The sequence below is a fragment of the Eleginops maclovinus genome, chromosome 23 (genome assembly GCF_036324505.1).
Source record: "Eleginops maclovinus isolate JMC-PN-2008 ecotype Puerto Natales chromosome 23, JC_Emac_rtc_rv5, whole genome shotgun sequence".
NCBI classification, from domain to species: Eukaryota; Metazoa; Chordata; class Actinopteri; order Perciformes; family Eleginopidae; genus Eleginops; species Eleginops maclovinus.
The window spans coordinates 4,765,557-4,909,735 of NC_086371.1; the positions used below are offsets into that span (position 1 = coordinate 4,765,557).

The following is a 144,179-nucleotide window of genomic DNA, read 5'->3' on the forward strand; positions in this document are numbered from 1 at the left end:
GTACTATCTCTGTGCAGCTAACACTGGCCAAACACAATCAGTATTTTAATCATATTTATGAAGGTTCTAAGATTATATTTTCTTTCTTTTATCTGACAATAGTTAGAAAGGAAATGTGGTTTGGGGGCAAGAGATGCAACACATGTGCCTATACTTGAAATTGAGCCAAGAGCTTTTCCATGTTACATGATGTAATTATGTTGTATGATTATGCAAATGTGAGGCAATTAGCAAACCGATATGTTGAGCAAGGTAATGTTTAAGAAGATAGCTAGCCAACTTTCAAGCAGTCTAGTTCATTCCTATAAGTCTTCTGTGCTTGAATAGATACTTAACCAATTAAAATGTTAGCATTGTAAATGTCCATAACTAAATATTTGCAGTAATGAAGATTAAGACAGCATACTGTATAGATGAAAGATGTTAAATAGCTCTGAAATGCACCTCAAGATACATTTGTGTTTCTAAGAGAATTGTCACCATTTCATGTCATGCTGAAATTGTGTGAGGACAGTTGTAGTGCTTGTCCAATTTTCATGTACCATGTAAGTGCTCCTAATGTCTGAAGTATGAGACATGGACAGCATGTCTTGCTTTCCCCCTGAAAATAAAAATCTGAAGCGCAGGAGGTCTCTTCAACCTGCCGCAGAGAAAGTAAATTCTAAGAGGCTTCAGCCCTCTTAAGACACCGCATGGTGGGAGGTCCATTTTCTCTCAATCTTCCCTCTCTCCACAGGGTCTCTGTGTGTGTGTGTGTGTGTGTGTGTGTGTGTGTGTGTGTGTGTGTGTGTGTGTGTGTGTGTGTGTGTGTGTGTGTGTGTGTGTGTGTGTGTGTGTGTGTGTGTGTGTGTGTGAATGCATATGTGTGTGTTAAAGCAGGTTGAAGTCTGGGTCAGAGGCAGGTGGTAAAGTCACCTTACATTGTCAGATCCTTCCACGGAAAACCTTTTTCCATTTCTTTAAATAGACTTTTATCAGAATAATATATGAAAAACGAAATGCAACTTTTGAATTTAATCATGACTTGGTTGAAACTTGATTAATCAAAAGATGATCATTACTTAAAAACTAGAACTGCACAGACCTCTCCCAGGGCCCTTTTTCTCACAATGTAACCAAACTGAAAAATTGGATGTCTGTCTTAAATTAATGGGTTTCTTTCGGGCCATGCTCCACCGTTCTACCAAGTTTCACGGAAATCCGGCACGTTATTGTCCAGTAATCTTGCAGACAAACAGACAAACAAACAGAAAGGAAAAACCTCTTTGTTGGGGGTTAAAAACAGTTGGTTAAATTATACAGCAATGCTGATATCTTTACGCTATGTCAATGTGATCTTTAGTGAAGCAAGTTGGCTCTACAAAAACTGTTGCCAGAAGCATATTAGCACATTTAGTAACCAGAGATACTATCCAATAATAATAATTACTGGTAAAAGAACAAGAGGATCAGGAGCAGTCAGTTAGCTAAAGGTAATCTTATGTCAATGGAAAAAATAAACAAAGTTCAAGTAGGTACATAGATATACAGACATACTGTTCATGCACAGTGCAGACATGTACACAGATACATGCATATTTTCTCTTTTATGTAAAGCTATAGCATTTCAAAAATATACTGTTGACAGTCTAAAAATGAGGCTGCATCCTCACATCTAAAATAGTTGAGATTGCTTGCTGAGAAAACAGATTTTAGTGACAGCGGTATGTGAGACATCTTTACACATCCCTGAAGTGAACATTATTAACTGTGCTGTGTACTGTGTGTGATGGTGTGTGTGTGTGGGTGGAGGAAGGGGTGTCAGAATATCACAGTGTACCAAATATAGAAGTCCCTCAGCGTCTGAAGAGGCCATCAAGTGTCTCCTTTGACTCTGCCCACTCTGCTGATGAACCAGAGGCTGAGAGGAGACTTTGTTTCTTCACTGCCTGAGAGGAAACATGGCTTGAATGTAAAAAGATTGTACTGTAAACATGTTTTGTTGATATAACACTTTTCACACATTTTCACCACTCATAGGAAGTTGTTGTTCTGCGAGTGTGGGCCAATTGAGTTGCAAATGCCTCATGTTGTGGCAGTGGAGCTCCCCACAGATAGCATTTAGCTTCCACTGATCATATCAAAAATGATCAAACTGGGTCCACTCCGACTTGGTAAAATAGCTTCCCATTATATGTCCCTGTGAATTCTGGGTATTCTCTGGGTTAAGTGGCATTATAAAGTATATTCCCTGACGACTGTCCTCTACAGCTGTAGTTGTCCACTCCACTAAATCTAATGGATCGTTCTAGTGTCTCTGAATTAATTGGGTTATCCTTTCGGCCTATAATTGAGCTGTTTTGCTTCCCTCCACCGCACTCATCACTATCTTTGTTTTCCCATTTTTTCTGAAAAGTACCCCCTAGTTTTGTGTGCTTTTACTTCCTGTCTCGGTGTTTCCCTCCTGTTTGATTACCTGATTATGTTCACCTGGTGCTCCTGTGTTTTTCCTCCCTCCCCACCTGTGTCTTGTCTGTGATTGCTGTTGCTGGTATTCAAGATCTGTTCATCTTTCAGTTGTTGTCAGATCGAAGTTGAATGTGTTCACTATAGGGAGAGAGTTTTGTCTGTCTGTTGGGTCTTGTAGCCTTAAAATAAAGGTATTTTTGGTTAAAACCTGCACCTTTCCTGCATTTGGGTCCTGCCTGCTCGCTCCCCCTTACACTGAAGGCTGCATTTCAGCACTATCACCTTTCGTAAATATTGAACTAAAGCACTTAATAAAAGACGAATAGCAAAGAGAAACATAACCTTAGCATAGTCCAAGAGGTATAGGTTGACTCAATCACTCACCTCTCAAGAAACAACTGGTATAACAAGACAGGACAGCCGGGGGCTAGTCAGTTAGCATGCTAATTTCAGTAGATATCTCTCCAACACAATTCAGAGACCTCTTTGAACTTAGAATTCACAATCTGTTGACATTGTTGATTCATGTTTTGAATAAGTGTCACACAGAGTCATTGACGGTATAACATGCATATGAGGAGCATAACAATTCTTGTATATCAATGACGCTCATAGCCAACGTAGATGTTTATATCCGTTCCTAGCAGTGCCATGTGGTGCATTGGGGTATGAAGGTTGGACCTTTGTGCACAGGGCCCGAGGGCGGTGGACTGTAGCTCTTTTTCAGAGTTTGATTTATAATTGAAAGCTGTGTTTACATCAGCTCTCCAGCCTCCGTAGCACAGAGAGCAGTTCAAAGCTTGATGAAGGAGGAACCCCAAAATTGAACCCATTAAAGAAGGAATTTTTTAGGGGAAATTGGAGAAAGGGGCAAAGGTTGGGGTGGTCATAGAGCTTGGTGTTTACATTTGATTGTACATCATTGTGTACACTGGTGGCACTCTAAAGGAGGGCAAGGACATGTTAAATGATGTCTGACAGCTGAGAGATTGACCACGTCCTGCTCTGGTGTTGTGGGAAGCTTTGGCTGGTGCTGAAAGCTAATGAGCAATCACTACAGGCGGTCTACTTTATGTAATTTCAAACACAGACTTGCTATTTGGGGACATTCTGTGTACAGCGAATAGGAATTGTTATTCTGGTATTGTCTCTAAATGCCTGCCAGGATCATTGAGTCATCTCTGTGCATTTGTAGGAAGGAAATACAGACAAATATGTTAAAAAAAACATGAAAAACAGCATGAGACATTAAAACTAACTCAGATTGCATGCGGCCAAAAATCCTCCAGCTTTTCTTTTCACTTATGCAAATCAGATTCAAACAAGTTGAGTCAAATTACTGTGATTTACACCATGTTGTTTGTCTTTGTTAAATTGGAATATCAAATGCATAAATTAGAAACAAGAATACTGATTCAGAAACTTTCATTTAATAGCTACATAGAAAACAAAGTTGCCATGAATCTTTATTTTTATCATTGTTCCAAAACAAAAACTGCTTTTAGTGGATTAAAACAAATGCACCGGCAGTATGTTGCTTTTTTCTCAGTGAAAAGCTCCAGATTGCTAATTAGCGATAATAATATTCAGTAGCTTGACTTTCATGAGTGGGCGACACCTTTTTCCAAATGGCACACGTCTTAATTTAGAATGAAAGTTGTATTATGAAACTGATTATGAGACGAGCTTTGCTTACAAATCAGTTGGAGGTTTATGCTTTATTGCCCCTCGGTCTGGCCGTGATGCCCCGAAAATAATTGTACGTCCTACGGCCACCATGGCCGTTGTGCCCTGTTACTGTTAACATGTCGAAGTTGCTTTAAAAGTGTCAGAGCGGTAGTCTGGGCTCTGAACTGCATTAGTCCTTGTAGCTTGGATTGGTTGCGCGCACCTCACGTGTCATACGTCGCATCATTCAATCGTCATTGCAGCGTCTCACTATAAGAGTACAAGGAGGCCTCGTGTCTTTTTTAGTCCGTGAGTTTATTCACTTCTGAGACAGGTTACTGTCGTCCGGAACCACGCCAAAACAACACAGAAGTATGTTAATTATCACTCGCACACATACCGTTAGCTCTCCCATAGCATTCCCCGGTCTCTCTCTGACTCTAGGAACCTCCCTTCTCCTCACCCAGTGGCGTTTTTATATGAACAAAACTGGTGGGGCACGAACAACTTAGATATATAAAGGCTTTTTGTACCTTAATACATGGAGTAAAGAGCGCTATCACAAAGCAAAACTTAACAACCGTGATGCCTCAGCATGAAAACATCAGACTGTAGGAAAACACGGGCACTCGTCACCGTGGTTACGATAGCAATCGATCCATCGATACATAAACTATACTTCCGCTCACCAAAGCTCCAGTAGATGGTCAACTTCTTGCATGTTCTGTTTGTATTATTTACCCCTGGTGATGTAGTGTAAGCCCTCTCGTCTCCTCTGCATACACTTTTCGCACACACACTTACAGCCAATCAGCTCTGACTTATGAGATGACGTTTCAGTGGGGCTGCGAGCGCTTTGCTCCACTTGTGATTTATTTTGTGCCACACATATTGAATGAAAAACTACTCTATTCAATGCGCAGTGTAGTGAAAAAGTCATTTGTTTTCCATGTCATTCGTGTGTTTTTATTATCAGAAAGTTACGTTGTTTATTTGTAAGCTCCAAATCCTATTCTTCCTTAAATGGCCTTTGTGTCCTAAAAAAATGTGTTACACAAAAGGCAAACGGCTTTGCCCCTAAAATGACAAAATTCCAAGCCTGATTACCAGCAGTGGTGGAATGTGCATTTACTCAATTAGTGTACATAACTATTTAGTATTCCATTTAATGCTTCTTTATACTTCTCCCTCACTACATTTCAGAGGTAAATATCGTACTTTTTACTCCACTTCATGTAGTTTAACATATAATAATACATAATATGCTAATGTAGTATATTGCAGTACTGCACTTCTATCTAATTGTGATCCAAATTGACCAATTACCGTACTAAAATGCTCTTAAAATGTATAAAAATGAACTTATTATGACCTTAATAGGAAAAAACTGCAAAAAATATCCATTTTTCAAAATGTTGAAGTAGGAAGTACATTGATAATACTTCTGTACTTTATAGTACTCTGAAATGGGTCATTGTGCAGATTGAATACTTTGACTTTGAGTGGATTTTAATGTGAATACTTTACTTGAGTATTATTTTAAAATCAGGACTTTGACTTGTAGGGGGTTATCTTAAAACCATTGTATTTGTAGTGAAATGAAGGATCTGAGTACTTCTTCCAACCCTGTTCACCAGTTGAGGAGAAGACAACAATCCAATGCTTTCCTGTACAAATTGATCAATTTATGGGGTCATAAAGTATTCATGCAACTCATCATTTTTTTCCATCTCCATTACCTGTTTTGCTCTGTGGACACATTTACAGTGAACAGTAAAACCACATGGATTTACAAACTTTTATCCCTGGGCATGTATTGTTAAAACTCTGTGTCTAATGTATAGTATCTGATCATTTACTCCACTCCCTCCCATGTCTCTGTTTAACTGCAGTAAGCTCTCTCTAACTTTTATAGTTTTACATTCATCCCACTGCTGTGTAACAATAAAGAGTCCAGACCCACTCATAGGCTCCTGGAAATATCACATTTAATTAAATTGCCTTTTCACAGCAGTATTATTTATATAAATGCTGCAATAAATTGTCTCTAAATCATGGAATGGCTTTCCAGCTGCCATAAGAGCCTCAGCAGTGCCATTAGAGGCCAAATCACAAAACTTGTATGAGTTGTGCCCAAAGGAAGTGATTCTCCTCATTTAGTGCACGCTGTAACACTGAATCTAAGAAATTATGGCCAGTTTGTGCAGGAATGCTGATCTCTGTCAAAAGAGGAAGGGAAAGGTTTTGGATTCGGAGCAATTTTCCAAATAAATATTTATTTGTAATTGTAAATATTGACATTGGGGAATTGCACAAGAAGGAGTTTGCATTCAGACAAATCTTGAATAAATCAGGATGCAAGGTGTACATACGTGACAAATGCAAAGGGTTAAACTTCCTCATTGCATCAAAAAATATGTTTACTGGTATTTGAGTGCAGGAATATTTCCCTTCAAATTATTTTGTATCACACTCAGTTCAATACCTCAGCTTCTATTATTTTATAAAGCAGAGAGCGCCATCCAGTGGTCACCCCATGCTCTACATCTACTCGTGTTTTCTTTGTTTCTTTTGTTGTGAGGAGAAGGGACAGTGCAAGCCCTTTGTGAACGTGTTGATACAACACACAAAGAAAGTAGTGGTTTTTATCACCTATTATTAAAATAATATGTTACATTGGTTTTGTAAGCCATCTGAGGGGCTTATATTATAGAGCAACATAAATAATAAGCAATAAATAAAATAATGCTTTCCTTTTCAGCTTTAAATACTTCCAGCAATACAATCAGAATTTATCAAATTGGAATGAGTATCATTTAAAGCATGAATACTGTAAACATACCAATATTATAATACACATAGTATAAACACAGCATTTTAAATGTGTGAACCAAGGAAAAACAACAACAGTTGGACAAATTCTAGAAAATAATTTATTTTTGTACCTGTATTTCTAACTTTTTAAAGTAATATAATACATGTTAACACTGTTTGTTGATCTAGTCCACACAAACCAAAAGAACACCCTGACATCTTTACATTTTGTATCACCTATCTAACCCTGTGCTTCCCTTCTGGTAGAAGATCTCCGTCACACCCTGGCGCTCTGATTTAATGCAGTAGCAGTCGGGCCTCGCTCCGATGTGATCCAGGATTTCTGTGAGATTTCCGGCTCTTTGCTTCCTGTCGATCAGGATGATGGAGCAGCCGGAGGGGCGGAGGAGCTCCTCTCTCTCCAGAGACAGCAGGTCAGGAAGGAACTGCTGGGGGTCGTGGTCCATCAGCACCAGACTGAAGCCCTCACAGGTCCCTTTATCAAGATCAGTGAGTAAAGATGGCAAAGTCGGGATGGCCTCAGCTGAGCTAGAAGTCAACACCTGGAACTGCAAAGAATCAGGAGAGAAAAACAAGAAGAGGTTAAAGTATTGTTTCAGTAAAAGATTGGAACCTTTGCAAATGTACCATTTTGTGTCTTGGCCAAGGTATAGGCATGATATTAAAACAAACCAATAGCTATTTGATGCGAAAACATCTATCAAAAGAAAACATAAAAAGAAAACTGCAGATTCCAAATGAGATAGAATCACTTTAATTGTGTCCCTATAATAAGATCAGCTCCTGATTATTTATATGATTTCAGTATACTTAAATGCAGATTTCCACATCTCAGTATGGACGTTATGGTGAAAAATAAGTCCTGGGAACAAAGACAATAACTTCCCATACTTTTGTGTAGGATGTTTTACATGGGTAGGATGGAAGCAGACCAAGGATAGCATGTGTATAACACTAAAAAAGTCCAGCACAGACATGAATGTGGAAGCTACAAGTCTATTTTTGACCTTAAAGGAAAAGCAAGACTTGTTTCTACAATAAAAACCCTTTTTTTCTTTTACAGTTTTTTCACCAGTTGCTGAATGCGAGGCTTAAAAGAGAAATAATCATCATTTATCATACCAAGACACTTGTATTTGAATGCAGTTAACTGAAAAAGCTGATCCACCCTGTGCGTACCTGGAAGTGTTTGAATCCAGACACCAGTACGATTTCCTCCCCCAGCTCTGCAGTGAGGGGGTCCAGCTCCACTGTGATCAGCCTGCCAGCAGGGGGCAGCAGACGCAGGAGGCGGACAGAGCTGTAACCACAGTGCATTCCCAGCTCCAACACCAGGGGGGGACGGACTCTCATCACCACCTCATCCAACACCTCGCCTAACAGAGAGAACAAGGACCAGGCTTCATGATGACTTGAGGAGCCACAGATCACCGCTATAGACAAACACTGCTAAACTGTTTCACAAGGTAAAACCAAACGTATTCTAAATATAGCACAATTCAAACTGATATTGATTTGGGTGGGGCTTCTTTTAGGTGTCCTAAATATCTTACCCCTTTCCGCACCTGTACATGTTTTTCTCCTGTGCCATAACTTTTGTCTGCTTCTCCAAACTGGGCCATGCCGACTGTCAACTACTGTAGATTTTAATGCATTGAATATGGATAATTACCTCATACAACCACACTTGAAAACATCTGAACTATCCCTTTGAGTGGAGTATTGTAAATATAATGTAAAAAACGTATGACTGATAGATTTTGAAATAGATGTAGGACGATATAGAAAAACAAATGGTGACACAGTCAAGTAAATCACAGAATTCCAAGTTACAAATTGTTTTTAAAGTCATGATCTCTTAGATGTGAATAGAAATGATCTGCACTGAATTATAAAGACAATGCCTTGTAGCTTAATGCACTTGGTAATAAAGTAATTGTTTTGCATACTGACTCATGTGTGGGCTGATGCAGAGGGAGGGGTGTGTGTCGGCGTAGAGGTCATAGGTCTGCAAGACGCTGTCAGCTTTGCCATGGGTGCATCTGGAGAACACGAAGGCGTGGGTGCTCTTCACACACACTCTGCCTCGCAGCAGCCTCAAAGCCCAGGCCAGGGTTCGATGGCACAGCGCGGAAACTTTGACTCGATATCGCCTGGATACCATGAAGATGGCAGGAAGCAGGGGGGCGGAAGCAACTAGGAGCCACATTTTAAAAACTGAGGAGGCGACAGAAGGAAGCACTGAAACAATAAAATAACTATATATTATATGTTTCTATGTGGTTGTTTAAGATCGTCTGTAGTCATTTATTTGTATCTGTGTGTTTTGAAGTCGTTTTGCACCCACTTATTAATCGTGTTGAATCTTTGTTGTCATCTTTAGTCATTCGTAGTTGTTTTGTGTTCTTTTCAGTGACATTTGGCACATATTTTCATACTCTACAAAACGTGTGAGTATCAGAAATGTTTGTCTGCCACTAAGCTTATTTTCTGTAATAATACCAAATTGGTATTAAATCTATGTTTGCATTTTCTTATAATTAAGTCAACAAGAAAGTAAAAACCTAAAACTGAAAAACACTTAGCTCTGGCGCCCTCTGCAGGCATATTCTGGTAATAAATATAGGAAACTATAGGTCATGATAAAAAGAGAGACATGTTTCACTTATTATCAAATACTACAGCAAGTGCTTTATCTGAGTATATCTGCTGCTGATAAGTCGGGACTGTCCTTGATCTATGGGCATCTGCATTCAGTAATAAAAAACATGACTGAATATGAAACCTAATAAGAAGTTTGCAGTGTAGGACCATGCAGTTCTATAGTCACGTTTTTAAACATTTAGACAAAGAAAATTAACATTTTTACATGGATTTTGAACATATTATTAAGACAGAAGCAATAAATGAGTAATCATATGTGCAGTAGAGGTGTAATACTTGCCAAGCTGCCCTTTGTCCGTCCAGATTTAAGAGTGTGTCCTGTCAAACACAGATGGTGTGTGACTCCTGGAAGTCAAGAGGCTGAGCAGCATAAGGGAAACAGCCGGCTGACTGAAAAACACACCATGATTTCCTTTAGAGATGGATATTTTAGGTAAAGATCAAATGAAAGAAAACCTCTGAACTGTTTCTGGTATCCAGGAAATCAAAGCGTCAGGAATACTAAAGAGGAGTGGCGAGTGAATACACACCTTCTTTACAACTAAACACACACTACCTGAAGCTCCTCCTCCCTGTGTTCAGTACTGCTGCATTATTCCACCAGAGGTCAGTAGAGATATAATATCACCCAGCCTGTGGACAACTTTTGGTATGCTGCAGTTTCCAGAAAAGTCTTTGTGGGTGTCATATCACCTAGGATACAGGATACATTTCCTTATTAACTCATAGCTCAAAGCAAATGGCGAAATTGTGTGTGTGTGACTTTTCATTTTGAGATATACTGTAATAATAATAATAATAATAATAATAATAATAATAATAATAATAATAATAATAATTGTGTAGGCTGTTTGTTATTGCCATTGACCAAAGTGGGCTTATACTACACTTTTAGATTGTGTTAAAATTGGTTTTTGAATTGGCCATTATATATATAAGTTTATATTAGGGCCTTCTTTAGAACTAAATCAATTTGGGCAAAATAGAGAAACTTTTTATAGATGTTCACATGAACCATTTCCTAAGGCCTATTCATCTTTTTGTAAAAACCTGGAAGAGGTAAACCCAGGTGAAGTTACAAACTGTCATTTGTAAAAGAATTACAGTTATATAAATGTGTTTCTATTTAGCTATCACTTAAAAAATAAGTTGTTCCAGAATTGATGGGAGTGCTATGAGAGCAAACACACTAACATGTTCTAAATAGTATAATTCATTTTATTGCCTCATGATCAGTGGCTGGGGATCAGAGTTGGCTCCTTGTTTTGAGTGCCTTTGCTCTAAATCAGTGAACTCTCTGCTCCCTCAGTTGCCCCACATTGTCAAAGTGTGTGTGAGATCCCCTGTGTGTTGCTGCCCTCATTGGCTGCTGGTGGAGCAGCGCTGCTCTGTGTATTTTTGGCCATTGGAGCAGATAATACTGCGGCGTGCAAGTTGCCCTGTCAGTCCAGCTGCGTCAAGTCCGCCATAAACAGCTACACTACTACCGGAAGCAAAGCGGGTTTGTTACCAAAATAAGAGCCTACTCTAATGGCAGGTGGAGTGAAAGTCATAATACATCCAAGCAAAATTAAGGATACATTAATGAAGACATAACTGATCATAAAATAGAACTTTCCATTTCCACTGGTTGACTAATTCCAATTATTGTTAATAAAAGGCCATCACAGAAATGTACTCATAGAATATCAGGACATTCTGATGTAGTTTCAGAATAAAATACCTTTTTATTTTATTCTAATTACATTGCCTTGTTTTTATGCTGCTGCAACGAAAAACAATGCCCAAATTGGGATCAATAAAGTATTTCTATCCATCCATCTATCTTTGAAATATCATATACATCCCTCTAAAAACAAAAGGACGATAGCTCTGAGTTTTCAAATGTATTTTATTCTGAAACATCAGAATGTTCAGATATTCTCTGAGTGGCTAGTTGGGGTGGCCTGTTACTAACCTGGTAATACCAGCCTGTTTGACTTCGATTCTCTCCGGCATACAGTCTGGAACAGCGTCATTGGATTTGGATTACTGTAATAGGTGGAAAATTGTCTGAAATGTATTGGAGTTCCCTTAACCAATCACTGACGTTTGGTAATGACGTATGTTATGCGCCGAAGGGCAGGCTCTGACCTGACGCTTCCTACTTGCGCTTTCACAGTAGTAAACAAATCGCTACCTGCGAGCGTGGCTGTCAAAGTGGCTGTCAACGACATGTGTCGATGTTGTCAATGTAACCTAAGGATTCAGGGGACAATTCGAAACTCGAAACAATTATTTGAAAAAAAGGAAGAAATATTTCAAGAGTTGAAACAACCGAGCGGATAGCTAGTGGCATCTCTTCCTCCGTCGCCATTGTTGAACTACAGACTACACTACAATTCAAACTCCGCACCAATTCGACGTAATCGCTCTCAACCCCTCCCCCTGTTCGCTGATTGGACCGATATAATTCTGAGTTCCAGTAATCGTACCTAATGAGTTCTTGCCCAGTCTCACTTACAGGAGCAAAATGAAATTGGGCGGAAGTACGTAGGCTGGTATAGCCAGGCTAGCCTGTTACCACTCTGGAGTGAAATTAGTCTTTTATTATGGACAGTTTTCAATGTATTCTTATCTAAACACTGAGGGACGATAGCTCATATAGAGCTCCTGCGGTCACGTGACTTTTGGTTGGGAGCCACCATTTTGGCAGTCAACATGACCACCGGTGCCAGTGTTTTCTTACCGAGCGAGTATACTTCTCATTTTAATTCAAGTGAAATTCGGCTTTATAGTACAAAATTAGAGAGATTAAATATAAGCGACCCATATAATTCACCCGGTGTGCTTTTCAAGAGCATAACCTCCTGCTCTGAAGACGATGTACCCGACTTGCGCTACGCAGACATCCACAGCTATCTTGTAAGCTTTCCATCAGTGTACTCAGGAGACTCCCTCAGAGCGTACAAAAGCTTGGAGGCTTACAAATGGTGTCAGTCCGGCTTCGTAAACAACATTCAACTGTGGAGTCTTACATCCAAAAACTTCGGCATCATCACTGCAAGGGTAAGTATTAAATTATTCCAGTTTGATAGGCAGTGTCACGTTAGCATTGTTTGTTTATTAGCTTGGCTAGCTACGGAAGTGTCACGTTAGCATGTTTTTTAGCTTGGATAGCTACTGCAGTGCATCTGTAACTTGCTAGTTTGTATTTTTGATCGTACTCAACCAAAGTGGCTGGCGTTTTTTACCTTTATTTATCTGTTTTGGAATTTCATATAGGTTAATCACTCCCAAAGGCTTAATGAAAGTCAACTAAAGCCATGGGTGGTGGTGAGGAACGACGGTGTTGTGCTGGGAGCCCACTGCAACTGCACAGCGGGACTCGGGGAGAGCTGCTCTCATGTGTCAGCTGTTCTCTTCAGTCTGTGGGGAAAAAACAACGCAAGGCACGAGGAGATCAGCTGCACATCCAAAAAATGCAAGTGGGCCTCTCCCAGTGAGGATGCTGCGAAGAATGTGGAGTACCTGCAGGGCAAGGACATCATATTCAACCATACTCAACAAAATAAAAAGGGGAATTCCACCAAGGGTACCTCTGCGCCCCCATCTTTTAACACAGTTTTTGAAGTGCCTGGAGACAGTAGTTGGGTCGATGCCAAAATAAAAACCCAAAAAGTCAAATGTTAAGTTCATTCGAAGCTTCATCAAAGTCAACATGTATTGTTGAAAACATGTTATTGATGATTTAACTTTGAGAAATGGAGCCAGATATTGAAAAATGGTCATGAGACATGCATAGGTTGCCAGCCCAGTGAGGACATTCACCTTTTTATCATTGTTATTTAAACTAATCTCTGTCAGGGTCTTCCTATTAATCTTTTCCCTTAACAACACATTTTCAGCCCTTAGAGCTTGGCATTCTTGCTCAAGACTCTGGATGCGGGTACAGCAGGTTTCAGAGGTGCATGGTGGTGTTACTGGTTCAGGCTGGACAGGATCATCGGCTGAGTCTTCCAACGGATCTGTGATGGGGGGCTCCTTCAAAGGCTCTGTGATATGGTCTTCTGGGGCTGCATCAGTTGATGTCCTGATGAAAACACAGAAGCAGCAAAATAAGCTTTCATGCATACAATACTGATGGCAGTTTGACATGTTTACATGTTTACAGTTTGACATGTTTAATGGAAATCATATGATATTAGCCTTCATTAAATGACTGGTGTGACGTTATTGTTTATAACCATATCACGGCAGTTAACTATTTGAAATAAAATAATCTGAATAACACACCGATCACAAGTAGACCCAACATGTAATCAGACAGGAGTTTGATCTACCCACCTTTGACGGATGGCTTCTGCAGATATCTTTGCCTGCTCTACTTTGTGCAGTTTAGCCTTCTGCCTTCTGTTAAAAACCTCCAGTCTCGTTTTATGTCTCCTCTTCTCTGGAGATGGAAGGTAATCGAAAATTGAGGGGATAAAATCCGGACTCAACGGATTATCACTCTTTCTCCCTACAAAATAAGAAGGAATATTTCAACACGGGTTTGTTTACCACTAGCTTGCTACAAGCTAACTTGCTAACTGGCTAGGCTGCGCCAGAGCCACACTTGTTGAGTTAAAAAGGGACATCACAGTGTCCGTTAGCTATAATAACTGGGTGCTACTTCTTAAATTAAACTAATTAAATTTAATTAAACTGACCAGAAACTTTTTGTAGCATTGTACTGTATTCCTTCACCCACCTGATATGAAGTGATCACTGCATAAGCGAAAGCCAACGGCCGGGGGGTCCCATCTTTCAGTCTTTTTCTGAAGGCTCCTGGCTCTTTTAATCGCTCCAATCCACTTCTCCCTCCTCTCCGCGTCTTTAGGAATGCGATAATACGATACACCTTTCTTTTTCCCACGCCTATTTGTGCAACCTGGTGCACAGCAGTTATCCACCATCCTTGACAGTCTGCCAGTGCCTGTCAATTTACTGCCGCGATGACTGCCAAAATGGCTGCCCCTGTCGTATCTCGTCACGTGACCAGCATATATGACATCATCTGCAGGAGCTCTATAGAGACATTTCAAAATGAATGGCCTACAAAATGACCAACGATCAAATACATATGAGTCTACACATTTAAAAAGACTGTTATTTACCTTATTATGACATTTTTTGCAGTTTTGTTCTTAAAAAAAAAAAGCCTTTTAGTGTTTTTAGGATGTTAAGTTACCGCCAAAATAAAGACATAAAGAAAGATTCATTTCCGGTTGCCAATGGAGTTGAGCTCGAGCCGAGACCTGCAACTGAAAATCCAGTTTAAATTTAAAGCAGTTTAAATATTATTTCCTGTGGTTGGATTAATGAGTCTGAGGAACCTTGGAATGTCTTCAAAGCAGCGGTAAACTAAGTGTTTTCTGGTATTTATGAGAAAAACTAATGTTGATATATGTAAATCCAGTATAAAACAAATTAGTCTTAGGCGAACGATAATGTGTTAACTCTAAAAGGTATAAATGTCCAATCAAAATGACGGTTAGCTTCAGATGATTTGACATTTTAACCGTCCTTAACGTTTGTATTTTGACCGTTGGGTAGCTTACTATGTTAGCTAACGTTAGTGTAACATGATTAGCCTGCTAAAGTTAACATTACCTTGTCATATGTAGTCTTTATACATCCATGGTTGGTACCAGAGTTTTCAAATTTCCGCCTCCCTCTTTTGAGTCATTACCTTTCTATTCTTATAACGTGTTCAATGCTAATTTTACGTATGGTTCTCAATGGCACATAAGCCGAGTTCATTAACAGCATATAAACTATAATGTTGGTTAAGCTAATCACGTGTTCAGTTTTAGCTAACATGGTAAACATGTGAACGTGACGAACCACAGACGAAGCAATAGCTCCTTACCAACTATAGTAGACAAGGTTTCTGTATAGAAATTTGATTCCATTTAAGAATCAACACTTTCTTGTATTATGTTTTAACAGGACAGAGTGGCATGGATTATATTGTATAGCTATAGAAGTGTTTTTGTATTTCGAGGTATGTTACTCGGCTAATGCTTTTATTTTGAACGGTCACACCGGAAGCCCTGTGATTGACTGTAGCTCACTTGACGCTGGTTGTCTCCCCACAGACTCCACCAGGAGCGACACTGGAGAGCAGCAACTGGTTCGCTCGCCTCGCCGGTGCTGCTGCTGCTGCTGCTGCTGCAACACCTACAACAGACAGGAGAACCGGCTGACCAACCCAATTCAAGTCTGGTGGAATAACGCTGCATTGAGCTGCCTTCAAACATTTGTAAAGGCTTTACTCTGTACTTTGAGAGAAGAGCTTCCTCGCCAATGGCAAGTCCGGTTGCAGACATAGGACAGTCTCATCAGCATCACCCTGTGAGCGAGGCGGCCGCAGACTCCGCGTTTCAGGAGGCGCAGACATGGATAGAGGTGAGTCACAAAACAGAGTCCAAATACTGGTTTAACTTAAGCACTTTGCTTCCTTCTTCGCACAGGTGATTTGTTGTCATTGTGTGGCCGTAGTTACTGGTTAGCAGCCTGTATTTGCTGTACCTTTAAACTGCAGTTAGATTTTATTGCTTCGTCACCTGTTGAAAGGTTACTCAAACTGCAATTATTTGACTCGGACTCTGACGAAATCTTCCCAACAACATTCTTTAAGTCCTTCTGGGGGTTTACTTTGTGGCTGTTGTCATTGTTTGCCAATATGTTGATTTAATTGGTATTTTGATTATCTGCTATATGGAATTCCTATAATTACTTGAGTCTAAAACTCAATACTGAGTGAACAACATTATTTATTACCCTCAAAAATATAAAGTTGAATTCTTAATCTCTAATGATTTTGCCTCAATACAAAAATATCTAAAGAGTATATTGCAGATGGTTGTGGTGGACTCTCCTAAATGTTGCAGCAGGCACTGAGTTGTTTTTGGCCAGGGTGGCATTGTACAGTAGCTGTGACTGCTGAGGGGCCTGTTGCGTGTTTGGCTCCAAACAATGAATGCATCATGTGGAATGGATTTTTTTTGCCTCATCGCGAGCCTGGTGAACAATAATCACACAAACAAGGTTTTGTTCTGGGAGAATTTCAATCACGACACTTGCCTGCCCTCATTGCATTTGACTTTGTCATCCTGCAGTGAGCTGTGCTCCTGTCAGAACCCTGACGGCTGGCCTATTATCTGCTGCATGTTGTTGGAATGCTGTCACAGCGCCGCACGTTTACATAAAGGCTTAAAAATGTGATCTGGAGCCCACCGTTGCATAGAGTGAGTGATTTAATGTAGCAGGGGCGTTGGTAAGGATTATGGGGCCTCTGGAAAGGAAAAGGGCTGTGAGTCCCCCATACTCTTCAATCAATCACGTGTAGCTAATCAATGACACGTTGAGCGATAGCCTTACACTAGTTGTGTAAAGTGATCAGCGCTAATGACATGTTCACACCTCATAGTACAGATCTACTCTACCTGACTACACTAACATTTAATCAACATTGGCTTAATTTCGCACTGCAGATTGTATCTCAAAGGCCTATTGGTAGTCATAGCCTACAACAGAAAAATGTGATGACTCATTAAATAATGCTGCCTACTGTCTTTGTGGGCCAATGGCTGTATTTGTATCTGGCCCATATTAATATCTGTTATGTTTGGATTTTGGGTACATTTATTAATTTCACAGTCATTTTTAGGTTTATTAACCTTAGCCATATTGTTGAATCCCTGCATGAATCAGTAGCCGCACTGCATGTATTATCTCAACTGTTATTGACTGGTCTTCAGTTTTATATGCATTGCATTTCTCAATGCTGCCTCTTGACTGACAGTAACAACAGTTTCTTTTATATTATCAAAAGAGTGTCTGAGAGCATGTCTCGTTTTGAGAAATAGTATTTTTTTAAGGGGGTTTTCAACTCTTTGTATCTACATACCACCCAATATGTGTTCATGTGTAACTAGCTATTAAAATGCTGTTTTCAGACGGATTCAAGTGTTTCACATCTTAAAGCACTATTGAAAATGACAGAGCTCCTTAATGGTGCCAGTCACCATTAAAGGCCTATTTAGCAGCACCAAACTCCTCGGAGGCCTTTATCAAGTCTTTAAAAAGCCACTACTGACCCAGAATCTCAGAGGCACATCAGGAATGAAGGCTATAAAGACGGGAGTGAACTGATACCCCTCCTGTGTTGTTGTTCTGTCACCCTTACCCCGCGGGGACTGATTTCATTACCCATACACACCTGATGACGGCCCTCCAGTTACCTCAGGCAACCACAGACAGGTCTCTGAATCTTAACTGAATAGACTAACACAAAGCCTCAGTCAGCATGCCATAGGCCTGGGTTTGCTGCCTTATATACAACTGCTGTGTCATATATGATGTCAGGACTTGTATAACAACGGGCCCCCTGTTTGTCTCCAGACAGCGTCCTCACAGGGGACTTCTGTGCTTCGTGTTGTTCACTTTTGTCAGCCTTATATCTTTGGTTGTAAGCAGAACTTTCAGTTTCTTTGTCTGTTCTAGTCCTCTTACATTTTGGGTTTGTACTCTTAGAGGTTTTTTTTTCAATTAAATGATATCAAAGACCCAAGTGCAATATTGACGTCGTATTGCAAAGTCATCTAAATCTTCGGACATTCCAAATGTTTGCCATTTCAAACAATGGCTGTCCATGTTAAAAAAAGACAATCATCATATCGACATGTCTCACAAAAGCACGTTTAATTCACAACCCTATTCACAACACATGTGTTTGGTGTGATTTCTTTGGAGCCCCTACTGGTTTGTTTTGGTGGGTGAGAATTATTTGAACCACACAGAAGCCCTTCAGACTGTTGAAAGCCTGATTAATGCTTTTATGTCAACTCCTTCTTCTGGTGTTTCCTGCCATAGCTGCGTCCTGAAACTGATTTATAGTAGTTGTAGGATGTTGACCAAAAGGTTGCCGCAGCATCACAACAGCATTCTAAACCTGTATCATACATTTATGATATTCCTTATGGGATGGATTGCACTGTAAATGACTTAGCAACTCAGGGTTTCCCGCAGCACATTACAGCCTAGGTGGCCGCCTAACCAACGCACGCCTGCTGCCTTAACTAAGGTCTTCCCAAAAAAATAAATATATGAGTGATATTAGCCGCGTTACTCCGTCCTGTTTTTGTTGGTTCATTGATTTATGTCATATAGCCTAAGGGTGTTTGCATGAACCCAATGAAATGATGTGACTGGTTCTTTCCCCCAGCACACATCTTAGTGGTTTGATGAATGTCTTTCTGTCGAATGACGGTCCAGTGAAGGACTACTTTGCTGTTTTTTCATCAAAGCGTAACTATGAGAGAATAACTTGAGTTGCGTAATTCCAGCGTTCATTATTATAATAAGAACTATAAACATGTAGGTTTTTCATCGGAACAAATGGACAACGTTTTTAAGTTCTGTAACCAAAAACTTTCAAATGTATTTTGGCAATTAGTGGGTAATGAGATGTCTTGTCAGTTTTTAATAAGACAGTCACTCTCTAGAGTATTTGCAAAGGTTTCCAAGGAGACACAATCATACTCAATAAAAGCAGACAGTTTTAAATAACTCAAGTCTATAAAGACTGTCGGTAGAGCTGCGGTGCCAGAGAGCTGTCGTGTACAGCTTAGAAACCACTTGATTTAAAATATGCTTATAACTGAGACTTTGCCGTGACAGCTGAACCCACATTGGTGTTCGTTTAAAAAAAGTTGTGTTGTAATCCTTTAGAAATTAGTCACAATTTGAGTGCAACAAACATCAGTGTGGTCAGTGTTCTTTGCATACATCTTCATGCCACGTGTGGTTCCCTTATTCATTTGATTTAATGCAGAAAAGGCTGTTTACATGGCTGTTTAGTTGCTTGGCGATGGCACTCATTGTCTTGTTAATACTTGATAAAGCTGCGTCATATGTGTCAATAATTTGTCATAATTCTTCTTGGCAACATGTCTTTTTTCCAGATCTCGTCTCAACTTGTTCAGAATCTCTTCTCTATTAGCTCTGTATTGTCTGGGTTTCACTACAACATTGAACCCCCTCCTCCTGTCCAAGTCATGGCATGTTTAGGGGGCTGTGATGATATGATGTTCCATTGTAGCATGCCTGAAAGGGAAAGAGATATCTACATGTCAATGGAGGGTATACTTTCTGTGATATCATTGTACTACAGTCTAATCACCATACTGCTCCATGTTACTTGATTCTATTCAGGGTTGATCTTTTTTGGTTTGTGTGCAGAATCATGCCACCATCCCACCTTATTTTGGTGATGTGTTCTTTAAAATCTTTAGAGAATCATAGAAAAATCCCAAATGCCTGCATCATATAGTGAGTCCTTTGCACACGGTCAATAGTTGATAAGCAATTGATGCACTGCTTAACAAACAGGTTTACATCAATCATCATGCAAGTACTGAAAGTTAAGACTGACCAAATCCAACTGGAATGAGATCCACAATATGAAGTTAAAGTGGCAGACGAGACTAGACTTGATTAAAGCTCATATGTTTGGAAATTAAAAGTTAGGGTGCCAGGAAACAATGAACTACCCAGGCAAATTGGGGAAAACAGGGTTACGGTAGCCAAGAACTGTGATGATGATTCTCACGCATTGTAAGAATGTGACATCTGGTGTAAACAAATCCATCAGCAGTCATTTGTCTGTCAAAATGCCTTTGACTGATGTGCTGAATAAGAGGATTAGCTTCATACCAGCACTGTACGTGTGTAGTCCTTTGAATCTGCCCTGCTAAACGCTTGTTGTATGCCATGATGGCACCAGAACTTGAAATAACCAATGCAGTTTATCTTTCTGCTTTTGGCCCCAGGCTGCTCTAGCAAGCCGGCGCCGTGTGCTCCGCCTCTGAATTTATCTATGATGTCATTCCCAGTTTTGGGGCTATTGTCATTCTTTCCAACAAAATGGACTGATATGTTAAGTGCTGAGCTTTCTTGTCAGTTATCACCAAAGCACATGAGACTCCGAGCCACTGAGGAGTGTCATTTTAGAAGGAAGTGTCTGTCAGAGGAGGCTTTAGGGTAGATTTTAGGATGTTCCCTTCATCACTCACCTAAGTGCTCCAATGAACTGGAAGTCCATGGTCCCCCCTCCTTACACTTCAATTAAGTTCTTACAGTACACCGTTTAGTGTATTATTCCAGGGTAAGGGCTCAATCAAAATGGGAACATGATTTATTTTAACTACCCAAGTCTGTCCCTTGGTTTCTCTGCATTCAGAGCTGAAGTTATCTGCTCTCATTGTCTTCTAAGCGCAGTCAGATTAATGCAAATTGTATATGCAGAGTAAATAAATTGTTACTGTTTGTCTCTTTTGGATCCCTCAGGTGACGCCAAGGCGACCAAGATTACACTATTCACTGTGCAAAATGCCACCAATCACAAGCAATCAGTTTTAAATAAGCTTTATTTTCATAGTTATAGCTGTTCAACATTTATTTATATTGCCTAAATGAAATCATCCATAGCACTATTGATTGAACACAACCTACAACATTGGATGCTGTCATTTCTTACAAGTTGTTTGAAGCTCCTTCGTTGCCAGGACTAATCAGAGCCACAGGGCCTCAGTCACTCACACAAATGACAAATCTCTGAAAGTAAGATGCTAATCACTAATCCTGTGGTTATGATCTCCTTAAGCTCAGCAAGCCGTCTGTCCTCTGCTGGTGGAGCAGGGAGAGGGTTTTTGACACAATGCCATGAGTGAATTTGATGTTTCAGAGAAGTGAACCATTTCATTATTACTCACTTATTATTTCAACCACTTTATAGCAATATCTTTCCAAAGTATAGATGCACCTTATTATGTATATCAGTGTTATGTCGGATGTGAATGCATTCATGTATGATTTGAACAGTTTTAAATTTTACTATACTTTACATACTTGGGGATATCCACTACGTAAGACCAGGATGTCAACAAATGGCTTCTAGTCTGGGTCCAGATGGGTCTTTATTAACACATGCATGCTGGGGTGAGGGATGATCGTGTGGTGGATTACCAGAGTAAATGGGAGATAAGCCCCCCACTCCCTCCGTCTTTACCATGTTTGCATGTCTGAACATTTGTTTTCATGCTATCACTGAGGCAACATGAATACACTTTACAACAGCTTTTTTGTTTCGTATTTTCTGTAGCTGATCTTGAAGGAAAGCCCTCCTGTTGTTGTGTGTCCTTCCTGGAGTGGTTTTGTGTAACGCCTTTTATCTCAAGGAGCTTTCGAAATAAAGCCGTGCATTGGTTGGCTGCTGTTCACTTCCAATAACGGCAAAGTGGATATCTGAAGGCTTTACCTGCCAAAGTAGACGAGCACAAGAAATGTTCTCTGCTGAAGCATGTAGGGAAAAGTCAAATGGCTCCAAGTATCTAGTAAAATCAGCAGGTACTTCATTTCACAAGCAAATATATTCAAATAAACTAAGTTACTAGGCAAGCTGACAACGGCTTCATCCAGTTAGGTTGATGACAATTCATCAACAACACTATTCTTACAAAGTGAATGTATTACTCAGTGAAACCTTTCAATGTCCAAATGACTTGCGTTTATTTTTAAGGGTGAATAGTTTAAGGGTTGCCTTTGGTAAGCCTTTATTTAAACAAGTCTATCCTATAGGTTTAAGAAGATGTTTAAGACCTACTCACAAACTGTCAAAGCTTGGGGGATTCTTGGGTCACATGAGTTGAGTTTGCATGGGAGGCTATAAAACAGTGCCATATCAAATATTTTAAAAAAGCATATTACCCCAGGGAAAGACTGGTGACCTGTCCACGATGGACCCTTACTGGATGGATGCTAAAATAGCCCTTCCCACCCGGACCCTAAACCGGATACGAATTACAGAAAATGGGATTATAAACACAAATGGAGACTATCAGCTGCTCAGTCTGGACGTCCCCTTTGACTTTTCTGGCGTTGTCTCTGTGTGACTGTGCCTGATGTTGCAAGTCTGTCACAAATCTTGTCCAGCCATCAGTTTTGTGTGTTCATGGATTGAAAAAGCATAAGAGCTTTCAAGGTGTAGAGAGCAAGGCGGACTGGCTCTCAAGCTGCAGTGCGACACACACACACACACACACACACACACACACACACAATCATGAGCAGCAGAGAGAAGGAGGTTCAGGCGGCTGTGTGCCAGGGCTGCACAGCAACGCTCTGCAGGGAAGCTGTTAACAGTTGTTAATACTTGCCACACTTGCAAGCATTTACTGTTCACTCTGAGGAGAAACATAACTGACGGCTGTTGAAAGCATAATGCTGATAGGACATGGAGGTTAGAATTATAATTTCAAGCATGTAGAGAATGTAACTACTGTCAGCAACTCTTTCTTTGTATTTGTTGATACTCTACGTTTGTCTGTTCTGTTATTGGGTGTTGGTTAGTTTGCTGCAAAGACTAAACTTAACAAACTTAAATTGAGTGTTTGTCTAATGATATAATTATCTGGAGGAATATGAAAGCTAATGAACCGGAGAAACTTTCCTTCTGTTGGTTTCCAACCACAAGCTGCTTCAATTAAGACATTACTATTAATATTGCTTTTTGTTAAGAAAAACATAACCACTCTGAGGCCTCTTAAAGTAAAATATGTTGTGTAAACTTCCTGCAATTTGATGTGCTACTCCATCATGAAAGCCACAGCATGTCTAAAAAAGCCCTGGAGTTTTTCTCAGTTGTTTTTATTCCTTTTGATCTTACCATAAAATGAAGCTTTTAAACTTGAAGGATCTGCTCTCCTTTTCATTAGGCAGCTGTCACAAACCAAGGATGACCTTGAAACAGACTCTCAGAACTCTCTAGAAGGGTTCTCTATCTTGTCTTGTTTAAGTCATATCACCACCCCCACACGGTAATACTTCACTTCCTCCAAACAGATTTTCTCAACACACCATATCAAAGCTTTCAGTCACAAGCATGTTCTGTAATCTTTACCCATAATAACAGGCCGGACCTCCTCTCCCATGTAATCTGCCATCACTCGATTGATTGCCCTTATTCAGAGGCAATGTGGGTCACTTTGAGTCCCATTCAGCTCAGATTTATGGATTGTTTTTGTGGTTTTAAGTGATGAGTTACAGGTTCATCTACTTCTACCGGTTAGTACAATTTCTGCAAATGTGTAAGAATCTTCCTCAGTCCCTCCAGCTGAGGTAAATATGTGGTGCAGCTTATTAGGTCACCGGCATGTGTAGATCTATAGTGGAGGCTGTTGAAGAGCGTAAAACAATTTTAAAATGTATTTCACAACATATTGCTCACAGTTATTGCTGTATCCTTTGGAGCTGTTCTTAGCTGCCATATGTGATATGGATAGGACGGACTGAAGTTTCTCCATCATCCAGGGGACGTTTCTAATTGGGTCATGTAGGCTGATCTGATTTCCTAGTTTTCTGAGTTGCGGCGCAGGGGAGCTGGACTCTTTCTGACTGTCGAGGGAGCAAGTGCAACCTGCACAGTTTGGCAGCTTGGCTGACATTCATACGGCAACCGTGTGACACCGTGTCTTTTATAAAAAATTCCTCTCCCTTTTTCTCCTTTGCTTCTAGCCTGCTCTTTTTCTAAAATACATTTTTTCTGGCACCATAGATATATGAATGGCCATGCTGGTCTGTTCCATAAAACTGTATTTTCTCTTGTGTTTCAGGGGAACATATTTTTTCCCAATCATAGTCATAGTTTTAAAAATGTGGTTAACCTTGTGAACTATAAACAGTTGCTGTAAAAACTTAGAGTGGATTTTCACATGAAAATAGCTGGTCTTAAGCTTGAACCGTTGCTGTAGCTGCTAGCTTTATGGCCAGCAAGAGCCCCTTCACTTTTATCAGCAGGTAGTCTCGAGGAGTTGTTGTTAATCCATTGACAAATACACTTTTAACACACTGCACGGCTATGGTACTGCTGACTTCAGACTCGCTGCAGAGAACCAGATAACTCAGGTCCGCCATGAATGGAGGCTTTTAGAACTGAGTGGGATGCCTTTCATTGTCTCACACACACAATCTCTCATACACACACACCCCGGCATTCCTGTGCCCCTCGATCCCTGTTCACACATACACACACATACGTGCAGAGCTCCCCAGCTGGTCGCCCCCCCCCCGACAACAATGCACGCTCACACAACACTCTGGAAAATGACACAATCGTCCCTCAGCTGACTGCCATTTGCCTGGACAGGCCTGCATGATGCAGCATTGCTGTCACTGTATTTCTCTCATGAGTGGAATTTCTGTACAGCTACCTTCAACGGGATTTATTACAGAATGCACTTTCTAATTGTTTTTAAAACATGAATTCTAAGTCGAAGTCAACAAATCCATCTTCAGAAATGTTACTCCTACTACTGAAAGCCTTTCATAAATAAGTAATTTAGGGAGGACAACATTGTTTGGGTAGGCCTATTTGGGTCTTTGTGCTGCAAGAACATGGACATCAACATCTCACAATGGTGCTAACTAGGAATTTATTTACTATATTTTGTTCTTTTCTGAAGCTTTTCATTGAGTTTTGGGGTGATTTAAAACCTTTGAGGAGAGATGGGGGCGGTTCCTTATCCATGTGTTTTCACTCCTGACTCTTTAGTATTAGTATTCAGCTAAAACCATTAGCCGTTATTTCCATGACAATAAGCGTCTGCATTTGATATTTTCTCACGTTTTCCATTCTTGCTCTTCTTTCCCTTCTCGCCACAATTGTCTTTGTGCCTATCTTGCACAACATTAGAATGAAGAACATCACACTTGATATACAAGGTTGCTCTTGGGACTGAGATGTCAACTGCGAAAACTATATTGCCTTGGAAGAATGAATACGGCTTAAACATGTTTATCTATCGGGTCCTAAATGTGGATTCTCACCAATCCGTTTGTTTTTTGGGAATCACTATAATAAAGAGGGGTCTTGTTCTCGAGTGAGGGAACAATGGAGCGTGAGATGGGCCGGAGAATCGGAGCAGCGGGAGCGGCACTGCAGTCGCTTTACCGCACCGTTGTGACGAAAAGAGAGCTGAGCCAGAAGGCAAAGCTCTCTGTCTACCGGGCCATCTTCGTTCCTACCCTCACCTATGGTCATGAAGGATGGGTCATGACCGAAAGAACGAGATCGCGGATACAAGCGGCCAAAATGGGATTTCTCCGCAGGGTGGCTGGCATCTCCCTTAGGGATAAGGTGAGAAGTTCAGTCATCCGGGAGGGACTCGGAGTAGAACCGCTGCTCCTTCGCGTTGAAAGGAGCCAGTTGAGGTGGTTCGGGCACCTAGTGAGGATGCCACCTGGGCGCCTCCCTAGGGAGGTGTTCCAGGCACGTCCAGCTGGGAAGAGACCGAGGGGTAGACCTAGGACCAGGTGGAGGGATTATATCTCTTCACTGGCCTGGGAGCGCCTTGGAATCCCCCAGTCAGAGCTGGTTGATGTGGCCAGGGAAAGGAAAGTTTGGGGCTCTCTGCTGGAGCTGTTACCTCCGCGACCCTGACGGAAAAGCGGGAGAAGATGGATGGATGGATGGACTATAATAAAGATTTTCAATTTATTTCCCAGAAACGCTGATCCCCAACTTAAAATGTAAGGTGGTCCCATCGCCAGTTGCATGTTTTGAATATGTGCACTTATCAATCTGCATCTGTCAAGCTGTCCCCATTGATAATTAAGTGTAATTGACAGGGTTTAAACCACATCCCCATAAATGTATGTTCAGCAGATGTTAATTAGTAAACCTGTCCTTTGATTAATTCTAAATCAAGCACCTACACTCTCTGCATGAACTTGTGTAAAATACAGGGAGACTATAGACAAAAAATGATCGTCCTTCCTTTCCTGCCTTTGATTACTTTTTCTTGGGCTGGGAAATTGGAAATGGCCTAACTTTGTTTACCAACTACTTTACCAGCTTACCATTAAACTGAAATCTATTTTGTTTGAGAATGATAAAATACTGAAATGAATTATAACCCACATCCAAGCATCTACATAGGTTTGATTTGATATGCTGTACTTGGTGTGAAGTTGGAAATGTATGAGACAAGCCTTTGGCACAGTAGATCATTTATGTGTTTTGATACCAGTGGCAGCAATCACAAGGAGAACAGAAGAAGAATTGGGTAATCAGTAATGAAACAACCATGACTGAATACATAAATGGCTCCACCTGCTGTCCAGAAACTCTAACCTCATTGACTGAACTTCTGAACTTCAGACTGTAGAGAATGGGAAAGAACCAACAAGAAATTCATTCAAATTCTTATTGTAACTGCTTTTTAATCTAAAGTAATTGTACACATCATTGCACCTTTTTATATACGGTAAAAAATAATGCCACCCTTCTGTCAGCTTTGGCAACCAAAAGCTGCTGGCTAGTTACAAGTCTGGCAACCAGTTTTTACTTTCAGTTGTGTATTGTTTGTGGCTGCAGCCCGGCGTGGCCAAAGCCAGGGTGAAGGGTTCAGATTTCCACTGGGCTCCACCGTGCTGGAAAAACAAGCAGTCGCTGTAGCGAAGGATAAAAGCTTCCTCTAAGTGGCATATGTTTGACTTGTACAGTAGAAGTACTGTTCTGTCTGACGGCAGCAGGTCAGCATCTGTGTAGCAGCAGCGGCAGCAGCGCAGCAGCAGCAGCAGCAGGAAGAGGGTCAACAACCAGCATTAGGCCAGCCATTCAATTCAGGGAGTCTATTTGTCAATTGTTGGTAACAATTTAATTGTGATTGGCATTTAGCAATTCTTAGAGTTCCAACTCTAATGTCCAATATAGACTTTTCAAAACGCCAATCAGTGATAGGGAGCCCACTATTGGGTATTACATCCAAAAGGACATTTGATTCATTCTGTTCTTATTGCTGTTTTCTACTTGGAGTTGTTTACATGGAATTTAAGGTGGCTTACTAGTGACCATGCTTAACCAACATAATCAACTAAGTTGAGCAATTGTAGTGGCCATTAAAAAGTGCTTGATCAAAACACAATCAGTTGATCTGATTCTGATTTACTGCATTTACTCCTTCTTTATTTAAACCTATGATGCAGAGGCTTATCTTACACTACGGTTCTCTTGAGTGCTGTTATCCCCATCATCGGTAGCAGGGGATAAACTCTAATCTTGACTAATCTAGCCAGCTGCACCTACCTTTTTTGGGCAACTATGACAGCTCTCATGGGTGGCCAGATTCCAACTTTGACACTATCAGTAAAGGGATTTAAGAAACGTATCCTTACGAATTACTTGGATACTGTGACATTTAATGTTGACATTCTTGTTAAGTAAAGGAGAAAACAGCGGTTATTGCTGTATATCATTTATCTGGGTCAAATATAAGATGAGATCAAACTTTAGTGGTTCCTCTTGATTCAAAATCAGGAGAATCAAAAGGTTCCAGACTCTTTCAAGATACATTAACTGGTCGATTAGAAATGTTCCACGTATATGTATACTAGACTGACAGCTGGACTTTGGAGCTCAGCTTGAATTAGCCCAAGCAGAAATGTAGCTTTAACATTACTGGACAGTCTACCCGTGAGAAGATGAGCTAGTGAAATCACTAGGGGTGGGAATCAGCAGGGTCCCCACGATATGATACTATTGTGATACTTAAGCCACGATACGATAGTATTGCGATTCTAACATATGTTGCGATTCGATTTATTGCACATTTCTGATTTCTTTCTCACTCATCTTTGTTTTGACTAACTTCCTGCCAATCCTGCTGACTTTACCCATGGCCATGACCACAGAAAGAAAAAGCTCAGCACCATCTAGTGGATTGAAAAGCAATTGTTACCACTATTAAAACAAGTACAAATGAAAAAATTCAAAATTCCGAGAATGTTTGAGACATTTCAAAATTCACATAATTTCTGCAAAGTTTCAAAATTCCCAGAATTTCCGGAAAATTCCAAATTATGAGAATTTCTGAAAGTTTCAAAATTATGAGAATTTCTGAAAGTTTCAAAATTATGAGAATTTCTCAAAAATTTTCCAAATTATGAGAATTTCTGAGAAAATGTCCAAATTTTGAATTCCTTTCCTTTATCTGTGTCAGCTCTTGTAGAAAGTGTGTTGCTATGATTACGTTTACCATATAAATTCAATCAAAGTGGTGGTCGGGAAGATGAAATCAAACGTTTACAGTAGTTCAGCTTAGGTTGTTGTATGTTAGACCAACACATTCAGACTCTGTATTTAATGGTAATTTTCACATTGTGCGCTCAGCAATAGACTGGTAATGATCTCAGTGATATAATCAGTTATTCAAACAGCCACTAAGCAATTTATGCAATGTGAGCAAAGCCTAAGCTTCAATCAATGATCCCCTCCAACATTTTAGCCACAATAGCTATTGCAAAACTATTCAGACTTTGCAAACTAACTTAAGTAAATTCTCTTTTCCAAAGCTTATTCCAACACTAATGTTAATCCTCAGAGCCTGACCTGATCAGTCATCAGTCCATCGCATATTTCTCACAAGTATTTGCAAGTGTCCTGGCGTCAGGTGTAGGCATCATGAGTAATATGACTAAGGAGTGTCGGCTTTTGGTTTACATCATCCTAAAATGCAAAGCATATCTTAATCTTAAAAATAAATTCCTCTTCAAATCTGCTAAGAAGCTTGCTTACATTTTAACGCATTTGAACATTTTTAGGGTTTAGCAGTTCCAATCCTACAATGTTGTGTTCTTTGGTATCTATTTTATGTTACTTTACATTCTGTTACATGGATAGATTCAAGACAGTCGTGTTTTTGTGCAATGCTGTGGGTTTGTCCTCATTCTTCCTAACGTTGTCATTTGAATTTGTGTATATGTTGTTGCATGCTATCTTCAAGTTCTTTTTTTTTTTAACGTTGTTTGCCATGCATCTTAATCTTAGAGTTGCAAGGTAAATCAACGTTGTAAGCTCTCAGTTTGCTGCTTTGGTTGGTTTTTGTAGGTCTTCTGAAACTCAATGTAATGAGTTTATATAAGCATCCTGGCAGGCAGTCGTTTTTTGCAGATCACCTCTTTCTCTAAGTAAAAATAATAATCCCTCTGAAATGCATTAATTAGTTGGCAGATTAATTGAACATAATAGTTTGTTGCAATCCCAGTAGACTGAATAGTCTGAGAATGATGGTAAACAACACTGTATCACCTCCACTGCCATTTCTGAAGAATTCAGACTTTAAAGCCTGGCTGTAAGATATGTTATTAGTCCTGGAATTCTTTCTTTAAAATCCTGAACCCCTGGGGAGAGGTACAATAGCAGGATTTCTGTGCATTTGGGGTAAGGAAAGCCTGGCTCCATACTTCCTTTTCCTAATGGGTGTTCAGTGATAACTTGGACTGACAGATGCTCATGTTCCCAAGGTTGACAGCGGGGCTTAGCCTTGGGAAACTGTCAATGAACAGGGATTCCTTTTAAGGTCCACTTAAATATTTAAGAATTTGAATCCTTAATTTGGGATGGAGGCGGAATTTCCAAGCTTTACATGATAAGTCAGGCAAAGCTATAATGACTTTAGTGTCCTCCAGTGACGGCATCTATCCAAGACATCCACTTGCAATAACACACCTTAAGCTGACTAGCTCATCTTATTGCATTATGGTATTGGTTCACTATTCCAGATACAGTGCGTGTATGGCTACAGTTTACACATTTGGTCTTGATTCACCTGCCCAATTATAAATAGTGTCTTTAATTCACTCATAATGCTTACCATGTCTAAAATGAAGTTTGCATAATGTGATTTGAATCCATAGTCTTGGTAGTTTGGTACTACTTTTTTAGATGAACCGCATGTATCCTATGTGTACAGTATGTGCATCTCTAAGAGCATTTCTTGTTTTATTGTGAATTCATCTTAAATATTTCTGAACTTTATACCATTGATAACGTCTCATTGTGTAGTTTTGCAATGCCAGGAGACTGTTTTGTTTGAGATGTATTGGAAACCAAGGTATGGGACTCTGTGGATTTGCATCTGAAGATGTTACAGCATGATTACACGACAGGCCCAAGAGTGTCCAACACCTGTGAGAGCAGAAGCCTTTGTAGACTCTCTGATTAACCTGCATTGTGGCCAGTGTTGACACAGTATGTCAGTGAAGCTCCTGATTAGCTTGGTTGAGGGCAGAGCTTTGTAATGAGGAGAGAGGAGGGCATGTCTGAACGTGTTCACTACAAAGCATCTTATCACACTGAAAGTTTAGAAAGGTTGTTATTTGTTTTGGCTCGCGGACAATCCTCTCTGATGAATCCTTGTCTTATCATCCTTCTTGTATTGACTCAAATATAGTATCTGTTGCCGGGATACTGTGCTGAGCATTGAGGACGGTGCACTTCACAAGCACACTGTGCCAAATGTTATTGCTCACCGCCAAGAAAAATCACACTTCACTAATTTCAATGAGCTTGGAGCTACAGCTCTGTTTCCATGGGAGTGCATATTGGCTGGGGAGATCCTGTGATTGAATATAATTGCAGCAATTGTCAATGATGCTTATCCCGTACCTGCAGTAATTGGTTGAAGACAGTGGTCTGGTGAGAATACTAATCATGATACAAGTCCCAATCTCCCAGTAACAAGTTGTACTTTGACCTTACTACTTCACTCTGCAGGTAAACAGCAGAGCAACGGGGAATCAGCTGAGTTGCTGTTAAACATTTAGTTTGAATTTCAAAGTTTGCTTCTAAAATTGAGAAAGTGTATTTTGTTTCATTTCTGATTTATTACCTCATGCTAATGTGTTGCAGTGCTGAGGCTGTATGAACATTTATTTATTTATTTCCAATGCCAATATACAAAGGCTGATTATAAAACAAAAATATTAAGGATAAGTCCAACGTTAACCAAGAAACTAGACTTTATGAACCCCCCCCCCCAAAAAACAAGGAATAAAAGAGTTTTAGTGCACTTATCAACCACATTTATTGGCAGTTAGCATGTCCTTGTTTCTGAGAGACTAACATTAATGATGTAAATGAAATGGCCTTCCCTGTTGAAGTACAATAAGGAAAACCGAATTGGCCTCCTCAGTGCAGTCATTTGCTTTTGCCTTTTGTCTCAAAATAACATAAATTGGTGCCATCAATCGCTCTAACACTAAAAACGGCTAATTCCATGGAGAAGTAATTCTATTACGAGTTCTACAGAACGAAAAAAAGACATGCCACTTTTCCTATAAAAAGAAAAAGTTGAAATGAGCTCTTTTTGTGCAAAGTAAAAGGCTCCTTTTAAAACGTGATCCAACACTGGCGTTGAGGTGTCATTCCCAGCAGGTCACGACCGGGGCGTCTGTCTGTCTGTCCTTCTGACTGTGACTGCATCTGTGGCCGCTGGCTGGAGGTCGCCCTCAGCCTCATGGAAACTATAGCAGGCAGGATATTAGGGACTAGTGGAGGCCCCTGGAAAAGCCCTGCTGTTAAGGCAGCTTAGCTCGGAGAGCTGGTGTCAACACGGGGGCTCTTTGTTTCTGATCTTGCTGAGCTGTGGGGGGTTGTCACAAAAATCCTGGTTGGTATGGGATGTATGGAACGGTAAGGTATTTCTGAGGGCTACATTCGTTAGTTATTGTGTAAAACCGGAAACCACCGCAGTTTGGTTGTTTTTGATCTACGTAGACACACCCAGGATTCTTATTTGTTGAAGGTGTTATCTCGTAATATATTCATTGCCATACTACCTATTCATACAGTAGACATCCATCATGGGCCACTGTGTTTGATAAACTTAATCCTTACACTTCACTTCCTGTGTCCCATTTCACTAAAATGAAATTGTGCTTGGATGAGCTGGGTCAGTAGAGTGGGGTTTTGTAACCTCACACTCAGAGTAATGGCTAAAGCTAAAGAGGTGGCATTTGTGCCACTGAGGGAAGTTCAGCAGACCCTGGAGAGTGCACTGAGCATGTGTGTCTGTGCACACACACATCTCTTCAAGCCAGTGTGAGGCGACACAATGAAAGCCCTGTGTGTCCCTGTCCCACCATACTGGTCTCCAGGTCCTCTAAAGGGACATTGTTGGTGAGATCAGACAGTTTCCTTGCACCACAGTCCTTCCTTAGCAGCTATTTTCCTGGTCGCAGAACTGCGCTACATAGAAAGCAGAGGGTTGCCAAACTTTACAGACCCAAACCATGGCGTGTATAGACGTGACACAGTGATGTACCTCTCTCACACTGACGGGACTACGACTATTCAGTCATAATGAATTATTTATTTCATTTTCAAAAACCCAACTGTCATGACGTTTGTTAATTTCTTTCCTCCTGTATACAAACCGAAATGTTTGGATCTAGTGGCTGCATCTTTCAGCCCCTCTACCAATCCTGCTCATACACACTTGCATGCAGAGACGGTAAGTGACTTGGCAGACAAGTCCCAACCGTCAGCATCACCTTGAAGCTGAATCAGGACAAAGTAATCAACTTCGGCCTGCCACTCATTCTGCACTTTTCACATGTGGCCATATTCAGGTGCCTTTGTCTTTTCTTAGCACAATTCAGCCTCTGAGTTTCATCCAAATATTGATACATTTGAACAACACTTCATTTAGTTTTCTGATACTGTATTGATTCACAAAAACACAATATTTTTAATCAATAGTTTTCACGCCAGGTTTTGTGGGGGGCAGTCTCTCAGATTTAATAAATTATTATCACTCTGCCAGATTCTTTCAAATACATGGCCAGGTTCCCTTCCCTCCATTATTCCAAACAGCCAGTCTATCCAAATGCTAAACACTCCTTAATTTCCCTTCACGTGGACTCAAGGCCCGCCAAACCAGGAAGAGAATGGGGGAGAAAAACATGGGAGGGAATGGGGTTGGACGTGAGTAGCTCCAATAGGGGCCAGTAGTGGGGTTAATCCACAACCCAAACATTGTTCCATCATCTAATCAGGCTGGAAATGGGACGGACTGGCTGGAATACTAACATTTAGCTTAGGGCTAGGCCATTTCAGGCGCAGGAAATTTGGCTTGTATAATCAGAGGAGCTTATCAAGAGTCGAGGGGAGCGGGAGGCATACAGGAGGGAACAGGGCGTCTGAATTCAGACCGTTTAAGCTCTTAGCAAAACAAGTTTGGGAGCTGACTCCTCTGCCTGAATACCGGGTGAACTATTTGAATTCAGAGAGCGTTTGTTACTCATACTCCGAGGCTTGTTAGTGAAGACAGGAACTACATTTTATTTTGAACTTTCAGAGGTTTTCTGCACTACTTTGGTGCTTCTGGCAGTCCAACCTGGCCTTATTCACTGAATATTTAACAGCCTGGGGCGAGCCTTTGTATGGATGGCACAGTCTGGCATGTGAATGGCTGCAGTGAGGGAGTGTGTGGCACATTGCTAAGCTGTTTTAGCCTCAATGACTCAATGACATAATGTGAAAGACACTGTTGTAAAGAAAACTTCTCATGCTGCGGGTTCAGTTGATCCGACTACTTGACAACAGCTAGAGGGATAATACACATTTAAAAATGTGGCAGTTGATGTCACGTCGTCAATCAATTGAGAAGTTTTATACCGCCATAAAACGTGTGGCATGTTATGATAGTAAGGCAAAGTAAAAGTCTTTAAAGTTAACTGCTGTACAAACTTTGATACATCACCTGTAAAATATATGAAGCCTTTGCATCACTTAAGTGTTTTATTATATATGTTAATCTATAGAGCCAATACTTTCCAACCTTCAAATATATTTCCTAGCTCTTTCTTGAGCGTTGAATCCTGCATCTGTATTTTCCTATAAAGACAGGAAGTGAGGATGATAAAGAGATACAGCTTGACATGAAATGGCTATGCTTCATTCATCAGATGTTTGAGAGCTTCCTCAAATGATGAGTTTGTTAACATCGGCTTCAGGCCATTCGACTTTTCATCTTTCATGTGTAAGGAAGCAGACCGCAAGAGCCAAACCTGGAAATCTAACGAAGGTCAAAAGCTGCTGGGAAATCCATTGAGAATAACTGAAACATGAAAAAAAACAAGCAAACTTTGGTGGCTAAAATCAACATTTTGCAGATGATTTTATACATTATACGAACTTAAGCACTAATCTTGTTATATTTTAGTAACTTTTGTAAAGGAGTGCAGACATTCAGCTCCTAGATGTATGACACTGAAAGCTTTTCACCTGAAGAAAAGCTTTTTCCTCCTGCGCCAATATTTGTAACGCCCTTCTCAATTGTTTCCGGTAATGTACTGTACCTATATAGTTGGCTGGAAAAAGTTGAATTTATTTGTTATTTGTCATATTTCCCGATACCGTGAAATAGGACAAAGCAGTTTCATGCAAAGTTTACCTTGCCGTACCCTTCCAACAGCACCTCTCGCATAGTTTCTAATTGACATCATGTGTTTAACTGTCATGGCATCCGCTGACACTGTGTGTTTACGGTTTGATTGATCGTGGAAAGATTAAGAAAGAATGCATCTTCACAAGGACCTTTTTAAAAGTGATTCACAACATACCAGGATGACATGTATCAATAGCACATTAGCAGACGCTTGTTCAACATGGCTAAAATCCCTGACTGAGAGACACAAATAGAGAAAGGTTTGCCCCTAAGCATTGAAGTTTGACCTTCTGGTTTGGTGTCTGATTGAAGCATTGTTGATGGGATGTATAAAATGGCATGGGTCTTTGTTTTAAAAGCTCCTTATAGCATTGATATTTAGTAATTGGGGAAATGTGTGTGTGTGTGTGTGTGTGTGTGTGTGTGTGTGTGTGTGTGTGTGTGTGTGTGTGTGTGTGTGTGTGTGTGTCTTCCTTGTAACCATGAGCAGGTTACACACTGTTTTGCTTGCAGCAGTGCGTGGGGTTGATAAGAATAAGTGGTTTGTGTAAAGCTTCATATTCAAACTTACTGTGACCCTGATCAGTGTTGTGACAGCATCAGTATCAATTATTGAAGAACAGAACATCGATTATATCAGCAATGTATAATATTCTTGAAAAACACATGATACAGCTTTCATCTGTAAGGCTGCCGGCCCTCATGTGGTGTTTTGGCTTTGAGAGCGGTTAACTGAATAGAAAAATCATAATATTCCTACCCTCTCTTTAGATAATGTACATTTGGAAAGATGCTGGCATAATCGAGATTGCAACACAGGTCTATCTTACTGTGACACGCCCCTGTGTTGCATTAAGTGTTAATTACGCTGTCAAAAGTGTGATCACGGACCCAATTAGTGTTTGCAGAGAAGTTTGATAACTTCAAAGTTTGTATTTTTTGATTAACTATCTTTTCCATCCTCTTTCCATAGTTTAATTTTTAGAATTGTCCACACTGTCTCTCAGTTTGTGCTAAAATAATGGCACATTTTCATCCATTAAATAAAGGTCTATCGCGTCGAATTGAAGTAAAGGGAATTCAGCCACATATGGAGCAAACTTCTGGGTGGTCTCCAGATCCACAGTGTGAACACTAACAGCAGACGGACATTCATTCAGAGCTCATCAGATGATAGACAGTGGGCGGCTCTCCAGAGAGGAAGGTGTGACATTGGAAACAGCTCGGCCCTGGGGAGATGTGTCCCTGCAGGATGCTGCAGCGGACAACCCAGCAGTCCCTGGAGTGCTGTTATTTCACAGTTTCTCATTAAGCATGGAACTAACCATGAGTTGTTTTTATTATTTCATAGGTTTGTGTCATTACAGTGACTTCTTTGTGTATTTGAGTTATATTAAAATGTGTTTTTGACTGCTGCTGTTCTGCAGAACGTAAATTGTCAATTATGTTCAGGTATTTAGAATTTAGTGTATTTTTCTACATACCCTGTAGGATGTTTAACGTTAGTAAAACTGTCCTGTAGCCTGGGGTCCATGGGTTTAATCCCAACACTTCTATTTATCATTAACTTTTCTTGGTAAGAAAAAGACAACAACATACCTTTCATAATACTTGAATGCAGTTTAACCAGCTTTCGGTGAGTATCAGCTGACGGCTACAGTCGAACATGCAAATATAATGTAGCTCTGATCAGATGAAAGCAGTGCGTTTTGCGGAGTAGGAGCAATACATGAGTAATCGGGGGTTGTGTAAGGTTTCCCACGCTAGATGACTATCACAGGATCCTCCATGGGCCTGGGAACATTTGTGCTTTTCTGACTAAAATGAGAAAGCAAATAGAAAAGTGGCTGTTTAGATAATTTAGATAATGGAACTAGAGGGAGATAATGGAGCCTGTATCTCCTCACATTCTTCAAAAATATCAAAGACATCAGTAAACTGCTGTGAACCGTGTTTACAGTGTCAACTCTGGCAAACAGTCTGCTTATCTGGTCGTGTTCACTTATGTTCTCTCTACACACAGCGTTGGATTTTATAGTCCCATGAATTTGTGTTTAATGCATCTGGCTCACATTGCACACTTCTTTATGCCATCCTTTCCTTTTATTGTGCTCTCCATGACTACAAATCAACATAATTCATTGCTGCTGACTGCTGCGTGTGGTTGGCACATGTGAAATAGTAAACTTGTGGTTATCCAAACACATCTTGCATAACAGTCTGTCCCACACATCATTTAGTGAGAAAATGATGGGATGGTTTGGTTGCTGAGTGCTTTTTAAATTAGCATTCGGTCATTTAATCTGACAGAGGTCATAATTTATGTTCTTCCTGGTGGTCTTTTTGATATTTAGCCATTACACATTAGTTTTTGTCTATGAAACATGGTCTATCACAACAGACTGAGCCTAAATAGAGATCTGTCATCAGAGCAGTGTGTAAACATTCCCCTCAGAAACTGTGGTCAGACTCTGGGGTTGCACAGTTGCGGTCCAGTGCAGATTCCTCTGTATAATACCAAGCTAATTATACTGTATTAGCTCTCATTACCTGTGATGATCCCTGTTTCAGAATACTCTTTTGTTCAGTGTCTCTGGCCTGTGCAGCGGCTCCAGCTCGGCACAATTGGTTTCAAACTTCCGCTGTTTCTTTTAGAGCAGTCTGTCATCTCCCGCCAAAAAGAAAAAGAGCGGTGTTTGTAGTCAACCTCCTGTAAACACACACTGACAACAAATGTCTATGCTGATGTGTTTGTAGAAGAGTGGGATCATGAATCTTTGACTGGTGATATTTGTATTGACTGACACAAACATAATCCACTTACATTTAGCTCCAGACTGTGAATGTGCCTATAAAGAATACTGGACCGGATCTCCTGGCGTCAGTGTCTCCAGATCAGTCTGACCTGTTGAACGGTGAGATCTGCAGCTGATTGTGCTCGTTTAGTGGTGATCTGCCATGCAGGATTCAGAAGCATGATCCAATATTAGCCCAAATCTTCTAAAAACCTCTGCTAATGCTGGAAACCACATGATGTCTGCAACAATTAGGCCTCAAGGAACATTTTCCAGCCCTACATTGGCCCCAGATACCTAAAGCACCTCAGTGTGCTCTCTGAAGGGAGAGTTAGTATGTAACATCATGTAGTACTGTATATACCTTGTGGCAAATACTGCTTGATATGGAGACATATTTATTTTTTACAATTGATTTGATCCTTTCAGGTATTATTTGATGATCTTTAGACTCCTGGTTTTTAAACATGAATAGTTGTGTCATTAAACACATACAAAGTTTGGTCTGAATGGTGAACATTGCTCATCCTGACTTCTTCGAATAGATTCTTTAGCATGACCAGCAGCACAAACCCAAATATCCTCAATTTTCAGAAATAGGAATTACAAAATAGCTGCAAACCTTTACAAATAATGAGCTGTTTCCAAATCATTCTCTGCGAATGTACCTGATTAACGAACTGATGACCAACTAAATGTTTCTGTCCAAATGTTATGTTGCCACGGATCTTGAACTTGTGTTTTTGTGCTCAAACTTTTTATTTAATGTTGAAGTGCTATCTCAGATCATCCCCTTAACTCCCAACCCTCCCCCAGTCTGTCCAACAAGATGCCAGAACACTGAGCACAGAGCAGACAGTCCAGAGTCACAATACCAGATCCCTGCTGTGGTTTCAGTGGTGGCATCTTTTAAATAGGTCTGAGTGGTTGATCGTTGGCAGATAACACTCCAGACCTTTGGCTGAACTTGTAGAAACTTAGTTTATGAGGACCCCCAGCGAGAGGCTGATGAACACTCAGATGTTACCAATTTTAGAAAAAATCCTGTTTCTTTCAAAGCCAATGACAAGATCTAAATCTTTTTTATTGATGATACAAACTTGGCAGTTGACTAAGAGTGTCTGTTCCAGAGCAGTGTTTTGTCTTGTCATGAAACAGTTGATTTACTGTAAAAGTAGAATGGTTTCATTGTTCAGGCTTTAGACGCCACACATCATGCATCAGCAGCGTTGTTTTTTTTCTATTCCCCTAACTCGGGTCATAAAGGTTGTATTACTGAATTACCATGGTGGACACTGTTGTTTTGTACTGTTATTTGGAAGCAGAAGCATTTACAGATTAAGCACTCTTGCCAAATTGAATTAACAAGATTATTGGCTGAAGGCCAGACTACGTGTGTACATAGGTTGTTGAACCTTGGGTGAGTTGGAGTCAGTCAGGATTATGCAACCCACTCAAGACAACATGTAAAGTAGGATGCTTTTGACTACAAAGGATGGTGTGGCATGGGAGCACATGTCTCTGTTTACCAGCCATAGAGCCGGCAGCTGTTTGACAGGCTGACAGCACTCGGCCCCGGGCCTTAAAATAGCTAGTCCTTTACTTCCTGAAGCCAAGGAAGTCTCAGACCTTGACTTATTGGTCGTTAATTTAGGACAGGTAGCCCCCCTCGAGGGCCTCTGCGATTACTGCTACAATGCTATATATCTGTTTTCATTGGCTGGCCCCCAGGGTGGAGGGATTGCCGTAGAATAGTTCAAACAGGAAGAGATCACTGATGGAAAACTCTTGATGTGTTGGTTTGCGGGAAATTGCTTCACCTTTTTCATCATTCTTCATGTGTTAAATTGTATTTTCTTGGTGGTTTTAATCCACTAAATTGCCTTTGAGTTGTGGTCCGCTGCCACATTTGACTGTAGAGGAGTCTCCTCTTATCACATTGATGTTTTATCTCTCAGAACATGAAAGCAATGTCTCCCGGGAGTTTTCACTTTTGTATATTTCATCAAAGCAGAAAAATAGTTTCACGCACTACTCCTTTCTCTGGGAAACATGACGTAGCAAAAGCAAAATATACTTTAAAGTTCATTCATTCATTTCTAAACAAACATACTGTAGACGTGCTTTCTTTTTGGATATCAAAGTGATGGTGATGGCCACTTTGGTCAGGAGTCCATGAGAAATACTTGAGTCTGGACATTAGTGTTTCCAAAGGGAAGGAAGTGAAAAGAGGGATAAAAAGCAAATCAGCAATGTTTGATTGTTTGTGGAACAACACAGGCGACGTTCCACTGAAAGCAACAAAGGCGACACATTCCTCTCTTTAATTGAGTCCCCTCATATGGCCCTGCGGTGCTTTGAGTTCAGATCTAGAAGTTTCCAGCATTTTCAGGATGCATATTTCCATTGAGGTGTGTGTCCAACTGTCTGCTTCATCATGCATGTGTGCTCTGCAAGTCCCTGGGCCAGTGTTCTGCTTTAAATAATATTAAACTCACACTGTACATTTTACGTTTTATATTCAATTTAATATTCCATTCTATACACACTTAATGTATATATAATATCCTGCTATATTTTGTCTAAATGTATTTATTTTATATTTAAAAATATATTCCGACGTGTAATTTTTCATTTTTTTAAAATGCTATTTCATTTCTATTGAGATGTTTCCATTTTTAATTGTATATTTGTAGTCTTTTAGTAATATAACGTCCTTATCTTAACTTACACCTAGTTTTGCAGTATACTGACAGAATTGGTACTATTTGAATGGTTGCTTAATGTAGGAACATAGGTGCTATTGAACAACAAATAAGCTTTAACTTAATTTAGAGACCTGAACCTGCGTCTTCTCCTGCACGTTACATTATTGAAAAAGGAACAAAAACCCTTCTTTTGTTAACACTTCTAGACCAAAAATGCTATAGAAATACAGTCAATTTACCGAATGTAACTTCCATGCCAAGATGTCCCCTCAACAAATCCTCTAAAAGGTGTTTATCTGAGTTAGGAAGGTAATTCTCCCCTGGAAGGTGCAAAGCCCACCAACCATCTGCCTCCTGATCTTAAGGTGGGTGAAATTGTGTTTCACTTCCGTCTAGTATGGTGGTTAGGCTATGTGTTCCCCGTTCACTCATTTGCTAAATTAAACATTTGCTTCTCTATTACCCAGTTGTCTCAAACTAAGGCCTCCCTCGGGTCAGTCAGGATTTTCAGGTGCACTTCAGCTCACTTACGACTCTAATGGGAGCCAAAGGTCTACATGATTCAAGGTCCTTAGCAGCTCTGTAGTCACTGCCAAGCTGCGCATCAAGATAATGAGGAAAAGTAGTCTCTGCCATTCCCCTGTCACAGCTAGAAGAGTAATCATTTACGTTAATGAACCCCAAAGGACAGAATATTAATTGACCTAACCTTAAACCTATCCAGCTGGAGGTTTTGGTCCACCAGTGGCCCATAAAATGCAACCATGTTTGGGATTTATTGAATATGGAAAAACAGTTTTAATATACAGACACAGATTTTTATGCGTCACGTCATTCATTTCCCTTATGAAATTAAAAGAATGAGCCGTTTCTGTGTTTTCAATTTGGAACCTGAACAATACCACCCGTTTCCATGAGTATTTCTCCAGATTTCATTTTCTTTCATAATGCTAATATTAAGACGGTGTCTGTCCTCGCCTGTTTTCCTGCACCTGGCTGCAGTCTGCCCTCAAAGTGTAAAGGTGGTGTCACAGTAATCTCTCCGTGTCAGGGTAGTGTGACACTTTAATCTTCCCGCTAACACTCGTACTCATCTACAGGGTCAGTGAACAGCTGACCTAGTTATTGGAGAGGCGGTTAAACCTTTCCTTAGTTAATAAACCGAAACCTGAAGTTTACTGTTTGGCAGGAGACTGTTCATGCTACAAAACAGAACAAGGTCATCCATCCCTAGCAATACGGATATTAACAGTCTTGTGACACATTTATTGAGGGACTCCCAAATTAAGGTCAGCTTCTTGGCTGCAGATATTTTTAAGCTTCAGATATAAGAGTATGTAGGCCATTTATTTTTATCGAATCAGAATGTGAACAAAAGCAGGGGACAATATTCTGTGATAACTCAGGGGTTGCTTTACATTCACAGTGAAGGCCTGGGAACGTGTTTGACTATAATCACGTTATTATGACTTAAGATCTTGAAATGTCATTTCTCTCTCTAAAATATTTATACAAAATGAGCTTCTTATTTCACAAACTTTTAGGTAGCAGATCTGGAGATTCATTTTAGCATTAAGACCAGTAGAAACAGGCGAGGGGTTTAAAAGGAGGGAGAAAATGACCAGGAATTATACTACTGCTCCGGCTGCTAACTGAGAAAAATGCATTTTCAGACTAGTCTGTTAACTAGTCATATGATGATTAGCAATCTCCCCAGGTATCAATAAAATATTCTGATTCTGAACTAATAATGGAAACCTCTAGCCTGGCTCTTTATGAAACTCCCTTTTAAACCACACTTTGTTGTTATTGCATTACAGTTTTCCCCATTAAACAAACTAGATTCAACATGTCAATTAGTGAGCTTTGAGTGCTTGTAGTCTTTAAATTAAACAATCTGCTCATTTCCAATTGAAGTGGTAGATGTTTAGTTTGAACAGATGATGCTTTTGTCCTTGAAGAGCAGATCCATTAACTGATTTCATAGAACATGGGTGGACCATATCATTTAGTTGTAGGCGGACTTATGGGCCTCACACTCAGATCTCGCACGTCACTTTGGTACCGGTCAAACCCAAAGCAAACAATGCCCTGCTGGTGGAGTAGGGGAAAGCAGTAATGCATACCTACCTGGCAGGCTACAGGGATTTATATTTGCCTCCTTCTTTTCCTTGTGCTTTTCTTTCTATCTAAGTCCCTAGTATCAAACACGACACTTCTCTGCTCCCCCCCAGCAGCAGGAATGACACCTACTGTCAGCTTCCTTGCTAACACACAGCAGTCCATCTCTTTTGTAACAGCTCCAGGCTCCCCGACGTGCCACGAAGCCGACAGAAACCAAAAACACAGCTGACCCAGACACTCCACATCTACACACTCTTTTTTTCCCCCACAGCTGTGCAAATAAATGTAAAAGAAGCTCTCAGTAAATGTAATCTTGTAATTGTTTTGGCCTCCAATCCAGCAGACCAAAGTCCACCCCCTCCCTCTCCCTTTTTTCATGACCAAATCCCTGACACTGACAAAAAAGTCTTGCAACAACCAATATTCTGGAGTGGGACACATTTTCCTGTGAGGCATACAGGCATTATTAAGATGCCCTGTCCAGTCGCATACATAAAGATCAGCAGAAGGTTATATGTAGAAACTGCCAATTTGGGATCAATTTATTTTGCTGTGACAAACCATTAGACGTTTCTGGAACCTGGTCAGATTTCCCACCATGGGTTTGTGTGCTGTACTTGAGTTGCTTTATTTGTCTACGGAGGCACACATGCCTGAAAATGTACTGTAAAGTCATGCAAATACATGCAAACCTGAGGCAGCCTCACAGGATCTGAGTAACTATCACCCATTAAATCCCCTGTCACAACACATTAGCCTGCCAGAGCCATTTGGTCAGGATGATTGCGGCTTATGTCAAGCTTGTTAGTGTTTAGTGCTGTTAACTAGAGAGGGACTTGATATACGGCCACGGCTCTTTGTGGACCATTCTCTGGATTTATCGCGAGGGGAAATACGTGAAAGGAGTGTTTATAAAGGTTGTTGGGCTGGTTTCTTGGTTTCTAAGTAGAGTGTTTGTCTGTAGACTTCAGATTCAGAGACTGACTTGTGTTTTTGATGGTGTGTGTTTTGTTGTTTTTTTTGCTAACTCACCCCTCTATTCTCTCTGTAGGCTGTGACAGGAAGATGTTTTGGTGACAAGGACTTCAGAGGCGGTTTGGAGAATGGGATACTGCTGTGCGAGTAAGTTCTCACTATATCTTATTAGTTTGCATCTGTCTCCTTTGCTTTCATCTTTATTAATCGTATTCATACACTTAATGACTACCTTTTTGTTTTCATTTACTTTTCATGAGATGATTTATCGTGTTCAATGGTCACTTTAAATGGGTGGAACATTGAATAAACCTCCAGTCCTGAGAGTGCAAAGTTCATCATCTCAAAGCTCACCAGCAGGTCAAGTCACCGGCCTTCTAAAATACATCTTAAAATGAAATGAATAGTTCTATCCTTCATGTAGGATTGTACTCTGCCTTTCTTGGCATTGTTACATTTTAGGAAAAGTCTGAATAGTTCAAATTAGGGCTGCGTACCGGTACGCAGCTGTACCGTGAAAATCCATTCGGTACAGGTCCAAAAAACCGGATCATGAAGTACCGGTACTGTACCGATATAAATTTACACCAAGTATATGCTTATTTTGTGACTGAAGATGCGTAAATCTTACCACAAAGACGAAAATTTAGCACTGGAAAAGCCGTACTGAAACTTGAAATCAGAGCCATCTTTGATTTGAGATCCTCTCGCCACAGTCTCACGAGATATTGCGAGAGCTTGGCTGATCCAGCGTTCTGATTGGTCAAAAAGACTCAAAAGCGGCCCCGGCCGTGGCGCAACTGGCTGGGGCACCTGCACCGCACGCCAGCGACCCGGGTTCGATTCCCGACCCGTGGTCCTTTCTGGATCCCACCCCGACTCTCTCTCCCACTTTCCTGTCACTCTCCACTGTCCTATCCGATTTAAAGGCAAAAAAAACCCATAAAAAATAACTAACTTTGTTGCTTTGTGTAATTTTGCCGCGTTAGTTAAAGGCCGCGGAGTGAATTTGTTTGTCATGCCACATGGGAAGACCAGTAAGGTCTGGGATCACGTAACAAAGCTTTCAGGGTAGGGCTGCGTACCTAAACGTAACATCAGGTACAGGTCCGCACCTGTACCTAAACCTCTGTACCTGTACCTGTACCTGATGTTACGTTTAGGTACGCAGCCCTAGTTAAAATCATACAATGTCTACGAAGAACATCAGGTTTCTTTCCGTACGTGCACTCGCTTGTTTCACTGTTGTCCGGCGATCAGAGAGACGGATGTCCTTTTCCATTTTCCTCACAGGAGGTACAGTGAAGTCTTTTCTGCCCCCTCATAATGAGGCGAGGTGCTAAAATGAGACTGAAAACACACAGACACTTCCTGCACATTCCTTTCAGACAAGTTCAGTTACACAACACCGTTTGTTGTGAATACAGGCGTCATCCAATTTAAAAGTGTCCCCACTGCTTTCGGAATTTCTGGAATATCATGAAACGTCTAGCTATTCCAGGCCCAGAACAAAGGCTTCCGTTCTTTTGATAAAAGAATCCATCTCATGCAGACAATTATGAATCAGGCTTTGATTAGAGGATGAATTGGCATTTTTTTTTTTGTTTAAAATGATCATTAAAAACTGTTGTTTCCAATTTAAGGTCTGCTATATCCTTCTGGTTTGCAAATGCAGTAACTTTGGGTTTTACACTGCGTTTAAAACCATCATCCTTGCATCCCCCCTTCATAGCGCTGCACAAGCAATTAGTCGAGTAATGCATGGAAATGGTTTCTGTGCAGCAGAGAGAGGTTTGTTTTGACTCTCACTACCTCCAAAAGAGAAGCACTCTACAACCTCTTCCTCTCTTCCCGAGGCGTCAGGAAGTGTGTTTGTCCTTGACATAGAAAAAAGATGATGTATTTATGCTGCCTGTGCTGTGTTTGTTTTGATTGTGTGTATTTAAAAACAGGAAACACTCTCATGCAACAACACAAACAACTGGGACAGTCTTTAGAAGACACAAATGGCCACACTCCCGCAAATAAGTGCGGAAAGCAATGTCAAATGACTTTTAGAAAAAGTCAATCTCAGGGGCAATGGGACCGTTTTGTAAACTGTACTGATGCTCCACGATCATACAGGGTGAAATAGAAGAAGAATAAATAGGTGGCTGAGTATAAAAGAATAAAGCAGACTGCAACATTATTCTGATAATGTCTTTCAAGAGTGGAAATATTGTCTTTCACATGGCCCACTCTCCCCACCTACACGTATTGTATGCGGCACTGAGAACACCCGGTTGTTGAAAGTTATTCTGGGATGCATACAGTACAGCAGGAAGTCTGATGTAGAGGCTGAAGGAAAGAGAGTTCACTAAAAGGTAAATTACAGCAGCTCATCCCCAAATACCTGCTGGAATGCCCTCAGCATCACAGGATGTCTAACACTGTAAGATGATCCCAGTGTGCAGCGCAGAGTCATTACAGTGCTTCCTCTGATGAGAACACACACAAAAGAGAGGAACTGGAGACAGAGGGGAAGCGGAGCGAGGGAAACTGTGACTTGTTCCCTGACTGACATGCTGTCCAGCGTTGTAGAAACATACTGTAAAAAAATAACCTTCTTGTTTATTTGCAAAGAGATTTAGGACGTACATCTTCACGTGTGTACTTCAGTGTTATATGAAGACTACTGGAACTATTTAACAGCTCCCAGCGGGGGAAGGAGACGCACCGATTCTCCTCTGTGATTTAGTATCTCAGTCGTTATAAACCTTGGGCCCACGCCACCATGGGACCCTCCGAAAATGTTTCTCTCTCCCCCTCCTCTTTTCTCCTAAGACAAACACACAGCTTCACACACTCTTTATCTCTTTGGCCTGCCGTTATTTCACTCGGCATGAGCCGGTTCTGAAAACACTTTGTGGAGCTTAATTTCAAATATTAAACAAAAAACTAATTTAAACAGACTTGCTTTTTGTTTTGATTTGATTTTAAATTCAACTTGTAATGTTTTCATCTCTCTGTTTTTTTTATTAGGTTGCTGAGCTCCATTAAACCCAGCCTGGTAAAGAAAATTAACAGACTTCCTACACCCATCGCTGGCCTGGTGAGTCCTCTTTCCTCCTGTGTCCTGAGCATTTCTTCAGAGAGTTATATGATCTTTTTGGACTTTTTTTTCCTTTATTTTTCACCTTTTTGCTTTTGTTCTTTTTGTTCCTCACATTCCTTTTTTCTTCATAGTTTTGCTTTGGTTTATTTGCCTTAATCCATGGATGAAATACAAAACTTAATATATTGATTTTGCAAACGGGCTGTCGTATGAGTGTGCGTCTCTCCAAAGCTATACGCGACCTAAAGATTAACGGCTCGTCCACACGGTTCCGTTGCGTTGACACTTTCACTGGGGTGACGTCAAGCTTTGCCGAACTGCATTGCGGTTCACGCCCACCGGCAAGCGTCAACGCAACGGAACCGTGTGTACGTTACATCTCAAACTCCAGGCTCCTCCTTTTTAAGTACATCAACGTAGTTTTCGTTATTATTTGAAAGATATATCCATCCAACCTTTTAATGAGTGCCAATGATGTGGGAAAGAAATGAGTAATACACACATACACTGACAATAACCCTGTGACATGCATTATACAGTAGCAGGTGTGTTATCTGGGTTTGATTACAGATACATGCAGATAAAACAGCTCAGGTTCAGTATCAGCAGCCGTGTTCCCTTAACGGCCCACTTATTGTACAGTAAAACTGATTTAATTCACCGTAGATGAGTAGACTGTTGATTTAAAAAAAAAATACATGTTGAGCAGGAGCATATCAGTTCCTGCCCCTCCACTAAGTTCCTTTGACTTACTTTAACCATCAAAAACATATTTTTATATGAGCAGGAAAACATTCGTCAACACCTCAGCTGAATAATGTGCGTTGTAGTCAGCATGTTTGCCCCCTGCTTTGAATGAGAGTTTGTGAATTTCAGCAGACCTGAACACTGACACATTTAGACCAGCGTACAGTGCAACATACTGGAGCCCTTTCATGCCAACTTAAGATCTTGATCTGGATGAAGGGACCTGTATGAACCAGGACCGGCACGCAAAAACAGAGACGCACTGAAAGTCTATCGCTTAGTTCTCGTTAACTTACAGGAGCTCACAGTTGTATTCCTGGCTTCTGTCTTACAGGCTGTTTATGTAAAAACGTTGGGGGGATTTTGTTGAAAAGTAAACACCAGGTTACAGTACAAAAATGAAAGATGTTTTGTAGATTTGGTTCCTCTAAGAAGTACATTTTCAAATAACTTGAAAGCAAATATGTATCATCCTGAGGAAACAGTAGTGAGACACAAAGCAGGTTAAACACAGCGATGGTACAAAGTGTAAGGGAAGCCGGTTATCATTCAGATCAGAGCATGACAAACAGGAAGTCCTATTCGGGCTAAAACAGCTTTTCTAATCACACAGCGTCACTAATGGCTGCCAATGAGCCGGCTCTGGCTTTTTACAAGTGGCGATAATTACACAGACATTCTTTACAGGCCCTTTCCCCCACTTTACAATCACTGCTAGAAGAACACTTGATTATCCTGTCCGTGTTTAAACTCACAAGCTTATGTGCTGAGTCCCTATGGTAGTGTGTGTCATCCATGCATAAAACATACATGAAGTTCCTGTTGCACCTTGTTTTTGGTTGAATTTGCTTTCCCGTACTTTATCACACATTCTTGTATTTGTAGCCTGAAGGAGATTATCAGTTCATCTGTGCTGCTGACAGCCACATCTTTTTAGTGGTTCAAAGGGTTTTCAATGGCTTTCAAAGATCCTTCAGGGTGTAGTGCCATTTTTGTAAAATTCAACAAATAACTGTGAGAAATTTTAACTTAAAGTTGTAAAATTGTGTTTATGTTCATGCATGTGGATTAGGGTGCATCAAATATGAATGGGAAATTTTTATTTAAAAATATCAATTTGTAAACATGAGACATCAATACTCTGAATATGACATTATTCACTCTAGAATAGCTGCTACTGTTGAAGTTAAGCTTAATAGGTTAGCTAACATAGATAGCTAACTGTGGTTAGCAAACTGTTGCTAGCTAACGTTAGCTAGATGTAATGAGCACAAAATACCTATAAATATGACTTAAGTATACAAAGACACAACTACAGATATGATAGTAATATGTAATAATACATACCCAACACAAAAACAGAAAGATCCCCTCAGTTTTCTTGAACTGCAGTCTTGTTAACCTCAGATCTCCATGGCGACCATTGAGCACTGTTTACCACTTTATCCAACAAAAACAGATGTGCGGTGGCATCCCTAAATCATCATGTATTGGAAAAATATTTTTGCATGTGTTGTTTCCACATATATTGATACACTTTTAGCACCCAGCCATATCAAAATTCAAGAATTGTGTTTTTTGATGCACCCTAATGTGGATACAGTGCAATCTATTAGACGAACACAGTATCCAATGTTCCTTTATGGAAACCTATCAATATGTTTCCAGAGTCTGAATGAGGCTTTGATTCATTTTTGTTGTTGAGGACAGGCACTGCAGTTTCAGGACAATTAAACATTACCTGGCCCATAGGGGCGGATGAATCATCCCCTGAACACAACATGTTTACAGTAGCAGTTTGAGGACAACATATAGTTAGAAAAAGAAAATCACACCTGCTGGTCTTTCTAGTCCGAACACTATAGCCTGTGTACTCTGACAGTTTCACAGTGTTGCCTCATGGCTTCCTGGTGTTTTTCTTCCTTATGGCTGTGCTTAAAGAGTGAGAAACACATAAACAAGGCGTCTGCTGTTATCTGGACCATCATAATAAAACGCAGGCTACTCCCCCTTCCTCTTCCTGTTTGGGGGCTAATGGGAAAATGAGTCTCTGAGGAGCTCTGGCTGTTTTATAATTAGAGCAGAGCCCTCAGTGGTTGGGCCGCTCGGCCCTGTGTGGCTCGGTGTTGGTCTGAACAGGTTGGTTGTGGCGTGCTCCGGCCCCGGACGTCTCTGGGTCCGCTGGTATGCTCATGTTTTACGGTGTGCAAACACACAGGCGGTGGGTTTTGCCCTGCATTGTTAAATGGTAGTAATTCACGGTGCATCAACGTTAGGGTATCAGTGACGTACACGTAGAAACACATCACTTCAGAACGTTACTAAACTTCACGCTTTGGAGATTTTCCTGATTGTATGCATCATTAGCATTTTGAGATAAATGAACTGCTGTTGGTGCAGGGAGAGCTTTCAAAGTCCTGACAGTCATGCATTTCTCTTAGTGTTAGAACATCTTATGTATTGAAAAGCTAAGGAATTTTCATGGAAAATGGAACTGTTTCAGTGTGTGCAAACACTGTCCTAATACTGCACTGTCAAGGCTAATACTGTGATCTATTTTTCAGTTTGTTGTCACATCTGTTGAAAGTCATTTCTAAACATTATTTAATGCCAAATGTTTCATATATTTTCAAGATTGTGACTGCAACATCCACTGAGCAGGGCATTTTCACAGTAAGAGCAACTTCAGTCCCCTCCTGTAAGAACACAGTTTCTAAAACTACACTTTATATTTAGCCTTCTCGCCCTACAACTGATGTTGCATATAAACTGACATAATACATTGGCTGAGTTAAGTGAGAATGCATAGAAATGCTAAATATCATAAATATAATTTTGTTATATCTGTAATATCTCTACCCGTGATGAATCTATAAACGTAATTTGATTTGCACATCTTCACTCATGCAGACAGCAGGGGTCTTCTTAATACCCAAGAACATTAAGCGCACGTCGCAGTGCAGCAGGCTGAGCTCTACCCTTCATCTTGCTCTTGTCTTATTTTTGGTTGTTATCCTTGGGAGAGAGGGAGTAAAAGAATCAGGGACATACTGCATCTCACTGACACCCAGGTGGCTCGGGCAGCTTTTCTCTGGAATCTGTCCAGGTTGAAAATCAGGGTTTGGGCTCTGATCCCCTCCCTGAGAAACCTTGGTGGTCTGATCGTGGTAGTGAGATATCGATTACATGAGGCCTGTGTTCAAGGAAAGCCGAGCTCTCTTTTCACATATCCCTACACATGTAGGTATGTTACAGACACACAACACTAACCAGCATTGTAAGAACATCCAGTTTTCATGCTGCTTGGAATGTTTGGCATTCTTAATGCTGACTCCAAATGAGCTTATATTGGTTTGATTTGGTTGTAAATGCCATTTAGATTTGTTTTTCTTTTCATCTTAAACTCGACTACATAGTTAGTATTTCCAAATTGTGTTTAACTTTTGCCCTCATGTATTATGACTACATTTTCTTTCTGAGGGTTGGGGGGACTGCACAAGTGCTTTGTGCCGGAGTCAATCTCCTACCACCCTGTCCTTATACAAACACATTCAGCTGTCAGTCATTTCTGTGCAGTAAACGCTCAGTTTCCTGTGGCTCTGAGCCATTCTCACTTTTTTTGACACATTCACTCCAAACACTAAACTATTCCTTGCTCCATTACGCAAGGTGCTTCCAAACTAGCCTGTGTTGTTGTCTGATGCATTTTAGATTTCAGTGTTTACTTCCTTGTAATTAGAGAAACATTGTGTTAAATGTTAAAGGTAAAGTTGTTCTGTGCGAGCCCAGATTGCTATCAATGCCACCTGATCCTCATCTTGCCCCTGGCTAGACTTTTCAAGTGCTCCCTTGTTGTTGAACACTCTTAGAAATATGGTTTCCTTTCTACTTCCTTATCAAACCAATCCTGAGGGCCTGGAGCTGTTACAGAATGCCCCACCCTAAGGGCTCCCTCATTGTTCCACACGTTATAACTCATTCCTAATATCTTTGAAATATTATTAAATACAGCCAAAACTGATATTATTGGATGCAACTACACAGAACGCCCTTTATTTTGAAGTCCAATATGAACTTGATAAGCGCGGGGAGTGTGAGACCTGTTGTGGGTGTGTCTTACCTGGATTAAAACTGTCAGAAGAAGAGACTGCTGTGACTTTTTTGTTCAGGAAATTGTTGTTTGTGAGTGCAAGTGGGTGTGGGTGGGGTCACCTCACCAAGAGCACAGAGATGGTGCTGTCCAAAGAACACAGGAAGCTGCAGGGTGGGTTAGTTTGGAGGGTGTTCTGATACAAATGAGAAACGATCGTGAGAACAAGCTTTCCCAAGTGTGTTTGTTTCTGTGTTTGTAGCCATGCATGTGTTCTTTCACCAGCTTGTACAAACATAATAATAAGTTTTAGTTTTTTGTGTCTCAGCACACACAATAGTGCATGTGGCAGTGAGTGCATTGTATTTGTGTTTTGGTGTGTGAGAAAGAGAGTGAGTGCTTGGGACAATCAGGGTGGAGAGGAAATGGTGACACCCTGAGGGGGGGCAGATAGATAGAAAGGGAGAAGGGCTTTGGCTGTGGCCCTCCGCAGGACAGAGAGGCACAGAAACAGAGAGAGAGAACCTGGGAACAGGAGAGGAGAGCTCGGCTCAGGTTGCATCCAACAAAGAGTTAGTCTGAGAGCAGAGGGGAGAGAGGGAGGACAACAGAGAAGATGGGGAGAGAGTGAAAGATAGGGAAGAACAGAGGGAAGGAATCAGCGAGGGACAGCAGGTGAAGGAGGGAAGATAGAAAAAGGAAGCACCTCGAAGGAGTTGGAGTAACCTTAGAGAGGAGACGCACCAAATCCGTCCACAAAACCTGCTGGTGTCATGTTTTTGTCGAGCAGGTATTCGGGTTTCCATGTTGTGTAATCGTTTGTGTTTGTGGTGTGTGTGTTTGCATGCTTGTACGCAGGGGGAAAGTATGTATCAATCCTCTGCAGATCAGTCAAATTATTATTGTCGTGTGTGTGTGTGTCAGAGAGACCTTGAGAGAGTGGTTTGGAATATAGGCTCACTTAATGAGTGGTAAATAAAGAGGATCTTGGCTTTACCTCTGCAGTACTTAACCCATGAGTGTGTTCTTGTTCATCTATCTTTGTGGGGACCATTTATAATAATAGGACCATTTTTTCATCTGGTCTCTGAAGAATTGAGTAAGTGATTCGGAGAGGGAGAGTATGAGTCACAGGTGCATTTGAGTTGAGACCTTGTGCAGAACTGACCTCTTGTTGCCTTCTGTCTCTGCCAGCACTGTATTTATCCTGATGAACGTGTGTGTGTGTGTGTGTGTGTGTGTGTGTGTGTGTGTGTGTGTGTGTGTGTGTGTGTGTGTGTGTGTGTGTGTGTGTGTGTGTGTGTGTGTGTGTGTGTGTGTGTGTGTGTGTGTGTGTGTGTGTGTGTGTGTGTGTGTGTGTGTGTGTGTGTGTGTGTGTGTGTGTGTGTGTGTGTGTGTGTGTGTGTGTGTGTGTGTGTGTGTGTGTGTGTGTGTGTGTGTGTTCTGTGTAGGACAACCTGAGTGGGTTTCTTCGAGGCTGTGAGGAGCTGGGACTGAAAGGCTCCCAGCTGTTTGACCCTGGAGACCTGCAGGACACGTCCACACGCCCCACTGCCAAGTAAGTCTTTAAGCTGCAGAATTAACCTGCGTCTACAGGTGTGTCGGGGTCTTTGTGTGTGTATTTTATTATGTTCCTAAATAACATCAAATCACAATATCCACCAAGTGTTTTGATCATCGAAAGTGGATTTATTTTTCGGAATAAATGAAAGTTTAAAGTTTATTCTGCTAAAGTCAACAAAACATAATGAAGTTTCTTGTCTTTCAGAGCGAATTAATGTAAGGTTTTATCGTGGGTGTCATTATTAAATAGCAGAATTAATTTAAATAGTCAATCAAGAAAATAATGAGCTACTACAGGGCATAGGAAAGCTACGTTTTTGTGACAAGAGCTTTATGAAAATGTGGCCTTATTTGAATTTAGTGTGGTGATAATACATCAAACTGATGATTTAACCTAATAAATCTAAGCAAATGGCTATAAAAGACAGATGTGTAGTTAGCAAAAGGTTTATGACAACCAATGCACTAAGTATAAGCTAGATTTCATCTCCTCCCAAGGTCCGTATATCAACATTATGATGATGAACAAAGGCTTGTGTTTCACTATGTGGATGGACTGCCTGTCTTAACAGAGGCCTTGTCTGTATCGCTGTCCTTGTGTCACTCTGTCTGTCCTTCCCCACATTAGACAATCACCCAGCTCACTGCCAACATAAACAACCAGCAGAGAGTCAATGGAAGTGTGTATCGCCTGTCAGTGAAGCAACAATACCATATCTGTTTGACACAACTGGCTCCCTGTCCAAACACAACACTCACTCTCTGAACCATGACTCCTACTTTGTTGCCTGGTAACAAATACAGAAAGAGCATGCAGTTCTTAAAAGGACAGTATGTGTTTGTGTGTCAGTGTGTGTGTGGCATGTGCTGCTGTGGATTTTTCCCCGGTGGGAGTCAGCTGATTGACTCCAACCGAAGTTATAACATGTGTTTAGGCTCAATGCAGCCAATTTATGAATCTGATAAACAAACAAAATGAGTAGAAGCGGGAGGGCTACTTTCTGTACAACCTATGCTTTCTGCCCTCCCGTTAGTCATCCAGTTGCAGGATAAAAAGAAAAGAAAAAGATGAATCAATAATTAAATACGTACACAATATTGAACAGTGCAAAATCAATCAGACGGACACGTAAAAAGGCTGTCCAACGTCCAACCCGTTCGACAGAGGGGACGGACTGATCCCAAGTTCAAGAAAAACTGATGTTTGTATAACTGATTGGCACAACACTAATAAGCAACAGAGAGATGCTCCGCTGCTACAGTACGTGCAAGAACATTGATTAAGGCGATAAAGACAAGAAAGTGTCGCATGATCAGAAATATGTAGAATAATTTGTTGGATGCCCGTGTTAGCAAGCTGCTCCCACAGCCAGGAATACCACCGGTTGAGACCAAGACTCGGCCTGATGCACTTATACATATAATAAGTAATTAAATTATTTGATATCATTTTGCATTTGAACAGATGATTACAGATTGTAAGATATTTTCCTTTAAGAGTAGTTTGAACTTTGACTAGAAAATTGACAGCCCTGATATGATCATTGCAAACTGATAATATATCAAAGCTTCATCTTGGATCGTCTCTCCCTCTGAAAAGATCATTTACAAACTGAACAAATATTCACTCACTCAAAGATATCATCAGGAATATTTGGGTAATCTATACAGTTAGTTCAACCTGAAAAGGAAACAGTAGACTCATTGTCTTGGTGGCCCTGAGCTGTTTCCAGTTGTTATGTAACCCTCTGCCATACAGGATGCTTTTTCCCTGCAGCTCGTACACATGACAGGAAGCAGTTACGGAGTCCTCACCCTGAGTTTCTGGACAGGTGTTTACTCTGCTTTTTTGACAGCGTGGCGTAAAGACTGACAGGTTATGATGCACTGCGAGCTCCGGCCTGAAGTATCTCTCGTGTGAAACAGATCGATATCCAAGATAGATGACATTTTGCCAACCAGAGTCAACGAGAGGAAAGAAAAAATGTTTCCATTCAGCTGTCCAACAGAGGTTACGCAATTTTTGGAAATACTACAAAAAATATACAACAATTTAATGTTCAAAAACACGCCCCTCCAGGATTTTGTAAAACATACAATTTCATTCTTCATAAAATCTCTCCATTTATTCTGTAAAAGTGTTATCAGCTTTATAAATACATTTAAAAAAACTTCAATAAATGCCTTCAAATAACCTACTATTGCAATCTTTCCAAAATTGACACAATTTCCTTGTTCATTTGTCATACTTTTTTCCAATTTCACCATTTACTCAAATAAAATGTCAAATATTTATAGTTTTTAAGATGAATCAATTATAGCAGAGGTAAAATATAAACCATACATTTACTATATTATCTCCATAACCATTGTACTGATAACACGGTCGTATTGAAACTGTACATCTTAGACAAAATCATTCTGTTATCACTCATACCACTGGAATGAAATCATGGAAACTGACTCGGATAGAGACAGAGAGAGATGGAAAATGGAAAGAGAATAACATGCCCCTAAATATGATGATCTAATACCTTGTGGAATCCGTCCTTCAGGTTTGCTTCTTCAAGGTAACGCAGAGAAAAGCAACCTGTCTGTTTATTTAGTCAGCCGACAGAAAGAGAAGAGCAGGGTTCGCAGATCCTTCCCTGCAGCTACTTTCACCTTGCTCCTCTCCTCTTTCAACCCTCTCTTTCTCAGGTCACTGCTGTCATGCCAAACCCATGCAGCTGCAATTTAGGTGTCACTTGTGTGTCGAGTGATTTAAGCTCTGTGACCCCCAGGCCTTGGAAACATCAGCCGAGTCATAATGTACTATGGATTCAGAACTCAGGCAGAAAAACACACACTGATTATTTTCTCCACTGTATGAATGAGTCTTACATTTCAGGGATGTTGTTGTGTCTTTGTCCAGGTTCCTCAGAGGAGATGCATATCATCCTCACTAGACGTGTTTGATCCTTATAAGATCATTTATTTTCATAGATTTGTTTCTTAGATCCCCTGAAGATATATCTATAAGGCAATATATACAGTATCGTCTCTACACAGAGACGGGTGTTATGGGTAATGATATACGTTGCAAAAACCTAAACCTTGATCAATGGTGTCGTGTGTTCTTACGATGAAGCAAGTTCATTGGTTGATTCAGCTTTGTTAGGAGGTGTGTTACTTTACATACTGCTTATAAGTTAAAGGGTCATTTACTATAAAATATGATGTATTGTCCCTATATGGAGCTAAATATTCCATTCAAGCAACCCATACATAGCAATGTGCTCCATAGATAATACGTTTTCTATATAAGTTGGTCGGCTAATAAAGCAACTCGCCTTATTATCCACAAGAAGGATTTGTTGGCTAATGAAGGAATTGTTAACACCAACATATTTTCCATCTGTCTGAATCCTACAAAAAGCTGCAACTATCCCCGGGAGCAGAAATGACTCGCCCCCCACCCCCACCCCTGGTTCCTTTTTAAACCAGTATCAGTTCTAGGAATGTATTTTTCTCCTGTAAAAGAGACATTGGCTTGCAATTTGGGTATACTGCTGAGCATTTGCACCAATGAGCCTGAGCACACACATAATAATAATAATAATAATAATAATAATAATAATAATGATCTGTTTATTTAGTATAGCACCTTTCACAGAAACAAAATTCACAAAGTGCTTCACAATAAAAAGGAAAGTTCAAAATAAGAACACAGAAACATGAATACAATAAAAACATGTTAACAAGAAACGAAACACAGATCACCAAGAGTCCCAAAAGGAACACACATAAGAACATAACACATCACACAGAGCTTTGTTGGTCTCTCTTCAGGCTGAAGGCCAACCAGCTCTCTACTGGTGCTCTGTCAGGAAGCCTGCAGCACGGCGTTCTTTATCCTTCAACTTATCTTTACACTTCAAACGTTTCTTTCTTTTTAAACATTCCTTAAATATAAGCATTTTAAATGTTTCATAGGAAAGGAATGTGTGAGTGGATATCTCTGCTGCTGTCTCCCTGTCTTAGTGTGTATCAGCTTCATGCCTCTTCCCATTTATAGCTTCAAGTGGTCATCCACATCTTTTCCTCTTGGCAGCATCCCTGGCGCTAAGTGTCTGCCGCTCTCCCAGAGTTCACTTTGCAGTCAAAACATGTGGACGCCACTCTGACATCCATCTCAGACTCACTGTTGAAGAAGAATTTGTCTTTTGGAGCGATGACTGCTGCTGCAAAATGTTAGATCTAAGGGTGCGCTTGCTTTTTATATACCGTTAGCTGAAGTCAGTGAATAATAATAATGCTGCTGGAAATATCAAATAAATACAGCACCAAGATACAAGCTGGATCCAGAGATGCAAGTGTGGAGTCTGGCAGTGTGTGGGTTCACTGCAGATTCCTCTACTCTTTGTTCAATAAGTTTGTTGTTCTGCTGCAACTATGTGGGAGTTTGGTTCCTTTTTAAAGCTGTCTGCTGATATATTTATGTAAGCTTCTTCAGTAAATATTTAAAGTTGATCTTGTGTCTCTTTCTCCTTCTCCCAGGGGAAGTGACTGCGGCCGAAAACTCAAGAATGTAAGTGATACTTCTGCATCACAGCGGGATCATTTGTTTGTCTGCTAAGTGTATGTCTGGTTGTAAACTGTTATTATGGTCCGGTGGTTCTGTAGGAGCTGCGGTTGTCACTCTGTCAGCTCCAGTTAGGCTCACTCTACAGTCAACTCCATGTAGTGCTCATCACTCCACCAAAATATGACTTGCTCTGTGTGCTAGACTGAACTGTTTTCTGCTTCTATCTGTTCGATTTACTTTGATCTATTTAATTTGGCCTTCTCCACCATACCTTTCAGTTTCATGCTCCCTACATGACGTCCATCTATCTATTCTCACTTTTAGTTGGTTGTCTGTTCTTCATTTTCCAACTCCTTTTGATCTTTGTCTGTTTAGTCTTACTGTGCGTTCTCCAGAACTTCAGATTTACCCATATTATTCTTTTCTGTTTTATCTCTAGTATGGTTTTTTTTTTTTGCATATTTAATCCAATTTAGTTACTTTTCTCTCTCCTTAAAATATATTTCCTTCTGTTGTTCAGTCTTCCTCCTAATCTTCCATTGTTACGCTCCAGGTGTCCTTTTTTTTGTTGAAATGTACCTCAACTCAATTTTGTCTCTTTCCATGAATGCTGCTTTAAGAAGTAGAACACATATACTTTTAGCCCTGCCCACTCTGCAGTCAGAGCACTTCTTCCCTCCCTCTCATCCTCCCCCCCCCCCCTGTCTGTCTGTGATGCTGCTGTGCACTATACAGTTAATGTGTGGAGCTGCAGAGCCGGCCTGCTAGCTCATTTAGCTGACGCCACACAGGGACTCTCAGCCCACATTAGCAGCGATAGCAAACGGCCCACAAACGGCCCAGCAGCTGCAGGCTCCAGCCACGAGCTGCTCACACACTGTGGACCTGCCCTGCAGACTCACACTGAGGACAGAGCAGCTGGTACTGCAGCTCATCACATATTGAGAGGTGAAGGATCTGCTGATTTAGCGAGGAAGGTGTTGTTTAGTAAAAATAGGGCATTTGCATGGATGCAGGGAATATGGCTGAAGTCACAAGACAATGGTGTAGCAGTGCAGATGTGAACAAGACAGTGCTGGTAGGACATGTGTGTGATGACTAGTTCAGAGTATCTCTGGGTCTGTGGATTGCAGCATGCATGCACTTGTGTGTTTGTGTTTACATTGAAGGTGCATCTGAGGGTAACTCATGCCCTTGTGTGTGCATCACTACTGCGTGTGTGCACATGAAACAGAGAAGGGATTGTTCTTTTCCATGAAACCTCTACGACAGGTCTTTCCACATCTGCCAGGTGTGTTGGTGAAACTGCAGAGGCAAAGAGTGTGATGTGTGTTTTACCTCACTGTCAGGCCCTGTTTAAAAATGTCTATCATTCAAACTCCCCTGACGTGCTTTCTCTGCACTACAGTCTCAGTGCTTGGATCCAAGTTTCAGTTTAGGACAGTTGTTTGTTTAGTGTTGCTTGTCTAAATCATGCAGGGCTCAATGCTTGCATATTTCCCGTTCAGTTTAGGCAGGGATCATTGTGGATCAGTTTAACACATACTGGTCTAGGAGTGAAATCCATCTGGTGCTGACCCACTTTTTATATGAGCTGGTACTGATATTATCCTTATGCTGGTGGTGACTGAGATGCAATAATTTAACTCTGCTGCTCAGGGTGCTAGAGTGTGCAGAGACGGTGCAGTGGTGCTTTGGCACAGTCCTTGTAGATGAGTGGTTTCCTGTGTGATGGCAAGACAGAGAATAATGTGCATGTAATTCACATTTAAAATAAATGCCAAAACAGCTATTATTTAGAAGTAGTTTTGATGTACTTTGTGAAAGAGTTTTGTTCTGATTCCCTGTGATCTGGTGTCCCTGATTTTAAAGTGACAAAACATTAAACCCCTTCACATCTTAGTGAAGTAGGGATGGATCAATACGGCTTTTACATGACCTCAGCCTTGAATTTCTGCCTGTGCCCATCTCTCTGCTCTTAAGCTGTTAATTATGCATTTGTTTGGATGCACTTGGCTCAAACAAGCCCAGGCTCCACTAAGCTAAGAAATGCAAAGCCTACAACATAACTCAGTTATGCAATACAGAGGCTTAGAGCTCTTAAATATATAGTTTTTTTATCGTTATTGCGATGACAACATATGTAACACATTGCGAAAGACTGCACTGTTGCACACAATACATTTTTCAAAGCTTCATCACTACTAGTATAGCTTATTCTCTACTTAAAGCAATGCATTTCCCCTCAGGAAACATTACATAATACAGAAAATGTGTTTTCCTTCTGAGCAGCAGTCCAGCTCATTTACTCTTCTTCCAAGTGTGTTTGAATGGCGGCAGAGTGTGTTTACACTGACAGTGTGCCTGTAATACACACATTAAGCCACGCTTAGTCCCCCTATCAAATCAATCCCTGTGGAGGGCTGGTTGACATGAACACTGTAAATATAGCTGGGTGCTAAAGGTGCAGCGCTGTGTGATCTCCCTGTGGGCACAGCAAATCTGTACATTCTGCATTTATGTGTTTTAGCTGACTACAAAGAGGGTTACACTGAACGCAGCAAGACTCACATTTAGCATTACTTTAGTGTACAAGAAAGAGTCAGAGCAGAGGAACTGCAGCCTCCTTCAGATCTGACCTTACAGGGTTTCTGTGTTGGAAGGAGGTGAGACTGACCTGGAAGTGTATGCCCTCAGGGCTAAGGGAGCTAACATGCAAATATGAATCAATGCGACCCCTGGAGGGCTGCTGTATTTTAGACAGAAAAGTGCCTTGGACTGGTTTCAGAGTCAGAACAATGGCTCAGTGTTGTCATGTTTGTGCAGGATGTATAAGCTAACATGTAACATCTTTGGAGTAAAATTGATTCAAATAACCAGACAACCTGCATTATAACCTATTAAGTTAAGAAGGCTAGAATAAATGTTGGCCTGTATTGCTCGAGCAACAAACTGAACGTCCACTTGATTGTATTAGAAACATATTTAATTTATTGTGTGACACCCATTGGTTTGGATAGGAACAGCTATCTCAATCTTCAAACCAGTTGGCTGTATTCACCTTTAATAACTCCATTGTGTCATTATGAAGACTTGTGATTGCACTGAGGAAGTTGAATGTAAGTTAGTTGGTTCTCAGGATCACTGGATCACCTGGGCTGCTGTAGTTCTCACAACAAGCCTAAACATTTCTTTCTCTCTCTTTAATGCATAAGATAACATCTGCTGGGTCAGGACTTTAGTAGTACAGAATGCATCTAGTATCTCACTTTGACGTCTCAATGTGTTTCTTTCTCTGTAGGTTCTGATCACCATCTACTGGTTGGGTCGTGCTGCCAACGGCTGTACCTCCTACAACGGTCCCACGCTGGACCTGAAAGAGTTTGACGGCCTGCTGTCACAGATGAGAAAGGTTTGCTCTCTCATGTTTGGTAATGTCTAGCCTAAACAACATACTGAAAATCTGAACGCAAATTACGGGTATCGTTCAGTCAGTTGTTGCTGCTGGTGGTGGATTACAAATCTCCTAGCAACTGTAGCTGGTATAAGAAGTAGAGAGATGCTGTCCTGCAAGAATTCACAGATTGATCCTCTGCAGCAGCCGAATATCACGACACAACACACAAATTATACTACACCACTCATGTTTGATGCATGAGATAAGAGTGCGTTCGGTTAAAAGTGTTTTCTAAGAAATCATCTCAGGGAGTGTATAACACCCCCACCCATGGTCCAGGGCTGACCTCTGTCAAACTTGGCTCTTGTGTAAGTTATCTCGATCTGCTCCCACTCCTTTACTGACCCACTGGAACCAAGAAAAGTCAGCATGAATAAGCACCATAGACGGAAATACAGACACACTATGACAACCCCTCACAAGCATGATGTCACCCCGAGCCATTTATTCCACACTGTGACGTCTGCTGTTAAAACTGAGAAATCTCTGCCAGCTCAGCACAATAACTTCCCCAGATGTTGCCACTGACCAAAACAAAGCCACGTTTCTATGACACCAAAGAGACATTAATAATGAAATGAGATGTAATATCAAGGGAAACGCTTCAGGGTCACACATTATAAATGGGGTGCTCTTTTCTAATCCTAATGCAATGGAAACTTTTTTTTTGAAGTGATGATTGTAATGCAAGAAGCAGGTGCATTTTCAACCAGCTGCACTTTTCCCTGCTCCATTTGTCGAAGTGTTTGAGGATAAGTGGGTCAGTTAAAGGTTAAGTTCACCTGAATGTGTTAAGTAAACCACATCACTTATTAACGCTGGTATTCAGCCATTAGCTGCTTTTAGTTTTATATGTCAAAGTTTAGGGATATCACTCTCTTGGATTTCTCCAACCTGACCTGAGTAAAAGCACATTTTAAGCTTTTGAATATATTTATGTTTATTTTTAGGCAACCATTTCGTTTAAGGTTGGCTATAGTTCTGGCTGTGATTTAAATAAAAAACTGACCTGAGATCTTATCTAAGTCCTGGGTATAAAGGTCATTTCATTGCTTTATTAAGAAATGATTGTATATAAAAGATGGGAATAAATGAGAGTAACATTTCTTTGTCACTACAGCTGAGTTGAAAACATCAGTCAGTGAGAAGTTTGGGAGTTGCATAACAGACGTGCCAGGGGTCAGGAGCAGGAAGTCTTTTGGGAGACAGGAAAGGCCTTTCCCCACCTTGCATTAGCTGCATAGACATGTTTCAAGTGTAGACAGACGAAGGGAGAGGTCACTGAGGTGAGGAGAGAGTGATAGAGAGGGAGCTCAGCAGAACAAAGACGAGAACATGCAGAGAGGAAGAGGAACAAAGACAAAGTTGATCCTGGACTTAGTGATATGAGATATTTGGGACAAACAAATTCTTCAGATGTTGTTTGAGACAGAAGTTTACTCAACGTACTTTGCAAAAAAAATATGTTATCCTTTATCTGTCTTCATGTACTTTCAGCTAACTGTGCATTTGATATAACCTCTCTGAATGTTCAGGAGGCGGAGGAGGCAGAGAGCCCGATCCGCAGCATCCGGGACAGCGGCTACATCGACTGCTGGGACTCTGAGCGCAGCGACTCCCTCTCCCCGCCGCGCCACGGCCGCGAGGACTCCTTCGACAGTCTGGACTCCTTCGGCTCACGCTCACGACAAACCCCGTCGCCGGACGTCCTGGTCCCCCGCGGCAGCAGCGATGGTAGGGGAAAATCTACTACTTTAACACTCTTCGTTTTCACAACTGATGGTGAAACATTGCGGGTTAAATAAATAGCCATTAAGACATTTTAGCCACCACATGTCTTGTGGAAGGGATGTAATTCAGTAATGGCTGTTCGGGTCAATGGTTGTTCAGATTTAGTATAAAGATAAATGAGGTGCATTGTCCTCGTGGTGCTGCTATAATAAAGCAAGTGGTTCTCCTTGCTGTGTTTTCACAGGACTACGCCTAGTGCTAGTCAAAGGCTCTTTGAGATAATAAAGGGTATGATCTCAATGCAAAACCTGTTTGGAAGCTAAACTATGGCCTTTGTTTCATTCCAGTTAGAGCTATATGTTTTCTGAGAGGGAAGACATTTTGTTCAAGAGCTGCTGATTTTTTTCTGGGCAGTTGTCATTGTATTAATCCAGGAAAAAGAGGCTACATCCTCACCACAAGTCTTCTATTCTTCCTATGTGTGTCAGTATCAGTTTTCCAGTCCCGCATATCTACTGTCAATCTGCAAAGCATGCATGGACCTCGGTGCTGGGACATCTGTTTTGGTTTCAAATGCATTTCAGTTCTGTACTGGCTTGTGTCAGGTGATGCAAAACAGAAGACATTCAATTGATCTGCCCTCAGAGGCGTTAAGTTTAGTTTGAGAATCAGGTGCAGTACCTACATTGAACTATACATTTTGTCGCTGTGATTAGAGGAACTGATCTTTAGATGTTTGGTTTTTATAATTTAAGAAGCCAACTGTCTACACTTGGTCTTTGCTTCCATTGAAAAAGCATTGCATTGTATCTATTTCTGCATCAGAGTGGGTTTTTCTCTTTGTGCACAGTGTATGTGTGTAAGCGAATGCATGGTGCGGGGCCAGCCGTCTCATAGTGTTTACGACACCATTCAGTACTCACTGTTTGAGCTTGTTAATCTGGACTTCAGGTGTTTTTATAACTCTCTTGATGTGTGAAATGAGATGAGTGACTGCGTTAGAGTGAGAGGAGGCGGAAGAGGTGTATCATGACAAAGAAGTGTGTTCTAGAACTATTGCTCTAGTGGTTTTTAGTCTGACTCTTTACTGACACATTCCATACAGTGATAGTTCCTCATCTTGGAAATATTGAGCCTTGTTACTCTCCTTTATCTCTGGAAGGGTACAAAATGGGAATTCCTGGTTAAATATCTTGCTGTTGGAGGCTGTGGGGACATTGCTTTAAATGACAGTTGTCATAACATTTGTATGAAAGACAGTTGGGTATTTATTTTACTCCTATCGCTTCTTCTCTACTTTTGCCTGTGAGCTTCATTGTGTTTCAAGGTTATTGTAACTCCTTCAGGATTCAATCAATCATCCGACTATACTGTAAAAACACACACAGCTACATGTGTGGATAGGACACTAAAGAATCTGAATTGTAAAACAGTGAAGACATAAAGATATGCATCCAGGTGCAAAATCTTTATAAAGTGCCTATAGTTAGTTTTTTGCTTGTATAACTATATTGCCTTATCTAATTAAATGCATTCGAAATTGGAGCCTAACAATTTCCCATAATAAGTTGAGCCAAGACTTCCAGGGACTGCACACAGCAGCCAATTTGTTGTGTGCTTTGTGCTGAATTTGGCTGCATTCAAAATGCCAAACCGACCATATGCTGTCATAGAAAGCTGTTCATTGCGACACTTTATTTGAATTTGACCCTTTTTTACATTTTAATGACAGCCTATAACGTTTTTACAGAAGCTGTCACAAGGCTTAATGTACGTTTCATCTCTGAACGGTGGGAAAAACACAGTGAGGCAGAGCTTCCTGTCAGACCGTGTTTCTGTTTGGAGTGAAATGCAGAGGAAGCTGTTGTCTTCAAAGTCGGAGCTTCTGTCACCAGCTGTCCAACTAAAAACCTGTCTGGAAGTTGGAGTTTGCCTCTAAGAAGAAAGGCTGGAAATCCACTCTCCAAATATTTTATAATGTAGGTAATTAATGGGAAACGCTGGATTAAGTCATGGAAAATGAGGTAAATTTTGTATCAGACAGCAAAAAGATGATGCATTTGAGCTCATTTACAGACATCACACCTACTTTAATAAGACATGATCACATTGCAATGTCGATATTACAAAATATATTTTGTGCAGCCTCATGAGAAATCTTTCAGACAAAGTTGTCTCCTTAATAGACCAGAATGCAAAGCTGCCACAAGCCTCTAGCTTCTTCTATACAAGCATTACCACGATCAATCTGTCCACCAACACGTGTGACCCACAACTACTAAGCCACATTGTCAGGATGCCTGTATTCTCACACATCCAGCTATAATGCAAGGTAACAATTTAGAGATCTAAAGAGGTGGCAAGGCTTACCTAAAATAACTGGAATTTCCTTGAGGCTTTTTAGTATCTGCCGTCAGAAGCTCATTGTGGTTCACTATACGGGAATAGGGTATAGAGAGGTTAGTAAGTCAAGATCCATATCTCCAGGCACATGCTGTTATTAAGGGTTTCATACTATCAGGGATCTGATCAGAGCCAGGAGGCACACACTGGAGAGGTGAGAATGAGACAACAATGCAGTAATCATCCCATCACCGCGAGCTCCCAGCACACCCAGAACAAGAGCATCCATTTATTACCGCGCTCACCTGCCAGGTTTTTTCTGCTCTGACCTTTCCAGACAAAGCCCTTTCACTATTCAGCTCTGTAAAGTGACTTCTCTCCAACAGTAATTAGGGGACAAGGAGAAGAGTTTAATTGATTCACTGAAAGAGATTCCATATTGCAGAGCTGTGCAGTGGCAGTAGATGGATTCAGCGTTGGTGAACGAGACACTTGCTTCTGGTGCTGCCGTAGTAAAACCTGTCTTCCTCCTTTTATTATTTTTGGTGGGCAACACCCATCACTCATAAAAAAACTGCTTGAAAGAATAGACAGAGTTATGCTTTTCAGGGTTTTTTGAAGTCCCGCCCCCAGGTTCTGACATCAAATGCCTCAGGACTCACAGCCGACATTAAGATTGTGTTTCTTGAAGCTCAATGTGAACTTCACAATTCCTCTGTTGGGCACCTTTTGCTTGCATTTTCTCATTATTTCTGTTGAGAATTGTGAGGGAATATACAGCACATTAAATATGGTTTCCAATTCAATTTTAATAGACCCAAACCCTTTTTTGGCTGGGAAACGTGGTTCCGATTCATTTTTCGAGATAGGGATAACCGTTCAGATTAAAAGATGAAGTACCATAAAAGCTTAAGAAATCTGAGTATTTGGACACCATATTCTAGATGGAACCGGCTATCTGTAACAATCTGTTTGTTGACTCAGTATGGACGGCATGTGTTCAAGATCAATCAGTATTTAAAAACTCTTTGGTACTTTTGCTGTTAAATCTGCCGGGGAAAAATCTGTGTCACATAATAGGCAAGTTTATTTATATAGCACCTTTCAACACAAGGCAATTCAAAGTGCTTTACAAAAATGAAAGACATTAAGAGCATTAAGAAACAGTGCACATTATAAAAAGGCATTTAAAAGCAAAGATAATAAAATAAACAACACTGGTATAAAATACATGAATAAAAGTTACACTGCAGAATAAAAGTCACAGTGCAATGTTAGATAAGAGCAGTTCAATTAAAAGCAGTGACAAAAATAAATGTTTTCAGCCTGGATTTAAAAGTAGTAAGAGTAGCAGCGGACCTGCACGGTTCTGGGAGTTTGTTCCAGATATTTGGAGCATAATAACTGAACGCTGCTTTTCCATGTTTAGTTCTAAGTCTTGGGACAGAAAGTTGTCCCATCCCAGAAGACCTGAGAGTTCTGGATGGTTCATAGGAGAACTTAGAAAAAGCGTGAGAAATAGTTCTCGTTCAAGATGATAAGAGTATCACTCCTGCCTTCTCGTCACTGCAGCGGATATTGAAGTGGACTCTGTGGCGTCTACACTTCCTGTAGTATCACTGCATGTTGATGATTGTTGATGTAAATAGGTTTCTGGGAGTCTCCGGTACGGTATGGCACTGACCCATTGAGCTTCAGTGTTAGCAGATGTGCAGCGAGAGCAGATCGCTCCCTGAAGACATGTGTTGTTCCTTAAGGATGGATCCACTCAGATGCTAGAGTCACTCATGTTTCCAATTGATGGGCTAAGAGTAATGATTGAACCGCTTATTGTTGAAAGTGCAGATACCCCAAGGCCTCTTTTGGACCTTGATCTGTCTATCTTTTAGAACCACATAAAAATCAAGAACTCTATTAATAGGAAGGGAGATTTTTACAAGTGCAAAATGTCACATTTGTTTCCACTAAAGCTGCATCCACATGCATCGCTTCAGAACTTAGGGGAGATTTTACGGTTTAGATCTGGAAGAAATTGTGGGTTTATGCATGGAAAATGTATATATTGAAATTCAGAGGTCATATGTTTGCATGCATCCAAAGGGAGGGGAAATCCGGTAGCACACGTGCTGAGCATCCTGGAGAGGAGTTTTGAGAGACATTGGGTAAGCAAGGCTGCATTTCTATACTTGTAGTTCTGTTGAAATAGGGTCAGCTTTTGGGAAATGAGGAATTCCCTGGTATGCTGTTGGCATGTCTGTGGGATTTGTCCTCATCTCTCTTCTCTGCCTGTACTCGGAGGATCACACATGAACATCTGCAGAGGAATTTAAGACTCATCGGTAGGGAAAGTCCTTGAGCGATGCACGTCTGCAGCTCCAGGTGTTGCCGCTGACATTAAAAGCGCTAACAATATGTTTCAAATGGGACGCAGACAGACAAGTTGCATCCTGAGTGGATTCCTCCCAACTGTAGGCTAGCATTTTGTCAGCAGGAGCTGCACAATATACATTTTGAGATGATTTATGGTACTTGCTTTGTTTCATGAAAACAGGCCGTCAACCTGCTTGGGGCAGATTTATGTGCAGCCGCTGGAATGCACTCCATATAAAAACACTGGAACAGCACTTTAATGTTTAGTACGCCTTTTATTTCATGTTGCTAACGGCTTGGCGATAAAATAAAGTACTACTTATATTCAGAGATTAGAAATCACAATCCACTGTTTATCTTCTCACTTTAGTCATTGATTTGTTCCCCCACCCCCCCCCCCATCTTTTCTTTATAGTCTTTATGACACATTTTATAATTCAGAAAGTTGATAGATCATATCAGAGACACTTTATAAGTACATGCTCGATTAGGTGTGCAGCAAAACCACCTGATTGCAGAAAGGGTTACCAACATTTAGATGAGAAAATGAATGGTTTACATTTTAAACGGATGAAATGTTTTGTGAACCTCTTATAATTCTGAACATTACTTACAACACAAGAAAAACCAAGCCAGACCTTTTTTGTGTTATTTGTTTTCCAGTTGTTCTAGCAGAGCACTCGTATTTAATATCTAAAAATTAAATATCCCTACAGTATCCCTGATTCGTCTCTAAATGATCAGAAGACGCTGTGCCTACCTTGTTAGTAGCTCCTGAATAATAATAACCATCGTCGGATCATTGTTTGTCTCTAAATGAGACAAACAATGATCCCGACATTAAATGTATTTGTACAAATCATCCTGCTGTTAAAGGCATCTGCACACCTGAATTCCCAAACAGATGAGCAACAGAATGACCTCACTGTGACGCCATTAATAAACCCCTTTATTTCATCCCCTCTCCTCTCAACAGGCCGCGGCAGTGACTCAGAGTCCGACGGCCCTCCCCACAGGAAGATTCCAGACGTGCGCAAGGACGACATGTCGACGCGGCGGACGTCCGTCAGCGAGCCGCGCACTGCCATGCCCTTCAACCAGTACCTGCCCAACAAGAGCAACCAGAGCGGATACGTGCCCACGCCTCTCCGCAAGAAGAAGAACGACAAAGAGGAGGGGGCGCGCAAGAGCTGGAGTACTGCCACCTCACCTGTAGGGGGAGACAGGCCGTTCAGGTGAGTCTAACTGATGAGGAAGTGTAGAAGAAATGCAACACAGAGCTAAAGGCTCAATTCCAAACCGCCCCCTACACACTACCCCTACACACTACACCTCCGTTTGCGCGTTCCCGCGGAGGGTCCGCCACATTAAGTTCCGTTCCAAACCAGCGAGTGTGGAGGGGGAGTTGGTTGTCAAGCCCTCCAACTACAAGCCTGCATCGCACCTGACTTCACCTGTTGCACTACCTGACCGGACTCACCGCTGTGTGTGTCCATCAGGAATCACCCTGTGTAAAAACAGTTCCTGTAAACATTTAGACTGGTAAACTGTGTAAATCAAGATACTCAGTAAATATCAAACAGATGTTATCTGTTTTTTTGTTTTTCTCAGGAATATATACAGTACCCGCGTCTAGAAAACAGTGTGAATTTAATTCTAAAGTTGTATATATTTACAGACTAGTGCGAAAACCAAGCAGCTTATAAACATCATATTTGAAAATAAAAGAGGTTTGCAAATAAAGAAACGCCAATAAAGATTTTTGGAGGTTTTTTTTATGTTATTATTTAATATTTTGTCCAAGAGATGCTGATTTCAAACAGTTGTTACGAAAAGTTAGGGTATTTCCTGTTTCGGCCCGAGAGAGGGGAGTTTGTCCTAAAGCTTGCCTCTGTATCAACACCCTCCACCGGGAGGAAGGGAGCCTCGTTCAGCTTCGAGTGAGATTACAGATGGAGCTGACTCCATCACCGAGTGGGAGTGGGTAGGGTGTGGTTTGGAATTGGGCCAAAGAGTCATTTATTTAAGGTAGCAAATTTTGAATCCAAGAAATAGAGTTTAAATCAAGAATACACACAGAATTGTTAGTGACCGCAGTGTAAAGGTTAACTAATCTATTGAACACGTATTCTGTGCAAGTACATTCTTAAAGTCTGCTTTTAAACACTTTAGATCTCTGCTATCAGAAATATTTTACATATAGGGACTTTAATAATTCACAGCCCTTTTTTTAATAGAGTTGTGCAGAGCGTTTTACATTATGCTTGTTCCTGAATGCTGCAGTTGGAGGTCAAGGGCGGTATAATTGCATAATGAACTGATCATTTGGTGATGGCATGAAATAGATTTGCTGCAGATGACACATTTTTTCATTAAAAGTTGCACACAATTTCTGGAAGAGAATTCCACACAAATTGCAGTTCCAGCAAACCATGCTTCCTACACGTTTTGTGAGTTCTCTTTAGCTTGACAAAATCCAAACAAAGGGAACAAATATAGTTGAAAGTTGACCCAGAAGTTATTTATTTTAGAATGTGTGACATGTATTTTTTATGGTATTTATAAAACTCACAAAGACAGAATATAGATGTTGGGGGAAAAAAGCATATTGTTGTTTACCGAGTCTTGAGAGACTCACCAACATCTTTCTGTGTGTCTGTTGTTTATTGATATTGCAAAAGAAGGTCTCACATGGGAGTGGCTAATGGACGCCAGATGTGCTTTTTCATTGGCTGTGATTGAAGGGAAAGTGTGAAATCTACTACACAGGAGAAGTAGATTAAAATCTGACGCTCTTATTGGCATTTATTGGTTCGGCATGTGTAGAGCGCCGGGATCACATTTCTATTCTTTTAATCTTGTGTTGCCATCGGCTCTCACTGTACAAGTGTCATTTCTGCTGGCTTAGTGGATTCCTTAATGGGCTTTGATCTGTGTGTGTGTGTGTGTGTGTGTGTGTGTGTGTGTGTGTGTGTGTGTAGTGGTAGACAGAGAGAGATTTTGACTTCAGTAGTTTCTGAGGTTTAGATGTAGCATTATGTAGCTGTAACAGCATCAGATCAAAGAGAGGAGAGAGAGAGAGAGAGAGAGAGAGAGAAAGGGAGGGACTCTTTCCCCCTGGTAACTTCATCCATGATGTACAATTGCATGTTTTCATTGATTTTGTCCAAACTGTCGTTGTTTTTTTCTCCATCCTTCCGTCCATGCTGTTTCCCGTGTGTGTGTGCTGCATGTCTCCTGTACGTGATGTCATCCTCGTCTCATTGTGGCTAATTTTGCTCCATTGTGATTTCATCATACCTCCCTGTTTGTGTGTGTGTGGTGTGTGAATGGGTGATGAAACAGTCCAAATGAAGCCCCTAGTTTAGAGGATAGACCCGGAGAGTCCCCCTGCCCGACCCTGGACCCCCAGATACATATTCAGAAGGCCAAGCAGACTGAAAAGGACGAGGATGAAGGGGAGCAGACTGCTTCCACTCCTCGTGTTCAGATCCATGTGAGGAGGAGCAGTGAGCCTCTGCCCTATAGCCTCCCCCCGCCCCGAGCAGAGCCTCGCAGGGACACTGGGCCTCACCTGATGGTCTCCTCTGAGCAAAGGTCTTTCCCCTTGATTCCTGTTTTTATCAATACCCCATATGAGCCTCTGATTCATAGTCCTGATTGCTCTAAATCAACCAAATGTAATCTAATAGATAATAGACAGCCATATAGAATCTAACATTAAAATTCATATTCATTTGTGTTTTTATTTTTGTAGTTTTACACTTATAGGGGGACATCTGTGGATTTCACACATCAATGTCTGTTTAGAGGTCTTTAGAATAGTTGTATCATAGCGTTTTACATCTAGAAAGGACGCTGGGTAAAGTCTGACACATTGGATGTTGGTTGAAGCTGAGCACTTCAAGTTCAAATATTGAAAAAAAAAAGTTGTTGAGTTATAAAGAAGTGAGTTTAATAAACCTCTGACGCTCGCTCCTCATCTCTGCTTCAGGCTAGATGATCATAACTTTATCAGTGACTAGGAGCATAACACAACAACATCTCATACTGAACTGTCACCAGTCGTGTTGCATTGTGGGAGCCAGGTTTAGACCAGGAAGAGGTATGCGTGGTATAAGAAAACGAAATGTCTCTAGTGCTCTGCAATGCTGAATATGTGAAGAATAAATAGAGTCTGCAGGCTCTTATTGCAGCTGGGCTTTTGTTTAGTAAAGGATCAGCTCACCAGAGAAATAGCGTACTTACCACAAGGGCCACCTAGCCATACAGATCATTGCAGCTTTGTGTGCACGGTGTGAGACACCCACCTGCATCATCACAGTGAAGGTGAATTTGTTCAGCTGAAAAAGATCTCATCAGCAGCTCTTCTGTCCAAAAGCAATGTCCCAGTTCATTGAGGGTGATCTGCATGCTTAATCAAGAACAGTTTTTATCAGGACTGTTGCTTTGATACAAAATAACTTCCACAGCTGGTGTTTTCATCCAGGACTTATCATCTTTGGCTCCACCATTACCAGACCATCTTCCAGAGCTTACCCAGAGCAACATAACATCTATCTGGAACACATACTTTATACAACAGGCCAGCCAGGGGTCGCACCTTTTACACTTCAGGTTGAGGATTATGAGCTGTCAATATACTCCGCTTTATATTTCCCGGTGCGGGAGTCCACTGTGATGCGTGACTGTCTTTTTTTTTTCGCTGTTATTTCCTGGTCCAGCATTTCATTCACCGTGCTGTTGGACAGTTATTAGACTCACTCCCCCAGTTGTTCCATCTTTTCCTGGCAGGGATGATACGGCATTGATTTGGTTGTCAGCGATTCAGGGGAGTGAAATGAATGCTCAAAAGAAATCTGACATGTGTTTATCTGCAATCCAAGGGAAAAGGGGGATTTCTGGATGTTTTTAAAAGGCTTTGATATTGGCTTCTTTAGTTGGTAACAGCTTGTATTGTTCCAGAAGAAAACTGAGGCTGGAATGTGTGTTTCTGTGTTGCCAGGAGTTTAAAAACGGTTATATAACATCAACATATTTGTTTTTTTAGAAGTCTATCAAAGGTTGTGTTGACACCTTCAAATACAAACCAAGCAGGTAACCACAAAAATGTACTTTACACACACTCACTCACACTCACTCACACACTCACTCACACTCACTCACACTCACACTCGCACTCGCACTCGCACTCACACTCACACTCGCACTCACACTCACACTCACACTCACAGGGAACATGCTACCCACCCTCCGGATGTAAGGAAATGAGGCCTTGCTTCTTCCTTCCCTGACCCAGAACAGGCTGGGACTGAGGCTTGGCCTTTTCACAGCCTTTCTCCCCCCGCCATGCATGCTGGGAATTTATAGTCCCATAACTTTCCTCTCAGAAAGTGGCTGTTCATCACGGGATGAGAGAAAAACAGTGTTCAGAGAGTTATACTTTGGCTTTGTGACTCCAATTTGTTTGTCTACTGAGAAGGGATTTGTGAGCGTGCTATTGGCTCAGATTTATGTCTTTAAAAACCCTCCATTTAGCTCCTCAGAGGAATGCTGTCTGATAGGATGATAACCAGGCAGCAGTGCGTTTTAGTTTGCTTTGCTTTCTGCAGTACTCCAGCTCGCTCGTGCTCTGAGGAGTTCTTCCACCATTCGACAACTCTGGCAGCCAAATCTGCTGCAGCGAGCCCCGCCATCGCCACCGGGAAACATCCACCTGTGACCGAGCCGGAGGAAGCGGCTGTGAGGAAGGGAGCCACTGGTGTCCCGTTGGCCGCAGATGCAGAGCGGGATCAGGGCCAGAAACAGGCCGGCCAATCGCTGAACTCTCCCAAAAACATCAACACCGCCAATCCCCCGCACTTCCTTCCTGTGCCCGCTGCCGTGGCAACTGCAACAACCGATACAGGCCGGCGGAAGGAAAGGGCGCTGAGCGAGAGTGGCGACCCAAAAGAAGGAAGCACTTGGTCGGAGAGCGATCTTCCTGCAACGTGAGCCCCCAACAACAACACTACATTTTAATAACTCCACTGCGCTGATCTTAAGCTACAACATGCAACTTAAAAATCAGAGGATCTAGTATTCAAATGACTGTTTTGAATACTCAATATCAGCATGCACCTCGACCTCAGACTGCGCTGCTGCTTTCTGGATGGCTTATCTACTTAAAGGTTGCACGACTTCTTTTAAAATGAATGCAAACTTGTATTATTTTCTCAAAAAGCAACTGTCATTGTAAAAGCAAAGAAACTTTGGTCAATTTTGATTTGTTTCTAATTGCATTGCTGATTTTGGTTAAAGAATTTTAAGAAAGAGAAACATGTTGTCTTTCATGAATCCTTCTGGAGTCCCAATAAGGGGTTAGCAATGGACTCTAAATTCAAATTGATCCAAAATGATTCGGCCATTCCTGAATGCTTAAATTGATCCAACCAATCTCAATCAATCCCATAAATATCACTCAAATACCATCTTTAAAGCAGACCCCACTCTATCACAGGCTTTCATCTTCCTACTAAACATATGGCGAGTGATTCTACTACAACAAACCAGAAATAAGTGTATCTGCTCTTGATTTCGTGAGGCTTCTCTGTTAGTCTCCTTGTTCTCTTGTGGCGAGAAACCACAGGCCACGCTTACTCTCACACCCCTCCAACATCACAGAGGCAGCTACATAAAAACAGCGTGTGAAGACCTTTGTGGCCAAGGCCAGACCTACCAGTGGTAGTGGCAGACAGAAACAGAGCACATCCGTCATGTGTGCTGTCTCATAAAGGCTGCATGTGCTTTTAAAGAGTTAAGTGTCAGCTGCATCAAAGATCATTGCCATATGCATCTGTCTTATGCTAACAGGGTTTTGGTTTGCAGGGATGCAGTAAAGTGTCTGCTGCTCTGGCTGTGTTATGGATAAGACTGCCCCCTTGTGCCTGGTTTAAGGATCAGGGTTAAATCTCAGTGCTTGATACAAAACCAGTATTTGAAACATTTCTGAACAATTAACTGTATTAAATCTTCCATAACTAACTCATTGTCAGTGTGATCACAGAAATGTTACTCACTAGCGATCCCATCACTGTCTGATATCCACATGAGTGAATGCTGAGTGTCTCTGAGTGTACTTGTATTCATTTGTGATTGTGCTCTCTGCCTTCTGTAGATTCAGCCGCACACACAGTGTGTCAGAGGACCCACAGTAAGTTGTCCATTTAGCACTCAGACGCTTGGCTGTCTGGCCCAGCACTGCTGCTGCAGCCCCGCTCAATAGGTCATTCTATCACCTATCGAGTGTTACAATTTGATTTTCCCTTATGCAAGTGGAAAAAATCTGCCAAAGGTTAGAAATATACAAAGTAAGTCAGTGGGATGGTATTAGTTTGATTAAAGGTGTGCAAATTCTTTATATTGTATATTCCTCCGTCTTTTATTGTAGAAATTACGGGATTGTTGTGCATTGTATCTTGCCAGGGTAGGAAATCCTCTTAAAATGGCCCTCATGTGATACTTTAATTCTCTACTGAATGTCATTCATTCGTGCTTTAATTTATCTTAGCAGCTCAGCCAATAAGAGTCTGAAGTATGTGATCAATATATCTATACAGCCCCACTGAAGAGTAAAATATCTAGACTGAAATATTGTCTATAAGACTGTAATTTAAACACATTTCATGGAGGTGAAAATGGGAGTAAGTTCAGTCAGTCAAGGCTTATGTATGTATCATTACATTTGTCATGAGAATATCTAAATTTGACTCTGGAAAACTCTGCTTTTTTCTCATTTTCCTTGCATGGAAAACAAGTCCTCAAATTCAGCCGATTTTTTCCTACTTGTATAATTTAAATTCAAAGTATAAAACAATAACCTAAAAGACTTTGATAGTGTCCAACAATGTATATTTACCTTGAACTTGATCTGAACTGTAGTACTCCACATGCTTTTATCGCCTTTCCAGCTGGCACCAGTCATTTCCTCTCACATTTACTCAGTGCCTGCAGTAGTGTGTGTGGAGAGGACTTACTAAACTGCTCTGACACCATTAGTGCTTCTGCCAGCTGCATGTAACGCAATCATTTCAACAACCTCCTGATGACCCTTCCCTCACACAATGAATTATCATGTAGTCTCATTTGCTAATGTAAAAAGTGCAGCTTTTTGTGAAGCAGAAGAGATGGTTCATAACGAGGTGATTACGCAATTTGTTTAGAAGTTTTGATTGACGTCCCACTGACCAAAACTTTGAAAAACAAGCGAAATATCAGTGATCTATTAGATTGAAAACCCCCTTCTGCTTACAAATTAGTCCATCTCATTCTATTTTGGCAATCACTATTCTAAGTCTCAGTCATGACTTAGTTATTTAAGCAATGATATAATCATTTCACCATTTCTAAGTCGATGAAGAGCAGCACGTTCCTCAAAAAAGGCTGCACTTTACTGTCTTCTCTGTAATCTAAAAATGAATGCATCACTGACTGCACAAATATATAAACTGTGTGTAAACTGTCTGTGACACTTCTTTGACCGGATGAGGACTGTACGGTTGGTTCATCTCATACACTAACATCAGAATGTTACTTACAAACTACTCAATGTCCTTTAAGGTCTCATTCAATCTTCTTAACCTCTAATGTAATGAATGTCCTGTGTTGAACAAATGTTTGAAAGTGAACTGAAACATGGAGGAACATACTAAAGGGAAATGCCTTTCTACTTGAGGGAATTGTGAATGTTGTATGAGTTCCAGGACAGATTTTCTTTAAAAGCTGCTTTAAAATACATCTTGTTTTGTTTGTTTTTGTTGTGGATCATGTGTATTCTTACAATACTACAATAGCATAACCACATGTTTGCCATTGCTTAGTCTAGACTATCTACAGTAAAAAAAAAACCGATTGTTCTCTGGTCAGTGTATGATGTTGAAAATCCCTGTTCTGTGTCTGTCTCCCCCCTCCTCTTCTCAGGAGTGTGAGTATGATCGACATGCGAGGTGAGGAGGAGGCCATGTTGCAGCCACACAGTCAGGTGCGCCATGAACTGATGCACAACCAGTACAACCAGATGAAGGAAGAGGATGACCACTGGCAGGATGTGAGTCTCAGAATGGTCTAACTCTGTCACCTTTATTACTTTTGATTAATATTGTTTTTCTCTCATTTCATGGTTTTCCCACCTGCAGGCCGAAGCATTAACTTGTTTTGCTGTGCCCCAGTTAAGCAACTTTAATCAGATTTCTAGGTCCGCAGCAGTGCTTCAGGTCTCAGATCGTTTGCCTTGTTTCACTTGGCACTGAAACACTTCTGATCTGTTTGTGCGTCAGGACCTGGCCCGATGGAAAAATCGGAGGAGGAGTATTTCCCAGGACCTGATCAAGAAGGAGGAGGAGAGGAAGATGATGGAGCGGTTGCTGTCAGGAGAAATCTGTACCTCCCATAGGAGGAAAAGCATCAAGACCTACAGAGAGATAGTGGAGGACAAGTACGTGGCGTAAAAAGGACGTTTCATTTGTGTTCAGCTCAAACGATCCTTTACTACTTTTTACTGGTTTCAAACCGTCAGGAGCGTACATATTTTGCATAAAATATAAATCAATTTGGGTCATGTCAGTTTTCCTCTTCTTAAACTCCTTCCTATCCAACAGGGAGCGCCGTGAGCTTGAGCTGCGGGAAGCGTACCGGAGAGCCAGAACTCCAGAAGAGGCGTCGGCCGTCCTCCAACACTACGCCCAGCGCTTCTCCATCAGTGAATCAGTCATGGAGCGCCTACAGTTGCCAAAGATCCTGGACCGCAGCATATCTGCCGATCCCTCTTACCCCAACTCATCCTTCCCCATCTCAGTCTCCCCAACGACCCCAGACCCCTTTGACGTTGACCCAAACGGGCCCCTGAGGTATCTACGGCAGCAGTCGGCCCCGGCTCCAAAGTTCACGTCTACACTGGAGGCGCGAGTGGAGGAGTTTCCCAAAGACCCCTCGCACCAGCGGCCTCAGATTCGCTCTCGCTCCTCTGAGCCGCCGTCCAACAGAAACCTGTCGCCCAAACCGGTGCCTTTGCTGACACCCAAGCCTTACTTCCAGCCCAGACCCTTAGCGGGGGAACCATGGCCCAGCAAGGTGAGAGCGACTCAGGAGATGACCTCAACAGATTACTGCCCCACAATAGAAATGCTGCTGATGTAAATCTGTTCTACAGCATCCTCCTGTCTCCTTATCTCAGTAAAATGTCCCTGTAGCGGACAAAATCCTAGAATCTATAAAAGAAAATGAACTAAAAGTAAACTGCCGCTGAGGCACCAGATAGTAAATGTTATTCAAGTCCAGACAAGTCACCGTTTTTGCATTTATTTGCATGATCCAGTATCTTAACAAAGAGCACAGTTTCCAATCATTCCTTTTCTTGAGCTTTTCCTATTGCTCTCCTGCCAGCTTGAATCAAACCGACTGGTAAAAGACGTGTGTGCCTTCTAATGCCTTCAAAAGAAAAGCAAGTTTAAATGGTAATTCACTTAAATAACAAGTAAATGAATAAATAATATAAGGCAATTTATAGCTCCAACAGTCCCTAATACATTCCTCTACCTCTATTTAGGTTCCTTACTCTGGATGAAGTTCTCTTTATGCAAACATTAAATGACTGAGATATGGTTAGTGTAACCACATCTAGAGATATCATGATAGCAGAAGAGTAGTTGTAGATTCCTGATACCAATCAGGTACCACGGTAAAGAACTAAGAAAACAATCCATGTACTTGCATAAAAAAGTACAACATGCAAAGTTTTATTATGGTTTGCATACTGGTGTTTGTTTAGAACTTAAACTGGCTGTCATTTCCTCTATCATTTCTATGTTATATTGCTGTGGAAATATCTTCAAATTACTGTATTTATTTAGGTTTCTAGCTTAATTTTTACTTAAGGGAAATTATTACAGGCTAATTACACGGCCAGATACTAAACAAACTTAACGACTCGACTCCCAATATTAATTGAAATTATTTTATTCACTCAAAGATGATCGTATTTCTTCCGCTAAGAGAAAAACAACTCTGTTCCACGCGCACAAAGGGCTGGGTCTGTAACAACAACTTCACGGCAGCACTGATGGAGGTTTTCTGTAACACTGCAGAGCCCAGACCGTGTTCCTGTCAGTGTTTACTTCCTGTCTGTCTTCTGGTGACGCCCAGCGCTCCATATTTGAACATATTTTCCTTTCTCTTTCTTGATCCTCCTTAACAACGGTGAATAAGTCTTTGACAGCGGTCTGTACTACTAGATTAACAACGTGTCACATGTTCTGAATTGACCAATCAGAATCGACTATTCAACTAAGCCATGTAATAAAAGGCTATATTGAGCACATGATGACATTAAAATGTACCTTGCCCTTTATACATGTTTTTAATGGATAAAGCGTAAAGGCAATGCTTTTATATATGAGACTGATTTTATACAGTGGATGCCCCAAACAGGTCTTCAAACATTGACCCGGTACCCGAGCATCTGTTCTTGGGACATCCCTCACAGTCCTGCAGCGGGTATGTTTGAGGTTAAATGTAGTAACTTCCCACTGCTCACAGGCTGAAGGGTAAATCTCCCCCCCAGCTCTCTTGGCAGACGCATCGAATGCCACCGGACGGCCATGGTGATGAGCCGGCTGGTTTTCTAGGAAAAGACTTCCCCTCACAGAAGAAGCATGTCATGTTTCAATTTAGCTCAAAGTGCTCTCAACAGGATCCATTTCCTTTTCTTCTGGAAAAAATGTCCTAATGGGAATATTTAAAATGAGATCTTATGTTTTGGCGTGGCGGGGAGGGAGGGGCAGATTATTACCAGACCAAATTGAGCACAGCGCTTTTCTGGAATGTCTTGTCAGGAGTCTGAGCGGAGCCCGGCTTTCAATGGAGCCCTCTGTTTCCTATTGACTTAAGAAGTTGACAAGTAGGGCCTTCTCAATGTGAAGTGGGCTCCCAGCGGACAAAGAGGGCCCACACAGGCTGCTCCGAGAGGGATGAGAAGGTGGAGGCGGAGGGGGGGCAGACTAAGAGCCTGCATTCACCCAGCTGCACCGCTGTGTCTTAAGTTACCGCTCACTAGGAGCCGCTCGCACATACATTACAGCCTCTTTGTCTCTGAGGCAGCGCGGCGTTGTGAGCCGGATGAATAGCTAATAACGGACCGAGATGAGAGGCTGATAATGAGCACAGATGAGGGCACTGGGTTTATTTTAATTTCTTTGTTGGTCATCAATTCATGTAGCTTACCTTTGTGAATATATTGAGCTAGAGCCGCCTGGTTGCAGCGGTCAGTGTTTCCTGCAGTTGTTTCATCTCTAGAAACCACATGTTCCTAAGTTTAGGTCCGTAAAATACCTAAATGTAACAAAATATAGACATTGTATATCTCATACCGGTCAAAATGTTATCATATGCACTTAATTTTACATTAATAAATGATCCAAAATGTCTTTGAATGAAACAAAATAGCAACATTTAAAGAGAAAATGTAACCCACCCTGAATCCCATGTTGTGAAATCCTTCACGTCCAGGGAAAGGTACAGTCTGGAAGTTTATCAGGTTACGTTTTAGGATTTTATAGCATTTCCGCGAACTCTGCAGTGCATTATAAAGTATTAAACCTGTTCTCTGTTCTTTAGGCTGATGGTTTGCTCCGGGTTAACGGCGACATAGCAAGTGACCAAGTTTTCCCCACGCCTGAGAGGCAGGGAAGGGAATCTCCTCCTCAGTTCCAGGCCTCCCCTTCGATAACCAGCAGCAGCACTGTAGATGTTCCCTCGTCAGCAGCCTCACCTACCCGGGGAGAAAACCTTGTTGCAACAAAAGCCAGGGAGGAACAAAGGGGCTCAGAACCGGCTTCTAAGGATGCACAAGAAGAGAGAATCATTGAGAATTCGACACAACCAAGCCGGCCCACCTCGCTCCCAACGGTCAGGATTAGTATATTTTGTAGATGATCGAAATATATGTGAAAACAATCTTGATGGTTATAAAGATCCTGTAATGAACTTTCTACTCTCTCCTGGGTGTCATTACAGAAATCAGTTGAAACACTAGAAATAATGTAAAAAAACATGTGAGCAAGATAGCTTTAATGACTTGTACACACTGTCTTCCAAACACTAGCGCTGTAATCTGCTGGAATTCTTTTTTAATACAGTACATAAGCCTCATGATCGCAGGTTAGTTTATGATGCACGCTCCTCTTGATCTCAGGGTGGTTTATAATTCTACTTTGAAATCCTCTGTGACTCCTAACAGCAGCTGCAGAAGCCAGAAGGAAGCATTGAGAAGACAGGAAGTCAGGAAGTAGCTGCTGCAGAGGAGGAGAACTCAAACACTGCAGCTCAACAAGCACCTCCTGCAGGTCTGAACAGCGTGTTGCTACACTGACCCCTAGTGGTTGCTCATGGACTTGTGTCATCTTTACCTATCATGTGATAAATATGTGTTGTTTTCAGAAGCCAAACAAGAACAACAAACTGAACCATCTGGCCAAATCATCTCTAACCTCGTCCCGACCGGGATCAGCACACAGCAAAGTCAGCCAACTACTTCACAGGTGAGGCTGCTAACCAGAATAATACAAACTGTAAAGGAAATAACAACCAGCCTTTCGATGTTTAATCTCTGAATCTCCCTGCAGACAACTGTGCCATGTTCCCAGGAGGCGTCCCAGAGGAGAGGGAACGTGCCGAGCTTAGCTTCACCTGAATCATTTGAATACCACCCGCCGAGGGAAACGGCCGCAGGTCAGTGAGCGCTTCAAACACAGCCAGCAGCTTCTTTTCCATCTCCTGAGTTTGATTAGCATGTCCTCCTCGCTGGCTTGTTTCCTCTTTTGCTTTAGAGCCTAAGAGTCTTTCTGTTTTCCTGTAACCAATGATATTTAAATCAGAGTAAAGGGGGTTTTATAATTCTGTGTTACACTCCTGGGTCAACAGACTACGACACTAAATTTCCCTATTCATTTTTCTCAATGTAGACTGGTACGCAACCTAATTTGACCCGAGATCAAATTAAAAAACCTATAAAGAGGTTATCTTTTACTTTTCAGATGGTGAGTGTTGTTGTTTGCTGCCTTTTTACTCAAATCTTTAGGACTAAAGAGTGTTTTTTTTTTATTAAAACATGTTTCCCCCATTGAAGCCTTCATGTTCTTTACTATGTTAATCAAATGAGGAAACAAAATATAAACAAAATAATCTTTCAGAGTTAAACTTCCTAATTCATTTTTCTGTGAAAAGGAGGATCTGCCAGACCTTTTTTCCCTTCCTGTTTCAGTCATTAAATATAAACTTAGAGAACATGATTCTTATTCTCTTAAGTCTTAATTTAAATTAGACTTCGGATCACTTCTCATCACTCTCCAGGGATTCTGTTATTTAAATGTTCTTGGTGGCAAATTGGTAAAAGCTTTTCCCCAGTTTCTCTGATGTCCATACCAACTCGTAGTTTTGACATCTGTCTATTCCTCATCACTCCCCTCTTTTCCTCCCTTCCTTTCCTTCCTTCCTTCCTTTCACCCACACATTCTTTTATATCGCTATAGAGATTGCAAACAGTGTCAGGTCTTCGCTGACAACCAGCAACCCTAAGTTACGCTGGGACTTCTTCGTTCCGCCAGGTAAAGCCTTCATTTATCGGTGGAGCTCATGTTTCCGTCCCACAGGGTTTCCCTGCTGTCTCTTCAAGGGCTCGACAAAGCCCTCCAGTCCCATCCCTCACTCATTTCCAGTCTGTGGATGATCAGTGATGTGCTCTCACTCTTGTGTTTTAGAGTAATAGGGTATACAAATCCTCAAGTTGTTATTTATTAGTGTTGTCATGTTTAAAGAGAGTACTTTGTGTGTGCCGTCATGTTGATTTAAGATGAAATGGGTCACTTAGAATTAGTAAGAATCATCACGGGTGACCAGCCTGACTTTATAAATGATCACTTTTGTGTTTGCCTCATTGAGCTTGGCATTACTATGTTTTCCACCAAAAGCTATGGTCTACTCTAAACCATAAAGACCAGATAAAATCCGAAAGGCAGAGATGTATTTCTTCATCTGCTCATTGGCTGAATCCAGATGCAGTGTGTAGCTCTTGGTGGAGCGCTCTCTTTATTTATTTTCTCTCTTCAGCATCTTAACTCCTTTGCATATTGTCTTTCACCTAAATATTTGTTGCATCAAAAGGCCTACTGTGATCCCTTGTTTCAAGACTTAATAAATGAAATGTATTTTAACTCGTGTTCCCTGTCACTATTTCTCTACAGATGACATGGAGAAGGATCTGCGTGGAAACGTGAGTGAAACCATCCCCTGACCGCATAATACTGTGTGGTCAGACTATGGAAAACCTTTACTGCTTCTCATCTGGCTTATCTTATTAATACAGTAGTGTAGTTTAACTGAGTACACAGAGTGAAAGCTAGTTCTGAAGACATGACAAAAAATCATCTAAATATTCTGTCTAAATATAAACATGAAGGAAACCCAGAGTCCCTGCCTCTAAGCTTTCCATAAAGATCTGAGATCAGGCGATAGTTTTTAGTGCTGTTTTATGAACATGTGTTATTGCGTATCTCTTCCACGTATCTCAGGGCACACAGAGCTGTGTGTGTAACATGCCAGATGAGGATGCTGTAGCAAACGGCCGAGACTGCTTCTGTTTTCCTTTGAGCTCACCTCTCTCTCTCTGTCTTCTCTCTCCTTTAGTAGGAATCCTTTGGCTAGCATTGGAGTAGTGCTGTCGTGGTAGACCAACTATTTCTGTCTTCTCCCTCCCCTTCTTCTTTTCCTGTGGTGGATGTGTGTGCACATTGGTGTGTGTGTGTGTGTGTGTGTGTGTGTGTGTCTGTGTGTGTGTGTGTGTGTGTGCATATCAAACGATGGTCTCTTACTGGCTTCCTGGCTGGGTGAGTGTGTTTGGTTGTGTGTGATTGTGTGCATGAATATCTGTATTTTGTGTTCGTGTGTGTTGGGGTCTATCAGGTGTCAGTCCCGGGGTTGCCCCAGGCCAGGCGGGGGGACCGCTGGTCTTGGGACCCGGATGAGGAGCGAAAGCGTCAGGAAAGGTGGCAGCAAGAGCAGGAGCGCATGCTGCAGGTACACAGCCAAACTGAGAGGGTAAAGCATGACGCATGAGTCTGCAGGGTTAGGGGTTCACTTCCTTATGGAGCATAGAGCAAGGCAGCACCAGAACTGTGAGGATTGAGTTCAGAGCAGACTTTCTGTTTAAGCCACTACGAGTCCTACGGGAGAAATAATTAGTATGGATGTGAAGTGAGCTAATTAAGAGGCTTCACATTCCTCACATTTTTTTGTCCATGTTATTCAAACACATTGCTGACATTCTAGTTCAGCTTAAAGTTTGTTAGACTGTAAAAAGCTTGATTAGCCCTTTATATAACATGATCATTTGCCATTAACCATGAGGCTCTGACAACATGTGTCAAACTCATCTGAGGGTTATTTTTTGACACAAAATACTTACATTTTGTTAAAGAGGGAGATTTTCAGATAATGCATTAAAATACGCGGTGGTGCAGAAGCTTTCTATGTATTCTGTAATAGGTTGTAATTGAAATTCCAGTCGCTAGCATGCATGTTGACTTTTGGCAAGAGATGCTTTAGGTTAAAGCTTCTTTAAATGCTGCAGGGTGTCGGTAAGCTGCTGCGTGACAGTCCGCTCATCTCAGAATCAGATGGATAAACCACAGGTCATTGCTACTTGCAAAGCTTGCCTACCCTTCTGTTGAGGCACACCCCGACCATTGCAATGCACACCGTGACCAGTAGAGGGCAGCTTTGTGCAGCGGGAGAACCTCTGCTTCGGTTTGAGCCTCTCACTGTCTCCATCTCATGCACACACTCAGACAATGACACTGTCCCAGGTTGCTGCTGTTGCTGCTGCCCAAACCACCCTCTCTCTCCTCAACCAATCAGAGCCGCCTCTCAGGTCCACAGATTTTAAACATGTAAAGGATTCATTAGGATCCTTGATGTGCTGTACTCATCTGCAGTATAATCCTTATATTTAAAGTGCAGATTTCTGTTTGACTGTTTGAGATGAGATGAAATGGATGAATGTGGTGCATTGAAGAGCTTGTCTCCCCCCCCCCCACCCCCACCCCCAGTTGATTCTGTGTTGTCTCTGTGCATCGATCTTTATCTGTCATCTGTCTTGCTTAACTGGCTTTCGGGGCTCCTACACAAGTCTTAAAAGAGTAAAAACTACTTTGCGTCAGTCTGGAATAATCTTTAATGTCAGCGGTTGTTAAAGTAACGCGCATGAAGGAACAACTTTAATTGATGATGAAGCTTTTGAGACAGATTTTGTAGGAGCCTCTGCATGCTCTACCTCTCCTCCGCAGTGCCTGCTTCTGGTCTTTTGTGTTTGCTTTTTATTCCTGACACACAGATATCAGATCTGAGCAAGTGATTAGCTATAAGAGAGGAGAAGCTAACCAATGCATTCATGTATGTCCCTAAGATGAGGCTTATATTAAAAGTATATACTGAGGGAATCTAGATTGAGTCTACCAGTTATGGGTCCCTGCTTGGGAGAGACAATGATTCGAGCCCTTATGATTCCAGATTTGTCTGCTCATGATACATATTTTCCTGCCCAAAATGTCCTCCTGCAGACAGTTTAGTCTTTGTCGAGGCTCTGTGCTGTATGTATGTAATGTGTGTTGCCATGGTAACAGGAAAAGTACCGGCGCGAGCAGGAGAAGCTGAAGGAGGAGTGGGAGAAAGCACAGAGGGAGGTGGCAGAGGAGGGGAGGAAGTACCACGAGGAGGTGTGTGAAATGTTTTATTGTTTTGTGTTTTGATTTTAAGGAAAAGTATTTGCTGTCTAAAATATGTAGCCAATAACAGTAGAGATGTTTATTTGATAACTCTTCCACCTTTCCCAAAGGGGTATGTATGGTGTTTTATATGTTGTTTTTTAAATGTATAGTACAATGCTACAGTTATGGCTGCAATATCTTCTCTTATCTTCTCCACAGGAGCGTAGGATACTGGAGGAGACAGTGGCGCCTCTGACTCCCCGCTCCTCGACCCTGACCTCCCCAACGCGGGGGAGGTCTGTTCCACCTCGGAGCCTCAGGACACCATCGTCCGCTCACTGGCCGACTGGGAGCGCAAACAAGAACTGCTGGACAGCCAGTTGGTGAATGGCTGATAGAAGCATGCATTCATTCAGTGTGAAGTCAGGAGGCTGACAATAAGTTAGAGTAACTTGAATCAACAGTTATTGGTTTTTAACTGACTGTTCCCTGTTTGTGATTGGATGGCACAGAGGGGGAGCACTGAAAGTGTGGAATGGAAACGGAGAGAAAACGACAGAACCAGTGACATCAGCACTGCGGACGACAGCATGAAAACAGGCAGGAGGTGAGCAGCCTGTCCTTAAGGGGTGAATGTCGAAGTATAGACATTTTAGCAGACAACAAAAGCAACAACAACAAATATTAGCAACTAAAAGCCTCTGTCAACAGGTAACTTCAATCATGTAAGAAGCATGTGGGTATAGTATGTCCAATCAACATCTGTTTTCATGTGATCAGTGACTTCTGCTGTTTAGTGAAACTGGGGAACACATACTTCAATATAACAGCACTTTGTATTATTTGGTTTGTTGTGTTTATGCAACTTCTTCTCAGGGTTCCATTAGGGATGCTTCAAATATTCAAATCCGAGTAGGATCAGTGAAAAGGAAAGTTAATTAAACTGTAAAACACAGCTTGTGACTTGTGTACGAATTTGTGTGTTCCTCAGCCTGGTGAGTCAGAGCAGCAGTCAGGCAGACACCCTCGGTCACAGTCTGCAGAACGGCCAAAAACTTCCTGCGATGACGACCAAAACCTCGGCTCCGGTGAGGAAACCAGAAGAGAGTCCGTCCGACAGCAACAAGCTCAGCAAGCCTGCAGGAGACAGGAGGTGTGTGTGTGTGTGTGTGTGTGTGTGTGTGATTTTTGAGAGCACCCAATATATAATGACAATGCAGGGTTTACCTCACATACGCTCAGGTTAGAACCTCAGTACCTATTATTACAACACTATATTATCACCACTTCATTTATCTGTTGAGTCTGGCCTAGTTAACATTCACATTTGGACTCTAAATACACATGTCAAAGCGAGTGGCTCTTAGTCACACCTTCAGTTCACCTGTTTGACCAGCAGATGGCGTCTTGTGCCACAGTCTCCCTCCACATGAAGAAACAAGTCTGTGACGACTCATAACACCACATTTTTTAAAAGACCCGGCTTTTGCCCCGACATCACGGAGTAGATTTTGTTTGTCCAGCTTGTTGATTGGTTTGTGTCCGGCTCAGGCAGCCAATGGAGTCGCTGCGGCTGTGCTCATCATCATGTTGCATATTGCTGTCCATTTCCAGGAGTGCTCCCATTGATAATCACATGTGCCGCAGCTCATCAAAACCCCCCGCAGCATGCTCGCCACCTCCAGACACTCTGCCTCCAGCGCCCAACAGGTACTGCATCACAAACAGTCTCCATGGAGGGAGAGGGGGGGGTCATTTCTGCACCGTCATTGGCATTTCTCCACCCGTCTCATGACATGTAGCACTGCAGCAAAGCAATTCAATACAACACACGTAAACAGAAGGGCTTTCAGTTCCTTTCATGTTGACTTCGTTTTGTATTTTTGCACTGAATTTAAATATTCCAAACATTACTGCAAATGTGCCAGAGTTCCCATCTGCAGTTCCAGGTCATTTGATACAATTATAGTTTCATATGTTTCTGAAATAGCACACAACATAGAAGAGCAGCAGGAGTAACCCCCATTAAACATTGCAGGCCAAAACATTGGATACAAATTTCCCCTTTACACCTTTTTATAATTAAATAAATGAGATGCATCTCTCTTTAATACATCTGGTGTTGATAATTCTGTAGAAGTATTTCTTCTTCAGTTTTTACAGTAATTCTGTTCAACGAAACACTGACAAATGAACAGCATATTAACTGTTTCTCTGATACATTCAGTCAGTAAACAATTTACACTCCCTACTCGCATCGTGTTTTCACTCCCTCGTTTTCCTGTCTCTCTCTGCTGCAGGTCGGTCAGTGGGAAGAAGCTGTGCTCCAGCTGTGGGCAGCCTTTAGGGAAGGGGGCGGCCATGATCATAGAGACCCTCAGTCTGTACTTCCACATCCAGTGCTTTAAGGTCGGTGACAGAAGATTCAGTGTCCTTTTTCTGAATGATTTAATGATGAATGATGGAGAATACACCAGTCTTGCTACGGTGGTCAATCACATGACCAAAACATACAATAACAGTAGCTGTGTCTTGTGTTTTTTACCTGAATATAACTAATGTTAATCATAATACCTGTCTCTGTCTCTCTTCAGTGCGGGGTGTGTAAGGGACAGTTAGGCGACACGACCACGGGGACGGACGTCCGGATCAAAAACGGCCTCCTCAACTGCCACCAGTGCTACATCCGCTCCCGCTGTAAGCCCCTCCACTTATCTCTCACCCAAAATGTCCTCCATCTCTCCTTTTTTTAGTCTCACCCCCTTTCCATTCAGTATTCTCTCCCTATATTCTAGAAATCCATTCAAAACAGGAATTTCCAAACACACAACCAGCAGAAATATGTGAATAAGCTCCCTGCGTAATGCTCATAAAGAGACTTTCTAATATTATAAAAAGAGTGAGGTGTTGTTGTTCCTTATTGTTTGCTAACGTCAGCCAGATTTCATATCTGATGAATAAAGTCAGTTTTCAATAAGGCGGTGGTGTTGTAGCACCAGCAGTAAATACGGTGCTCATAAAGCAGGCAGAAAAACAGACGAAGGTTTGTTTGATTTATTGTTTCCAAAGTGAACCTGACACTGTGAGGATAGAAAAGAGTGTACGGTGTTTTCCTTTAGGTTTCATTCTTTATTGCAGCCCCGCTGTGTGGCTCATGAGACGAGTGTATTTTAATATAAAATCCCGACCCGGTGCAGCTTTAATAAAGAAGTGTCAGACCCAGTGAGGCTGGAGGGACGGATCTGAAGCTGGGAGCGGATAGCAGTAACTTTCTGTCTGTTTCCCCTCGTCTGCACGGGAACAAAAGTTCCTTTTCTGAAAGACACATTAACCTCTCAGCAGCTGTTATCATTTGGGGATCAGAAAAACCACAGAATCAAATCAGAGCCTCAATCAGAAGACTCCAAAGTCATTATCCCGCATTAGGAGGTTTCCTTTCATTAGAGCTGCATGTCCTTGACCTTCTAAAACCCTCCAAAACATTTGTGGTTTATAATAAAAAATGATGGGTTTCTTTGTCTTTCCTTTTCAAGCGGCCGGACAGCCCACCACGTTGTGACTCTCAACAGAACAACACACACGGTTCATGGAAGACACCCCATCTCTGTTTTAAAACCAATTATCTACAAATCATGTCCTTCACAGCGTGTCGGGATCTCTGCATCCTCTGCAGCTCAATAACCAACCAAGACTCATCTGTGAGGGGGCAAACGGGGGATCTGGGGGCAGTCTAACGTCTGAAAAATATATATATATCTTCTTCGTGTTTGTCATCTGATATGTGAGTGGAAACAGGATTTGATTGGTCCGCGCACCACCACAGACTCTGTTTCATCATGCAGCAAGAAAAGAGACTGGGGCGGCGGCCATGTTGGAAACACAATGAGATAAACAGAGGCTTCGATCACAGGTAGGCTATAAGGTCTACAGTGAACACGCAATAAGAAACCATGGTGTTCAAGTCTTTTCTTACCAATCATAATCATTTTTCCTAGCTGGAAAAAACATTCAATTCCATATGATGGAAATGCAGTATATCACATATTACTTAAACACACTTTATTATTTAGGAATTCATCATTTGGATAAAAACTCCCTTAATTGGAAAGAAAACTGAATATGTGATCAGGCAGCTTAGATTGGATTCTTTATCACCAGACTGGATCTGAAATATATCACACCTTTTGTACTTGAGTACAGACACATGTAGACAGTGCAGTAATGGTCACTATAAACACATATACCATATTGTCTGTTTCTTGACCCTCACAGTGACCTCTAATGTCTCTGTTCTGCTCCTGAGTAAATTAGCCTCTGATATAAACGCATATAATGGACGTAGTTGCATCTGTAGGGCAATAACCGACCCGTGGGCTGTCTCTGTGCTTCTGGGTCATAGCAGGTTGCTCCTCGGAAAGTCAGGACTTCAATGTGCCTTAGGAAAGCAAGGTGATGCAGGAGGGACAACACCAGCTGTATGGTGTTTTATTCCTCCCTGGTTTTCTTTTTTTTTTCGGTGTAGGGAGGGTTTTTGGCCAAATTTGAACCCTTAAATTGCAGACAGACGTGCTGCAGCCCTCCAGACATCGTGCTTTACTTCAGTTGGTAATAACTGCTTATTTTACATCAAAAACACCTTTAATTTCATATTCCACCGCTCTGATTCCTCAGTGAGTTGCAGTGCAAAGGAATACATTTGTTGTCTATTTGGAAATATACATACTGCAGGAGAGACTATTGATTTTGAATGTTGTTTTATTCTAGAGAGAGAGATAGACTTCTGTATGATATTGAGGTAATTTTGATAATTGCTCAGTGGTAGGATTCATTTTATTAAAATTGCAGACACACAAGAATCAGCAGTACATGTTGCATCTTTAGAGGTGATATGAACACAAACCAGCACCTGTGCAATATTTGGTTGGATAAAAACTAAAGATCTGTGCTGCCAGCTGGACATTTTAAGTCAATTGCTTCTTTCTTTTTTGGACTTGTATGAGAGGAGCTCGGTTAAATATTATGGATGTAAAAATAAATGCACGTTTTAAGCCGAAAACCAAATGATTTGCTGTATGAAAGCAAACTGAAGTGCGTCCTATAGCCTCGCTTCTCCTCCGGGTTCCTCTCTCTGATCTGCAGTATTTTAAGCTTCTGTTCCGGTTTGTATTTTATTTTTTATTCTCATTTAGTTAACGAAAACATCTGAGTCTCTTATAGCGGGATCTTTGAGACGGAGCTCATTCAGACAGGATAGTGTGGGAATGAAAACCTTTACGTCTGTTCTGTATTTATTGTAATATTCACCTGAACACTATCTGAAATATAGATCCATTTGATGTTTAAATGCAATGGCATTTATAGCATAATGTATGTTTATAAATAAAATGTTATAAATTAAAACTGCTTCTGTCTTTTATTGTTTCCAAAAAGGTTCATTCCCTCCCCATACAGTTTAAACCAAGAGACGTGACACCAAGAAGAAACACAAAAAGTGAAACAAGAAACCCAAAGTCAGGTCCTCTTTGGAAATGGTTTCCTCTTTAAATAGTGTTTATTGCTGCAGTGGTTTATTTATGTATTTGTTCATTTAATAAAGTCTCACTAACGAAAGATAAAACGGGACTATAATAAGATGATCCTGCTTAAAAATCAGACGCAATCTGGATAATCATCCATTGAAACGGTTTGAAAATGTTCGTTAATTCTGAAAGTCATTTCTGATTCATCAATTCAGACATGTATTAAACTCACATTAAGACTTAAGTGTAAATTACCTTTTGGGGTTAAGGTTAGATCGAATAATTTACCTGATCAGGAATTTCAGATGTCTGGCCAAAAAGATGCATCCAAGACGTTATCAAAGGTCACAAACTCTGGTAGGTATAGCCAAAAACCTTAGAGATAAATGTCACGAATCTTAACAGCTGTTTCAACCGGTTTTACTAAAGGCCTCACATCTCAGTGTTTGTTTGTTTTCTAGATAGACGTCTCACAAAATCTTTAATATCACATATTTTGGAGTAACTTTCAAGAGCCTTAGGAGTCCAGTGTTTCAATATAATATTATTAAATGTGATTTTTTAAAAAAGCCTTCGTATTAAATGTTCTTTTTAAATGTAGATGACATGATTCCCATATTTCTCTGCATCTTTGCAGCGTTTGTTCCAACTGCCGTATCTCAGAAAACCCCCATTTAATGATGTATATTGGCTTTTAAAACATTTAATTATGTTACTCCAAATGGAGGTGTTTCAACATTGTTTTAGGGAAAACATATTATTTGTAAATCGGTGCGTAGCTGTCCGTGGTGCTGAAAATGTGCGGCCTTTTTCAAACGACCACCACCCAACAGTGTTGTAATCCGGCCAGAGTAGTGATTAAACCAGCTGTTTTAAACATGGTATGATTAAATAATATAAAAACCTGTTCAAATATAATTTCATTATCCAAAAGAAAACATGACAAAGCAACTTGGACTATTATGTTTTTTTATCATCAACAACCATTTGAATGGTACACCTGGAAAACTATGTGCACATGTAGAAATATTTCCTTCTTAAATATAAGCATTCATTACCTACATATAAATAACTTTCAGATCCTGGACAAAACATGTTACATAATGCTCACAAAATGGAAGAGAACTCATCGTAAAATCAGACAAAGAGACAACATGCAAATTATATAGAAATAAATACAATGTTTGCATCCATTCCCTTTTTTTATACCCAAAATAAATTCTTCCGAGGGAATTTTGTAAAACATCAAAAAGACTTGTATGATCGATCTACGAGGGAGTATGGCCTATGGTTCAACTATAGGAGACAATAATACATATTAACACTATACAGTTTGAGCCACAAAAACACTGCCGTAGAAAGACACACAAAACACACAGATTTCCTGTCAGAGGTGAACATTGCAGTAGTTTGTGCCTTTTTTTTTCTCGAGGAAATAATTGTGTTTATATCGATAATTTAAAGAAACTAAATTCTCAGCAGCCTTGGAAACAGAAAGAGCTGCAAGGAAACAGCATATTGTGTCTTGCAGAGATCAGAAAAGCGAAATGCATCAGCGTTTCGTTGGGGATTAGTTGTGTCAGACTGAGGATTTGTGTGAGAGCATCCTCAGTCATGGGTATTAAACGTCTCTTTACCAAACAAAGCAGCTGTTGAACTCTGACATTCAAAGCTTCTTAACGACGCTCCCTTTGCTCACTGATGGCACGACGCATTTCCAGTGCGCAGACGTCTGTGTTTGGCCCCAAAAAAGTTCATCTTAACAAATCACTTCATCCAGTTTTCAGTCTTAAATGAGTCCTTTGTTTCCTAAAACAGCCGGAGCGTTTTGCATTTGGATGAGATGTGTCTTCTGAATGTTACGCATGGAGAATCTCATCAGAAGTGTCATTTTGTTGATACTAGTAGATGTCAGTCTTTAGAAATGACAAGTGGACACATTTCACCTTAATCTCACTTGCTTTAAAGAAACAAAGACGGTGTTATTATCAGACAGTAGGACTTGTCAAGATGGATATTTTCACAGCAAAAGTGTCAACTGACCACACGAAACGGCGCAAGGCATAAAAATAAAATAACATAGTTGTCATCTTCTTTTTAACTGCTTTTTATTGTCCTTAAAGTCTGTCATGGGCAATATATTTTCAGTCTCCGGATGATGAGGATGGGGAAAAGGTTTTGTTTCTGCCTCACTAGAACATGCTGGTCTTTACTAGTGTAGCTTTGGCTCCGTTCTGTCTTTGCAAAGACGACAGTACGCTGGCGAACGGCCCGCCCAAAGAGTCCGGGATAGAGGTGATGGTGCCCGGGTTGGTGGCCCAACCTTGGCTCGCTGCTGTCACCCCCATCCCGCTGGACACGGAGGTCTTCACCTGGTCCACCTGCCCGTTCCCGGTGGTGTTGACTAGTCCTCCGGTGGGACTCGGTCCGCCGCAGTTGGAGGTGGTAATGGGGTTCGGGCCCGGTCCTCCTGTGCTATCGGGGTCGGTGGATTTGTTGTCTTTGCTGTCTTCATCTCTGGGGTCGGACTTCTTCCCGGAGTTGGACTTGGCAGCCGCTGCGGCCGCTGCAGCTGCGCGCTCCTGCTTGCGAAACTTGGCACGCCTGTTCTGGAACCAGACCTGGAAAATTAAGAATGGTGCAAGAACAAACGTTAAACCACAGGGAAGGGTTAAATGGTACCAAAAACATAGATAAATCACTACTAATCTAAACCTATTCATTGTTGTTCTGGCTCAATTTAAAATATTTATGAGCAGCAAGGCTCTAAGGCAGCTGATGGGAATACACTCTAAATCAGTGTGCTGATAAATGTTCAATTTTTTTATTTATGTTTGTGCATCAATGCACGTGTGTGTTAGGTGGTGCCAGTGGCTGATCATGTCAAAGTATTCAAGCTTTAATTTGACTAAAATCTATTAAAAGTAAACATGTAGTTGCGTTTTTATTTGTATCATAAATCCATTCGTGCGTAATCGTGCGTAATGGCATCAGGTTGCTGTCTGTCGGAGAGCCGGTGTGTGTACCTGCACTCTGGCTTCAGTCAGATCGATTTTCAACGCCAGCTCCTCTCTGGTGTAGATGTCCGGGTAGTGAGTTTCCGCAAAAACCCTCTCCAGCTCCTTCAGCTGCGCGCTGGTGAAGGTGGTCCGGATGCGCCTCTGCTTCCGCTTCTCGTTCAGCCCACCGTGATCCGTGAACAGTTTGTAGGGAACTGTAAACCAAATAAAAATGTCACCGTTAGACGTGCAGTGGTGTTATCGGTGCAGCGTGAGACATGTGGAATGTTGTCATGTGGAAGTAAATTCGTTATTTTGTATAAAATCCGGTTATGTGTGCCAGGCTAAACTTATTGTATTATGCCTTTGATTACCTGTGAATTAGTTCTGAATTGATAACGTGGCTGACCCGTGATGCGGTTAATTGTGATGTTAAACTAATTGTTGCTCCACAGATTGAGGCTCAAGTTTGAAAACTTGTCATAATGTTCCCATCCTCCCCGCTTGTTGCTACTGTAACTCCAATTCGGTGTCAATAATGAGCTTTAGTCTTTGGTTATCTAATTATTTTCGAAGCTTTATGTCTCATTGCAAAGTAAATAAATTATGCCTATCATTTTGGCAGCTTAAGATAATTCTGTTGGCGGTTTTGGGTGTGACTGGGATAGTATAACCCCGTAACCGAATTACCCCTTGCCTGCAATCGCTTCTAACGTGATAAATTCTTTCATTTGTGTAAGCAAATTTCGTTTGGTAAATACTAAACACATTTCCATTTTCAAATGCAATCAAGGCGTCCTATAATACGCCGGGTTGAGGCTCCGGAGCCGCTGCTTACCTGCGGCGTACGGGCTGCTCTGGTGGTCCCGCAGCGTCCCCAGGCTGCAGGAGCCCGGCGTGAGGGACGGACAGCCGGAGGTGGCACCGAAAGTGGTCCTGATGGGATTGTACTGAAACCCACTGGCTTGACTGCACGAACTGAAGTCCGCATAGGCCGATGCCAAGCTCGTCGTGTCCATCCCGGCCATACATGACTCGTAGGCAGAGGAATTTAGGTAAGAATACTCCATTTTATACATTTGAGAAGGCTCGGTGGAGAAAGAAAGCTGCACTTCCCGAGAAAAAAAAACACCGTCAAAGAAAAACTACCCCAAAAAAAAGGGACAGAAAGTATAAAAACAAACTCAAAATGAGGACGCGCGGTCTGAGTTTGGGGGACTTGTTTGGGTTTAACTGGTTGTAAGGAGGCTGGACGGTGTAGATGTGCACTGCTCAGCGCCTGCTCCAAAACTGGCCTCCTTTATAGGAACCTAGCCCTGTTTTATGAAAAGCCCCCTAAGAGCCGCCTAGCCCGAGGTCTCTAGAGCATATAGTCCTCATAATAAACTTGGCTCTTTCCGCTTGGACAATAGCAAAGCGTTTGGTCTTATTGCTAGCGCTTTTTTACATGACAATAACTCATCAGTCTATTGGGCTGGCACTGGGGGCCCGGGCTGTCCAACCTCCCTATCATTGATCCCCTGCATCTCTAATTAGAATTTAATACCACGCCATTACGCACCCCTCCACCACCACCGCCGCACCCCCACCCACCCCACTCCTCTCCAACCACCATCTTGCCCTTTAATTCAATCACACCACTTGGAAATAATGAAAGTTGGGTGACGATTCTCCCTGATCCAATTTTCTCCAAGCTTTTAAGCCTTTTAAGCGACCGTATACCTTGGGCAGGATTTCACATAGTATTCCCCCTCTGCCTCTGCTCCCTGCCCGTCTGCTCCACGCTTTTCTCTCTGTCTCTGTCTCTGCACTGAAACTGCAAAACATGCACAATTGAACAGGTATAACCACCGATTCTTTTGGGGTTTTTTCAAGGCTTTTCGAGATTTAAAATCTTGTTTTTGCACAAAATAAATATGCATTTAACGATCATTATTCTGCTTTGTTTCAGGACACGGGTTGCAGGAAAACAACTGAAACAAGCAAATGTGCTCTGAAGCAAATCATCACATTTTTCTTTCTTTTTACAGAAAAATATGATTTTTATGGCGACATCAAATATATAACAAAAGGCTTTTCAGGTGATTTTTTTCCCACAGTGTATGCACACCAATCATGTCCATAACAACAGACTTTGCAGAGCCACCCTTTTGTTTGACAACATTGCACTGCATTCTTTTGTACATTTGTCCTCGTTTTAATTAGTATTTCTGACTTTTAAATCAGGCCTTTGCCCTTTCTGGTTTTAAAATTGAAGGCAATAAATGAAAGAAACGATCCTATCAGATTACAATTTACGCAATAAACGAATTTACCAGCTTCGGTTTAATAATGCCAAATAAACCACACATTTCCAACCTTTTCCTCTGCATTGCTGCGGTGTAATCTCTGCTAAACTTCCGGGTGTGTTTTTATGATTCAAATGAGTTTGTAATTGTCTTTATTACTTTCATTATTTCGTTTATTTGGCAAATAACATCTTTCTAATGAAAGTAACGAACTGGCGAGGCAGTCCTCGGACCTCTTAGGCTCACAATATTGGCTGAGTGCTTAATTTGGTTTGTGTAATAAGGTGAGCCGCTTTGTATGGCGCTTACACACTCGTGTGTGTGTTCGGGGTTTTTTTCTCATTGGACCGAGTTCAAGTCCTTGTTTGAAGCTGCGGGTTTTTTTTCTCAACACAAAAACGCGCAACGGGAATTATGGAGCATCAATTACATTTAGCAGATAAAGGTTTGATGTTTGAATTCGTTCACCACTGCTGCTGTTTCAGTGATTGATCAGTGAGCAGGCTGAAAATCCCTATAATATTCCTATAATAATAATAATAATGAGTGTGGTGATTTTATTTGACCACACGGACTGGAGCATCACCTCGCTGGGTTTGTTAAACCTTTGTCACAGCAGGTTTTATTATATACGATTATTATAGATTCTCCCCTTTTTTGATTTGACTTTACTTTTCATAAAATTGATTTTATTTCAACATATTAATTAAAGAAGTCTGGACATTTATTTGTTGAAATTTGGACTAGGAGAGAATAAATAGCTATTAACCAGACAAGTTAATATCTGAGGTCGAAAATTAAGGTTTAAAATGTGGTTTTATTTAATATCTTTATTTCGTTTTAATTGTCCAAAAAAAACGTGTGCACGTGTCAGTTCCTCCAACTTATGAGACACTACTTTTTAAAATATTGGCACCACAAACATTCAAAAATCACTATTAATTCAGGATTTTGAAAAAGAAAAACAGATTGTAGGATTACATTTGGCACCAAACGCTTTTATAAATTGCTGTAGTTTTTTCTGCTTCTGTCTGCAAGGTGCAGCTCTTATTCTCTCTGTTAAAATAGACCCGCTCGCATTTGCCATCAATTATTTCCCCCACAATTGCTGACGTGTTGCAGTTGTTTCTCGCTTTTCTTCGTGTGTACATTGTCTGCTCAGAGATCAACCAGCGCCAGAAAAGAAAAAAGTTAATTCTTTCTTGACACAACCCGGTGCCTATTATGTAAATGTTTTCTTCTTTTTTATTTCCCCCTTTCTTACGCACGAGCTGGGACCCTAAAAGTTGTACCAAATGGTTAATTTGATTATTGAAACCAAAGAGCCAAATGGTGCACCGTCCTCCCTCCACGCGTCTGGCAGCGAGAAAAGCAACCATCTCTGGGAATTAATCTAATAATGCTCAAAGAAACGAGAAGTCTTTTCTGATATTTCGCCGAGGCAAATACAATTACAGCTTTTAGCCATCAGTTTCTTTCACTGAAGCCGCTCTTTATTCCTGCTCTCTATAGTCCTCACACCACAGTCCACCAGCTATTGAAACGCCTCCTCTTTTATGGTTTCAACATCTTTTAATTCTTTCAGCTGGTCCTGGTGGGACGAGAGGCCACAGTTTGATGTTTTGATGTAAGATTATTACATTTGAAAGAAGGAAATTGATTTATTTTATAGCTCTTTTAAGATGCAAGGCCCCCACACTGTTTTTATCCTGCAGATTGTTTTTGAGCACCGGTTCCAAATAGCAGCACAGTGATTTACAGTAACATAATGATCCTTTAATGCAAGTAAAGCGGTGGTTAATTAGCAATTATCTGGCAAATAAAGGGCTCCAACCACAAGCCTTCACTTAAATAAATCAGCAAAATGCGATGTTTGCAAGACCCTAAATTCCCCTGGCAAGTGGCGCACAATAGCCGGGATTTGGGAGCAACTCCTCTCCATTTAGTGCGCACTATCGTTGCTCAGCAATATAGGAATGCGGGTCGACAGGAGGGACAAAAAGAGGAACAAAATGCCATTGTCTCTGGATGGATTGGATGGATCCACTCCCCCGAAAAAGGCAAAGGAACAGAGGAGGATAAAGAGAGATGGGAGGGTCCCGCTGTCACATCGCACCTACAATGTCTCACTCCTCCGCCCGAGGAAATCGTACGCTTATCAAAACGCTTATTAATAAGGCCGCGTGTTGCAGGGGAGGGGCTCGAGAGCAGATACAAAATTCATTTTGAGGATGCTCTCGTGGCAATTTAGGGTGATGTCTCAATTTGACAGCATGGATAAAAGGCGAGATGTCACCTGCACAAATGGGTGGCAAAATCAGATATAAAAGAGGCTACTCTGAAAGTGGAAATACCAACGTGCAAGATTCTGTTACATTAAAAGTCCTGCAATTAAAATGTTACTCAAGTGAAAGTAGAAAATGATTGGCATCAAATCAAACTTAAAGTACCGAAATTAAAATGACTTATTATGCTGATTGGCCCATTTCGTAATAATATACATGATATGTTTTGGTTATGATTTCTGAATGTGTTTATCAAACGGAGGTGTAACTATTTCAACTAATTGGGAATTTAATCCAGGTGTGTCTAAAGTCTTATTTAAGAGTTTATCATATTGATTGTCATTAATATACATCTGCAAAGTAGCTAAAGGTATAAAATAAATATAGTAAGGTCAAAGGATACGTTTTACTTCTGAATTGTAGTGGAGTAGAAGTACAAAGTAGCATAAAATGGGAATAGTCGAGCACAATTTAGTAAATGTACTCAGTTCATTTTCACCACTGCAAAACACTTATTCTATAATCTCTTTTGTATTTTATTATTCCTCAAAGCTGCGTTAATTGTAAGATCTGAAACTGCAGATCCGAAAACAAGAGGACATTAAAAGAGGGGGAGTAAAAAAAAGAAGTCAAACATGAGTTAAAGCTGTTCCAGGTCGGTGCGTAAAAAGCTCATCGCGTTTCCAGGCGCACAGATGGAAAGTGACATCTGGAGAAGAGACAAAATTGAATTAGAAGCTGGTGTCTTCTCTCTCTGTGTCTGCACAAAAAAACGTGCAGCACAAAAGACTTCAGTGTGTCAGTCTGCAGGCTCGTGTTGTTATTGTTATCCATGACGTTTTTCTTATGCTTCTTTATTCCGTCTTTGGTGCAGATCTGAGGGCAGTGTGCACCTCTATTGTGGTCAAACGCATGGATTCAGAGAAGGTGTATACCCACATTTTACTTTATGCAGGAAATGGAGTTCATACATCTTTATAGGTTATTAGAAAGTAATGATATTTGGAGGAAAGGCAGATTTAGAACGCTTTTCGACCTTTTATTTCGCCTTATATGGAAATATTATTATTAGTTTACACAAGGAAAAAGGGTAAATATGTGATGGTCTTATTATTATTGTATTTTGGGTAAATTATGGTGAGTTAAAGTGGATGGAAAGCAGATTTATAACCCCTGTTGACCTTTTATTTCGCCTTAAATTATGATAATTTTCAGATTCTGCACAAGCAAAACAGGTTTCCTAATCCTACAGGCTTTTGGTTTTGTTTTTTTATCTGCCATTAACTGCTCTGGTTGTTTTCCAGATGCTGCTCCTCTCCTCTGCTGGCCTCTCCGGACTTTATCTGTGCTTCCCCAAGTGACCATCCAGTGGATTAACATAAAAATCTTATTCCGGGGGATAAGATTAGGAAACATATTACCCTCAAACGCGGCCTTGGCACGAGCGAGAGCCAGGCAAGGAATCAATTACTAAATTACTCCAACCTCTAAATCGACATTAACGCAGAGAAATGCCATCGACCGCTTCTGAAATAAGATTTCGCAAAGATGTGATCATTAAATCTCTTGCCAGTGTTCAAGAATTTGATTCATAAAATCGTCTGAAATGAGATGGAATTAAATTCTTATCGGAGCTCTTGTCATCGTTTCAGCCCGCGCTGCTTAACGCTGGTCAATGGCCTTCATGAGATTTTCCCTGTAAATAAACTTAGTAATTGAATCCTCCTCTCCACGACACATTGTTCGCTTGTTATTCATTTATTGCAGCGGACGGATGGGGCTCGCAGGAGTTTGGATATCGCTGCTCTTTAATGTTTAAATATCCAAAACAACGCAGCGTTTTTAGTGAGGAGCAGTGGCGTAAAGTAACCAAGTACATGAACTCAATGCTGTGCAATTTTGAGGTACTTGAGTGTTTCCGTTTTATACTACTTTGTACTGCTCCACTACAATTCCGAGGTAAGTATTGTACTTTTACTCCATGTGTCACTTTGCAGATATAGATTATGATTTGAAATATGATCAACACTTCAGGACTTTAGTTACGCCTGGATTAGCACATTAAATTACATTTATTCAGCAGTGAATTAAGTAATACAAATTAGTTCCACCTTTACAAACGCTTTAATGCATCATATTTATAATCGAAACATACGGTATATATTATTATGGAATGAGTACTTTTACTTGAGTAACTTTTTGAATAGGAAGGAGTATTCGGTATTTCTACTTTTACTACAATAAACAAGGAGGGGGTGTGGGAGGTATCTGAAACATCATCTGTCATTTTTTCTCTTTTTTTGCATCGCGCATTTCACCCCCCAGTGGGGTCAAGGCATATTTTATTTAGCATATAGTCTACTGGCATTGCCCCCTCCCCACCCCCACATTAGCAATTGACAATTATTAGCCCCAGCCTCATAAATCAGCTGCGTGACCCGTTATTATTGTTGAATTGAATAGCTGTTGGGGAAGTGAGGGTCAGTGTCATTAACTCCCCCCCCCCACACACACACACACCCCTCGGGCCCCCTGAAGGCATTTGGCCCTCTATACAAGGACCTGCTGGCTAATAATGCCGTGTGGTCGGCCCTAAAAGCTTAATCACACATGCATTAAGCGGCAGACAGCGGTCCTTTGTGCGCACGTAGCTTTACTGGAATTAAGCGATTAATGGTCATCTGAGCGGCAGGCGACAAGGCGGCGCATCGAGAATGATGGAGCGGTTTTTAATGTCAAAAAAAAAAGGGCAAGAGAGACTAGGCTGTAGCAGTGAAAGGAGGGAGGGAGCAATTACAGTAGGCCATGTCCCCCAATCCATCATAAAACGTCAAGGTCATTGTGAATTATATTGATTATTATACATTGTAATGCTTATTATTACACCCCCTGCCTCCACGTTATGATACGCAAAAGATACCACATGTAAACACCTGCTATCAATTTCTAAAGCTGCTAATTTGTCTCGCTTCCTGCCTCTCATCTCATATTCTTTTCAAGTGTTATGACTGAACACTGGGTTGTACATTATAGACTTTGTGTTGTGCCCCCCAGCCTCCATCTGCATAAACCATCACAGCTCATATGAATTATTATTTCCATATAGTCAAAAGAGTCCCAACAAGAGGCTTGGATATTCATAACATGCACACAACAGGAGACTCTGCCCAATATTGTTTCAGAACATAATCATTAATCAACACTTGAACAAATCCATAATTAAGGCATTAGGGGGGTTTATGAATAATGTTATGATGTAACACAATTTATATCAGTTTTACAAGACAAATATCTCTGTAACTCAGCCTGGAAATACCTTAAATATTGGCTTGAATCCACCCAGTTATTACACTAACTGTATAATCTGTACAGATGTTTAGTTCTTAATGTCTACAGATGTGCTTTATTGAGATTTCTGTTGTACCTGTTAGAGTTGGATAGCCCCTCTTTCTCACACACAGGTGTTTTCCATTGTGTTTATTGGTGGTGGTGGTGGTGGTGGTGGTGGTGGTGGTGGTGGTGGTGGTGGGATAAGGAAAGGCAAGTTATTTATAAAGCACATGTCAACAACAAGGCAGATAACAACAAATGTTAAAAGCACTAAACAAAGTGCAGAAGAAACACACCTTGCAATGACGTCAACACACACCTTTATCATTCTCAGGGTAAATTGGTAAATCCCAAATTTGCTCCAATCAAACATCAGCGCTAATTTAAAACTCTGTTGGCCTGGGTTTATAAACCGCACACAAAGTCCAATCCAGTCAACATGGTGCCTTAATGTTCCTTTTCAAGTGTATGTGATTTATACCCTGAACCCCTAAATCATCAGAGGAACATAAGCCACCTTTAGGGCTAATTTACCACTAATTGAAGTTGTTTGCTCTTTAATAATTCAATGAACATTTAAAGACGGTTTAAATACATCAGAAATTCCCTGCAGGACAGTTTGGTTCCACGTTATCGGAACAGAATGAAATCGACTCTTCTTCCAGTTTCTTTGTGAGGACATGTTTTGAGACAGACTTTTTTATTTGGCCATCTTTTGATTTGTTCACAGACTTTTTGTCTTTTGCAAATTAAAGAAATAATTAAAGAAAACTTTGTGAGTAAGAGAAGTAGAACATCTTTCCACCTTTTGGACGACCTGTAAATCCCCTGGGGTTTTTTATTTAGCTTTGTTTGATTCTTAGTCTTGTTCTTCTTGGTGTAGATGTCTCACAGGGTATACCTTATCAACAAAATGATCATTTGTATATCAAATACTCATCCAGTGTTACCTTTAATATTTGAAGAAAACTCATTTCTTGATACATTAACAGTAAAATGATCTTGAAGCATCCTTTCACACACTCACTTAATGCACTATAATCTACAGTTTGAGTCTCATTTATCCAGTGTGCTCATTATTTTACAAAACATTCACATCTTTTCCTAAAATTATACTATTTAAAACAACTCACACTCTCAGTATTCTCCAATCACCTAGGATTGAATAACAGGTCATTTGGGTACAAATGATCATTTTAAGGGTAAAGTATTCCTCTATGTACTCCAGCTCCCAATAATCAGTTCATAAGAGCAGGTGGCAGATTTGATAGATCTAGTTTCTGTATTCCCTGTTTATTTATCGAAGTTTAAAGCGAATCACATCCATCTTTGAGCACAAACATCATCATCTCCCTGCTCACAACAGAACATCTAAATTAGTAAACTGTGTATTGGCCCGGAGGAAGTCGACTTCCTTGAATTTCATGTACACTTTGTCATTTTTCTGCTCTTCCTCAGGAAAGCCATCCATATTGATGGCAGCGAGTGATTTATATTGCCATGACCACCATCCAATAGCAGCGCCGGTTGATCAATCAAAGCTAATTTGATTGGATGCGATCCGTAAAGAACAGCCAGATGGGAGCCATCAGATTCGTCTGTCCACTGCAGCTCTGATTCACTTCCTGTTCCCAGAAGGCCTCTGAAGGATGGCGCCGCCCCACAGAGCTGCACCAGATAGATTCGGTATTTCTCCAGAAATCAATACGTGTAGTATAGTGGATGAGCTGGTACACAAAATGTGAGTCCGAATGTTTTATAATGCTGTCAGAGAGAAGTGTTAGTGGGCTGCAGCACACACAGCTTAGAAAACAGATATGTTGCTCGTTAGGACATGAAGAAAAGATAACTTTATTACAGTCTGGGATGTTTTTATATTGTCAACAAATCCCCTGCAAAGACCAAAACAGACCATGATGAGTATTTCTGTGCTTCCAAAGTAATGCTGCAATAGCTATTTTTTTATGATGTTTCTGCAGATTATTTTCTAGAATAATCTATTGATCCTTTGGTCTGTGAAATGTCAGAAAGAGTTAAACATCTCTGGCTTCTTAAAGTCCAAGGTGATGTCTTTGGATGTCCAAAACCACCAAATATTCAGTTTAGTATAAGTACGAAACAGAGAAAAGCAGTAAATCTTCCCATTTGAGATGCTCAAATCAACATTTTCTGCCAGTTTTGCTTGAGAGAATACTCCAATGATAGTTGGCGATTGTTTGAGGTTATCAAATTATCGCTGTAGCTGTAATCTAAATCCAATTCCTCACTGCCATAGATGTCCATTTTGCCCCAAATCCTTTGGACAAAACAATGATTCTAAGAGAGCCAGAGACAATCTCAAGAAGTTGAAAAGTATTGACACAGGAAACTATTGTTGGTTTGGTGTCTTGATTGGGATTAGCTTTACCTTTCACACCTGCTGGTTCCCACAAGATCACAGGAAAATACAACTTGTCAAACTTCACGAAACAAGCACACGTTCACCAGTGGATCGTACCTTTAAGCCTCCTGCGAGGAGCTGTACTTGGATATTGTTGCGCATTGAGCTAAATGCTAACAGCAACATGCTCACAATGACAATCCTATCATTCTGAAGTGTACTATGGTAACAACGGCATGGCATGTTAGCATGCTATCATTCCATAATTATCAGTAGGCCATCAACACAACCTGAGGATGCCGTTATTGAAAAGTCAGGTGCTTTGATTCATTGTGCGAGGAATATTAATGTGTTGACCAATCACCACACATGCCATCCTTGTGATGATGTTAGATGAACATTCAGTAGGACTCATTGTCATGGGGTCAATTAAGATCTCTCCAACAATACATCCAATAGTTAAGATATCAACCCTGGCTTTAATGGTTTATAATCTTTGGTAGCTGTCTTGGTTTTCTGCTGTTCTATATCTTCTGTTTCTATGCCGTGTATCTTCCCTCCTCTGCCTCCCCTGTTGAAGCTTGACGTGACAAATAGCTGGATCTGCACTTTTCTGTAGCAAAACCAACATGCCCCTCATCATCGCCGGGTGCAAATTTGATCAGAACACACCCAGAATCCCCCGGCTGCCTGATGATGAATTGGCGTATTAGGAACGATGTTTATGCATCAGGCCGGCACTCTCCTGCAAATGACAGTAAATTGCTTCTCAGACAAATCTGGTCTGGGATTCCTCTGACTGCGGATGAATTGAACCTTCCTCCTGGAGCCGAGGTTCCAGGAAAACTTGTAAAAGAGAGCAGATTACTTTTCTGTAATCGGCTCTGTACTTTTCTGTGAAATGAGTCCTTTCCACTTCATGTATTTGATGAAAATGAATGTTTATGACAGGGGTGGACTGTAACCAAGCACATCTACTCAAGTATGGTAATTAAGTTCACACGTTCAGACAGCTGTGAGTATTTTCTCTCTGGGACACTTTTTTACAAAATTTAGATATTAACAAACAAAACATAGAAAGAACTTGTAAAATGTGATGCTTTGATTTAGATTTGACTATGGGCAACATATTTAAGTACTCCTCAAAACCTTTCAAATATAAAGATATTCTCACTTTCCTTTTCATTGCTTTAATTCCTTCTTTGGAGATGTAGATTTGTATTTATCCAAAGGCTGCAAATTGTCCTTATATAATGGAACCAGGTTCAAAGCAGGTATTTTACTAATAATGGATTCTTTTGACAGTGTAGTTTTAGCACTTTTACTTACGCAAAGGATCTCCACCACTGTTTGTTTCTAAGCTAAGGACTAAGGGTAAAAAACAGATGTACCTGTTTGGTTTGAAGAATTTCTCCAGGAATCTACATTTTCCACAAATAACTAAGTGTATAATTAGCTTTTAAATCAACTCTGTCGAATGTCCCGTTGATGGAGTGAGCTTGTGAAGTCAGGAGTTTGGGATCTTCATAGATTTTAAAGGAATTAACGTCAGTGTCCGCCCGGTCTAGCTGAGCCTGGTCCAGGTCCAGATTGAAGCCACAGAATGAAAACCAATAGCCCTGGGCTGATGGAGACAGAGGGAACCGTGAGAGGAGCAATAAAGCTAATGTGATCAAAGAAAATGGCTCTCTGAATAGAGGTGGGATGAAAGCCTGAGATCTGGGTCTGCAGGCCGGGCAGAGGTGACAGCATGATGAAGTTTCTACTGGATTTCCTGAGAGTAGAGGCAAAGTGGCCCGAAACCACCAGCACTCACGTGTTGGATGTGAAATTGATAGGCAATAAGTGTTCATAGTATGGGTCTCTTCAGAAATGTAACCTCAGAGTTGATCAAATGTGACACGATATAACAAAAACAGAATCCTATTACTGAAATTGTAGTTTACGCAAATAGAGTGGTGCAGTGATCACGTATTTTATGGAAGGTTAGCGTCGCAAGGGCTTCGTATTTCTGTGATCTTTGGCAAACACATATTTATGATACTTTTGCTTTTTTGAGCCGGATAATCTCTACTTTTATGGGTTTTGAAGCGTAAATACAATGTATAGAAGTAACAAGTGTTGGGCTATAAACAAACTACATCTGGGTTGCATGACTTCACGTCACCACCGCTTAGCTAGAGGCGGCTAGGGTCTGGCATGAGGACGTGTTGTGGTCTCATTTGGGCACTTGTTGGCAAGCATTGTTTTTAAAGGGGTCCTATTGTGCTTTTTGGGGGTTTTCCCTTTCCTGTAGAGTGTTTTATACTACAGGCCTCCATTGGAATCTTCTGTTTACATCTGTAACATAGTGACATCACTATGTAAGACTTGAGGTAAGATGCTAAGTCATTTCCAGGTCTAATAAATTCTGTCAAACAAGATATTCTAAATCATTTTTTCTCCAATATACTCACAGTTTATCCTGAATTAAATCTAAATGTAAACAACTCAGTATTTGTGCCTCATCTTTATTTATTAAATCAATATAAAAAGGGCTGTTTTCATCTGTCAAGGATATATCCTTGATAGTAGTATTCTGTCAAGTGGTTTCATAAGTCATGAAGGTATGCCACATCCTAAACTGAATATTTGAGTGGTAATCTGCATGACAACACACCTTAGAGGCTTCACAATCAAAACAATAAACTGATACGTCAATCATCTCCATCAGGTTTGATCTAAATGGTATCTGCAGTGTTTATTAGCACGTAGCAGCCCGAGGCAGCGGTCTTGTTTAGCTTCTATTCAAAAGCAATCACAAAAATGCCCACCAGTCCGCAGCCAGCCCTCTCATTCCCCACGCTGTGTTTGCAGGTTTGCATCTGAATCAGGGGGCTGGTGGGGGTGTGGGGGGGACAGTCCGCTCGGCCACGTGGACCAGATTGATGTCATTGTCTCGGCACACTGACCTTTGCTGTAATACCCACGGCAGACATCACAAACTCTCACATCAATTTAGTCCAATTGGATGTGGCATGTCTTGGCTAACTCAATTTGTGGAGAAATGCACCTGTCTCTGCCTTCCCTCCCTATAGATTTACTCTAGGGGAGGGGGAGGTACTGCAGGGAAGAGAAAGGGGAGAGTGAGGGGAGGGTTCAGGAGTGAAGTTGGCTGATGATGCACTACCCCCCCCCTCACCCCCAGCCCCCAAAAAACACTCACCCATATGCATATAAACACCATACACCAACTTCTCTCTCTTCCTCTCAGCTCTTTTCCCCTCGGTCATACTTTGCAGATGTAGCTATTCTGCAGCAGCACACACCCTGAACACTGTGTGTGTGTGTGTGTGTGTGTGTGTGTGTGTGTGTGTGTGTGTGTGTGTGTGTGTGTGTGTGTGTGTGTGTGTGTGTGTGTGTGTGTGTGTGTGTGTGTGTGTGTGTGTGTGTGTGTGTGTGTGTGTGTGTGTGTGTGTGTGTGTGTGTGTGTGTGTGTGTTTATCAGGGTCTGGGCAGAGCGTCTGGGAGGAGCAGAAGGAGAGCCATTAGCCCGGCGGTAATCAGATTAGAGCTACGTTAAAGGGGGATGTGAATTTAAACAGCCAACAGAGAGAAGAAGAGGAAAAGTTGGAGGTGTTATTAAGGTTGTTCATTACTCATATTGTGTGTGTGTGTGTGTGTGTGTGTGTGTGTGTGTGTGTGTGTGTGTGTGTGTGTGTGTGTGTGTGTGTGTGTGTGTGTGTGTGTGTGTGTGTGTGTGTGTGTGTGTGTGTGTGTGTGTGTGTGTGTGTGTGTGTGTGTGTGTAAAGCATATGCTGAAGTATGATGTGCAAGGTCACTTTTGCATTCAGTACGTGTGTGTGGGATTTATGTAGCTGACCAGCATGTATGCATGATAGCCTCTTTTACGGTGTGTGTGTGTGTGTGTGTGTGTGTGTGTGTGTGTGTGTTAGAATTTGTTTTATGCAAAGCAGGCGAGCTGTCAGAGATGAATAATACGTGTTGGGATCTGAGCATTAGGTAATGAGCAGCATGCTGCTGTGAGGTGATGCTTAAACACACACACACACACACCTGTTTTAGTATTCTTGTGAGGACGCCCATTCATTACTCTATACACAAAATACAAAAAAATGAAATGATGTACATACAAAGTTATTGGCTTGCAGGTGAACAATAAGGAGTGTTTAGCTGCTAAAAAGTAAGATATTTTCTCAAGATTTGGTGGAGACCAACGCAGAGTTTCAGCTGGACGTGTAATTTGTTTGTTAAATCCCAGTTTGGCCAAGGCTCAGTGCCAGTGTAGGAAACAGTGTTTTATTGACCATAATGCTGTGCAGGAGGGCATGATCTCCCATCATAGATGTGTTATTAAAGTTTACCATAATCTTTCTCTAACAGGTATTTTTGTTGCGAACTCTAACCATATTATTTTCCTTTATCAAAACGGTTCCCGTACCTTAACCACTACATAGTTGAAAACAAGAAAAAGTTAGTTGTTCAATGTGAACGTGGGTGAATGTAATATAGGATGTCACAGTTTGTATCTTGCAATAGCGTTGGTTCACTTAAAAGCTCCTTGTAAACAGCCAAAAAGAGCCTTGGGCACAGCATTTAATTATCACAGCTGTAATCCTATCTCAAACCCTTAACTATACTTCACAATTTATTTAGTTCCTACTTTTTTTTCTTATGACTGCACTTGTCCTCAAACAACATGCAAACACATTTACATCATGAAGACATCTTTCCTACCCTTTCAGACAAATTATATATTCATGTGCAGTTATTTTATTCCAGTAAAATAGGGTGTAAGACCTGAAGCCTCACATGCACGAGTGAACACACACACACACACACACACACACACACACACACACACACACACACACACACACACACACACACACACACACACACACAAACACTCCCACCAGCGGATGTTGTGATAACATTTGCAGGCTTTATGGATTTCCCCTGCAGTGGTATTGACAGGCAAGTCAATAAGGCAGCAGGGTAAAGACAAAGCTAACCGTGCTATTCACTTAACATTGACTTTAGAGGAATATCCTGCACAACACGGGGAAAAGAGCACTGACGTCAAAATGCCAAAATCCTTTATACGCATGTGAAAAGGTCAGTGATGTCATGTGATGAGTGACGAAATATTTAGCATTTCAACAAGGCTAATTCTGACTCTATTACACCAAATAAAAATGGTATGCTTGTTGTTTGTATTAAATATAATTAAATCCTTATGCCTTACTTTTGAAATTGATACAATATAGAGGAAAAACACTGTGCACATAAAAATACCATAAACAACGTAAGTATTATTCTATCACTAAAATACACACCTTCAACACTGATGTTTTCCACGTAGTAACCCCCCTTAAATAGAGTCTGTTAACATCATGTAACTGTTCATAATAACAAAAAATGAATGATGTCTCTACAGTCAATTCTATATTTGTCAAGGTCTTGTAAGAAGTCCGTCTGATTTAAAAATAATAATAATATGCAAATAAAAGATCATGCTTGTTAGCACCAAATATAAGCGCTTTGTGACTTAAAAAAACTATATGTTCTTCTACATTTTGATCAAATTTCAAATGAACCATGTACAGTTTAAAACACAAATGACATTTATATATTGCATCGATAAGGTCTAGTCATGAAGACCATAAGCCAGAATACCGCTTGGCTCCGGTCAGCAGTGTGAAATGTTACGGTACGATATCCGATACAGGATATTCTTGAAGCTCTTACAGAACTTACTGAGAATGTTTAGGCATTGCAGGAAGTATGTCCTTTTATTCAATATATATATGAAAACATCCATAGTAACTTCTCAAACCACTAACAACTGTGTCATCTCCCGTCGGCCCCCACCACTGAATGCAGCAAGTTCATTGGTCTCTTTGGAGGGTGTCCAAGGGCATTCTGGGAAATGTAGGAAATTACTAATTGAGCTAGAATAAGTTGAAGCAAGCTCAGGGAAAGGCTACAACAGTTCATTTCATTCGTTACTGAAATGAAACGTACTGAAAACAGCAGATTTATATTATCTGACAGAGGCTCACCTGAACCAGTTCATACACACACACACACACACACACAAACACATGGACAGTCAAATAATTACACGTACAAACATGTTTTTCCCCCTCTTGTTCGCAGCCAAAGGTCAAGTCAGTGACCCCCGCTGCCCCCCCACACACACACACACACCACCGGCCCCCCGAATGCTGAGGCATCACTGCTCCTGAGCACACAGTCCTGCAGCCCCTGACCCCGCGCTGTCCCCCATTATAGAGCAGTCAGAAAGCTTTTAGGGGCTCCGGTAACGCTGAAAGATTGATGGCGTAAAATGGGGCGGAGGAGGAGGGGGGGGGGGGAGCAGGTGGTTAAGAAGAGAATGTCCTGCTTAATGGGTTGCCAGGAATGTAATTCAATAATTATGAAAAGTGACTCAGGAGAGCTGCTGGATGGATGGACGGCTGCGGAGGAGAGGGGAGCGGAGGACGGCCTTCAGCACATGCCTGAGCAGCCTCATCATCAGCCTCATCCTCATCATCAGCCTCATCTTCATCATCAGTGTCAGCTTCATCTTAATCCTCCGCCTGAGCCTACAGGTCCAGACAGGTACCTGATTTCTCGTTAGCATGAATTTGAAACGAACACAGGTAGCTAAGCTTTTAGAAATACCAAAATTCCCAGCACACCTTTAAGTTGTGATTAGTGTAGACATGTGTTTGTAGGTTTGTTTTTTAAGTAGAAGGTAAAAGCATGTCTGCATTAACACTTTATTAAATGTGTTACATTTTGGCGGGAAACATCCAATCACCAAGCTAGCAGGACATGCTAACATTAGCAGCTAATACAAGATAAACTGACTATTCAATCCATTCCTGATGTTTTTCACATGTGTTTGGTTTAAGAAAGGCTCCAAACTGTTTGGAAAACGAGGAACTTGATAGGATCGCCATGATTGAACGATCTCTGTTCAGTAGGGGTCTGGCAAATTGTCAGTTATATACTCTGAGGGATTTTTCTTTTATTACATTCCTAATCAACGTAAATGTATTTAAAGAAACAATCTTTAGGAAGACTCTAAAAACCCACCTGGTTTAATTTGTCTGAATTCAATGTATGAAGCAAATCCAAGAAAGTATGGCATCAATGTCCAGGCTTAGTTCAGCCTCAAATATTTACTAGACTCTAAGTAACCAACAAACCCAAAAACCGGTTTCTCTTAAACGTTGATTAAATTACCCGTTAACTTCCAATAGGGTACTAATATTTAGTTAGCTGACAATATGCTCTCTGTTTCCCTGAATGATCTACCATTATTTGTTAGTTTATGTTTCACACAGAATTTCTTACAGCCCTCAAACTGGTTTGACACAATGGAAGAAAGTTCTGAGGAATATACTTTGAGCAACCAGTCAAAGAGGATTAAACCAAAGTAAAAGCAGAATGGCCTCGTTCATCCTCAGGTGATTCTGTATATTTTATGTACATTTCAATTATTATTGTGCAATCATAAACCCTCTGGGTGCACGGCTGCTTTTTTAAACCACATTTCAAGATGGATTTCTGTAGCTGTCCATGTTTACTGTATGAGTTTACTGATTGAAAGCTATTGCTTTCCCCCAAACTCTGTGTCATCAATATTTTGCAGGCCGGATGCAAAACTCTGCAGATCCGCCGCATCGCTTTAAAGTCTGTGAGTATGGTTCTAGATATTTTGATGTTGCCAGAATCATTTATTAAACACAAAAACTATAATAATAATTCATCCTTAAAAAGCAAAATTGTCAGAAAATAAAAGATTTTGCTTCTTAAATTTGCCCTATTTTGCTCAATTTCAGGCATATTTGTATTTAGCGTCCCTCCTGGGACATGTCTCCATGATTTAATGTTAGAAAGCTCTTTATTTTCCTCATACTGCCTGAGCTGCAGCACCTCTTTTCACCCTCAGTCTGAAACCAGAGCCCAGTCTGCTCTGATTGGTTAGCTGGCCGGCTCTGTTTGGTGGTCAACAGCGAGGGGGTAGAGAAACACCCTCTGAAGGTAACTTTTTGATTTTAGCCTTTGCAGACCATTTACATGCACAGAAACCTGTATAACACACTACAGGACAGGAAATTCCATAAAAGCATAACAGGAACGCTTTAACTGTACAAAAAAATGGGAATTTTTTGAATATTTTCAGACATTATATAGACAAACGGTTAATTGGTTCATCAAAAAAATTATCAGCTAATTAATCGATAATCAATATAATTATTAGTTGCAACTGTAATATCATCTACTCCAATCTTCATGATGCAATAATGTTTTGGTTGTGGTTTTGTCTACATGAGAGTTGATATTGGAATTTATCTGATGAATTAGTTCCTGAAACTTTCTGAGACGTGCTCACCTAAAATAATGTTTCTCCTAGGCTCCAAAAATATAACAAATATTGCATTGTTTTTAGCAGTGAACTTGTATTTTCTACATACTGTACACTGCTTTGCTTTACTTACTGGATTTAACAGGTGCACTATAAAGTATCTGCCGTACAGGAGCAGTATTTTGCCGTTTTGATGCGATTTACAAACTGTAGCATATACGTCTGACTCCGGTACGTCAATAAATCCTTTTTCCAGTTGGTGAAAGTCTTTCCATCAACTCTTCATCATTTTTCATCTATTTCCTCCTCCTCCTCCTATCTACCCAGGGTCTACTTTTGTGTCTCCTTACTTGCTCTCCAAGATGTATTGATAATTTCCAGCAAAAATAGGATTTCAGTTTATTCTACAGAGCAAAAAATCTAATAGCAGAGTCCTCAATTCGATTGTGTTTTACCGGAGTGGAGAACAATAAACAGGGAGGAGGGCTCCCATCCAGACGTTCACCATGAGATTATTGTTCAAAGAGATCTGATACGATTACAGGAAGCAATAGATGATAATTACATCAGAACATGACTTTTCCTCAGCGAACACTTATATTCATCTGGGTTATGCATCGGCCCAAAACTGAAATGTGGCAATGCATGAGATGACATGCTGCTGGAGACTGAAGGGAGGGTGCAGTCATCACAGGGTCACAGGACAGCTCTGGTGTTTGGTGGATGTGTTTATAACAAAATAACACACTGTTGCATTACACAATTGTCTTTTCCTGCTCTGTAGCACTTTGAGATTGCTGAAATGAAAAGTGCAATACAAATCAAATGTATTGTTGTTGTTATTATTATTATTATTGTTATTACCTTGCATCTACAAACTGCATCAATATTTTAATCATCTATTATTTATTTGTCCATTTTAAGGAAACACAGCAAAAATGCTTGTGGAATTTCTTTTTTCAACTAATATGGCTTAAAAGCTGCTTTATTATATTGTATTTATTTGTATTATATTTTGCTTATTTGCACATATTCTCATACTGTATATAAAAAGACAGTGAAAAAAAAAATAGTTTTGGTTATGAGTTAAAAACAAAAAGGATTTAAAGTTAGAAATATAGGTTACATCAAAGTTTAACAACTAAGCAGTAATGTACTAGCCTATTGCAGTCAATGTTCCAATTACAGCTCTGGGATCAGCTTTTATTACACATTTCATTCATCTTAGGGAAGAATAATAAATTAAGAAAATTCTCCACAAATTAATCAATAATCAAAGTATTTTTCCTGACCTGAATTAACCTTTCTGTTATCATAATATGTATTTTTCCTTTCAAATAAGTTAAAGTTACCTTTTCTTTACCATATATATTTGTGGTATGTGTACATACATCCATATATAATATTAACCAATCAAAATAAAGGCCATTTTTAATAAACACGACACTTGTTTACTAATGTTAGACTATCAAATAAAACACAAGTCAATGTGAGATCAAGCATCTCACAATTGTGGTTAGGTGCAGTACTGAGTAAGTGTGCTTTTTTTAAAGTTACAACCACTGCTTGATTACAAAAGGCTTTCACAGTATTGGACATTAGAGACATGCTAATACAATAAATGCCGTCACAAAATCATATGTGTATCAAAACGTATTGTATTTTTAGCTGAATAATCTCCTTCAGTCTGAAAACATTAAAAGTGTACTTCACATAACATAAGTCCTCCATTGAAAACAAAGCATAATGCAAATAGAGAATAAACATAATATATGAGAAGATGTTATAAGTATCTGCTATAAACAATAGAAGGACAATTAATAAGGAACATTAGACATTAAATACATAACCATGAATGTGCAGTTGTTTCACAAATAATCACAAATTAGTGTGAAGATAATGAAGTTGTGATAGATTAAAACCGAGCTGCTCTGGTTGCACGATAAAGTGTGTGTCAGTTAAAATGTGAACTATAATCTCTGATCCTGTCAGGAGGGGGTCTGCATGTTCAGAGTCCTCCCTCAGTTAACGCCGGCCCCGCAATCTGTGTAGAGAAAGAAGCAAAACAAACACACAGAAAACAGAATTGGAGTAATGACTCCCGCAGTTTGCCAGGGTCGGCAGTTTGGTGAGGGCCCGGCGCTGAAAGATGGCCCCTTTTACAAGGCAAGACAATGCAAAAGAAAAATAACAAAACTGGCCAACTTTGATGGGCCCTGAATATATTGGGCACTCTGTGAGTGTGTGTGTGTGTGTGTGTGTGTGTGTGTGTGTGTGTGTGTGTGTGTGTGTGTGTGTGTGTGTGTGTGTGTGTGTGTGTGTGTGTGTGTGTGTGTGTGTGTGTCTGTGTCTGTGTCTGTGTCTGTGTCTGTGTCTGTGTGTGTCTGTGCCTGCAGCAGCAGCGGGTGGGGGGCAGAAGGGTTAAGTAGGATAGAAGGCACCCATACTTCAGATTGGCAGCAAGCTGCCGCAAGGATAATCTAATCAGGGGATGCAATTCAATTAGCCGAGGGTCTCTGGGGCCACGGAGCCACGGAGCCAGCAGCCGGTGGCAGCGCTGCTTCTGAGGCTCCTCCACCCGACACCCCGTCGCTAAAGTCTGCAGGGGCCCCGGCCGCGGCGCATGAATGCAGATGAAATTTGAAATATGAAAATCTACAATAATTTATGGAAGTTGTCAGGAACACAGAGCCAAGCTGCCGAGGGGAGAGAGGGAGAGAGAGAGAGAGGGAGGGAGGAGAGGGTGTTATTTTTCTGTGGAGTTAAATTGTCTTACAGCTGCTGTGACATTTTACAGGCTGGTGTAACAGTGGTGCTGCTGGTGGTACAATGTTATTGCCAATTTGTTGTTTTTCATTTTCATTGTTTATATATTTCTGAACCTTTGAGGAGTTTAAAATCCAAGAGTTAAAAACACACAAGTCGTATTAGAAGCACCATTTTTTCACTTTAGCTTTGTCTAGGTTTCTGTTTGAGAATAGGATCATCTAATATGATGCACAACAGGATCCTTATGTCTATTTTAATCTAAAAATAATATGTTATTACTATTGTTGTTTATTATTTAGTCCTAGATTAGCTTGCCTGTTTGTTAGCTACAACTAGCTTAACTTAGCTAGCTATAAGAACATCCTTTTTGAATCAACGCCTCTCAGTGTATCTGGATTTAGACTTTTCTCAAATACAATTAAACATGTTTCAAGATTTAGTTTGCACTTATCTTATGTGAGAAGACAACACTGAAAAAACAGAAACGTTGCCTTTGCATTAAATGCATTATGTCAAACGATTTCACATCCCTGCATCAGTTTAGTCGAAAGCAATACTATTAAGTTTAAATACAAAGGATTAGGTTCAACTTAATATTATTGCTTTCAACTAACCTGATACAGTTATGTGAACTCTGTTGACATAATACATTCAATTAAAGTCCACATTTCAGTTTTTTCAGTGTAGTTGCACTAAAACCAGGAAAAAATACACTTGTTTTTTGGAAATTGTTTAAATAAGTTTACAAATATCCCTATTAATTAGAAGCAGGTCAAAATATGCTCACTTCTCTTCCCAATTTTCCATCTATTTGCAAATATTTATATGGATGAAAATGACTTGGTTATACGGATATTTTTGTAATGTTCAAAACATGCCCTTTTAAACGCATAAATCAGCAATGTTATGAAATAAAACTGCACACACCTTTATTGTGCAGGACTTCCTCCTCTGTCCCATATCTGTGTCACCAGGAAGAGAGGAGCTGCTGAGAGCTGGAGTTGTGGGGGAGGCAGGGAGGGGGGAGATAGAAGATGGAGGGAGAAACCAAAGCAGAGCGAGAGAGAAGCTCTTAGACAGATTATTGCTCATTAGAGGCTGCCTTGCACCGTACCATTATGTCAGGAGGAATCCTTTTTCATTTGCACAAATTTGCCTGGAATTTTTCTTATTTAGCCTGGCCTCCATTATCAGAGCTGGAAATCAGATTAGCGTATGATTATTCTCCGGCTTGACTGCCAACATTTCCCCATGCGGCCAGTGCCGGTGGCTTGGATCTGTGTTGCCCTTTTGCTCACCTCTGCCCACCGACAATGCACACAACAACAAGCACTGTGGAATCATTCAGCGCCGGGTAATGTGCTCGGGATTGGATTTGTTCTTGCTGCAGATAAACACGTGTTTACCATGTCACTCAGAAACAGGACATCCTATTTACCCTTTTAGATGAATGTCGACATACATAATATAATGTACATCTTTCTTTATAAAATCTGACTTTATTCTATTCATAAAATAGCAGGAGAGTAATAATATTTACACAAAAAATACAATTTAGACAACTCCAGTGATTTGGTTCCCTAAAGTTTGTGAAATTTGTTAAATAAAGGCGTCATGTTTAAAGAAAATCTCCGTTAGCTTGAGGCTAAATTAGCATGTGCTAGCTTAACACATCAGGTATCAAACAGAACTGTCAAGTTGCATTGTGGGAAATGTAGGCACCCGTTCTTACAAGAAACAAGAAAATGTGAGAGCATAATCATCTCTAGCTCTGCTGTATTATATTTTGATCCTATCCTTATGATAGGATAAGTTTCCATTAGAAATATAAACGATGAATTCACAGAGTGTTACTTTATTATTCCCTCACAGCACATCTCTTTTATCTAGTGACCCTGTTGAGGGATCCAACCCCTATGTTGGGAACCACTGTCCTGCATCAAAGTATACAGTACCATGATCAAATATACTTTACCAGTAACATTTAACTGCAGAACAAGTGTTTTCCTTTTGGTATATTAAGTACTTTGTGTTGAGAATCAATGGTGAAATATAAGTACATTAAATCAAGTATTAAGTATTTTTGACGTACTTCCATTTTATACTACAACTACATTTTGTGAAGTAGAAGTAGTTAATGCTTACTTTCTACATATAAAAACACATGATATGGTTATATGATATGATGCAGTACTATACCCAGTATTTTAAAGAGTATTAAAAATTGCCTCAACGTGACAAACTATCATTTTAAATATATATATAAATATACACTGCCTGGCCAAAAATAATGTCACACACTCTAATATTCGTTGGACCCCCTTTACCTGTGATTACGGCACGCATTCGCTGTGGCATCGTTTCCACAAGCTTCTGCAATGTCACAACATTTATTTCTGTCTTGCATTAATTTTTCGCCAAGATCGTGTATTGATGACGGGAGATTCGGACCACCGCCAAGTCTTCTCCAGCACATCCCAAAGATTCTCAATCGGGTTCAGGTCTGGACTCTGTGGGGGCCAATCCATGTGTGAAAATGATGTCTCATGCTCCCTGAACCACTCTTTCACAATCTGAGCCCGATGGATCTTGGCATTGTCATCTTGGAACATGCCCGTGCCATCAGGGAAGAAGAAATCCATTGATGGAATAACCTGGTCCTTCAGTATATTCAGTTAGTCAGCTGACCTCATTCTTTGGGCACATAACGTTGGTGAACCTAGACCAGACCAACTGCAGCAACCCCAGATCATAGCACTGCCCCCACAGGCTTGTTATTACTGTGAAAAGAGCCGTTCTACATACTGAGTACACTTTGCTGTAAATACTTTAGTACTTCTACTTAACATTTTCCATTCTGGACTGATACTTGTAATGGGGTATTTATAGATCATATCATGTGTACTTTTACTTGAGTAAAGGCTCTGAGTAATTCTTCCACTGCTGATGATAATATATCTGTGCTTTAGCAGGATTTTGAATGTCAGACTTTAGCTTGTAAGGAAGTATTCTTATTTTGTTTTGAGTACTTCTACCCCTGGGGAGAATACCTATTCCTGTCACCCTGACTATCAGGCGCTTCTTGAAGTACAGAGGGGGAACAGGTGGAAGGGGTTCCCATTGCTAAATAATCTGTCCAATTAAGCAATTAAAATCCGAAGCAGAATCCAGTTATGGAAACCCCGTGAATAAACCCCCCGGCTCTAATCACAAATCAATAAAGACACGTTTGACTGTAACACTTTCATTAACCTATTGCTTTTGAGCTGCTCTCACAGATTTTGTGTGGCTTTAATTGGCTGTAAAGCAATAAGGTGTAATGTGTTGTTAGTTACGCACTTTTTACTTTCATTAGTAAATAGTCGTTGATTATAATCATGAAAAGGCTGTTAAACTCAATCAGAAGTCAAAGATAAGCAGGGCGGAGAGCAACACGTGGCTCTGTGATGCACCTGATCATGTAACATGCTCTGTGTAAATATCATTATTTTTAAATGTGTTTGTTTATTATTTACTATCAGAATGACCAATAATTACCAGAAGGTAGTTTCCATGTGTCTTTATTTAAATTTGTTGTTGCAGGTCTGTCCTCAAAATACCTTGATACTTGATCAAGGAGACTCCTGATGCTGGAGACATGGTGAGTATCATAAATGCAAAGACAGAATCTTAAATAATAGAATATTTTGCATTGTCCCATCTTATCTATTCTGAGGTTTAATCGTTCAGCAATCAATCAAGATAGGATTGGCACATCATGTTGGCAGTTTTAAAAACTGGAAAAAAAAGAAATGAATTACGTGCAGATTTGAGTGTCTATATCTTGACTTTGGAGCCTGTTGCTTTTATTTATCTGCTGTGCATTTTGACTGTTGACTGTGATCAGTTTTAAACGGGAACATCTCTTAATTAATATCCAAGCCTGCAGGTTTTTATCTTGAATCAGAGGTCAGAGTGCTTTTATTTCATGGATTATTTGTGTGATCTGATTTAATCCATCAATGTATACAATCTGATTGATCAGACACTAAAACATGCACACAATGTCATCATTGTCAATATATAGATCTAAACAGCTTTCTGGTCTTTCTTTGACTTGGAATAAAAATAACTGGAGACTTGGGTTAATCGCTATTGACAAAAACCTTTTTAATGGCTCTGCATATTTCTTTTACATTAATGAATGGAAGAGCAGTGCATTTACATCAGGAAATAAAAGGAACAATGAGCACTTATTTTGTGGAAACTTTGGTAGATTGATATTCATTTAGGACGTTACAATGCAAATGAATATGGCTTCATTACACAAGGCATTGCTGAGGAAAAACATGTTGGAAATTCCTTTCCTTTTTTACGTTTTAAAACTCAATTTAATTCCAGTAAACAAAACCCTTCCGACCTTTAGTGCATCTGGGAACGTTGTTTGAATACTGTCCATATAGAGGTTTCTAATAACTTGCAGTTTGCTTTAGCTTGACATTAAAATTACTTTGGAAACAAACAGAGCCTTAAAACTGAAGCTCAAATGTCTTGAGACTCAAATGGACCTCCTCCCGAAAAAGCTGCATATATTTCCTTAATCAATGCACAAAACAGCAGGGATTCAAACAACAAAAGCAGGTATTTTTGTGGAAACTTTGGTAGATTTATTTTCATTAATGACATTTAAAATACAATTTAATTTGACCAAAATAATTTAATAAACAACAACAATTCTGACTTTCAGTGCGATGCGTGACGTCTCCTTGACTCACTTTGGAAATCAAAGTCAGTGCAACATATGCAAGATCATAAATTGAATTAAGTGCGTTAAAACTTCTCGTCCTTGCTCTGTATGAACCCTGCAGAGCAGAGACCATCATGAGGCCATCAGTCTCCGGCCCCGCTGCTCCCTCAGACCCTCAACCTGCCAACTCCAGCCAGGAGGGTCTGCAGGACACCGTGTCTCCATGCTGGAGTCACTGAAAGCTGGCTTGGTAGGGGCAGATTACTGCCTAATTGTGCTTTTCAGAGCTGCTGTGCGCTGGGGGTTACAACAGGGCTGCATGCGGTCTGGGGCCACAGCAGTGGACGATGCACCGGAGGAATCCAACATAGCAGGGTCTCATTGATCCGACGCAGCAGAGGTCATCACAGTTATGCGTCTGCAGTGAGTGACGGCCACCAGAGCAGCAGAAACAGAGAGGTCTGTTAATGTGTGGTCAACGTTGTTTTGTCCTCACTTCAGTTTCTACGTTGTTAGATACAGCTAGCTTAACTTGAGCAAATAGTTTAATAAAGATTCGAATCAAAACCTCTCTAGAGTATTTCAAGTATTTCACTTCAAACAGTTCAACATTGTTTTTAAGATTGTGTTTCTTTAAGACAAGATGCGATAGGACTAGATGTGGCTTAAAAATAAGAACAAATACACATTGAAATAAGATTACAAATAACACATACTATTGGAAGCAGGTCAGGAATGGACAAAAATGACTTTGTTATATAAAGGTTTTATATTTTAAATAAGCTCACCACAGTTATGCGTCTGCAGTGAGAGACAGCCCCCGCAGAAACAGAGAGGTCAGGTCAGCTTTGTTTTTGTCACAAATTCAGTTGCCAGATTGTTACGTACACCTAGATTAATTTAGGCAAATTGGTGATACAGATTTGAATTAAAACCTCTAGAGTATTTAAAGTATTTCCCTTTGCTCCGGACACACAGAGGTCAGTTTGATGTGGTCAACTTTTTTTTTCTGTCCGGTGATAATTTCTGGTGTGTGTGAAAAACATTCTGCAGATCTCATTTCCAGTGTTGTTCATCCGCTTCCCTTTTTTTTCCTCCATTATGCATCCTGAGACTGGATGATCCATCTCTCCCTCTCTCTGCACATCCTCCACCCCCCCCCACCCCCCTGCAGCACTCCACCAGCCAAACCCCTGCTATTTTCACCCCACACACATCCGTCGCTGCACTTATCCAGCCTCAGACGGCTGCTGGCTCGATAGCTAAACGGATTATCCAACAACAGAGCACCTCTCCTTCTGCCTCTCTTCCTCCCTCCCTCCCTCCCTCCCTCTCCATGCACTCCTCTCGCCGTGGGTCCTCGGGAGGCGGAGGGGCCCTATTGAGCGGGGCCCAGGCTCTCCACTAGCCAGGCTCTTTATTGAGGCGTCTATGGGGCTTTATGCTGCCAGCGCTCGGCCTTGCCCTCGCCATCATCAATCATCCTCGGCTCCAGGGCTGCTATCACTGCTCCGACAGGCCGGCCAATCACAGCCGTCCAGGAAGCTCTATAGGAGATGGGGAGAGAAGCAGAAAGAAAGAAAAATCACTCTGTTTTCTGATGTCTGATTGACATCTTGTGTACCATCTGGGTGAAAAAGCAATGGTACAAACCAATACTGGCCTGCGAGTATTAGATTTGATCATGAAGTGAGAGTCTGAGTCATGAAAGCACATATAACCACGTTAAAATAATCATTACATAAGGCATTTGGCAGCAATAACAGAGCCTTTTTATGGAAGATCTATAGTAATCCTATAAGTTAGAATTTTAGATGAGAAGCTCAGTGTATAAATATTGCAGTAAACTATGAATCCCCTAAGAAATAAAGCGATATCTGACAGATGAAACCTGATAATGTCACAGTAAACTCACTCAAATTTCTTTATTTTAAAGAAAACTAGAAAGAGGTGGATTTCTATGTTTAAGCTCACTTTTCTGTTTTTCATCAAACCCCTACAGTATGTCGAGTTTCTACTCACGTCTTAACCTAATTTTACTTTTCTCTTCTTCTTTTATTTTTTTAGCCTCATCTCTCCGCAGCCCTGAGCTCTCATTCTGCTCCAGGAGGAATAAGCCCAATCTGATTATAGACCTATTTTACAGCAGACGCCGGGGCGCAATAAAGGGAGAGAGAGCACGGAAACGGGACTCGGCCCATCAATTAGATCTCTATTAGCAGCCAATGCAGACCTCACCTCAGGAAACGCCGGGGCACTGAAATTAAACAATTCTTCAAGCTCGACAAGCCAGTCAACTCTGCTATATGTTCCAGAGAGGAGGAGGAAGGAGGGAAAAGGATAGTGTCTTCAGCTTCTATACTTGTCTTAAAATCTTAAACAACAATGAACCATAGGGCTGGAAAGCCACAGAACGCAGAAACATAATGAGCAAGCCCATAAAATAAGGTCAAATACAGACTATGAATCCTTATTGTGCAAAAACATCGATTATTTAGAAAACCATAAAGCACAATAAGGTCAAAAACTGAAGATCTGGCTCTGACAGACACAATACAAGTCCTTTAAGTGACTATAAACCCTAATATGTCCTAACATAGGGCACTAACAGACCAGATCTAATACAGTAATATTAAAGTGATATTACACTTGCTTTCCCTTGGTTTCATGTCCTTCTACTTCCGTCCAGTGCCATTAATCTCCCACTGTTGACCTGCTGACCTGAGGCGGGACAAAATGTCAATATTGGATAATTAGCCTCAGCATTAAGGCCATTTAGACAGGACACCTTGAGAGGCGCCGTTAATTCCTAATTGCTTTTTTCAGGAAATTAAAAGTTTTCCTTTTGCAGTTTTCTAATTTCATCCCAGCTCTGCTCCAACGAGAGCTGCCGCTGAGATGCCGGATAATTGGGTTTTAGTAAATGGGATGTGATATTTCCATGTTAACAGGGTTTGTATTGGGGGGGAAATATGTAGTGATCAGGATATGTAGTGATCAGGATTCAGGATCAGCTTTCTGTAGATCCAGGTCAAAGAAACTACATATTATATTTTTAAGGGTCCTTATCTGGTTTGCTTCATCCAGTAAAATGGGAAGAAAGACCAATTTTACTGGGATGATCTAACAACAGTCAGTTAGGTGTGATATTCATCCTGTTACTCTTTATTTGTTATACTTATTTCAAAAACAGGCAAAAACCCCAAATTATTCTACAAAATGTGGCCAAGACATGTGAATTCTTACATAATTTTAAACATATTCTGTCTATTTTTCCTGTCTATTTAGGTTTATCTGCTTATATATCCCATGTTCGAGGTATGGGAAAATGCAGTTGCCTTTACAGCCCAATGTTTCTGCTCGATTCATTTCTGGCATCTTCTGACGCAAGTCCTCTCCTTAACAATCTTCCCCTGTTCCTCAGTAAACTGCGGCACGTATTTCTCTATTTGCTCAATCAAAGGATGGCCATTTATCATCGAGAAGGACAGCTTCGCATTTTTCTACCTTGCCCGCTCGGTTCCAGCACCAAATTCAGCATTTTTATGGAAAACTGCAGTCATTTTGATTGATGAAATCCAAAGATGTCCAAAACAATCCGGGGGATCCCCAACTGTGGCGCACCGGCGGGGTTCCTCCAGTGTTGTCATTGTTAAACACAGAGAAAGGAGCGCGTCCGGAGAACACCAGGGGAAAAATCACGATTTCACTTCAAAAGGGCCAAAAAGCAGCGTTTCTTTACAGGCAGTGGGAAAGTGCAGGGAAACCTTTTCCACTTGCAGACGAAAACAATACTTGCTTGGCTTTTTGCATTCATCTATATAAGCTAATAGAAGCAGGCCACAGTAGTGAATTGATTATTTTACTGTGAGGGTTGATGTTATTTGTGTTCTCGCTGAATGGCTGGTGCAACACATCCCCCTGCATTCATCCGATTTGCGCGTATAGCCTCATTGTGTGTCATGTAGCTGCGAGAAGTAAAATATCTATTCCTTAAAAACCGATCTCAGAGCAGGGGCAGCTTTTATTTACCCACGCTTGTCTTGTTTGCAGTGATTCATATAATGTCACGAGAAATGTCACCTGTCTGGTTTAATTGGCACCTTCTGTTATTAATACCAGGAGTGTGGCTCCCTTTTCACCCGCGGAAATAAGCCTATATTGCGTACTTAATACAGCGTCACCCCAAAGGGAGATTCAATAAATCTCCCTTTAACGGCGTTTCCCCTCAAAACTCCTTGAGGCGAGTGCAGGCCGTGTCAAGATTGCGATTGTGCGCCAGTGTTTAGCAGCAGCTGCTCCCAGGACAGACAAGCCCTTGTCAATTAGGCGGTGACAAGCAGGTCCTGCAACCGCCTGCAGGCCTCCACCAGCCAGCAGTGTACAGTCCCCGCAATTAGTATCCATTTCTGTCCAGACCTCCTTGGAGCGCGCAGACACAAGGCCGGGTAAATGGCCAAACATTGTCCAAATAACACCGAGAACCTCAGAGAAGCGCGTAATGGGTCTGTGTTAACCGAGCGGCGCCGTGGGCAAAGAAAAACGTCTGAATTTAGGAAGAACAAGACATAACATCAGGATGGTTTCAAACTTGCTGTGATGTCGTGAAAATAAACAACAAATAAGCAGAAATAGAGTAATTTATCAGGCAGTTTAAGAATTAAGAAAAATATTGATTTTAGACGTATCAACACCCTTTGCCAGGAATATACTTAATTTATCTTCCTATTGTGAATAAACAAGAACCTATGTGGAGCATTATTACGTCTCTTGCGAAGGGCTCATGATTTGTAACTAATGACTTTAATTACCGATAAAAAATCATGTGCTAATGCTCTGCTAAAATACTTAAACAAGAACACATTGTGAGGTTGTGAAACCTCCCTCTTTTATTTTTGTTCTTCATATTTTTTATATTTCTGACTGTATGTCATTTATTTTTCTCTCATTTTTGGACCAAAACAAGGCACCCTGAATGTGTTATTACATCTTTATAGAGCAGCTAAAAGGGACACATATAAGACAATGTTTTGGGTTGCCAGGTTTGGGCCAAAAAGGGTCTAATTTTATTTTGGTCCAGATCATCTGCCCTCCTTTTCTAGAATCAAGTGATCAAACTGTCAAAGAGAAACTTAAAACCTGCCAACCCACCATTGTCCTCATAATTGTCTCTTAGCTGATCTAGCACAAGTACACACAAAGCACAGTAAATGAGTTTATGTCCAAAAATAAAGCAACTAGAGATCATAAACCCTGGATTATGAAAAGGTCCTCTCTAGAAAGAGGTACCCACTTTAAATTTACAGAAACAGCAGCTCAGAGGTGTTAAAATTAAACTTGGTGGCGACTGAAACCAAACCAGTTTTGTTCCTGTGAGAGAGTAAATAAAAGTCAAGCCAGCACTGTCACAACACTGACAGGCCATAGAAGGATTGCTCACCAAGACCCTTTTGTAAATGGTGTCACTGCTAGCAGCTGGTGGTGGCATTCCCGGGCCTCGGACCCTGCCCTTTGGCCCCTGGGGGGCTGGACTCCGGACAGGGCGGCCCAGCCGTCTCCACAGCGCCGTGATAGCTCAGGTCAGAGGGGCCAAGTTTTCAGCAGGAGAAGCTGGGGGAAAATGGTGGAACAAAAACCCCAGAGCTCACCAGGCCAGTGGGATCATTAGTACGAGCGTTTGTTTAACTAATTAGCAAGCTGGGCAGCAGAGGGAGGGTTGTATGGAGGACATGGACGTCATATATGGAAAAGGTATATGGGCATCCGTCAACTGCGTCAACACTGCATGAATGCAGACTGTGACAGAAGCGCAGAAATGACGTGAAGCTTTGAGAGCATCAATGGGCAGATAATGACCAAAATATGATGTCCTGACAGCCAGGGGTCCAAAATAATATAAAAACTGCACATGCAGGGATTTGAGGCTCTTGCTTGAGAACATAAGGGCATTCTTTTCTGGAGGAATATTGTCCCGCAGGGTTCAGAGTACAGGATGGGGACAGGGCAGCGCACTGAAGTTCAAGAACAGTGCAAACAGCACATGCCAACAAAAGGAGACACACAGCATTCAGCTGCGGTGGAGCAAGAGAAGTTGTGGGGTGAGGGTCCCGCGTTAAATATGGGAAAGTTTGGGGAACGAGGTCAACAGGTCAAGAAAAGTAAACAAGAGAGCAGTCTTGATGACAGAAGGAATTTAATATCAAAAATACATAAATCTTCAAGTGAGGGCAGGCACATAATGGGCACAAAGGAGGCGAGTGTTAGAGTCAACACAGATTGTTTTGTTGCAGATTAAATGGATCGGGCCAAGTTGTTAACATTTAACACAAAACGTTGGCACTAGAATAGAGGTTGAGCCGAATGGAGGGGGGGTTCCCGGGTGGAGCATGGCAGTCATGGAGCAGAAACAGACAGCTCGTGTGCGGGGAGCGATTGGGCGCTAACAGCGTTTGAAATTACGCAAAATAAAAATGAGTTTAAATCCCCTATAGATAGATTATTTCAATTGAAAAGGATGTTAATCCTGTGTAGCGCAGATTTTATTGTGAACTTTAAGTCTTCACTGTTTCTGATGTTTACTCTGATTTTCTAGGCCTTTTTGCGCACAACTTTTACGCATTCCGTGAGTCCTCATTGAAGCATTGACGGATGATCTCACTTCATATTGTTGAATCACAGTGTCACAGCATGGATATCCTTCTTCTGATACAATGTCTAGATTAATCTTGCCATCCTGCAGCACATAGGCGCACATTTGTCTCCACATCCTCCTCTGACTGCGGCTCACTGGACGCAGCGCTGAGAACTCTGTCTGACCTTCGCCCTCAACCCCACGAAGCCCTGCTAGTTCCCTGGCAGTCGCAAACAACTCTGAATTCCATAATTCTTCGAGAAAAGGCACTATTAGGGAAAAATCCTTCCTTTTTGACAATTTAATAGTGCAAACTAATCATCTGGTTGACACGGGCCATTCATCTCCGTACAGGGAGACAAAGACAAGGCCTTTTCCATAGGTTCGTCTGGACCCTGCAGTCAGACCAGCCTCTATTTCGAGATCAAGTGCACAATAAAAGCATTGTGACTGCCTAATGGCTATGTTTGTGAAGCCACCCAAAACCCAGTGTATTAAATGCATTTGACTAACGCAGAGCTGAGAATAAAGCAGGGTGATACAAAACTTTGTTTGTCTGCTAAAGCAATCAAAACACGAAACAAAAGAAAAGATAGGCGATAAAAAAAAACTAGGCGCCACAAAATTGCTTAAACCCCCCAAGTTATGAATTTGTTTCTGAATCAATTTAGCGGTGCAGGCATTTTCCCAACATCCTCTTGCGGGAGTAACAAGACATGGAAATTGATCCGCGGAGACCTCACCTCTCGGTGCGCCTCAATAAAAGAGACATCAGCCTCTCTCGACGACTGTGTAATTTTTAATATATATGCAATAAATGTTCAATTTGTTTCCAGAAATGACGGGAAATAATAACGTAAGATTTTAAAGCCATCCATTACAGCCAAACAATGCTCATGCATAGCGCAGTGACGCAGAGTGCTTTGATTAATTCACGGTTTGATTGTGTTGGATAAAGCAATAACGTTACAGAGCTCCACTTTGCACCCTTTGGACCATTTTCCCTCCTGGAAAAATAAATATGACTGAGGCTGTGCTTTGATTTTTAAAAGATTCATATCGGTGTTTAATCTATTAGGCACATGGATCACTTTTTGAAGAGGCTTGTTTTCCAGGTGGGGTCTGCTGCAGGAGTCCTCAAGGGTGAATTTCCACAAATGATCCAAATTATGAATGACACCCAATTATAGGTGTCACATTATTTCCCTCAGCAGTCCTCATTAAAAGATCTGTAAATCCTCAGACACACAAAAACCCTCAATAGGATACAGATATTGAATTTCATTTAATGGGCTCTTCGAAATTCATTATTGTTGGGATAAATACAATCTCAAAATTGCATGATTATAATGTTACATTTTTAAAGTAACTCTATAAATGATTTCATATCTTGGGATAAAGGATACAAACAAGTGATGTGTTCTCTTTAGATGCCATTTAAAGTCCTATAGATAATAATAGCATCACAAATATACCCTACAAAAAATACATGATTAAAGTTATTAGTAAACTGTCTCTGCTGTCAAACAAAAGGATGGAAATTGCATTTGTGTTGTAACCTTAAACTCCCATTGACACAATACAAGACCCTTCAGGCAAGTGATAATTTAGAAGATATTTTTTAAAGCTCCATTGAATAAAAGTTCTAAATCTGATCAGTTTTGGGCCACATTCACTGTTTGTGTTCTCAGTGTGTTTGCAGCTCATAAGGATTTGATCGGCTGCAGGTAGAGGGGAGTCCGGGGGTCTCGGCTCGCTGTAGACCTTGACACAAAGTGCATTAAGTTGGCTGATCCCTCTCAAACCGTTTGATTAATTCACTCCCATTCAAGACCAAGCGAGCAAGGAGTGGAGGGACGTGACCAATGACATAATGGGGTCTGTCAAGCAGCCTTGCAAAACGCCCAGACCATTTGTGGTGACAATCCTGATGCCATCAGTTCCATTATAGACCCCCATTCAGCCCAGAAACAAACATAGCTTTACTCCCAAAAAGGGAAAAGTCAGCTTTCTGTGTCAATAGTTTTTGGCTCAAGGCTCATTGTGGGCATCAGATTCCCTCCAGCCTTTATACATCATGCTGTTTTTAAACCAAAAACAAGAAAAAATATATGTATTATTGAGTACGGCCTCTAGGAAAATTGCTGTCATTACATTTAGGTATTTGCATACTGTTTTATTTTGAAAATATTGAATAAAAAACACCTTATTTTCAAAAGAAATAAAAGACTTCCCTTTCCTGATAATGCATTTAAAATAACAATTCAAACACATTGTTCATGCACACTTCTGCTGTTAAAGGATGTTCATTGTATTAGGATTTAACTCTTCACATCCCAAAACCTGCAGGAAGCTCCTTCCCTTTGTCCTGAATTCACTCCTGTGATCACATCAATCAGAAGCAAGTGTGCAGAGACAAGTGTGGAGTAAAAGAAAGATCATAAAGATGCTCAAAGATGAATATAAAAGGAGTCCTGAGTATCTCTAGTAACATGAGGTAAAGAGAAGTAGAATAAGGGAAATGTAGCAGCATCAGATGCGTTGTAAAGCAGAGCCTCCTCTATAAGATGGATGTCTTGCATACAGGAAAAACGCTCAGGATGAAAGCTGAGAGGCCGAGAGAAGAGCCTGGATCTGGACAATGCATGCATATAACACAAATGATAGAGGGGCAGCATTCTGCAAGAAAACTCTTCTGAAATGTATTATATTTTAGTCAAATCAAGGAGGAACTACTTGGTGTCAATCTCCCACAACATGGCCAAATACAAAGATTCAACATGCATGACAAATGTTGTCATTCATGTATTTATGACAGCAGCAAACATGGCCAAGTGAGTCTCTCAGGAAAATGTTGCATGATCTGATGTGGTCATCGATGGTCATCAACGTTGTTATTATTGTTATTATCACATTTGTGTAAAAAATAAATAAACAAAAGTGGGTTTTTTTCGCTGCAGTGCAATATATTCTATATTGCACTGCAGCGACTAACCAAAATTAAGAAATGAGCTGCATTCTGCAATAAAGCGAGAGACAGAGAAGAAAATATGACTCTAGTAAAAATAGTATTACTGAGAAGAGGAGACTTAATGAATAGGTATCTTGCTATTTTATTTTATGGTTTTGCAAATATTTTCTTTTTTGCTTTCAGTTAAAAGTAAAGCATCAAAGCTAAATGTGCATCAACTGAGAGGCAATCACATTTAAAACAAATAGCAGAGCAGATAGCAGCACTTCCTTATATTTTACACCAATTGGAATAAAAAATGAAGCCTGCGAGTAAAATATTTATTTTGAAATGTTCGGGGATTCCTCTCCATCATGAAATAATGCTGAAGGCTCTTGTGAAACGCCTTCCTTAGATCAGCCAACAAAGAGATGAAAGCCAGGGAAGTCTGTAGTCTCTTTATTGTTGCTTTAACCAGTTTGAGGGAAATGCACCGTGTCCTTCTTTCCCTCCCCATCAAACCTCCTCTTTCTTCCCGGCCTCCTCCTCGCTTGTCCCGATTTTCCTCCCTTACCACACCCTGTTTGTTTTGGGCCGAATGGATCCAAACACGGAGATACAGAGCGATTACAAGCGCATTCCTCTCAGGATACACCGAGTTTCATCTCTCTAAGAAAGCTTTGGTGTGTCACTCACTGCTCCTTTCTTTCTTTAGCCCCAGAGCTTCAAATGAAAGGTTTAAATGAAGTTGTTAAAATGAAGTGAGCGTAGCTTACACAGCTTTTTGTTTACGTTTGTTTACGTGACAAGGCAGAGTCGTTTTACTTACAAAAATACAAATATTATTTAGCTATTCAATATTTAAATAATAAAACGAATAATGATAAACATCAGCAGCAACACAATGATAATGCTGTTATAAAGTTTAAAAGTAATATGTTATGTATTAAAGCTCTATGCAACTCAACTGACTGTAATGTCCTATCTTTCTTGTATTATTCTAAAATAACCCTTAAATATGTTTTTGATTTGGCTTTCGTTTTCGCGTTTGAATTATTTTTCTCTATTATTTTTATTTTGAATGAACAGAAATGCATCCTATAGGTGAATGGCTGGTGTGGAAACCTGTCTTTGTCTTGGACCGTTGCAAAAAGGAGAGCAAAATCTTGAATCTGCCCAAATATCTCAAGTAAAACCTATTAAAAAAACATTTCATTATGTGGCTTATCCACGTAGCCTATCCATATATTAATAAAATGTACAACACTAAATTATTTAATGATGCCAGGGCTACTTATGCTGTGCTGTACGATACAAAACACACTCGGTTTTAATGTTATACTGTAAAAAGCTTTTGCATATCAGAAGAAGCCCTGCTTACTCGTTAATATGGCTCTGGCACTCATCAAAGACATGTTTTTTGCATCACTGTAACATCCCTTTGATATTAAATCTGCTCTTCATTTTTGAGTCTTCATCGACATATTTCTCCCTCTTCTCTCAGCACATCACACTTGTTCCTCAGAAGCCTTGAGAAATTAAAACTCCGGCAGAAAATGTTGTCTCATTTAAATTCTCACCTTCAGCTCTCTGGTGACTGGAAATGGTCCGAGAGGAGCTGACGCTTAAAAAACATCAAGATATTCTCACTGTAGGCTACGCTGCCTGTTTAACCACTTCTGTCATGCCCGGCAAATTACCACATTGTAAAGAGAGAGAAAAACAACATAGAGACAATATTTGTTGCAGTATAGGCAGATAAATTAAACATAGAAAATGCATGCCAGGCAGGGCGCTGCAGCCTTACTTACTCTGTGCTCTGTTGAGGCTCCGCAGTTTAATTACAAACCCTAATTTCCAATCGCAGAAAGTGTCAAAAAGTCTGCGACTATTTCTCAGAGATTCCCTTTAACAAGTGGAAACTTAGTGTCCTCCTGCACCATTTTATACATGATGAGCCGTCAGTAATGGGATTATTAAACAAAAACGTTTCAGGCGCTGGCGTTAACCTTTTTTAATGCCTAATTAGGTTTTGCAAAGAAATAATTAGATTCTACAGTGCTTACACTGTCTATATTTTCAAATGGCATCTGCAGCAAACACATCATCCTGCGACACTGGCGCCAATAATCTTTGGATATATGCGCTGCAGTAGCAGTCAGATGTAAGATTTTAAAACATGTTGCGACCAAATAAGGTGCACTTAATGCTTAAATAATCCTCCAACCCAGTCTATCAGAAACCTGCAGAAACACCATAGACTGGTCGAGTGCGCCCTCTGGTGGACGTCATAACATTTACATTCATCAGTAAATCATTAGATAATTTGGATGAGATAAATATTTGACACATTTGTTGTTTCAAGTGTCTTATTGAAATGCAGAAAAGAGCAGTTTCTTATCCAAAAAATAGGTTATATTTCTTGAAGATAAAAAAGAACCAGTATGTTCTTTATGTGGGATCTGTACATGTGGGCGTTGACCACTGCGCAGGCGCATTCGCCGTTTTTTCATTTGTGCTGTGACGCACATGCGATGCTCAATACACACTGTAAATCTTAGATGAAGTGTATTAAACTTTATAATGTCTGATCCCTGAATGAAATGTTTTGTTTGAAAACACATTCATAGTTATCTGTCATATAGCTATCTATATGTCCAATGTTTTTAAATGAGTGTCTATTAATGATTTTAGTAGGGATTTCTAACAGATGATATTGCACATTTTTTAATGTCAAAAGAAAGGACATAAACAATATAATTGCTCACTCAATATCTATAAATATATAAGTGTGATTTTTTAGGAAATAATGATCACAATAAGTGAGTATCTGTTAGAAATCCCCAGTAAATGGTTATTGTCAGATAGAGTGATATATAGGTTTATATCAGTTGTAAAGAGTCGAGAATGAATTGCAAAATATTGTATGAGAAACCAAACGTTAACTGTTTATGGTTTTCAATGTAAGAACATTGTAGATTTTATTTTTGTGTTTATTATTATCTGTCAGAACCATAGACTGTATATATAGAATATATCAATATATACAGTCTATGGTCAGAACTAATAGAGCAGACTATTGCAGTTCACAGTTTTACCACTAGAGGAGGTGTTGTCTGTGATATGCGATCCCGGAAGTCTCCTACTCAAATATCGCGAGAGTCACGTTTCATCGTCGCTTCAGAAGGTCAGCTGATCATTTACTCAGTGACCAGCAGCCTGTCAATTTCAAGCTAGCACGCAACGGCTCTATTCTGAACCACTGGTAAGCTGTGTGCTTTATAACTGATATATATATAAATATATACACACACACACACACATTATCAACTGGTAGTATTCATTCTTTACGAGTTCCTTTAAACTGGCCACGTTAGCCATCGTATTAACGGCTATCGATGGAGCTAGTGGAGTGTTAGCTCATATGCTAGTAACGATGGTAACACAGCGAATATTCTAGAGCCACCTGCCGCTAGTGTTAGCAATAGCATTAATAAACCACCGACATTAGTCATTGTTGTTTGTTTACGTCCTTTTGTTTAGGCTGATTCATGTTCATCACTAGTACAAGCAACTGTTACCTTCATTTATGTTTGATGAGGACGGTGCTTCATCTAATAATGTAGTCATTACTTATCCAAACTGAGAAGGCTAGGTAGGCTAACCTAGCTAGCGCTAAGTCTTTCATTTCAGTTTTAGCCAATATTGACATAGTAGCAGTTCTTTCTTTCAGAGCTGTTTTTCCTGTGACGGTTGGTCCCACAGAGATGTATGTTCTCACCGTGAGAAACATGGTGTCTTTCAATTGACTAAGCTAAAAAAAACAGTGGGGGAGGAAGTATTCAATACCACACTGTAAAAAATACTCATTTGCAAGTACAATTAACAATAAGTCAATACCTCACAGTAATAATATTCTAGTAAAAGCATGCCTTCAAAATTATACTTAAATGAAAGTATGTAGGGTAGCTAATTATAATCAGGAGTATATAGCTATTTAGAGTTAAAAAGTGAAAGGACTCAATGCATAATTGTTTCCCTGTGAGTTTCATGGTTATATATAAAGGCAATATGTGAAGTACTTTAACAAAAGCTGTCGGATAAATGTTTTGAAGTAAAGAGTAAATTATACCTCTGAAACAAAGTGGAGTAAAATAAGCCATACGTTACGTGACCCCTGATGGTAGTCAGTATTGCTTCATGGTGTTACTTTTTTCCCAACAGAGCAACCCACAATCCCAAAGATGACTGACACCAACCAACAAAGTCCTCCTCCCCAGCTAGGGCCTGCGGTAAGTTCTCTTTTTGATCCACAAATCTAACCCTTCAACTATTTCTCACTTTGAAAGGTTCCCTTATTCCACGTACAAAGATACTACTGAGCCTTCACAATTATTTGTAAAGTGTTTCTGAGAAAGTAGCCCCTAACCCCTCTACAGAGAGTCACCCAAACTGGATGTAACCCTTAGAACTTTATTGAATTGTGAGGTTTTTCAATCATGGTATTTTATTTCTTTAGCAGTAAACTTTGTTTTGCAGGGGTTTTTTTCTTTTATAAAATTAAACTGCACAGCTGCAGTTTCTCCTCTTCTCTCCTGATAACTAACTGCGATATTGAATTACGTTATTTTTGAGTCCAGCTTGGCTTTGCTGACCAATGAGGGAGCATGAGTGGAGATCGAAGCCTTTCAGTAAAACAACTTTTCAGTAATCATGAGACAACAGAAAGCCTTGCTGTCAGTTTGATATCCCAGTACTTTGCCTCAAACCAAAGCACATTTAACACCACACACCCTTTACCCATGATCGTATATCATAAGTGATGAAGCAAGTTAATAATTTAGCATTTGCATTTATCCTAAATGTATGTTTTTATTTCTTCCACAGCAATTTTTAATGAGTAACAAGCTAGAAACTGCAATGTGGCTTTCACGGCTCTTCACTGTCTACTGCTCCGTAATGTTTATTCTACCGATTTTAGGGTGAGTACATTCAGTGACAGAGCGCATCTCCAACACACTGCTTTCACCTATAACCTTTTCTCCCAGCCTGAATTTGTGTCAAGACTTTTTTTGACTGCTTGTGTGTTTCAGACCGTATGCAGCAGCTAACTTTTATCAGCGAGCCTTGTTAGCGAACGCCCTCACCAGTGCCCTTCGCTTACATCAAAGGCTTCCACGCTTTCAGTTGAGCAGAGCCTTCCTGGCCCAGGCTCTTCAGGAGGATAGCTGTCATTACCTGCTTTACTCACTCATCCTGGTCAACTCCTACCCCATCACAAGTATCCTTTACCCTTCAAATATGGGGAAAAGACAGCTGGATAGTGCTGGGTCTATCGCTGAGATTCTCCATCCATCTGTATTATGAAGGGGCGATTAGAGGTTCTTATTTGTCCCGCGATCATCCCATGATTTTGATCATTTTAATATATATATATAAGAAGTGTTTATGATGATCCTTAACCTTTGTGTCCAGTGAGTATATTCCCAGTCTTCCTCTTTTCAGTGCTTCATGCAACTACCTACACAAAGAAAGTCCTGGATGTGAGTATGGGGCTGCTGTCATGTCTATTGCTGAACGTTAGTTTAACCCCAGATAGAAAATGACCAGCCAAATGCTGTTTTAATTATCTAGGAGACTCACTTTTGCCTGACTTACAGCAGCTGTTGCCCCTATTCTGATGTTTGAATCTTTCTTTGCAGTCTCTGGGCTCCAACAGCCTGATGTTCGTTAGAAATCTTTTGGACAAACTTACATCCAACCAGCAGAACATCCTGAAGTTTATTGCCTGCAATGAGATTTTTTTGATGCCAGCCACTGCTTTTATGCTCTTCAGGTAAGTGCCAAGGTCAAAGGTCAACTTTAGATAATGCTTTTTACTCCTGACTCACCTGCTTTCCAGCCTGTGGTGATGTTAAATATAATTATAGAGAAATACTTATGTACCACTCCTCATAGAAATACATCCTGACTAAACTGATTTGGAGCAGGTATTCCCACATAGTTTTCTGCTTATCAATCTTGTGTTGCCAAACATACTTGGGAAAGATTATGAGCAGTAAAACAGACTGGTTTTCCATGTTATCAAACACTTTTAAAGTCACTATATATGCCTTTTCAATCTGGGAGGCAATAGTGAACAAAATCATAAATCTGCAAATCCCAGTTTTCATATTAACCCCATTATCTGTGTTATAAATTGTATCTACCACTGCGTGTCAGCTTCTATAGTTGTCTGACACGGAACATTTTCATACTCAAATTCACTAGGCAGCGTGCACGAGCAGTCCGTTCTGGTAAAGTGGTTTTATTGGATTGCATTGGATTATGCAGGTGTTCCCTGTAATGGCAATTTTCATTTAATGTTTTGAAAAGTGCTGAACAAATTAAGTGATTCATTTATGTTATTGTTTATTGAATTGAATTTCCATGTCCGTTTCCCATTTGTCTTTTTAACAGTGGCCAGGGGAGCTTGCTGTTGCCTTTTATTTACTACCGATTCCTCACCCTTCGCTACACATCCAGAAGAAACCCATACTGCCGGTAAGATAATGAATAATATTCTTACAAAGCTCAGCTATTTATGAAAATGAAGACATAAAAGCATCTGGTCATTATTGCAGCATTTTTACAGTAAAATGTTTTACTGCCTTTACCTACAACATTTATCATTAGACATTAAAGATGTATTTCTAATGTTTTATTGCGAAATAAATGAAATGAACACAGCAAACACGGCATGTTTGGAGCCATGGAAATGACATTTGCTTCCTTTTGAACCAAAAACTGTTCTGGACTGATATTATTTGCAAAATGTTACTGATCTTTGCTACAGTATAGAGGTATCAGTGTGTTTTAGCCAAAATATTAGGAGAAATACTAGTATTGAAATAGCTTTTTGAGCCAATTTAGAAGATAAGATAAGATGTCCCTTTATTAACCCCCTGGGGAGAAGCTGTCACAAATAAATGATTCATCTCTTAGAGGTCAGTGTATATAAGTTTAAATCCAGTCAGGCTATAGGTCTGGCTCTACGACATGTGTTGTCTAGAATAGGGCTGTCAATAAATATTCTATATTTAGCTGAACAAGCATTCATTCAACATATGTAACATTGCAAAAAGCAGGTCGTTGTAGTCCTGAATCTCTCAATAGAAACTGGAATTTGGTGAAAACTCATGCCTACTCGAAGGATTGATTGACACGCTATTTAGCTTATAGAAATACACTGTAGACGGGACTAAGCTAAGTGATAGCCAAGGATATAAACTAAGGCATGGATATCCAAAAAATACAACCAATGTAGAAATACATGAAAGGATGTACACGCTGTACAGGTCTGACATTCAGTAATGTATAGTGTTGTTTTTGATTCCCTGATTTGAGTATTATACACATGTGTTTCAACCCCAGCACCTTGTTCACTGAGCTGCGAATCCTCCTGGAGCACTTCATCATGAAGCCCGCCTGCCCCGCCTTCTTCAGGAAGATGTGCCTCAGCAGCATTGCATTCATCAGCCGCCTCGCCCCCACGGGGGTCTGATTACACTCCATGAAAGTTTTGTTTTCTTTATGTTTTGTTTTTCCACCATTTTAAGATGACTTAAACTTTGATGAGGACAGACATTGCCATCAACAGAAGGAACTGTTTTTGAATGTCAACTTTACAATCTGTGCTCCAACTTCTCTGTATATTGGAGTACAGTTGAAGAGCAGCCAGTAATGCACTGAAGTCTCATGGTGATGTTCTTTTCCCCATCTTCTTAATGTGACCTCATTCAGGCGGTGGACACCCCCTCACTGTTACGTTCACTGAATGCAGCTCAGTTGTCATCAGCTGTAACGTGATGTACTGGCTGTTATCTTTGTTTCCTTTGTATGTCCTTATTTATTCATGAAATCGCTTATTATATGATGAAACATTAACATTCTGAGATTAGTAACTTAAATTAAAATAAACCTATACATTATTAAACATGTTCTTTTTTTAAGATCATGAGGAGGATGGGGTTTGTTTGCAGTTTTTTTCACGGTCTAGTTCCATTCTTTATGTGCAAAGCATCCAAGGCTCTGATTTGTCTAAATGCCTAACTTTAAGTGTGTCCTATCAATGCCATCAACTAACTCTTTTTAACAACTTGAAAGTCTATGTAGGTAAGATGTCAAAATGGATGTTGATTTGAGAAACAAGATATCTGCTGTATTTTATAGAATATTTGAAGGTACCAAGCATTTTGTGGTAGGATTGAAATAGAGAAAATGATTTGCACAATGCCTGTCATGTTTTGAATGCGTTCTCACCTTGTTTCTCAGTCTGATATCTCATTTCATATTGCTTCATTTATTTGTTGCTATGTAGTTTTTTTTTTTGCTTAACGCATGCTCAGACTTATTTGTCTGCCATGTTAAATGTGTTCATTTGCCTACAGACAAACCACATTTTTATGAAAAGGATAATATGATCTCTTAATTAAACCAATAAAAATATTAAAGAACACAAATGTGATTTGAGGTTATAATTTGATCTGATATAGTTGTAGTTAATCTTGTTCTTATTCTTGACATTTAAAGGGTGGTCTAAGAGCACTGATCAAGGCCTGTTTTAAATAAGAAAAAAAAGTGTGTCTTCATCATGTTTTATGAAAATCCTAATGTTGATATTTATATACCTTTTAACACGATTTCTTTAAAAAAAAAAGTGAATGATAAATATTACTACTGACCCCCTTTATGGGAATGGGATGGTGAACAATGTGAAAACACCTCAATATAATGTGATTTAATGATGTAAGCTAGTCCAGGTAAACACCACGTTTCACTATGACCATAGTTATCATTATTATAATAAAGGTTGATCTTAATAAATGCATTATTGAATCGTCGTATTTTTCAATGTCATCATAACATATGTGGCAGTCTGGCAGAGCAGTTGCATTGAGCTGCAGCCTACAGTGTCTTTGCGAGTCCACCAATCAGGACCCGGCTTAAATGTCATCTCTATCTCATCCAATGGTATCACAGTTCATCCACCAATCACGACACAGATTCGAGCCCCGTTCCTTCCCATCCAATGGTATCACAGTTTATTACAACTGCAGTGTTGCCATTGACAACGGGCGTTGCGTGTATCTCGTCCTGAGCGTTTCTGCCTAACTTGAGCTAATATTCGCATTGAAATAGGTTTAAATTCGCTTTTAACAGCATATAAAGAACGCAGTCTGCTTCAGATAGGTTGGTGTGGCTCGGTAGTTTAAATGAAAGATTAAAACTGTTCAGCACAGTGGAGAGTTGACGTGTTAATAGATCGTGTTAGCCAATTAGCTTGCTAGCTAACATTAGCAGGTCGAGCTAATCTCTTTGGATAATCTCACTTCAACATAACCCACCACCTGTAATTCAGATGAAAATGTTATCGAGCCGCTTTAGATGACTCCTGTAGTTGTTTTACTGGATAACCTACCTGGAAGATTTGCAACATACTTTTTCTGCCATTAAGATAACACCCAGTGAAGAAAGAAGATGGAGATCCACCTTAATCGAGTTGATTATATTCAGGTAAAACAATGTGGTTAGAAGTAGAACTACCAAAGAGCACGAATACGCTACAAGTAAAAGTCCTGCATTCAAAATGTTACTAAAGTAAAAGTACAAAATATTGGTATCAAAATATACTTTAAGAACCAAAGTAAAAGTATTCATTCTGCTTACTGGTCCATTTCAGAAAAATATATCTGATATGTTTTATAATGATTGATCATTAAAGTGTTCTCAGAGCTGGTAAAGGTGCAGCTAGTTTTGATGGCTTTGTATACTGCTGGGTAGCTGCTGAATTTACTCCAGGTGAACTAAAGTCTGATTTAAGGGTTGATTACTTTTACCATCATTAATCCAAATCTGCAAAGTAACTAAAGGTATACAATAAATGTAGTGAAGTAAAAGTACACTATATACCTCTGAATTGTAGCGAGTAGAGTAGAAAGTAGCAGAAAATGGAGATACTCAAGTAAAGTACAAGTCCCTCAAAATTGTACTTCAATACAGTATTTGAGTTGGTTGTTTATAAATCTGTTATCTGTTATAAGATTAAGGATGTATGTCTGTAAGGTTTTATAAGTTGCCTCTGCTGTTTCCTCACAGGTTGGTGTGACATCCCAGAAAACTATGAGGCTGCTTCCAGCACTGGGTAAAAAGGCAACCCAAAAGGTAATAATCTATCAAAACAATGCCTAAGCAACAATATACCAAGAAAAACAACTTGTAGCTTGTAACTTGTAACTTTGAATTCAATTGTTTAGTTTATTTGAAAGAAGGAAGGGTCTAGATTGGAAAATACACATGCTATAAATAGTCCCTGGAAGGTGTTACGATAAGCTTCCTATAATACATTAGGGAGAGCATGCAGGCTAAAGATAAGGACACAGCTAGCTTTATACATGCTATTTGATCATTTAATACAGCTGTTGTCCCTCTGTTTCAGGTTGCTGTTGCTGATCATGATGGTATCGTAACCTGTTTTGGGATGAAGAAGGGAGAAGCAGTGGTGAGTGTCTATTTCACAATTTTTCTTTTAGTCAGTTTGACTTTTAACAGGTTGAACTTCTGTTTCTAATGGAAAGGAATCTGACTCTGTTTCAGCCTGTGTTCAAAACACTTCCAGGGCAGAAAATAAGCAGGTTAGATCTTGGAGGAGCTGCAGGAACTCCACAGGAGAAGATCTTTGTTTGTTCTGGTTCTCAGGTCCGAGGATTCACCAAGAAAGGCAAACAGTTCCTCACCTTTGAAGCCAACCTCACTGAGAGCATTAACGCCATGTAGGAGCCACTTCTTCTCTTTTTGATTAACTTGAACTGCTTGGTTGACAAAGGCAGAACTGTGTGATTCACCACATATTGAGCAGTGATGGTTATCTCTTCTTCAGGCATGTCTCCGGCGCTGACCTTTTTGTTTGTGCGAGTTACATCTACAACCACTACTGTGACTGCAAGGACCAAGACTACTACCTCTCTGGAGACAAAATCAATGACATCACATGTCTGTCCTCAGAAAACCTGACTCGCTTTGTCCCAGTACTGGCCTGCCAAGATCGGGTTCTCAGAGTCTTGCGGGTAAAATAAGATTATTTTTAATGTTTTGATTTTAATACAGTTGGTTGTTTCACCTCAAACTTTAGAGATTACATTTATTATTCTTTTTTTCTGTAGGGATCAGAGCTTTCCTATGACATTGAAGTCCCTGGCCCTCCATCTCTCTTGGAACAGTACAATAAAGACGGAGGCAAGTGGACCTCTCTGTGTGCTTGAGCAATTAAATAAACAAATCCGATCAGGACTGATCTAACATTATAATGATGTCTTTACAGGGGAGGAAATCCTCTATGGAACTACAGATGGTAAAATAGGATTGGTCCAGATTGGTGAGAGCTCAGCATCCACCAAATGGGAGATCGACAACGACAAAAAGAAAGGAGGTGTGTAGTCTACAGGATCACACCCTTCAACAAATCACTAATATGTTAGATTGCACCAACTTCATAGATTAACACTCTTTTGTCTCCATCAGGAATTCTTTGCATCGACACTTACGACATTGTGGGAGACGGAGTGAATGACCTTCTGGTGGGCCGGGATGATGGGACAGTGGAGATCTATGGCTTCGACAGCGCCAGTGAGCCCACGTTGCGCTTCGAGCATGTGAGTTAAGGCCTAACACTACTCAAATAACAAATCCTGTATGACTGTCAGTTGATTTTGTCATGTCCCCAGGTCTATTCAAGTCAACTATACAACTATAAGGAAATAATAGCTGAAGTTAAATAGTATTAAGCATATTTTCCCTGCATGAATACCTTGTTAACCTTTTCTTAGATGCCCCTAAAATTGTGCTTTTGCATAGCATGATTTATGCTGATCAATCATGGCCAAAGTTTCCTGTCTTTCCCGCCTTCAGGTGTTGTCAGAGAGCATCACTTCCATCCAGGGGGGCTGCGTGGGGAAAGAGTCTTATGATGAGATCCTGACTACCACTTACACAGGTAAGATTTGAAAAAACAAAGATAATAAACAGCACCTAGTAAAAAACTTCTCTTGTAGGACAAAAAATGTGTTTCTGTTTTGCCTATCAGACTAATGGTTATACTGTCTGACTTGTAGTGTGAGCTACTTAAAACCGAACCTTTATTGTAAAGTAGTTGAAGGAGATCTGAAATGTGCAGCACATTCCACTTTCTTTTGTCATTCCCTCTTTCAGGTTGGGTGACCGGTTTAACCACTGAGCCGCAGAAGGCTGAGGCCGGCCCCGGAGACGAGATTAGAATGAGCAAGGAGGTCCAGTCCAAAGTAGAAGCACTCAGGTACCAGCAATGTGCTCTGTTTACTAATTTCACTGTCTGTTCTTGTGTCTTTTTAAAGGGATATTTGGGATGTTTTGAGGTGTGGTTGTATGGTGTGGAGGGGCATCAACAAAATGAATGTTTACCTTAACGTGAGACAGACGGGTAAATGACGCGGTTTTGCTCTCTTCAAGGCCACCGGACTTCTCGTCAAACACTGTAATTTTACCTTTCAGCACAACATCAGAGTTGCAGGGAAATAGGCTGACGGAAGGAAACTACAGTGACCAAATATTTTAAACACAGTGTACACTTAAACCAGTCTTTATTTTTTTAGGTGGCAAGAATACGTTTTGTATCTGCCCTCGTCCACAGCAGTATATTGCTATACTTCCGTGTCAGTACTCCACTTTAAGTGTTTGAGTCACTATATAATGGTTTGAGTTAGACTTAAAGACTGCTCATTGTGTTCTGTTCCAGGGCCGAGCTGGAGCAGCTGCAGGTCAAAGTCCTGCAGGGCCGGGAGCAGTACCAGCAGACGTCTCAGTCCAGCACCGCCGTCTCTGCTGTGCCCGTCTTCAGCATCAACGATAAATTCACCCTCTGCCAGGACGACGCCAGCTACAGCCTCATGTTGGAGGTGCAGACCGCCATCGACAACCTGCTGCTCCAGGTCTGCTCATTAATAAATCCCTGAGGGTGACCACCGCTGGTGCCTAGAGACTCCCCTCATTATATATCCTGCTCTCGATCCACTGTTGCAGACATGAACATACAAAATGTAACTAAACCATGAATATTCTGTGCAGAGTGACGTCCCCATCGACCTGCTGGATGTGGACAAGAACTCAGCAGTTGTCAGTTTCAGTGAATGTGACTCAGAGGTGAGATGGGTAAACTCTTTGTACACAGATGAAACATGAACCTGCTGCTCCCAGAAATCTGACTTTTTTTCATCGTGTCTCCAGCAGCCTAATGGGAACTTCCTCCTGGCCACTTACAGATGTCAAGCCAACACTACCAGACTTGAGCTCAAGGTAAGACCTGCATCAAAACTCTGCGGATTGTTAAACCTACTGTGCGTCCATACAATCCCGTAGTGAACCTTACTTTCTGTAATTGAATACTCATTTCATGAATCAATTTACCCAAAACTGTTAGAGGATGCAGCACGGAAAAATCATGGTTAATCCACAATGAATGTTCTAGGTGAGGTCCATTGAGGGGCAGTTTGGCACCCTGCAGGCTTACATTACCCCAAGGATACAACCCAAGACATGCCAAGTCCGCCAGTACCAGATCAAGCCTCTGTCCTTGCACCAGCGAACACACAGCATAGACCAAGAAAGGTACAAAAAAAATCAGAACAGATCAAATCTGGGATTTAGATTTGTTTATTATTATGAAAATCCTGAAAATGTAATCTGGATTTTGATGGAAGCTCTCAAATCCTATTTGTGTCTGTCTTACAGGCCGATGAACAGGCTGAGTCTGGTGGGACAATTCAGTTTTGCTGAGATCCACTCCTGGGTGGTCTTCTGTTTGCCTGAGGTGCCTGAGAAAACACCAGCAGGAGAGAGCATCGCTTTCTATTTCCACAACACTTTCCTTGGGACACAGCTTGAAGCCACATACTGGTAAATACAAGTACACAGTAGAAAGGATCTCCTAGGTTTGCATATACAATTTAAGAGATTATGAGATAAGGGGTTTTAACATTTTGTGTCTAATCCCCTAAAAATGTTTTATTTATGTTTTATATTTGTTTTGCTAAATCTTCAGGGTTTTGTTTTATAATCTACTTGGAATAAAATGTTAAATACATTTTGTTTTTAGCAAAGGAGAGGGTCACTTCAAGTCAGACAACATCTCTACGATCTCAATACTGAGTGACGTTCTCTCCAAAGAAGCCACCAAGAGGAAAATCAATCTGAACATTTCATACGGTATGTGTGATTGTTCATAAAATTCCAGGGAAATATCTATACCTGAATAAATCCTGTAAAACCAAATGTTTGTTTGTTAATCTTTCAGATATAAATGATGACTCTGTGAGCCACACGCTGAAGATGATACATCCAAAGCTGGAGTACCAGTTGATGTTGGCTAGGAAAGTTCAGCTTATCGATGCACTAAAAGTACGTATTGGTTAGAAGTGTTGTCTTACAGGTAAAATCCACTCTGAAGTTCTCAACCATCCTCTTTCAACACTTACTAACCTCCACTTCACTTTCTCTCTCATTTGTGCGATTGGCAGGAGCTTCAGGTCCATGAGGGAACCGCTGACTTCCTTATCCCAGAGTA

The 144,179-nt window shown here is 40.7% G+C and overlaps 5 protein-coding genes and 1 long non-coding RNA gene across 10 annotated transcripts in view; 3 read left to right on the top strand and 3 right to left on the bottom strand.

The window, feature by feature from the left end:
* Window positions 1-7,031: 7,031 nt before the first annotated feature.
* Window positions 7,032-10,118, bottom strand: LOC134859343 (transmembrane O-methyltransferase homolog). Of its 4 annotated transcripts, none has more exons than XM_063875768.1 (4): window positions 9,896-10,118; window positions 8,905-9,168; window positions 8,131-8,327; window positions 7,032-7,499 (listed from the first exon to the last, which is right to left on the bottom strand). In XM_063875768.1, the coding sequence occupies exons 2-4, from the start codon at window positions 9,158-9,160 to the stop codon at window positions 7,164-7,166; spliced, it is 789 nt and encodes a 262-aa protein (XP_063731838.1). In that variant the 5' UTR covers window positions 9,161-9,168; window positions 9,896-10,118; the 3' UTR covers window positions 7,032-7,163. The 4 variants fall into 4 exon arrangements, with proteins under 4 accessions (XP_063731838.1, XP_063731839.1, XP_063731836.1 ...); XM_063875769.1 differs by having other exon boundaries at window positions 8,905-9,192; XM_063875766.1 differs by having other exon boundaries at window positions 8,905-9,192; window positions 9,892-10,118.
* Window positions 10,119-12,301: 2,183 nt separating this feature from the next.
* On the bottom strand, window positions 12,302-14,666 carry LOC134859467 (uncharacterized). Its single transcript, XR_010165103.1, has 3 exons — window positions 14,348-14,666; window positions 13,942-14,116; window positions 12,302-13,687 (listed from the first exon to the last, which is right to left on the bottom strand). It is a non-coding gene; the product is annotated as an uncharacterized LOC134859467 (long non-coding RNA).
* Window positions 14,667-15,739: 1,073 nt separating this feature from the next.
* On the top strand, window positions 15,740-90,687 carry LOC134859875 (LIM and calponin homology domains-containing protein 1-like). The gene is given in 30 exon segments (XM_063876621.1): window positions 15,740-16,047; window positions 43,610-43,680; window positions 46,555-46,624; window positions 52,916-53,022; window positions 57,567-57,597; window positions 60,896-61,006; window positions 62,587-62,785; window positions 68,472-68,730; window positions 70,841-71,092; window positions 73,108-73,485; window positions 74,652-74,687; window positions 76,454-76,580; window positions 76,810-76,967; window positions 77,131-77,602; window positions 80,144-80,434; window positions 80,766-80,871; window positions 80,966-81,066; window positions 81,151-81,256; window positions 82,057-82,131; window positions 82,768-82,796; window positions 83,486-83,599; window positions 85,204-85,296; window positions 85,507-85,579; window positions 85,582-85,670; window positions 85,800-85,894; window positions 86,279-86,440; window positions 86,902-86,997; window positions 87,588-87,696; window positions 87,882-87,984; window positions 88,821-90,687. Coding segments are annotated over 30 exon segments (4,041 nt in total). The 5' UTR covers window positions 15,740-15,945; the 3' UTR covers window positions 88,847-90,687.
* Window positions 90,688-91,869: 1,182 nt separating this feature from the next.
* Window positions 91,870-95,014, bottom strand: phox2bb (paired like homeobox 2Bb). The gene is made up of 3 exons (XM_063876819.1): window positions 94,644-95,014; window positions 93,833-94,020; window positions 91,870-93,427 (listed from the first exon to the last, which is right to left on the bottom strand). The coding sequence occupies exons 1-3, from the start codon at window positions 94,882-94,884 to the stop codon at window positions 92,999-93,001; spliced, it is 858 nt and encodes a 285-aa protein (XP_063732889.1). The 5' UTR covers window positions 94,885-95,014; the 3' UTR covers window positions 91,870-92,998.
* A 37,688-nt stretch (window positions 95,015-132,702) lies between these two features.
* tmem33 (transmembrane protein 33) lies at window positions 132,703-138,416 on the top strand. Its single transcript, XM_063876768.1, has 8 exons — window positions 132,703-132,812; window positions 133,772-133,839; window positions 134,435-134,529; window positions 134,641-134,828; window positions 135,023-135,090; window positions 135,250-135,383; window positions 136,007-136,090; window positions 136,961-138,416. Exons 2-8 carry the CDS (start codon window positions 133,792-133,794, stop codon window positions 137,088-137,090), a joined length of 747 nt encoding a protein of 248 aa, XP_063732838.1. The 5' UTR covers window positions 132,703-132,812; window positions 133,772-133,791; the 3' UTR covers window positions 137,091-138,416.
* Window positions 138,417-138,657: 241 nt separating this feature from the next.
* The window catches only part of bbs7 (Bardet-Biedl syndrome 7), a 6,085-nt gene continuing 563 nt past the window's right edge, over window positions 138,658-144,179 (top strand). The window contains exons 1-18 of one of the 2 annotated variants that reach the window (XM_063875774.1): window positions 138,658-139,102; window positions 139,685-139,750; window positions 140,025-140,087; window positions 140,183-140,358; window positions 140,466-140,652; window positions 140,749-140,821; window positions 140,907-141,014; window positions 141,107-141,237; window positions 141,494-141,578; window positions 141,794-141,896; window positions 142,356-142,548; window positions 142,685-142,759; window positions 142,844-142,912; window positions 143,085-143,224; window positions 143,348-143,512; window positions 143,712-143,821; window positions 143,910-144,013; window positions 144,133-144,179. The exon at window positions 144,133-144,179 is cut by the window's right edge and continues 77 nt beyond it. In XM_063875774.1, coding sequence (XP_063731844.1) covers window positions 139,067-139,102; window positions 139,685-139,750; window positions 140,025-140,087; window positions 140,183-140,358; window positions 140,466-140,652; window positions 140,749-140,821; window positions 140,907-141,014; window positions 141,107-141,237; window positions 141,494-141,578; window positions 141,794-141,896; window positions 142,356-142,548; window positions 142,685-142,759; window positions 142,844-142,912; window positions 143,085-143,224; window positions 143,348-143,512; window positions 143,712-143,821; window positions 143,910-144,013; window positions 144,133-144,179 — 1,931 coding nt within the window. In that variant the 5' untranslated portion in view covers window positions 138,658-139,066. The remainder of the gene's footprint in view (window positions 139,103-139,684; window positions 139,751-140,024; window positions 140,088-140,182; window positions 140,359-140,465; window positions 140,653-140,748; window positions 140,822-140,906; window positions 141,015-141,106; window positions 141,238-141,493; window positions 141,579-141,793; window positions 141,897-142,355; window positions 142,549-142,684; window positions 142,760-142,843; window positions 142,913-143,084; window positions 143,225-143,347; window positions 143,513-143,711; window positions 143,822-143,909; window positions 144,014-144,132) is intronic. The other variant, XM_063875775.1, reaches the window with a different exon arrangement.

What these genes read in the sequence shown, in the direction of transcription:
- tmem33 (XM_063876768.1), top strand. Translation starts at nt 133,792, where the DNA reads ATGACTGACACCAACCAACAAAGTCCTCCTCCCCAGCTAGGGCCTGCG. An exon ending in CAACTCCTACCCCATCACAA is followed by an intron (nt 134,829 to 135,022) that starts GTATCCTTTACC and finishes CTTTGTGTCCAG; the next exon opens with TGAGTATATTCCCAGTCTTC. An exon ending in ACTGCTTTTATGCTCTTCAG is followed by an intron (nt 135,384 to 136,006) that starts GTAAGTGCCAAG and finishes TCTTTTTAACAG; the next exon opens with TGGCCAGGGGAGCTTGCTGT.
- phox2bb (XM_063876819.1), bottom strand. Translation starts at nt 94,884, where the DNA reads ATGTATAAAATGGAGTATTCTTACCTAAATTCCTCTGCCTACGAGTCA. An exon ending in GAGCAGCCCGTACGCCGCAG is followed by an intron (nt 94,021 to 94,643) that starts GTAAGCAGCGGC and finishes TTTGGTTTACAG; the next exon opens with TTCCCTACAAACTGTTCACG. An exon ending in TGACTGAAGCCAGAGTGCAG is followed by an intron (nt 93,428 to 93,832) that starts GTACACACACCG and finishes TTAATTTTCCAG; the next exon opens with GTCTGGTTCCAGAACAGGCG.
- LOC134859343 (XM_063875766.1), bottom strand. An exon ending in CTGCATCAGCCCACACATGA is followed by an intron (nt 8,328 to 8,904) that starts GTCAGTATGCAA and finishes TCTCTCTGTTAG; the next exon opens with GCGAGGTGTTGGATGAGGTG. An exon ending in CTGGATTCAAACACTTCCAG is followed by an intron (nt 7,500 to 8,130) that starts GTACGCACAGGG and finishes GATTCTTTGCAG; the next exon opens with TTCCAGGTGTTGACTTCTAG.